General features: G+C 53.5%; 18 protein-coding genes across 68 annotated transcripts; 12 read left to right on the forward strand and 6 right to left on the reverse strand.

Annotated features, from left to right (window-relative positions):
- The first annotated feature begins 225 nt into the window (after positions 1-225).
- Positions 226-12,734, forward strand: LOC147194230 (periostin-like). Of its 2 annotated transcripts, XM_086130914.1 has the most exons (23): positions 226-454; positions 1,347-1,445; positions 3,675-3,739; positions 3,848-4,005; positions 4,090-4,254; positions 4,332-4,478; positions 4,557-4,698; positions 5,321-5,533; positions 5,622-5,756; positions 5,842-5,990; positions 6,240-6,376; positions 6,906-7,036; positions 7,118-7,248; positions 8,034-8,136; positions 8,230-8,297; positions 8,579-8,624; positions 8,704-8,739; positions 9,459-9,713; positions 9,789-9,824; positions 11,773-11,817; positions 11,962-12,048; positions 12,324-12,359; positions 12,453-12,734. In XM_086130914.1, exons 1-23 carry the CDS (start codon positions 321-323, stop codon positions 12,512-12,514), a joined length of 2,580 nt encoding a protein of 859 aa, XP_085987040.1. In that variant the 5' UTR covers positions 226-320; the 3' UTR covers positions 12,515-12,734. The 2 variants fall into 2 exon arrangements, with proteins under 2 accessions (XP_085987040.1, XP_085987041.1); XM_086130915.1 differs by lacking the exon at positions 11,773-11,817 and having other exon boundaries at positions 297-454.
- Positions 12,735-13,963: 1,229 nt separating this feature from the next.
- On the reverse strand, positions 13,964-19,058 carry LOC147194231 (UDP-glucuronosyltransferase 1A1-like). 4 transcript variants are annotated; one of them, XM_086131189.1, is made up of 5 exons: positions 18,936-19,058; positions 16,817-17,100; positions 15,124-15,819; positions 14,656-15,044; positions 13,964-14,094 (listed from the first exon to the last, which is right to left on the reverse strand). In XM_086131189.1, exons 1-5 carry the CDS (start codon positions 19,000-19,002, stop codon positions 14,085-14,087), a joined length of 1,446 nt encoding a protein of 481 aa, XP_085987315.1. In that variant the 5' UTR covers positions 19,003-19,058; the 3' UTR covers positions 13,964-14,084. The 4 variants fall into 4 exon arrangements, with proteins under 4 accessions (XP_085987315.1, XP_085987314.1, XP_085987313.1 ...); XM_086131188.1 differs by having other exon boundaries at positions 14,596-15,044; XM_086131187.1 differs by adding an exon at positions 17,352-17,422 and having other exon boundaries at positions 13,964-15,044; positions 18,936-19,044.
- Positions 19,059-22,766: 3,708 nt separating this feature from the next.
- supt20h (SPT20 homolog, SAGA complex component) lies at positions 22,767-32,130 on the forward strand. Of its 10 annotated transcripts, none has more exons than XM_086130937.1 (23): positions 22,767-22,966; positions 23,380-23,493; positions 23,634-23,669; positions 23,767-23,892; positions 23,975-24,101; positions 24,206-24,309; positions 24,403-24,573; positions 24,759-24,898; positions 24,997-25,153; positions 25,560-25,730; positions 25,817-25,894; positions 26,080-26,249; positions 26,346-26,378; positions 26,808-26,919; positions 27,222-27,327; positions 27,440-27,604; positions 27,807-28,074; positions 28,164-28,279; positions 28,627-28,682; positions 28,799-28,873; positions 29,473-29,563; positions 29,948-30,036; positions 31,347-32,130. In XM_086130937.1, exons 2-23 carry the CDS (start codon positions 23,491-23,493, stop codon positions 31,542-31,544), a joined length of 2,592 nt encoding a protein of 863 aa, XP_085987063.1. In that variant the 5' UTR covers positions 22,767-22,966; positions 23,380-23,490; the 3' UTR covers positions 31,545-32,130. The 10 variants fall into 10 exon arrangements, with proteins under 10 accessions (XP_085987063.1, XP_085987068.1, XP_085987065.1 ...); XM_086130935.1 differs by having other exon boundaries at positions 22,769-22,966; positions 28,763-28,873; XM_086130936.1 differs by having other exon boundaries at positions 22,772-22,966; positions 27,828-28,074; positions 28,763-28,873.
- Positions 31,849-34,723, reverse strand: exosc8 (exosome component 8). 2 transcript variants are annotated; one of them, XM_086130945.1, is made up of 11 exons: positions 34,654-34,723; positions 34,402-34,438; positions 34,258-34,321; positions 33,893-33,966; positions 33,740-33,785; positions 33,569-33,674; positions 33,439-33,484; positions 33,017-33,113; positions 32,819-32,939; positions 32,634-32,740; positions 31,849-32,096 (listed from the first exon to the last, which is right to left on the reverse strand). In XM_086130945.1, the coding sequence occupies exons 1-11, from the start codon at positions 34,668-34,670 to the stop codon at positions 31,987-31,989; spliced, it is 825 nt and encodes a 274-aa protein (XP_085987071.1). In that variant the 5' UTR covers positions 34,671-34,723; the 3' UTR covers positions 31,849-31,986. The 2 variants fall into 2 exon arrangements, with proteins under 2 accessions (XP_085987071.1, XP_085987072.1); XM_086130946.1 differs by having other exon boundaries at positions 33,569-33,636; positions 34,654-34,722.
- Positions 34,724-35,156: 433 nt separating this feature from the next.
- Positions 35,157-39,230, forward strand: alg5 (ALG5 dolichyl-phosphate beta-glucosyltransferase). Of its 4 annotated transcripts, XM_086131349.1 has the most exons (11): positions 35,157-35,465; positions 36,101-36,269; positions 36,507-36,553; positions 36,656-36,724; positions 36,823-36,915; positions 36,995-37,108; positions 37,421-37,480; positions 37,562-37,713; positions 37,909-37,994; positions 38,100-38,203; positions 38,389-39,230. In XM_086131349.1, the coding sequence occupies exons 1-11, from the start codon at positions 35,403-35,405 to the stop codon at positions 38,437-38,439; spliced, it is 1,008 nt and encodes a 335-aa protein (XP_085987475.1). In that variant the 5' UTR covers positions 35,157-35,402; the 3' UTR covers positions 38,440-39,230. The 4 variants fall into 4 exon arrangements, with proteins under 4 accessions (XP_085987475.1, XP_085987473.1, XP_085987476.1 ...); XM_086131347.1 differs by having other exon boundaries at positions 37,909-38,203; XM_086131350.1 differs by lacking the exon at positions 38,100-38,203.
- A 572-nt stretch (positions 39,231-39,802) lies between these two features.
- LOC147194235 (FRAS1-related extracellular matrix protein 2-like) lies at positions 39,803-56,591 on the forward strand. The gene is made up of 17 exons (XM_086131308.1): positions 39,803-43,693; positions 45,504-45,650; positions 46,184-46,414; positions 48,187-48,312; positions 48,808-49,059; positions 49,622-49,893; positions 51,274-51,577; positions 51,954-52,085; positions 52,239-52,528; positions 52,672-52,864; positions 53,030-53,155; positions 53,269-53,387; positions 53,449-53,583; positions 53,646-53,772; positions 54,133-54,320; positions 54,388-54,534; positions 54,650-56,591. Exons 1-17 carry the CDS (start codon positions 39,931-39,933, stop codon positions 55,154-55,156), a joined length of 7,059 nt encoding a protein of 2,352 aa, XP_085987434.1. The 5' UTR covers positions 39,803-39,930; the 3' UTR covers positions 55,157-56,591.
- Positions 56,592-56,708: 117 nt separating this feature from the next.
- On the forward strand, positions 56,709-62,720 carry trim47 (tripartite motif containing 47). Of its 2 annotated transcripts, XM_086131339.1 has the most exons (9): positions 56,709-56,996; positions 57,906-58,117; positions 58,380-58,425; positions 58,544-58,639; positions 58,725-58,949; positions 59,264-59,286; positions 59,375-59,493; positions 59,609-60,163; positions 62,608-62,720. In XM_086131339.1, the coding sequence occupies exons 1-8, from the start codon at positions 56,814-56,816 to the stop codon at positions 60,136-60,138; spliced, it is 1,434 nt and encodes a 477-aa protein (XP_085987465.1). In that variant the 5' UTR covers positions 56,709-56,813; the 3' UTR covers positions 60,139-60,163; positions 62,608-62,720. The 2 variants fall into 2 exon arrangements, with proteins under 2 accessions (XP_085987465.1, XP_085987464.1); XM_086131338.1 differs by lacking the exon at positions 62,608-62,720 and having other exon boundaries at positions 59,609-60,683.
- LOC147194237 (tripartite motif-containing protein 3-like) lies at positions 61,183-70,810 on the reverse strand. Of its 11 annotated transcripts, none has more exons than XM_086131315.1 (16): positions 70,669-70,810; positions 67,464-67,632; positions 67,150-67,279; positions 66,867-66,974; positions 66,581-66,732; positions 66,094-66,376; positions 65,273-65,371; positions 65,038-65,190; positions 64,374-64,755; positions 63,981-64,084; positions 63,741-63,908; positions 63,304-63,472; positions 62,763-62,807; positions 62,034-62,104; positions 61,809-61,949; positions 61,183-61,630 (listed from the first exon to the last, which is right to left on the reverse strand). In XM_086131315.1, the coding sequence occupies exons 2-16, from the start codon at positions 67,598-67,600 to the stop codon at positions 61,478-61,480; spliced, it is 2,295 nt and encodes a 764-aa protein (XP_085987441.1). In that variant the 5' UTR covers positions 67,601-67,632; positions 70,669-70,810; the 3' UTR covers positions 61,183-61,477. The 11 variants fall into 11 exon arrangements, with proteins under 11 accessions (XP_085987441.1, XP_085987437.1, XP_085987435.1 ...); XM_086131311.1 differs by lacking the exon at positions 70,669-70,810 and adding an exon at positions 70,433-70,660 and having other exon boundaries at positions 62,763-62,804; XM_086131309.1 differs by lacking the exon at positions 70,669-70,810 and adding an exon at positions 70,433-70,660.
- A 148-nt stretch (positions 70,811-70,958) lies between these two features.
- taf9 (TAF9 RNA polymerase II, TATA box binding protein (TBP)-associated factor) lies at positions 70,959-73,666 on the forward strand. Its single transcript, XM_086131353.1, has 6 exons — positions 70,959-71,427; positions 72,220-72,301; positions 72,371-72,507; positions 72,672-72,879; positions 73,106-73,222; positions 73,305-73,666. The coding sequence occupies exons 1-6, from the start codon at positions 71,392-71,394 to the stop codon at positions 73,463-73,465; spliced, it is 741 nt and encodes a 246-aa protein (XP_085987479.1). The 5' UTR covers positions 70,959-71,391; the 3' UTR covers positions 73,466-73,666.
- Positions 73,592-80,953, reverse strand: LOC147194239 (arrestin red cell). 2 transcript variants are annotated; one of them, XM_086131346.1, is made up of 16 exons: positions 80,599-80,953; positions 78,803-78,833; positions 78,260-78,320; positions 78,124-78,168; positions 77,957-78,054; positions 77,783-77,881; positions 77,494-77,553; positions 77,131-77,198; positions 76,847-76,982; positions 76,691-76,775; positions 76,117-76,189; positions 75,637-75,774; positions 75,474-75,557; positions 75,204-75,280; positions 75,058-75,112; positions 73,592-74,987 (listed from the first exon to the last, which is right to left on the reverse strand). In XM_086131346.1, the coding sequence occupies exons 1-16, from the start codon at positions 80,619-80,621 to the stop codon at positions 74,900-74,902; spliced, it is 1,221 nt and encodes a 406-aa protein (XP_085987472.1). In that variant the 5' UTR covers positions 80,622-80,953; the 3' UTR covers positions 73,592-74,899. The 2 variants fall into 2 exon arrangements, with proteins under 2 accessions (XP_085987472.1, XP_085987471.1); XM_086131345.1 differs by having other exon boundaries at positions 73,592-74,990; positions 80,599-80,945.
- Positions 80,954-81,694: 741 nt separating this feature from the next.
- Positions 81,695-86,997, reverse strand: ap4m1 (adaptor related protein complex 4 subunit mu 1). Of its 5 annotated transcripts, none has more exons than XM_086131342.1 (15): positions 86,743-86,997; positions 85,536-85,599; positions 85,212-85,297; positions 85,023-85,132; positions 84,856-84,952; positions 84,525-84,777; positions 84,377-84,468; positions 84,244-84,310; positions 83,865-83,918; positions 83,674-83,780; positions 83,482-83,573; positions 83,269-83,313; positions 82,940-82,990; positions 82,285-82,402; positions 81,695-82,057 (listed from the first exon to the last, which is right to left on the reverse strand). In XM_086131342.1, the coding sequence occupies exons 2-15, from the start codon at positions 85,591-85,593 to the stop codon at positions 81,863-81,865; spliced, it is 1,425 nt and encodes a 474-aa protein (XP_085987468.1). In that variant the 5' UTR covers positions 85,594-85,599; positions 86,743-86,997; the 3' UTR covers positions 81,695-81,862. The 5 variants fall into 5 exon arrangements, with proteins under 5 accessions (XP_085987468.1, XP_085987467.1, XP_085987466.1 ...); XM_086131341.1 differs by having other exon boundaries at positions 85,536-85,609; XM_086131340.1 differs by lacking the exon at positions 86,743-86,997 and adding an exon at positions 85,679-85,829.
- On the forward strand, positions 84,663-88,650 carry rbmx2 (RNA binding motif protein X-linked 2). Of its 2 annotated transcripts, XM_086131351.1 has the most exons (7): positions 84,663-84,813; positions 84,919-85,084; positions 86,691-86,806; positions 86,866-86,917; positions 86,992-87,121; positions 87,524-87,716; positions 87,800-88,650. In XM_086131351.1, the coding sequence occupies exons 2-7, from the start codon at positions 85,038-85,040 to the stop codon at positions 88,117-88,119; spliced, it is 858 nt and encodes a 285-aa protein (XP_085987477.1). In that variant the 5' UTR covers positions 84,663-84,813; positions 84,919-85,037; the 3' UTR covers positions 88,120-88,650. The 2 variants fall into 2 exon arrangements, with proteins under 2 accessions (XP_085987477.1, XP_085987478.1); XM_086131352.1 differs by lacking the exons at positions 84,663-84,813; positions 84,919-85,084 and adding an exon at positions 86,082-86,228.
- Positions 88,651-89,339: 689 nt separating this feature from the next.
- Positions 89,340-92,448, forward strand: LOC147194242 (neuronal acetylcholine receptor subunit alpha-10-like). 2 transcript variants are annotated; one of them, XM_086131333.1, is made up of 6 exons: positions 89,340-89,764; positions 90,436-90,581; positions 90,682-90,836; positions 90,930-91,203; positions 91,248-91,563; positions 91,804-92,448. In XM_086131333.1, exons 1-6 carry the CDS (start codon positions 89,521-89,523, stop codon positions 92,352-92,354), a joined length of 1,686 nt encoding a protein of 561 aa, XP_085987459.1. In that variant the 5' UTR covers positions 89,340-89,520; the 3' UTR covers positions 92,355-92,448. The 2 variants fall into 2 exon arrangements, with proteins under 2 accessions (XP_085987459.1, XP_085987458.1); XM_086131332.1 differs by having other exon boundaries at positions 89,352-89,764; positions 90,930-91,176; positions 91,278-91,563.
- A 687-nt stretch (positions 92,449-93,135) lies between these two features.
- slco2b1 (solute carrier organic anion transporter family, member 2B1) lies at positions 93,136-98,231 on the forward strand. 9 transcript variants are annotated; one of them, XM_086131323.1, is made up of 14 exons: positions 93,136-93,283; positions 93,587-93,664; positions 94,173-94,310; positions 94,394-94,556; positions 94,649-94,873; positions 94,951-95,049; positions 95,124-95,406; positions 95,488-95,652; positions 95,737-95,926; positions 96,007-96,151; positions 96,223-96,386; positions 96,489-96,553; positions 96,628-96,748; positions 96,916-98,231. In XM_086131323.1, the coding sequence occupies exons 2-14, from the start codon at positions 93,626-93,628 to the stop codon at positions 97,294-97,296; spliced, it is 2,178 nt and encodes a 725-aa protein (XP_085987449.1). In that variant the 5' UTR covers positions 93,136-93,283; positions 93,587-93,625; the 3' UTR covers positions 97,297-98,231. The 9 variants fall into 9 exon arrangements, with proteins under 9 accessions (XP_085987449.1, XP_085987451.1, XP_085987453.1 ...); XM_086131328.1 differs by having other exon boundaries at positions 93,217-93,664; positions 95,124-95,254; positions 95,334-95,406; positions 96,916-97,245; XM_086131324.1 differs by having other exon boundaries at positions 93,221-93,470.
- serpinf1 (serpin peptidase inhibitor, clade F (alpha-2 antiplasmin, pigment epithelium derived factor), member 1) lies at positions 98,137-101,658 on the reverse strand. 4 transcript variants are annotated; one of them, XM_086131334.1, is made up of 8 exons: positions 101,443-101,658; positions 100,608-100,679; positions 100,078-100,282; positions 99,502-99,657; positions 99,195-99,398; positions 98,938-99,074; positions 98,637-98,847; positions 98,137-98,563 (listed from the first exon to the last, which is right to left on the reverse strand). In XM_086131334.1, exons 1-8 carry the CDS (start codon positions 101,656-101,658, stop codon positions 98,313-98,315), a joined length of 1,452 nt encoding a protein of 483 aa, XP_085987460.1. In that variant the 3' UTR covers positions 98,137-98,312. The 4 variants fall into 4 exon arrangements, with proteins under 4 accessions (XP_085987460.1, XP_085987462.1, XP_085987461.1 ...); XM_086131336.1 differs by having other exon boundaries at positions 100,622-100,679; positions 101,443-101,565; XM_086131335.1 differs by lacking the exon at positions 101,443-101,658 and adding an exon at positions 101,134-101,260 and having other exon boundaries at positions 100,622-100,679.
- On the forward strand, positions 100,280-108,881 carry LOC147194245 (Na(+)/citrate cotransporter-like). Of its 3 annotated transcripts, none has more exons than XM_086131329.1 (12): positions 100,280-100,572; positions 104,267-104,395; positions 104,485-104,621; positions 104,748-104,962; positions 105,119-105,296; positions 105,376-105,498; positions 105,583-105,795; positions 106,888-106,994; positions 107,445-107,566; positions 107,654-107,815; positions 107,934-108,071; positions 108,343-108,881. In XM_086131329.1, exons 1-12 carry the CDS (start codon positions 100,390-100,392, stop codon positions 108,469-108,471), a joined length of 1,836 nt encoding a protein of 611 aa, XP_085987455.1. In that variant the 5' UTR covers positions 100,280-100,389; the 3' UTR covers positions 108,472-108,881. The 3 variants fall into 3 exon arrangements, with proteins under 3 accessions (XP_085987455.1, XP_085987456.1, XP_085987457.1); XM_086131330.1 differs by lacking the exon at positions 100,280-100,572 and adding an exon at positions 102,204-102,474; XM_086131331.1 differs by lacking the exon at positions 100,280-100,572 and adding an exon at positions 102,204-102,381.
- A 197-nt stretch (positions 108,882-109,078) lies between these two features.
- Positions 109,079-110,586, forward strand: med31 (mediator complex subunit 31). The gene is made up of 4 exons (XM_086131214.1): positions 109,079-109,244; positions 109,873-109,947; positions 110,012-110,108; positions 110,267-110,586. The coding sequence occupies exons 1-4, from the start codon at positions 109,235-109,237 to the stop codon at positions 110,508-110,510; spliced, it is 426 nt and encodes a 141-aa protein (XP_085987340.1). The 5' UTR covers positions 109,079-109,234; the 3' UTR covers positions 110,511-110,586.
- A 144-nt stretch (positions 110,587-110,730) lies between these two features.
- LOC147194247 (uncharacterized) lies at positions 110,731-114,619 on the forward strand. 3 transcript variants are annotated; one of them, XM_086131212.1, is made up of 9 exons: positions 110,731-110,983; positions 111,622-111,837; positions 112,031-112,169; positions 113,006-113,154; positions 113,236-113,288; positions 113,371-113,495; positions 113,658-113,765; positions 113,939-114,148; positions 114,218-114,619. In XM_086131212.1, exons 1-9 carry the CDS (start codon positions 110,889-110,891, stop codon positions 114,533-114,535), a joined length of 1,413 nt encoding a protein of 470 aa, XP_085987338.1. In that variant the 5' UTR covers positions 110,731-110,888; the 3' UTR covers positions 114,536-114,619. The 3 variants fall into 3 exon arrangements, with proteins under 3 accessions (XP_085987338.1, XP_085987339.1, XP_085987337.1); XM_086131213.1 differs by having other exon boundaries at positions 110,731-111,837; positions 111,971-112,169; XM_086131211.1 differs by having other exon boundaries at positions 110,731-111,837.
- The last annotated feature ends 4,268 nt before the right edge of the window (positions 114,620-118,887 follow it).

The raw sequence follows: 118,887 nt of genomic DNA on the forward strand, positions 1-118,887 counted from the left end.
TCAGTCCCTCGGGCCACCGCGACCTTTGCCCCGAATGCTTTGGAACATCATGACGACATCGCCGAACGCATCTGTCAACATGTCAATGGAACAGGCGAGGGTGTCCCGGGCGCTCCGGGATGGGATGGAGGTGTCAACCCGGTGGGGAGGGGCCACCGCCCGCCCGTGCTGAGCTTGGCTGGGAGCTGACGAGGAAGGTGGGGGGGGGGGGGGGGGGCTCGGCCCTGGATGTCGTTATAAAAGAGGCGCCCGGCCCACCGGCCCTCACACATCTCAAGAAGCGGGCCGCGTTTCAGGCTTGAAGAGAGCGCGCGCGCGTCATGACGGCTCCCGGGACGCTTGGGGTGACGACGGCCGCCTTGCTGCTGGCGGCGCTCTGCTCGCTGGCCGGCGTGGACGCGTCGGCCTACGACAAGATTGTCAGCCACAGCCGCATCAGGGCCAGGAGCGAAGGGTAAGGAGCCAAAGATCTTTTGGGGGTGGGGGGATTCTGTTTTCAAGAAAAAAAAGGAAATTATCACCAAAAATGAACCGAGAGAAAACACTTATTATTATGATGCTTCTGCTTATTATCGTTTTCATTCTAAAAAGATAATGTCATATGAGGGGGGAAAAAATGATTCTTTTTGCAAGATTTTTTTGTTTTTACGAACAGTCGGAGGAAAGAAAAAAGTTGCGCTTTTGATGAAAAATGTTCATTAAAAAAAATGCATCAGATATTTTAGGATTCTATTTCATTGTTGAGAATAGGATGCACACTTTTAAGAGCAAAATGAAAGTTTCCCATTTTTAAGATTAGAGAGCGTGCATGTGAGGAAAGAAGTTGCAGATTTGAGGAAAAAAAAAAAGTTGGGCCTTTTTCCGCCAAAGTGTAATATTTGAAGAAAAAAAAAGTCATGCAAAAGAAAAGCTCAACATTTTTTAGGCAGAACATTTTGATCTTTTTGTGAATCGTAGCTCCTATGTTTGGACTTTTTTTTTTGAGAGAGAAAAAAAGTTGTCTTGATTTGACTCAATTACATTCATGAAAAAAAAATTGCAAACGAGTAATGTCAACGAACAAACTGTCATTTTTGACAAGCGTTCCTTCAAGGGGACAAAAACCCCCCCCCCCCAAGGCTTTGAATGTGTTTCAACCTTCAAAACATTTTTGATACGGTCGAGAAGTTGAGGTGTCGAAATCAAAACGCGGCCCGTGAATTGATGTCCACCGAAAACGTCACACCAGTGACACCAAATGAAGCTTTGGAGCGTCTGCTTCCGTTGCGCGCCTTCTTTCTGTCTGCCGGCCATCTCATCGCTCAAACAACTTCCACCTTTTCTCCCCCCCCCCCATCCCCGCTTAGGCCCAACGTGTGCGCCCTGCAGCAGGTTCTGGGCACCAAGAAGAAATACTTCAGCACCTGCAGGAACTGGTACAAAGGCGCCATCTGTGGCAAGAAGGCGTAAGTGTGGCATTGCCGATGGGACAAAAATCTGGGTGGGCCACGAGCGCTATCAAAGGTTCTTAAAATCAACGTACACGATGACTTTTGAAAATCCCGACGAGCAACCAGATGTCATTCAAAGGCCGCCGCGGGATTTGCGGTTTCTCAACAGACGTCGGCGGCTGGCGTGGAAACAATTTTACGACGACGACGACATAAAAGGCCTCGAGACAAACACGCGCGCTCGCTTGCCGACACACTAACAAGAAAACAATAACGCTGGGGCAACAGTGACTCGCGCAAGACCTTCCAGCGCAAATGCAGGAAGGAACACACAAATTGCGCCTGATGAGGCCACAGGGGGGGCTTTTTGATTACTTGGCAGGAAAAAAAGAAAACATCTTAATCGGTGCCAGGCTCTTGCAGTGCTTTTGTGTGTGTGTGTGTGTGTGTGTGTGTGTGTGCGCTCTCACGTATTGACTTGTCAGACTGTCAAAATGTCAGAGTTGAAAATGTTTGACTTCATGCTCGGGCCTGGCTCCTGGAAGCTTTTTTTGTGGGTCCTCCCATGACAAACAGTTCCACCCAGTTCCCTGTTCCAAAGTCAACTCCCCTTGCTGGGCAATCCTGTGTGTGTTTTTGTTTGTTTTGTTTAGGTGGTATCCGGATTTTCCCCAAATTTGCCCCCGTTTTTCATGGCAAATCCTCCAAATGATGATCAAACTTTGAATCCAAGGAAATCCTCCCAAATGGTCGACTTCCTGTGTGAAATCGGACATGCGTCCCGAGACTTTATTGCGCATCCTTTTCTGATCAAATGTCCAAATCCCGGGCCGGAAATTCAACCGCCCGCCACAGTTTGGATTTGTCGATGACGATGGACCGGCCAAGTTGGCGCCCATCGATGAAACGATTTTTTTTTTGGGCCAATTCTCAATCTTTGATGGTAAATGAGAATCAAATTTTGAAGCCTTGAAATCTGGCCCCGCCCCACATGGTGGACTTCCTGTTCAATGTCAACCAATCAGCTTCTTCACAACTTTGCAGTGCAGTCATGTTCACCCACGGGCACTGAATCTTCAAAATAAAACTAAAACCATCCCACATTTAATGGGAAATCCCCCTAAATGGTCCTCAAATTTTCAAAGCGTGGAATTCCCTCCCAAATAACCGGCTTCCCGTTTCGTGTTTGTGAAATATCTTGTTGCTTGGGGTAACGGGTGTCTGGGGCAGATTTTGTTTTTCAAATTTTCCAAGGGCGCGACTGGGTGAGGTTTTTTTTTTTTTCCTTTGGTCTTTCCGAGTTTGTGTTTCATTTGCAGACATGTGGAGCACATCTGTTTGCCTGTCAGTGGGTGATGACATCATGGCTTCCTGATGTCCAGCTGCGTGCGCGGATATTCACACATCGGCCGTGTGTGTGTGTGCGTGTGCTCGTCTGAGAAAGTTGTTCAGAACAAGTCGTGTTGTCTATTAACTCAGCATGCGGTCCCCAATTGAGATGCTGGGTACTCCGGTTTCCTCCCTCATTCCAAAAACACGCACGGCGGGCTGATTGAACGCCCTCACTTGTCCCGCGGCGTGAGTGTGAGCGTCGATGGTTGTTTGTCTGTGTGCGCCCTGCGATTGGCTGGCAACCGGCTCAGGGTGTCCCCTGCCCAAAGACGGCTGGGATAGGGTCCAACACCCCCCCCCCCCCCCCGCCGCCCTCGTGAGGACAAAGCGGATCGGAAAATGGACGAATGGATGATTAGTGTCAGAATACCGAGCAGGACCCTCTTGAACTGCGGACTTTTACCGCTTAAAGGCTCAGAGCCATTTCACGCGTCAATACAAGAATCAAACGCTTCCCGTATGAATTCATAGAGACGACGAGCATGTAGTGTAGGAACGCGGAGAGTCAACCATTTACTGTCTAGAGCAGGGGTGTCAAACATATTTTATGTCGCGGGCCACTTCAGAGTCGAGGCTTCCCTCGGAGGGCCGATGCAAAATGTCAACGTTATGTATTACCCGTGACAATTTGACATTTCGGTCCAGATTTCGGCAAGGATCACGAACGTCGACACGCATGATTTGCTCCCGCGGGCCGCACGAAACGACGTGGCGGGCCGGATCTGGCCCTCGGGCCTCGACTTTGACACCGGCGGTCCAGCATTTGGTGTATTTGTGCCGGGAGACGTTGAATGCTGACAGTCTGACGTTTCCTGTCTGAATTTGTTTTTGTCTCCCGCCCCCCCTTCGCAGGATGGTGGTGTACGAGTGCTGTCCCGGCTACATGAAGATGGAAGGCATGAAAGGATGTCCCGCAGGTCAGTGCCGCATATTATTGACATATATTGGGGGGGGGGGGGGGGGGACAAAATCTCCTCTCTTCAATCATGACCATCTTCCTTGCTACGTGGGATTTTTGCCCCAAGTGTCTCCCATCGACCACGTGTACGGCACCCTGGGCCTGGTGAAGGCGCTGCAGACGCAGCAGTACGCCGACGTGTCCAAGCTGAGGGAGGAGATCGAGGGCAGAGGCTCCTTCACCTTGTTCGCCCCCAGCAACGACGCCTGGGACCGGCTGGACGCCGTGAGTAGCCCCCCCCCCTCCCCCACGGATGACGTCCCAGCCCCCCCGCCCCCCCTGGAAGAAGGCAACTGATTGTGATTGCAGAGCATTCGCTCGGCGCTGGTGGGCAACGTGAACAAGGAGCTGTACAACAGCTTGCGCTTCCACATGCTCAAATGGCGCCTGCTGACCAAAGACATGAAGGACGGCATGAGCGTCGCGTCGGCGTACGACGACTCGGGCCTGCGCATCAACCACTACGCCAACGGGGTGACGGACGGGCGGCCCTTGAGCTCAACCGCCGGCGGCGCGCCACCAAGCTGAAACTCTCGTTCCGCCGCGCGCAGGTGGTGACGGTCAACTGCGCCAGGATCGTCCACGCCAACCAGGTGGCCACCAACGGCGTGGTGCACGTCATCGACGACGTCATCGGCCCCGTCAGCGGCACCATCAAAGGCTTCCTGGATGTGGAAGACCAGCTGTCCTCCTTCAGCGTAAGAACGCTCTCCCCGAGCGGAAAAAAAGTCCCAGGCGCGGCAAATGCCAACGCGCGGTGAGCTTTGTGCCAGCAGATGGCGGCGTTGGCCTCGGGCGCGATGGACAAGCTGGACCGGCCGGGCCACTACACGCTGTTCGCCCCCACCAACGCCGCCTTCGACCGCTTGGGGCCGGGCCACCTGGAGCGCCTCATGGGGGACAAGGACGTCATCGCAGGTATCCGCGTCACGTTGAGCTTCAGCTTTGGAATGTTCACGGAGCAGCGTTGCCCTTGCGCCACGCGTTGACTTTGGAAACGCAAAACCGTCCTCGCTTTGGTCCGGACTCTCAAAACAAGCTTTGGCCGGGTTTTCGGTTCATTCCGTCCTCGGTCGCCGGACGTATCGGCGCGGATCGGCCAGGCCCGACTTGATGTCCGTTTATCGTTTAGCGATCCGTCGTATTCGTTTCTTGGGACGGCGTCTTGCTATGAGGAGACTTTCGACCTGTGGCGCAGAGACAAAGGAGCCAGATTTACGATTTGGCGGCCGTCCGAGCGTTTCGTCGGTCAGCCAGAAGGCCCGAGCGCCGCGTCCTCCGTGAGTCACGTCCTCCGCGGAGGAGTCCGTCACATTTGGCCCAAAAGTAATTTGGAGTTTTGGACGCGGGGGCGGTTCGGCCGGCTTACGGCGGGACTCTTTTCTTTGCTGCCTTGTACAATTGCCGATGCGGTTTCCTACGTAAACGAGCGCCTCGTTGTTGCAAAGGCCTTTTGGAGTTCGCACGCGTGTCACCGTCTCGCAGCGGCTCGACCGTCCCGATCCCCAACCCACCTGGCGTCCGCCGTCCCGTTTCGCAGCCCTGGTGAACTACCACCTGCTGAAGAGCGTCCAGTGCTCGGAAGCCATCATGGCGGGCTCGGCGTACGAGACGGAGGAGGGCAGCGGCGTGGAGATCGGCTGCGACGGCGACAGCCTGACGGTCAACGGCGTCAAGATGGTGCTGAAGAAGGACATCGTGGCCACCAACGGCGTCGTTCACCTCATCGACCGGGTCCTGGTACCCGACTCGGGTAAGGACCGGCGCCGTCGGGAGGCCGCCGCGTGACCGAGCGCTTTCAAATGGAACTGACCCCCCCCCCGCCGGCCGCCGCCGTGCAGCCAAGACTGCCGTGGAACTGATGGGCGAAGACCAGAGCACCTTCAGCGACATGGTGTCCCAACTGGGCTTGGCCTCCGCCTTGGGTCCAAAGACGGAGTACACGCTCCTCGCCCCCGTCAACGCGGCGTTCACCGGTGAGCCAAACGCCGCGACCTCCCGGCATCTTGACCAGCTCCCGCATCTGAAGCGGCCGTCTCCCCCGCCGCTCGCCTTTGCCAGACGAGGTGATGGCGACGGACCGCGCGCTGCTGAAGCGCCTCCTGCAAAACCACATCCTGAAGCGCAAGGTCACGCTCGACGAGCTCTACAACGGCCAGCTGCTGGAGACCACCGGCGGAAAGCTGCTGCGAGTCTTCATCTACCGCACGGTGAGCTCCCGCCGCTTGGAGGGGAGACAAACCAATGGCGTGCCAAATTCTTTGCGAATTCAATAAGAATCGCTGGCGGGCGAGCCGCGTCGCTCCCTCCGACGTCAACGTTGCCATCTGGCTTCGCTTTGCCGCGGATGGCGACGGGCCGCGTGAACGCTCGGCGGCCCGTCGTCTCGCAAATCCGTTTTTTTTTTTTTTTCTCCCCGGGGAGCGCGCTTTGACCCGCGGCGTTCTGGCGCCGTTCAGGCGGCGTGCGTCGAGAACGCCTGCATGGTGCGCGGCAGCAAGCGAGGCAGCAACGGCGTCCTCCACCTCATCAGGACCATCATCAGAACCTCGCACAAGACCACCTACGACATCCTCAAGGCCGACGGCCGCTTCAAGTCAGGACAAGTACTCCTTCGGGCGGGAATTTTCTCCGTGTCCCAAAAGTGTGTGGGGGGGGGGGGGGCACATGTGTTGGACATGCAAAACAAATCATCACATCATCGTATGCACATTTCGGTTGTGCTTAATGATCCCCAAAAAATCTGGAATGAGTTTGACAGCATTTGTGTCCAGTCCAAGACTTTTGGGGGGTTGTAAACGATTTGCTTTTTGGCTCGCTTTGTAATTACGGCAGAATTTTCCTGTCTCTTGACGTGCTGGAAGAAGAACGCGAGGCAAATGTTTTGGCTTCAATTTTGACGTCCAAAACAAGTTTCTGTTTTAGGTTCTTTTTAATGTCGCTCGATTTTGTAAATCCAACTTGGCTGTCACGAATGGAGACGGCGGGTCTAGCTGACCGGCCGAACAAAAAAGCCCCCCTTTGATTTGGACATTTAATGGAAAAGCTTGTTTATTTCCCGATGGTGACATCCATTTGTTTTGGTTCCAAAATGGCCGCCGCCGCCGCGTTTGTCACGAACGCAGCGTTTTCCTGGCCCTGATGGCGACGGCCAATCTGACCGAGCTGCTGGAGCGAGAGGGCTCCTTCACCGTCTTCGCGCCGACCGACGACGCCTTCGCGGACGTGACGGCCGACGACATGACGCTGCTGAAAAGTCCGTCGCTCGGCTCGGCTCGGCCGCGTTCGAGGCTCCGCCGAGCTGGCGGAGGAAAAATTTGGCTTTGCCTTCCGACAGGCGACCCGACGGCGCTGAGGACCGTCCTGCTCTACCACGTGGCCCCCGGCATCTTCATCAATGGCGGCCTGGAAGGGGGCGTGACCAATCTGCTCAAGACGCTGCAGGGCAGGAACCTGCACGTTTTGTCCGTAAGTTGAAAGCTAAATATCATGAAAAGATTTTTTTTTTGCAGCTGCAATTTTACCTCCACGAAAAAACGAGCTCCACCAAAATGAAACGCAACCTTATCGGCTCCTCGGATGTGATCTCTGGCGGCGTTCCCGACATTGTTCGGGAGCCGGCGGCCGTCCTTCCCGTTCTGGGGCGAGGCCCGAGCCCCCGGTCGGCCCCGCGGGGCTCGCCGCTGACGTCGGAGCTGGCGGGCGGGCCTGGACGAGGGGAAAGCGATCCTGGGGTGACTCATCCGGGCCTCTTGATTGCAGGAAGCGCCGTCACGAAGCAGACGGGCCTGCTTTCGCCATCGACTCGCAACCTTTTACCACCAGGAAGTCACTTCTTGCCTTCGCCAAATACGCCGACAAAGAGAGTCACGGAAGAGGGAATTGGAATCCGTGCTGCGAGTGAACTGCCTGCGAGTTTTTGTCAGCGGCATCCGCAAATTTTGGACTTTCGACATGTTGTCAGAAAGCTTTTAGAAAAATTTAAAGCCAAACTGCGATTGTCCCGAGAGCGGCTGACAGTTTCTGGCCGATGGTCGTCGCTGCGCCGGAGCAACCGCTCAACTTTGCTCCGTGGAATATTTTTTCCGAGTCGAATATTTTTTCGCTTCGAATTGAGAGTTAGGACCAGGGGTTGACGATGAGGGGCTTTAGCGCTTGAGGGTCAAGGTTAACGTTAGCTTTTATGCTACGCTAAACGCTTTGCGGTTGCTCCGAGGCAATCTACCCGAGAGTCTTCCTTTGTGGGTCTCCAGGTGAACAACTCCATTCACGTCAACTCCATGGACGTACCCGAGAGTGATCTGATGGCCACCAACGGCGTGATCCACGTGGTCAACAACCTTCTCTATCCAGCCGGTTGGCACTTTACTACCAACAGATTTTAAAAAAAGCAGCAGCGCCTGCTCCTCTCCGATGATGCCTGATTCTTTTTTTTTTTTTTCCTTGCAGACCTTCCGGTGGGTCGCGAGGACCTGCTGCTCCTCCTCAGGAAGCTAATCAAGTACATCAAGATTAAGGTGTGTGTGTGTGTGGGGGGGGGGGGGGCATGACAATTTTGCAAACAGAAGATGCCAGAATGTTAGCGGATGACAGAAATATGAGCGGCGACCGCCCAGCTGAACTGATACCGTGACGAAAACCGGCAGTGTTTGTGGTTGTAGCACAAAATATACCCCAAAAGATTTTCCAATTTCCCCACGAAACACAAAATTATCGAGGACCAATCAAGTGAACGTTGCACGGAGAAGATTGCGAAACTGCCACGTGACGACTCCCGCTTTGTTTTTGTTCTCTGCAGTACGTGTCAGGATTCTCTTACTCGGAGATCCCGCTCACCTTCCTCAGTAAGTCTCGTCCCTCTCCTCGGCCTGAGCTTCGCGTCGCAAAATATGCTCCGGCTAAAGCTCTTTTGTTCATCCGCAGGGAGGACCGTCACCGTGACAAAGTACAGCGAGAAAGGTAGGGGCTCCCGCTCGCGCGCTCGGATTGGGGCCTCAGTGGATCGGCAAAAGTCGGACCTCCCGGCGAAATCCATTCCGGAGTCTTCCCAGAAGCGTGGAAGCTCCGGAACTTTTCCCTTCCTGGCTTTCCCGCTCTCTTGTTCAAGTGTGGACCCCCAAAAGTGCCATTGCGGTTTTTTCATCTTTTCTTCGATGGCCTCTTTCGGGATTCCTGCCGCGATCGGACGGAAAAGATCCAAAGTGGAATTTTCGTGGATGGAATCCTGCCAAGCCTCCCGATTCCGTTGACGCTTCCTCCCGTCGACGGCCGCTCTTAACGTCCGGCGGGAGCCGTCGGCATATCGAACGCTTGGCATTTGGTCAGGAGCTCATTAGGGCCGTGAGCTCTGAGCGTCGGGGAACGCAGAGCGGATAAAGAAGGAGCTACTTAGAGGACACGGGAGATATCGGGCGGCGGTACCGCAGCCTGCGGCCGGCCGGCGGTTTCCAAATCATGCTTGACGTCATTCTTGCGTGTCAATAGACGCGAGGGCCGTTTTCCAAAGGCCTAACTTGACACGGTCAGCCCGGTCCTCTTGAGAAGCCCTTCTGCTCTGATTTCAAATTGCAATTTGAAACGTGGAACCGCGCCCGAAACCCCCGACCCGTCGACTTGTCCATGTGACCAGTGTAAATGTCCCTCTTCCGGTTATCGATGCTGGCGTTTCCTCCTCGCAGCGCCCGAACCGACCGAAGTCGCGCGGGTCATCGAGGAGCAACCGTCGCTCACCGAGGTGGCGGAAGGCAAACCCTCCATCACCGAGGTAACTCGGGTCACCGAAACGCAACCCGCGGTCACCCGGGTGGCGGTGGTGCGGGGCGAGCCGGTTGTCACCGAGCTAACGGGCGCGGTGGAGAGGGAACCCTCCGTTACCAAGGTAACACGAGTGATCGGGGAGCCCGGCGTAACCAAGGTGACCAGAGTCATCGAGGGTGAGACGTCCGCCTTCAGCCATCGCCAATGGCCTCCGAATGCTGGGAGATAATCCGGGACTTCTGAAACTTTAGGTGGACACGTGGTATCGGAAGACAAGACCGTTGCAGGTCAGTTCCGAGGATGTTTTTTTTTTTTTTTTATGTGGGTGTCTAACAAAAACGTCGTCGTCGTCATCACTCCAACTCGGTGCGCCTCTGACATCATTCTCATGGTGTGCGCGGGATATTCCCAAGAAAGTCAGACAGGCATCGGTAGCATCTGGAACTGGAACTGCAAACAAAAAAAACACCAGAACAGGAAAACTAAAAGTTCACGACTGGAGAAGTGTTAAGAATCAAAAGCGTACGCGAGGTTAACCGAAGACTGAATTGTCGGAGATGGTTAGCTTTGTCCCGTTTACAAAAAGCACATCTGTAAGTTCGTCGAAGACCGCAAATATTCTCCGCTGACGAAAACGTCGCTGTTGGGTTCGCTGAAAACTGATGTTCTGGGAAGAAAAAAAAGTCAAGAAAATCACGTAGGATGGTTTGAGGACTAAATCCGGCCCGGCAGGTCGGTTGAAGATGTTCTTCTGCTCTTTGATGTTCACCAAAATGTGCGCAAGGTGCTCGTTCCAAATCATAAAAAAAAAGTGTCTCTCGGGTTTGCTGTTCGCTGAAAAGAATGTTTATCCTTGGTTCATTGAATGGACGTTACTCGCAGTCATCTGGGCTGAACCAAAACCACAAGACTCGCACGTCAACTTTGTCGGCGACTCCAAAACGGTCCGCGATGTTTCCGCAAACACGGACGCTACGAGTGTTGACGAGACTTGAAAATTGTTGTTTATGACAAAGCGTTTTATGGGTTCTCCCTTCGAGGCAGACGCCTCATAAAGTTGCTCGGCGAGAGAGTGGCGCAATAAATGAGAAGCAATAAATCAGCTGTTCGGCCCGAGTCGTAAATGACGTCGCTGACGGATCGGCGGCTCGTCCGCGTTGTCGCTTTGTCAAAAGTTGCGTTGTCGCTTTCAACGCAGCCGGATGCAACACCGTGATGTTTGCATGTCTGACACATAACGTAAAAACACAGACGCCTCATCGGCCGCGTTGGCCCGTTACTGCCGTGTGTCCGCCATATTGGATGTGGCGGTCCATGGAGCGAATTCACAAAATGAATGCCTGTCATTCATTCATTCGCAGATTTGGCGATGAAACCGGTGCCCAAAATAAACCCGTGTTACACGGCAACTGAATCAAGAAGAGAAGGTTCTAGTCCCAAGAGAGGTTCCGCTTTCAAAGACGAAGGTTCTCCTTCCAACGGCGGATTCAATTTACCGTGTCCTACTGAGAGACGGTTGTCATCCGACGTGAAGCTTCTAGTTACGAGACGGGGCTCTTCTCCTCAGAGAAGGTAGCAGACGGCGGACAGAATTTTAGTCGCAGCTGAAGTTTCTATTTCCAAGTGAGGGTACAGAAGGTGATAATCCCAAGAGTGTTGCACCCCAGAGAAGATTCTAGTATCGAGAGAGGATGTTGATGCCCGGCGAAGGATTGAAAGAAAGTTCTCGTCCCGAGTGAAGGCTCTAGTCCTGGACAAGGGTTCAAGTCCCGACAGAAGATTTACCGGGAGAAGGATCCGGTCTCGAGAGAAGGCACTCGTCTCGACGGAAATCCGCTTGTCCCAAGAGAAGCTGCTCGTCTCAAATGAAGGCTCTTGTCCCGATGTACGGATCTTCTCCCAAGTGCAGGTTGAAGTCTCGAGAGAGGTTTTTAGTCCCGAGAAAAGGCTTTGGTCTCAAAGGGAAGGTACCGGTCCTGAGAGAGGATTCCAGTCCTCAAAGAATGTTTTCGTCTTAAGCGAAGTTTGTGGTCTGGAGAAAAGGCCCAATGAGGCGTCTGTGTCCGTATGTGTGCCGGTGCGGCGATGGCAGAAGCGTCCGCCTGTCCGTCCGCCTGTCCGTCCATCTCACCGTCTGTTGGTGTTTCGTAATGGCGGAGGTGGAGGCGGTAGGGTCTGTCTGTCTCTCTGTCTGTCGAGGTGAATTAATGGATTGACTCTCGACAACCTCCCAAGGCGGAGCGAAGTCCCCCGCGGAGTTCGAGCCGCATATCATCGAGGGTAGGGGCCCCGCTTGCTTTTCCCAAAAATCGACAGGAGTCTTGACTGTGCGTTGTGTCTTGATTGGATGCAAAAAAAATCAACCGCTACTTTGGATTGATTTTATCGGATTGATTTTTAACTTGGCGTGCTCGATCCACGCAGGGCCGGACTTCTCCAGGATCACCACCATCCACGGCAACCCCTCCTTGATAGAACAGGAGTCCGAGAGAATCACCAAACTCATCCAAGGTTTGTTTGTCGTGGAAGCTCCGAGGTCAGAACCTTTGGACCTTGATTGTACTTTCGTCTGGAAGAGTCACGATCTCGGCACGATCTACGCTATGCCACGGACGTTAGGTCCACTTGAAGACTTGAGATCTCTAAAGTCGATCGAAACATGCGCTTCGCGTTTGTTCTCGTTTGTTTTGATGGATCGGGGCGGTGGATTAAGTCAGAGCTCGGAGATTCCCCGCATGCGTTTGTGCACTTTCAAGATCACTAACGATTGTGTGTCCACGTCGCAGAGGGAGGCAAGTTTGCCGGCGTCAGGAACGCTCCAGGTAACGAAGCAAAGACGGCGGCGCTCGCTCACTGACCGCGGCGTGTGCACTCGGACTTGTTGTTGACTTCCCCTTGTGGTCTTGGGTCCTCAGCCGGCATGAGGAGGAGGAGGACCCGCTTGGTGAGGCGTCACCGCAAGACCGCGCCCCACTGAAGAAACCCGTCAGGCCCCGATGGATTCGCAAGAAGGCTCATCTCGGCTCTTATTTTTCTATCCGGATCGAACGATTGCTGTGATCAAAAAGTGACATGTACGAATTGTGATGATGGTGATGATGCGTTTTTAGGGCGTTCGATTGGTGCTCGCATTCACCCATTTGATATGTTTCAAACAATTACATTCATCCCAAGGTCAATAAAAGACATTTTCTAAATCCACGCAGTCCCGGCTGTCTTTGATCTTGATGGGAACGGCTCCGCTCTCGCCTCTTGAGTCCGAAATGTGTTTTCTGACGTCAAGTCCTCTTATCTATAATTGAATCGTCTTTGATATGAAGAAAAAGAGCATCTGGTCAACAGTTTAGCGTTTCATCTTTAACGAGGAACGTCTTTTCAATTTGTTGAAGACGAAATGGTCTTGAATAATTACGAAAAACCGCACGCGTGACAAGTACAATTTTCGTCGAAGAGTAAAATGTCTTCCTTGTTTTCCAGACAAAAAGGTACGTTGGGTTGGTTGACTCTTCATCTTTGATTTGAGGAAGAAAGTGACTCGTTTGATGTTTAAGAGAAAGCAGAAGGCACAGTCGGCGCCAAACGTGCGCCGACTGTGCGGGCTGCGAGTGCTTTCTGGAGGCTCTTTGATGTTTTCCAGGCAACCCATCACGGAAGCGCCTCCTGAAGCCTGGAAACGTCTCCGTTTACCAAGTCCCACGTCTCGTTTCTGAGCTCGGACCCCCCCCGCTGCGTCTCCAGGTGTCCTCCCGGGGGCCCGAGCCCGAACGTTTGGCCGGGCCGGGCTCGGCGCCCTTCCACCCGGTCCGCGTCCAGCTGGCTCAATTAGCGACGAGATGAAACTACAGAGGCCACATCTGCTTCATCTGGGCTGGGACTCGTCAAGTCGACCATGACGCAATACCCCAAGAAATGCGCCGGTCCAATTCCAAACCTCGCAACGCATCGGCGGCGTCGCGTGTTTGAGCGGAGGAAAGAAGGCTCGACAAGTCTCGGTGGGAAAACGAATAATAAAGCGGCGCTCGGGGATCATTGAGGACTCCCGTGTTTGTGGAAAGGCGCCCGATGGAAGAAGTGGCGACAAAATCATCTTTGCGTTTCCAAAAGAGTCTTTGAAATGACTCTGAAATGGGCCGAGAGGGCAAGTGTCGGCCTCGAGGTCTGCGGATCGGGACCGTGAAGCCATTTGCCGTCGTGCGAGTCGAACTCTTGAAAATGTTTGTCACTTTGGCAAGTTTACGTAGTTAGCCGTCAACACCTCCGTCGGCAACGTGTTAACGACAATTGCGTACGTTTGCATCTTTCGGCTCGAAACCATCTCTAATGTTTACCAAAATGTGTGGCAAGATAGTCGGCGTCAACAGCCAATGCTTTGACAATAAAATTAAAAAATCGGCCTTTGGTTTGCAAAGGACTCCAGTTTGACACATTTTGGGGTCATTTCCTTTTATTTACGACGACAAAGATCATTTCTACTTTTGTCCCAAGGCTTCTTCCCATGAAGGCATTGTCTCGTTTTGTTTTTGACTCTCTTTCTTGGCAGGGGACCGTCAAGGATTTCTGCAACAAAAAAAAAAAAAGGGGCGTCGTCATCGTGACCAAAATGTCCTTGGAAGCACCGTGGACGAAAACGTGCCAGAAAGACGACGGCGATGACTCCATCTTGTTTGATTATGAGCAGGGATGTATTTGGGGAAGTCAACAAAATGTTTCCTCTGCCTTGGCAGCCACGGTGACCTCATCATCAGAGCGCGGGGGGGTGATGGGGGGGCTTTTTTTTCCGATCCTAAGCTTTTGACCGGGTCCAAGACACACGAGTAACAAGACACAAACGGGGACGCCGATGCGAAGGATCTCAATCGTCTTGGCGATTTGAGGAATTCGCACGCACTCTTTTGACAATGCGATCAACGCCCTTTTGTAGATTCCTACTGTTGTTTTGCTTTGTCTTTTCTGCTCTTTTTGCAGCAGAGGAGCCCGACGAGAGCCACGGCGGCCAACGCCGGCGCGGCCGCCAGGGCCGCCAGGAGCAGGGCCACGTCGACGCCGTAGTACGCGTACCGGGGCATCTCGTAGGCCCGGCTGCGCAAGTGCCGCGCCCCCTTGCGCCGCATCACGTACTCCACCCAGAAGACGGCCCGGTCCATGGGCCTCACGGGCTGGTCGCGGTGCAGTTCCGACAGCCTCCGCATGTTTCGCCGGTAGTCGTCCCGGCCCAGGACCTCCTTGAGGCCGGCCTCGAATCCTCGGCCGAGGTGGGCCAACTCCAGCACCTTGGCGGCCCCTCTGCGCTCCAAGCGCAGCAGGTTGTCAAACTGGTCAAAGAAGAGCGGGATGCCCAGCACGGGGACGCCGTAGAAGATGGCCTCCTGGAGTCCGTTGGTCCCCCCGTGAGCCACAAAGACTTTGGTCTGCGGGTGGGCCAGGAGATCCTTTTGGGGCATCCAGTCCACCAGCAGGGTGTTGTTGCCCAGCGCGGATGGCCGAGGGCCCTTGTGACGCCAAATCACCTAAAACGCAAAAGGCCAAAAGCGGTCAGAGTGTCCGTTTTCATTTTGGTTTGGGCCTCGAGCCCAAAGATTCCATCACCTTCTGTGGCAACCTGGCGAAAACGGCGGCGATCTCCTCAGCTTCGCGCTCGGGCAGAGCGCCGACCAGACTGCCGAGACTCATGACGACCACGCCGTGCTCGCCGGCGCTCTGGACAAAGTCCTCCAGGGGCGCGGGCAGCGGGCGGCCGGCCCGGCACTGGAAGCCCCCGACGTAGATCACGTTGGGCACGGTGGGCCGCGGGAAGTCAAAGACGAAATCGCTGCGGAAGAGCCAAATGTCGGCCTGTTGCAGGAGCGAGTTGATGTCGCAACCGCCCCGGATGTGCTTCTCGCAGAGGGCGCCGTAGACGGGCTCGATCAGGATTTTCCGCTGGAGGGTGACCAGGACGTAGAAGACGACGTTCTTCACCCTCTGGAAGAAGTTCATTTTGTCCGTCAGGCCCGAGCCCGGCACGGGGACGTAGGACAGGGGCGACGGGGCCACGGCGAAGTGGCCCTCGCCGCCTTGGATCCAGCGGACGTTAAGCACGAGAGGAAGCTCCAAGTACTTTGCCAGAATCACGCCGGCGGCGATGGCCGGGTCGGTCAGGACCAGGTCGAAGCGGGAGTCTCGTAAACTCTGAACCTTCTCCTCGTCATCCAGGAACTCGGAGAGGCCGGCGCCCCACGCGGAGTGGGCCTGGTAGATGAAGTTGGCGAACTCGCGGTGCATGAAGTCTCCTTCTCGGAGGCTCTGGGAAAACATAGACCAGAATGACAACAACTTTTCTCGGTTGACTGGAATGAAAAATCAATGTCATGTCCTTTGCAAAAAAACGACAACTATCACTCGCAGGGTGACGACGTTTTCATCCAAAGCGAAAGTTTGGTAGGTGTGCACCAGTTGCTGCATCGCCCAATCAGCGCCAAGTTTTTATGTTTTGCATCCAATGGGACTGTGAACTTGAAGATGGCTCATTCGGGTCGATTTCATTGCGGGCTCTTTGGTGGCGGCCTTAGCCAATCAGAAGAAAGCTCATGCCATTGTTTCATACGAGCAGCCAATCCGGTGTCACCTTGTTGAGGGGCGGAGTCAGCTTCCAGGAAGTGAAGTCCGCACCAAACGTTTGCTGCGATTTGCTTTTCTCTCTTCGGGTGAGTTTGTTTTTTCCCTTCCTCCGCTCCTTTTGTTTTGAAGTCAAAAGCTAATCCTTGAAGTACAGAGTGGAATACTTGAGAGTGATTTTTACTTCTAAATGCTCAACTATGCTGTTAGCTATGCTATGAGGTGCTAAAGTAATGACCTTCAAGGGTGCGCGTGGGACTAACAAGGTTGTGGTGCTGTCGTCCAATGGATTTTCTATTTGCGGTTTTAAGGTCAAGGTCAAGGTCACCTTTTAACCTGTCACTCCTGACTTGAGTCAAAGGGTTTATTTTTGTTTTGTTTTTGCCCATTCGGGCCATTTCCATTTGAGGACAGCGCCGCGATGGAGTTGTGCCGCGCTTTCCTGGCCGACAGCGGACGGGAATGGTGGCAAGTCGGCCCGATCGCCGAACCCGAAGTGGACGGCCAAACTGGTAGGATCCTTTCAAAGTCGTTTCCATCGCTCCAACTTGATGAGGATCATCAAGCGTGAACATCGCACTCATCGCTTGGCCTTTTATCAATTATTTGTTACGGGGAATTAAATACTACTACTAATACCAGTACTCCAAATATGACAAAAAAAACGCCACAAGCAGGACACTACCTTAATGAGCTCCTGTATAAATTGAAAAAATTCCTCCCATCCTCCGGCTATGTCGATGTTAACGGCGGTGTAGAGCGGCGAGCTTTGGGGCACGTAGACGCTGTTGGAGGCTCTGACGACCGTCAGCCGGTGTCCTCGCTGGTGGAGCTCCTCCAGAAGAACCTTCATGTTGATCCAATGGCTCCCGTCCACGGGGAAGACCAGGATGTTGCCGCCGGCGCAGCCCGGCGGACCCGCCGACAACGCCGACAGGACCAGCGGCAACAACGCGAGCGGCGGCGAGACTGAAACACGGCAAATTTGCCACAAGTCAAAGGAATGGACATTTTTCCGGAAAGGCTCGACTCGACTTAAGATGAAAGAAGTTGGATTGGACAACGGCCCCGATTTCAAATCGCTTTCCAGTAGAAAGAGTTTAAGAGAACGATCGTTCACGGGCGCGCCAAAGTTGACAGAAGGTCCAACCGAGTTCACCCGGAAAGCTCGAAATGCACTTTAGCTCGATGGCGACGTTTCTCGCCGAAAGCCAACGTACCCATGGTGCGGATTGCCAGCGGCTACGGAAACGGGCGGCGGCACGTCGTCATCTGAGTGTTGGACTTGAAACTGGAGGCAAAGGTGAACTTTTAATGTTTGGTCTCCGGGCAAGATAACAACAGAAGTCACGTGACCTTCGCGGCCCCGTCCCGTCCCGTCCCGTCCCGCCCCCTGTCCCCTGGAATGGGCGCCATCTCAATCTCAATAGCCAGCGCAATGGAGAGTCATGACTTCATTTCTTTTTTCATCAACTACAATTACAGGCGCATCTTTTGTAGAACTTTTCGTGCCGAGTACCGCCCCGAAAAAGAGAAAGAAAATCGATAGAACCAACATTCAATTCCAATGAACTGGAATACTTTGATTTCTTCTTTTTTTGTAGTTTTTTTTCAATGACACTCGGTGCTGAATCTCAACTCATCCATGAGTGAAATGGGTGGGGGGGGGGGGCGCCTACTTCAGGAAACGACCCCCCTTTTTTCTGTATTGTACAGGTGCTTCCTCCTTCCTGTTAGCTGCCTTATCAAGCGCCTCAAGCACACGCTGCCGCGTCAGCGCACTGCGTTTGGTTCATCGTTTGATGCGAAAACCGCTCGAAATATCACATGCGCCCCCGCCAGGTCCGCCGAACAAATAAAGGGGGTGTTTTTTCAGCCCTGATCCGGGCAGGATGATGACTCAAGTACCGCCGTAGTAAAGAATGGAGTGAGCAAAACAACTGCGGCGCTGCTGACCAGCAGGAACGAGTCATGCGCAAGCAGCTAACCACAGGGCGGGGGTGGGGGGGGGGGGGGCGCCCAAACTCGTCCGCAAAGTTCGAATGATGTTGGGACAAATCTCAGCGGGAGTGCGAAGTCGGACGCAAGGCGCAGCCGTCGTGCAGCGGCACGTTCCCGAGCCGTCTCGTTCCCGAGCCGTCTCCTTGCAGGTTCGCGCTCGCCAAATAACTGCGCGCATGATGTCAGCGTGTTAACGCGACGGCCGAGCCAACAAAAACGCCGGCGTGCCAACCGCTTGACGGCGCCTTCGCTTTGTAAGGCTGTTCGTCGTTTCTGCCAGCCGGGGGGGTCTCTGCGCTTCTTGGGGGGGGGGGGGGGAGACGTCAAACGCACAAATCTCAAGTAGTAACACGCGACGGTCACCCGATTCCGATGTCCGGTTGCACGTCGTTTTGGGAGGGGGGGGGGGGGGGTTGAGATCTGACCCGAAAAGGAAATGCTGGGCACCCTGAATTTATTTTTGAATATTTAAGGTCAGCGAGGTCACACTTCATTCGTTGTCTGAGCACTCTGACCGTCCGTTCAAGAAGATTAAAGGTGACGCTGGCCAGAAAAAAAAAAAAAGTGCTCAAATACCGATCGCAGCACGTTCATAAAAACAAATGAAACTTTTCACAACTACCCCCCCCCCCCCTTACCACACCAGCCACTACGCCATACACACGTGTTGGCATCATTCGCATACGACACAGGGGTTGCGCACGTGTGTGGTTGCGTAACACCCTCGATTGCGACATTGTCCGCACGACTCACGGAAGGGGAAAAGAAGCGTCATTTGTCTGCGGCGTGTGCACGGAACTCACCAGGAAAAATCATCTGCGTTTGTGTCACATTTTTCTTGCGTGACACGCACAGCAACAAGCCAGTCATCGTGCGAGTGCGTGCGTGCGTGTTGACTTTGACAGCTTTGTCTTTGTTGACGCTGTGTGGCCTCAACGCAAACAGTCCAAAGGGTCGTGCGGCTGCTTACGACATGCGCGCGCGCACAATCACGCACGCGCGCGCACACACTGGCTTTCGAACTTTTACGACAGTCGCTGCCGTGAGAGCCGGACACGGGCGCCATCTTGTAGGTGGCGGGCTGCCAAAACGAGACTTTGGGCGTGAGAAAGCGTGGCCCGTCTGCTCAAGTGCAAAAAGCAGCGCCTGCAAGGGTGATCGATTCCTGTAGATGGCGCTAGGCGGACGTCAGTAGCCATGATCAACGTGTCCGCACAAATTCATTTGTAGTGAAGCTTGGATCCAAAATGGCCAACGTCTGGCTCACTTTTGGCCACGGGTCCAATTTCCTGTTGATGCGTGAAAGCGGAGACTCGGCCTGAATTTTTTTTTGCTTCAAACTTTTTTAACTCATTCAGTACCAGCCAATTCTAGACCAAGTCTGAAAAGACGTTTAAAAACGTCTTTGGGAGTGAATGAGTTAAAGAGAATTTTTTTTTTTTTGGTGCTCCCTGTCACCGATGACACGTGCACCAAATTTCATGTTGATCAGAGAAACTGGTATCGGGGGGGGGGGCTCCGTTTTTTTCCAATGTCCCAGGCGGCACCGGAACCGCAACAAAATGCTGCGTTATGTTAAGACCCCCTAAAGGCCGTTGGGTTCATGCGATTGGCGGCGTTTCAACTTGAGCCTGCGGGGGCTGCTGCTCGGCAGAGGGAGCGAATCGCTCACCGAGCATGGCGGGCTTCGCAAAGCTTTTCAACGTGACCCGACGTCCATCCAAAAAGCGAGGAGTTTCACTTCCTGCCACCTGAGCCGGAGTCTTGCCCACTCGACGGACATCTTTTTTTTTGTGGTTGTTTTTTTTCCCACTGCTTTTCAATTGCCAATTTTATAACCTCGGTGCTGACAACGCAGCTCATTCGAGAGTCATATGTTAGGAATTCTTTACTGCCGCTTTCATTTTTTATTTGGTGGCCGGATTCCTCCGCTTGCGAAGCAAAAATCGCAAGGAAACGCCCGAGTCTCGTTTCACACGTCTGATGTGATAAATCCGGTGGCGTCTCGTCAAGGCGCCCAATCGAAGAATCGCCCGGGGCCCGACTTATATCGTGACGGCGCCGCGGCCCGATTCAAAGCCGGATCCCTTTACGGTCCGCGAGCCTGCCCACGCAGCCAAACGTCTGCAAATATAATCGGCGGACGTGGGACGGCGCCTTCAAACGCTGATGTCATCTTGCGGATGTAATGCGCGCCGACATGTTGGCTTTCTTGCGGTTTCCTCGGTCTTTCCGACGCGGCCCACACCCGTCGGGCTTGGGCGGAGCGGCTCGGGCCGCCCCGTTCCAAAGGAATCCGCCCGCGCGGTTTGCTGGCCCGGCCATAAAAGCCGAGAGCTGGACCGACGGCTAACCGGAGGGAAGGAGGGTGGGGGGGGCTGAGCCGGCTTTTTCATTGCGCCCAAGCAAAGATGGCCGCTCACGCCCACCACGACTGCTTTTATCGGCAACTTGTTCCCACCTCGGCCTCGTGCCCGCCGCCGAGCTGCTCCAAGTCTTCACGTCATCGGCACCAATGACAGCAGAAAAAAAGTGTTCAAGCACATGGATTTATGACTTTTCTATTCCATGCGATGACAGACTCATTTTTTGGGTGGGACAAGCAGAGCAAACGTGACCGCAAGCGGTTTGAATGAACATGGAAAAGTTGGACTTTTAGCCGACGTTATTCTGGCAAATACAAGCCGGAGATAGGATTGCATCTTTACGATAACACTTTGTTCCGGGGCCCATTCCCAACACGGAAGAGAAAGAACGGAAGAGCGGCTCAGGAGTGCGGGCGAGTTGCGCAAGCACGTCGCCCATGACATCAGCGTGCGTGCATGCTGCGCCGCGGGATGCGTTCGCGCACGCCTGTGCGGATACAATTGTGTGCGCGTCATTCTCTCCTCAAAAACATCCGATCCTTTTTAGGCTCGGTTCCAACGACCGCCCTTTGGGGTCTCAACGTGGTTGTGGCCTTCCAAACTCCCCGAATCGTTTTTTTCAGAATTCCCCCGAACCCCGCAAGTCGGCCATTTTGGATTTGAACTCCCGTCGCCACCCGCAGCCTTCGTCGTGCTCGGAATAGCAAATGTTCCGCTTTCTCCCCCTTGCCCGCGCTCGTAAGACGTCACGTTGACGCCATCGGCATGAAACGGCTCGGCGGCGGGGGGGGGGCGAGAATGAACGCAACGAGGCCAAAACCGTCACCGACGGATTTGGGGTTGTCGTCGGGAGTGAGATGATGAGCGAAAGCATTTCACGCCCTCAATGTGGAATCGTTTTGCGGCGATGGGTAGTAGGCCGGCGTTAGCATGGGGAAATGGTCGCGCGGCTAAACCACGTCGGCGGGTGGGGTTTTTTTTTTTTCTTCTTCTTTGTCTTTTGTTGTTGTTGTTGTTTTAAACAGCGCTTGAAGGCACCGGTATGGAGGACTAGAAAATTTGGGGGTTGACCCCCCCCTTAAAACCTCAGCGGAGTTCCGCTGAGTGCATTCCGTTGGTCTTCGAGTTGCCTTTTGGGACCCCCCCCCCCCCACACAGCAAGTGTTTGTGTATTTCCGCTGATTGCAAGAAATTGAAATAAACACGAGCTTGGTGGCGCTCCAAAGAGCTCACGAAAGCATAAACGCCTCAAGGTCGCCGTGCTTTGCGTCTCCATCCTGAGAAGTTCGAGCCACCGACGATGCAGCGGGGCTCATCCCACCCGGGATCTTTCGGGACGTAGCCCCGACGTTCCCGACGAGCACTGACACGACTTGACGAACCACTCCAAAAAAACAACAAAAAAAAAAAACCTCAGCAAAAGCGTTGAAATCTCACGCACGGGTTGACCTTCCACAAGCTCGGTCACGTATGTGGACTTTTAGCTTGAGAAAGAAAGGGGCCCGTGTTTGTGCGCTCGCGTGAAAACCCAACCGCACCCAGAACTCTTGGGCTCTCATAAAGGAACCTCTTATCCCCCGCTCAGATGTTGACACGGCGCTTTCATCGCAACAATTGCGCTTGCGGTAGTTTGACGCGGATGTACAGTATGCATTTCATACATTGCGTGGCGGCTACTTTATAGCCATCGGCCAACGAAAGCCACGCTTACAGATGAAAATGCCGTTTTTGTATGTTGGCACTTTGGGAAATAATTGAGACTGGAGCGACTGCGCTCAGTCGTTTAGGAAACCAGCACAGCGCTTGTTTTGTGTGCCGCTAAGTACCGGATTGTTTTCTTAAAAGTGCGAACGCTCAATGAGGCTTTTTCAGTGAGTGGCAAAGGACAAAAACCTGCTTTCACACCTCGAGATTGGCCCAAGAGGTCATAAAACGGATGAAATGGATTTCTTTCATTGACTCTATGTACTTTGGCGTTTCTGCACTAATTGCGCGTCGGGCCACGCGATGGATCTGCGGCCCTCTTCCGCCCCCTGCTGTACACTTGTGGTACCGACACTCGGTTTGGATGGATTCTCGCTGGCCGCAACCAGAGGCGTCGGTCAATGACGTATTAGTGCCAAGCCTCTCGGCGATTTACTTGTCGTGTGTCGGGTGCCCTCAGAGCGATTTGTTTGTCTGCCGAATCTTTTTTCCAACGCAAAACGTGCGCGCATCCATCCATCCATTCAATTTCCGAACGGGGCGGGAGGGCGCGGGGGGAATTCTCGGTCCAACGTGCCGCTCGGGGACTACGTCAGCCGGTGAACTCCGCCCACCTGCGCCCCAAACGGGAAGTTGAGCTGTTGTTGTCACACTGGAAGAAGATGGCGGCCGCTCCTACTTTTTTTCAATGAAGACTCCGATGTTTCCCTCGGCTTTCGTTATCCTGCGTCGGAGGAGCTGTTGGCCGCTATGCAACCCGCAAGGCGAGTACACCCTCCCCTCCAAGCGTGTCATGGTAGGGGCGTCGTTTTCTGCCGCGGAGAATTGGAAAGAAAAAAACTAAAATTAAAAACAGCCCCCTCGAGCTTCTGCACCCTCGTAGCGGCGGGTTAGCATGCTAACTTTAGCCGCGCACGCCTTCAGCGGGTCGAGCATCCGCGGAGGCGCTCTATGGCCACTCGTGTCCCATGTCTTCAAATGCCTTAGCTTGAAGCTGTCGACCAATTGCTTTTTGTCGTTATGAAGGTGTAATAAAAGCATGTTTGGACGCAACGCACAACTTTGGTGACCGGAGCTTGCCGAGCGCTTTTCTTCTTCGTTGGTTATGAGGCACTGGCCCAGCTGGCCTTCCAGTTTGCTTTAACGTGTTTCCCAAATGTGTCTTCTTGCCACGCAGGGCGTGAATCCTCGCTTTAGGAGGGCGACGGTGAGGGGCAGCTGGGGGTGGGAGGGGGCGGGGGGCAGGCAGCAACGTCTACTGTCACCCTGTCGCTGGCGGCTCACCACAATGGTAAATTCAACCTCATCCTAATCTATCGTCATAAAAGTAGTCCATACCTTGTATATGAAATGAAACCTCGAAAGGTCCACAGGCATTGCTTGTTTATGTATTCACTGAATCATGCACCCCCCCCCCCTCTCTCCCCCCAGCAACAAGTATTGGAATATGCATTAGATCGAGCTGAGGTAAGCATTGTTTTTCTTGACCCTTTCCCTAACGCGCGTTCATGCGGACTCTTTCAATTCATAAATCTAATCCTTTTCACACGACCGTGTCGCTCAGTACATTGTGGAAAGTGCTCGCCAGCGCCCCACCAGGAGGCGTCTTTCCTCTGGCGGCAGGAAGAGTTTGTATCAGAAGCTGTACGAGCTCTACATAGAAGAATGTGAGAAGGAGCCGGAGCTGAAGGTCGGTCTCCCCAGCCAATTCGCGGGCTTCTACGCACTCGTCACGGTGACCAGTTCGCACCTCATACGCGCGCGCGCGGCAGAATTTCAGGAGGAACGTGAAGCTGCTGGACAAGTTGCTGTCTCAGGAGTCGGCGCCGTGTCTGGTGGTCAACTTGTACGCCGGCAACGACGGCTACTCGCTCATGCTCAGGGGCAAGAATGGATCAGGTGAGGGGGGGGGGGGGACCCAGACGGGGCCCCAGTCAAGTCGGTCCGATGTTCCGACTTCTTTTTTACATTTTTTTCCCCCCTCCCATCCTGCTGTTGGGCAGATTCTGAAACGATCCGACTGCCGTATGAAGAAGGGGAGCTGTTGGAGTACCTGGATGCCGAGGAGCTGCCGCCTGTTCTTGTTGACCTGCTGGAGAAGTCACAGGTGTGTGGGTGTGCGCGCGGGATTCTGTGTGCGCGCGGGTGGCCAAAAGCTTCTCGTGGGCGTCTTCCCACATTGTCACTTCCCGTTGTCCAGGCGAACATCTTCCACTGCGGCTGCGTCCTGGTGGAGGTGCGAGATTACCGGCAGTGCGCCAACACCAAGATTCCCTCCTACCAGAGCAGGCACGTTCTGCTCAGGCCCACCATGCAGACTCTTGTTTGCGACGTTCACGCCATGACCAGTGACCACCACAAGTGGACGCAGGTATGCCCCCCCCCCCCCCCCGACCCCCAAACCAAATGGAAAATTGGCACCGCACCCCTTCCCTTCTTAGCCGCTATCTCTGCCGCCTCCCTGCGATGTTTGTCCGATGATTTGCGGTGCCGTTAACATCTTGGCGTGCGCAGACACAGACGCGCCTGGTTTCCACGGCAACCTCTCATCCCCAGGACGACAAGTTGCAGCTGGAGAGCCAGCTGATCTTGGCCACGGCCGAGCCTCTGTGCCTGGACCCCTCCATCTCCGTCACCTGCGCCGCCAACCGGCTGCTCTACAACAAGCAAAAAATGAACACCCGCGCCATGAAACGGTAGCGCCGCACCGGAAGCCCCTCCGCCTCCCGATACCGTTTGAGAGTCTCGCTCCGCTTGATTTATTTTTTTATTTTTTTAAATTTGCGCCTTGAAGGTGTTTCAAGAGGCACTCTCGGGCGGCGCTGAACCGGCAGCAGGAGCTGTCGCAGCTGCCCACGCCGCGCCAGCTGCACCTCTACGACTACCTGCAGAAGAGGAAAGAGAGGAAAGCCGCGCCCGTCATCGACCTGAAGATCTCCAAGATCGGAAACGTGAGCGCCCCCCTCGCCGCCATTTCCGTTGGCGTTTCCTACCCGTCCGGGAACGTTTGAGGTGTCGATCGCTTGACGGTTCCAATTAGATGACTTCAGTTCTGCCTATCAAAAGCTTCATGGAGTTGTGGGACGCACCACCCCAGAACCTTTGGTTCTTGGTACTCGTAGTCCCTAAAACTAAGTGGTTACGGTCAGTTCCCGGAGGGAAAAAACTGGTCCTGGGCTTCTCAAAGCTAACGACTCCCTTCCCCAGTCTTTTGGTTCTCGATACTCGTAGTTACGCAAACCAAACGTAGTGCAGACCCCGCCCCGCCCCAAAGGTTCCCGGACCGCTAGAAAGTGCCACGCCTTGTCTTTCGACCCCAGCAAATTACCCCGGATTGAAATTTCCATCCCGTCATAGCCTCTGGATCCGCATCCAAGGCCGGTTTTCATCGTCGCAGGTGTGCTCGCTGCTCGCTGCAGGTGTGCTCGCGTTCGGTTTTGCTTCCCCGTTTTGTTTTTCTTTGTCGCGCAGTGCGTGGACATGTGGAGACAGAACAGCTGCCAGCTGAGCGTTCCCAAAGAAATCGACGTAAGTGCAGCTCTCTGACGCGGGGGGGGGGGGGGGGGGGGTTCCTCACGCGGAAACGAGCGTGATGGAGACGCGTTTGCTCGCAGGTGGAAAAGTACGCCGTGGTGGAGAAATCGCTGCAGTTGGAAGATTCTCAGCCCAATACGGTGATCTGGCCCGCCGAGGTACGTGCGTTTGATCGTCTGGCGTCCGAAATTCCAGGAATTTAGGGACAGCCGGTCGCGCCTGCCTCACACCGAGAAGTTCGGAGCGTGAGATTCCAGCGGCCTGCTCCCGAAAGCGCGCGCGTCAAAGTTGTAAAACATCGGCGCGGAACGTTGTTCAAACTCTTTGTTTCTTCCCGGCGCAGGAGGTTGTGGACGACTACACCTTCGAGTGCGAGGCGGGCGGTCAAGCCCAGAGGACCAAAGTGTCCATTATCCAGTCGCTGGGTGACCCGCTGGTGTACGGCAAGATCTTCTGCGCCAAAGACGGCAAGGCCGACCAGGACGGCGCCGACCTGAAGCTCACGCATCCGCCGTAAGACCTCCGACTTTGCGCGCGCCGGTAAACGGCAACCGCTGAATTAATAACCTTGCTATTTTATCCCCCTCCCCCTTCCCCCTTCCCCCCCAGTTTCCTCATCGGATCGAAAATGGATGCTGAGCGGTGAGTGAGCGCAGCGGAGAGGATTTGAGCTATTCTAGTAAGATCTCGTGGTCGCGGGAGTTAGCGGCAAAGCGTTGTTGTAATGTGCGATCGAGCGGACGCCCCGCCTACATTTTTAGAACGCGATTGCCGAAATAAGTCGACCGCAGAGAGTTCATTGCGAGCTTCTCGAGTTAGCTTCCGATGGTAGTGCCGATGTTGGCTTCGGAAGTTTGTTTCCGGCATAAGCTCGAACGTTAGCGCAAAGAACGGCTTCACCTCCAACGTTAGCTTCCGACTTTGCCACCGGTGTTAGCTTTCGACCGGAGCTTCGCGCGAGCTTTCCCAAGTTCCGGTCGGACAGGACCTCTAATGCGAGCCCGACATGAACCGGGACCTTTTTTGGGGCCGATCGCTAATGTCTGTTGACGGTGTTTGCGTGTGCGGCAGGTTCCTGGCGCAGTACAAGTGCGTGTACGAGCGAGATGTCAAGTGTCAGGTCAAGATGTCCCACAACTCAGGCAGCCTGGCGCCGGCGCCGCCTTCTCCCGACAAGGACGAGGTGCCCTTTATCATCATCATCTAGTCAGAGGGAGGGGGGGGGGGGAATGACGAGATCGGCCTCGTTTCTTGACTTTTGCTTGGACAAATCCAATGGCGACGACAAAAAGAACTCGGCAAGAGTTGAATTCAAAAGCTGCGCGTGACACCCCCCCTTTCGAGGGACCTGGCGTGTACATGAGCAAGGAATGGAAGAAAACGGGGCGCTCTCGTCATTTATTAATTTTTTTTCCTCGATGACTAGAAGTAGATGCTCAGCGCGCGGGTTGTGATGGTCGCGCGCCGTGTCGTCGTCGCCGTCAGGGTGACGGCTTTTCTCCGCTGGCCCAAACGTCCGTGTTGGGCAAAGGAGTGAAGCACCGGCCGCAGCCCATCAAACTGCCGCCGGGATCAGGTAGCGGCTCCTCAGGTATGCCCCCCCCCCCCCCCCCCCCCCGACAGCGGCGCCGACTTTGCGCTCGCACGGTTCCCGTCGGCTCGCCGCTCCGCACTCAAAAGTGTCGGCTCGCGTCTGCCCGTAGGTAATCCATACAGCTCCCAAAGCGCAAGTGGTCTTCTCAAGTGTCCTACGCCGCCGCCGCCCCCCCCGGCCAAAGGCCCGCCTCTGAACAGGAAGCACTCGGTGGAGCTGGGGCAGGTGGGCCTGCTGTCCCCCGCCTCGCTTTCGCCCATGAGCTCCACGCAAAGTGAGTACGAGTCCCGCAACGATGGCGCTCGCTCTAGTCCAGGGGGGAAACCGTGCGTATCCATTTCGAGTCGTGTGTCATTTCAAAAATGGACGTCTCATTCGGGTCGTCGTCCCCCCCCCGTCCGTTTTTCACCAGATTCCTTTCAATGGAGAAATTGAGCACATTCCTGATTTCTCAGTCCGTTTGTATCATCCCCAAGGTGAAATTGCCTTTGTCGCAGGGTCGGGCACCCCCACCAACACGCCGTGCTCGACGCCGCACGCCGCCGACTCGCTGGGGACGGCCACGCCCACGGAGGCCCCGAGCCAGCCCCCCGCCCTGCTGGCGCCGTTCGCCCAGCAGCAGGTGGCCCTCGGCCAACCGCTGCCCGTCATGACCATCCCGCTGCCCGCCGCCGGCAGCGCCTCCTCGCCCGTCGTGGCCAACCCGGCCGGCCTCAACTTCATCAACGTGGTCGGCTCCGTCTGGTGAGTGCCGGCCGCGCCGTGCTCCCCCCCCCCCGCGCAGTCTTGAGGCCGTTTGCCGAGCGTTTTTTTTTGTGACGTCGTCGCAAAAGCAACCCGCAGACGCTGGTGAGCGGCTCCAACCCCATGCTCGGTCCCGGACTGAACCTGAGCGGAATCCTGCCGTCCGGAAGCCTCGTGCCCCCCATGCAGCCCGCCGCGCAGACCGGTCAGTGGCAGCCGTCCGCCGACCGCCATTCCCTCCGAGGCAATTACAGTTGCGGCTCAAGAATGAATAGTCGCCCATCCGAAACGCTGACGCTCGTACTTTTTTGATCCGTAAACGCCCGCTCATCCCTTCTAATGATGATTCGACAAAGGTTAAATGGATGATTTGTTTATTTACGTTTATACTGTATCTCGATGAAATAGTTGAGGGGGCGGGGCATCTCAACGAATGCGGCAAACGTAACGGGATGTGTGATTGTCCGTTCCCGACGCGTCGACGTTGTTTCACGATCCCGCCAATGACTCCTTCTGTTCAACGCTTCTCACGGTTTGTTTCCCAAATGGCAGCGAGTCACTTCGGCCTGAACAGCGGCGCGGGGCTGCGACCGCTCAACTTGCTGCAGGTAACCGCCGCCGGTCACCTTTTCGTCTTTCCGGCGTCCGCGCCGCGTCGTGAAGGCACGCGTCTGTTTGACACGCCCAGATCCCGACCGGGCCGCTCATCTTCAACCCCGTGCAGCAGCAGCAGCAGCTGTCGCAGTTCTCCCCGCAGAGCCAGTCGGCCACTTCCAGCCCTCAGCAGCAGGGGGACACGGTGAGTCCGGATGTGCTCTGACGCTACGCAGTCTCCACTTGCCTGCGACGCCCCCCCGCCCCCGGTCGCCTCGAAACATCAGAACGCACGCGCCTTTCTCACCTCACGCAGCTGAACGTTAGCAAAGCCCGTTTGTGCGTCTTCGCTTCCCGAAGCTTGGACTGCGGATGCCGTGTCGCTTCGCTCCGCCTTCTCCGCACTCTTTCGAGATGTGCGGTTTTCTCTTGTGCGCGCGCGTGCTCATTGTGCCTTCGCTTCCTTGATCTGCGGTGCCGCGCTCGGCATTCTCCACGTGGATGCGACGCGGCTGCCTTTGGTCTGGATTGATACTCCAATTTGCGGGCTGACTCCCATTGCGGCGCCGTGGCGGTCGTTGGCGCGTTGCGCCCCGTCCTCTCAACGCAGCTGCGACCGCCCTCGGTCTCCTCGAAAAAAGTCCAATCCATCTTCCTCCCGCATGCTTCTTGCGTGTGTTTGCGGCAACTTCCCGCCAGACCCCCCGCCCCCCGCCATATATCGTAGGCCACGCTCACCGCTTGGCTGCAGCGGGGGGCCCCCCAACTCCGCTAAACTCCAAATGAACATTTGTGGTGTTGCAGGGCGACCAGGGCGCCGACCCGAGTTTAGGCAACCAGCAAACGGCCGTCATCAACTTAGGCGTGGGCGGCTTCGTGTCTCCGCAGGCGGCAGGTACGACAGCCCCCCCCCCACCCCCCTTCCCCCCAAAAAAAATGTCCACACTCAACACACGCATTCCCTTCCTCCACCATGTAAGCGTCGCGAGTGCCACAAGTGAGCTCACGCGTTGTAGTCGACTCTGTAGCCAAAACGTGGCGGTTGTACTCAACTTTCCTTTCTCCTCTGCTGCGTTGACTTTGTTTTATCACATCCCCCCACCCCCCTTCCGCCCCACCCCTTTTCTCAACCTCCTTCCGTTGCATCTCCTCACGCAATGTTCCCTTTTTGGTTTGACCCTTTTCGTTCTCATGTTTTCCCTCCCGGGGGAATACCTGCCCCCCCCCCCCCCCGTCCTCCGTCCTCCTTTTATCCTCCTCCCGCCTTCCCCACCATTAGTGCTGTCCCAGTTGGGCTGTGGGCTGGACGGGTCTGGGCCCCCGCTGCCTTCTCCAAGGCTTCAACAGCAGCACCAGCCTCAGATCCAAGTAACTGTGACATGGACATACACACACACATGTGCACCAGGGGCCATTCAAGAAATCACCAAAAAGGGAAAAGAAAAGAAAAAAATGAAATCAAATTGGATCATGTTTGAATGAGCCCCCCCCCCCCCCCTTTGAGAAGCACATCGGTCACTCCATCTGTGTTGTATGTCGAGCATTTCGATTGGCCGCTGCCACGCCAAGCATGGTGCAGAAGCGTTGTCCGATCGGCTGCATGGGTGCTGCGGTCGTCACGGTTACCTTGGATGATCGTCGTCTTAAAGAAACGCTCAAAACGGGCTCGCCGTCATCCGCGCCGCCTCCGTACGACAACAACCGGATTTTGTTTCTACCCGTTGGATAGATCGTGGAAAGTGGATGATTACGATGACAATTATTGCCTGTCAAGATTTGCCTTATTTGCTGTTACTTTGTTTTTGTTTGTCGTTGATTTTACCAAACCGCCTTTCTCCAAATCCTTCGCTTGAACGTACCGTCGACAGCTTTTTTTTCCGTTCCGGAGCTCTCGCAACGTGTCTTGTCCATCCTTACCTTCAAGCCCAAATTTGGCGATTGCCCCCCCGACTCTGATTTCCCCAACCGCCATCTTGTTTTGAGCCGGGGATCGCCCGTGTTCGCTTCTCCCCCAATTTATTGACCGTGGCATTCACGACGTGGGACGTTACGTTGTCAAGAATGGAACTGATCGCTGGTCCTTTTTCTTTTCTTTTCAACACACCAAAGGTTTTCCCTCGGTCTGTTTGACGGATTCCTTGCCGTATGCCGATCTTAGCGTCACGGTTTTGCCAAACGTCGGAAATTCCTCTGCGAGTTCCCGCCCTTTTGTCCCACGTCCCCCATTTTGTGCTTTGCCGGAGCTTCACGACTAACATGCTCGCTTGTGCGGAAGCCGGTTTGAGCGTTTATGTACCTGTGTGCTCGTACGCTCTTTTTCCTCACTCCTAAGACAATTCGTTGCACTATTAGTACGACGTTTTGGGGGTTTTATGAATCAATATTGGGCTATGAGAGGGCGAATCGATATGTCAGTGTTTTTCAAGCCAACCCTGCTCCTAGTTAGGCCAAGTTGTGTTTTAACTGTGGACTCGGAGGCCAAAAGTGGCACAAGTAACGGGGGGGTAAGTGGGCGAAATTGTCGTTTTAGTGGTGGTGAGGACAAAAAGTGTAGCAGTACATCTTGAATAAATGCTCAAGGTGTTTGTCCACGCGCTTGTGACATCATCCCGCCGCCATCATAATGACCACGCCCACTTCCTGCCGCTGACATTGTTCTTTTGTGTTTCCTGATGTAGTTGCAATTCTTGCAGCACCAAATGCAGCAGCAGCAGCAAATGGCTATGGCGGCGGCGGCGGCCCCACAGGGGGGGGCGGGGGCACCGCAGCATACCGCCAATCAAGCAAGAAGTAGGAGGAAGAGAAGCACGCCGCAAGCCCTCCCCAAACCTCGCCAGGCGGAAACGTTGCCCCCCGCCACGCCGAGGCGCGAATGATCCGCAAGGAAGGAACTTTGTTGTTGTTGTTTTTTTTTTTTTTTAACACCCCAGCCACACAAAATGGAAAAAGGGTCCTTGTAGCTGAATACTTCCACGAAGACCCCCCCCCCCCCCCCCCCCACTCAAGAAGATTTCTCCTCCGTGGGTTTTGGGGGCGTGTCCCAAGAGAACTCCTCACCGCACATGTACCCGCAGAACAAACGGATCCCTGGGGGCCGCCGTCTACCTCTCGAACCGCTTTTGTACGCCGGCGCTGGATTTGGAGCCGTGAGTGTTGACACATTTCTAGACACTTATGAAATACTTTTTAAAGATGACTTTTGTCAGCATTTTATTGTGAAAAAAAAAAGAGGAATATATATTGACAGTGAAAATACAACTTATATATACACATATATATGTATATATGTATGTATATATAAGTGGTTGCCCTATATTTTTATACGATGCTTTTGATGACTTTGTCGATGAGTTTGTGGATTTCTTTCTGCCGCACCGTCGCTCGGCTGATCAACTCTTGGAGTCTCTCCCCAGACAAAGGCGTCCCACCTAAAGAAAAGACAAATAAACATCAGAAATGACATTTTCTAACTGCCAAGTCCATGTCAACGCAACAGTTTCCCACTTGAATGCAAACACCAACAAACGAACGTGGATACCGCCCAAAGTTGTACATTATTATGAGCCTTCGGCCACTGATTTGTCTCTGCGTAAAAAGCAGGATTGAAGAGGATTCAAGAATCAAGACTGACTTTGGAATACTTCCTGTTTGCGCTCTTCTTTCAGATTTTCAAACGATAATATGCTTTTGGAGACTTTGGCACTACACAAAATAAACAGGAGGTACAACAAAACAATTATACATTGTAACCCCGCCCCCCTCTCCCCGCATTAAAAAAAAAAAAAGAAAGAAATGGAATCTGCAATGGAGTGGTGTTGACTGTACTTTAAGCACAAGAACCTTTAATTGAACGCCGACACACTTTTATGTAATGGATACTAACAGAACGCCGTGAAACTGGGGACTAAAATTAGGATTTCCCAGTTTCCCTGAAGGCATCGCAAGACGGAAGCCGCGGTCCTGACCAGGTTTGCGCACGGTGCACAGGCGTCCTTCCTCATCCGTCACCACGGTGAGGCGAGCGGTGGCCAGTTGCTCCTCTTCGGCCGCGGGGTCAACCAGGAGGACGGAGCTGCGAGACACCAAACGGACGTCGCGCTTTTCCAACGATCGGGACGCCATTTAGGTGGAAAGAAAAGTCTGCGCTCACTCGTCAAAGATGCAAAAGGAGGCGGCGACGGGATGCTTGCGAATCTTCAACCCGCGTCGCTTTTTCAAGTCCACCTCCGGTGCGCCGGTGTCGCCGTTCACGCGGACCTTGGGGAGCCTGGCTGCGTGGGCCAAGACCAAGAAGATGGAAGATGAGGAGTCAACGGCAACCGAAGCCGGCGGAACGCGTTATACGCACTGTTCTTCAGAGCGGCCAGCATGGCCAGCGCGCACGCGTCCAACACGTTGCCGTCGTAGTCCAGACATATCAGGTCGCAGTACAACGACCAGCACAGCTACAGAAACAACGGAACCACTTCAACGTTAACACCCGCCAATTTGAACAGAACACCTGCCGACAAATGTAGTACGACATTTAAAAATGAGATTCAAGATCAATTTGAATGTAACGCATGCCGACTCGGTGGTCATAGCGACACATCTCGGAAGGAACACCGGTCAACAGGCTGCGCCCTCTAGTGTACCGCCCGCAAACTTGGAACTTGAATGTCACACTTGGAAACGAACCAAAACTAAAATATTAAACATACTTTCTGTTCCATTTGAACTTATTCTATTCCGACTTGCTTTTAGAGTAATTTATGACATTGCGTCTCTTACCTTGCCTCGCTCAATACACAAATCCTCCATCCGTAACATTTCCGAGCTGCAGTGACAAATAAATCAATAAAATCAGACATCAGAAAACTCGACTTTAAAAATAAATAAATAGGATTGTAAGCCATGCAACCTCTCAATGATGTCGGCCATGAACTGACTGGCAGCCTGGGCCTGCTCCCCCGGCGGTCCGGGTCGGAACTGTGAGGAGCACAGAGGTGGCAGGTCCACGTTGGGCACTGGAAATGGGCCGAGTTATCAAAAAATATATTCCCCAATTCTTAATTCATCAGCCAGAACTCACCGATGAAACCTTTCCCAGTTGCCTCCACCGACGGGTTGGCAAGCTCCTGCACGAGAATACAAAAAAATTAAAGTCGCAACACAACTTGCCCGGCGGCATTGATTCATGCACACCAGGAGCTTATGTTTCTTCTCCATCTTGAAACTCATTTACCGCTTTGACCCCACAGATGACGGTGGTGTTGCCCAACTTCGCCAACGCCGAGCCATCTGCTGTACTGATGGACCCTGAGGACAGTTGCACTATGAACTCAGGAATTTTACACTTTTGTGCAACTTTGTGAGGAGCAAGAGAACGTCTGAAAGGAAACGTGTTGTTTTCAGGCAGGGGTGCCCAAATCCGGGCCTGTTTGAGACGTATCCCTCTTCCGATGCACTTGATTCAAACCGTCAGGAACGTTATCGGGCTTCTCAGAGCTTGGTGAGGAGGGAAATCTCTACAACGGGCTGGATCGGAGCTCTCGGGTAGAGGACTGGGGCGTGGCCTGTTGGTCAGGGCTGTAAAAGAGTGTAACTAACCAATGTTGACCGTCGTGGTTCGGAATTCGCGCAATTCGCGTCCATCCGGTCGACAGTTTTCTTTCTGGAAACACGAAAATGTGCAAGGTGACGTTCTTGGTCAGTGTGGTGTACTATTACATCAAAAGCTGCAACGTCACCCACCAGAAATTTCCGGTGGTACTCCAAAGGCTCAGCCGTCCTGAACACAACCAAAACAAATACGAAATCAATTGCACTGGGATTGAATTGATTCGAAGCAAGTCGCCACGTTTTGGTCATTGACAAGTACAAATAAGCACACGAGCTCACGTGTATAAAAGCCTCATTTTGAAATCGCTAAATGAGTACATAAATACGGATACATTTTATCGATAACGGCGATTAAATGGTGAGTTTGCGAGCGGGCTTTCTTACTTGAATCCCGCAGCCATTGTGTTTTGTTTAGCCACGCGGATCGAGGTTGAACTACGGAAGCCGGCAGGAAAAAGAAAATGCCAAATTTTCTATGTACAATACCTAAAGAGGTCTGCATGTATAATTTCGGTATTACCTTTGGCCCCAGTCAGTGCTTTATAAAAAATTGTGTAAATATGCGTATTTTATTTTTTTAAAATATTGTTTTATTATTTTATGTAATTATTATTTATTAATATTGTCGTTACGTTTACTTTAATCTAGGAAGACGGCGGAGGGCCCTTTAGGTAAAGCTACTACTCACAAAAAGTCATTAAACTAACCACGACAAATCGTACAGCCATCCAGTAATTAATATCCTCCATTGTTGAAAGTAATATTTTATTACATCCCCGTTTTACATACTTGTCGGAAATCCTCCTGACCAACAGGTGTCAGTACACGCGTGACTGCGCCTGTCGTTTCTCGTCACAACCAATGACGTGTCAATCCGGAAACTCGCACTACCGGGTTGCCGCTGTGTTCACTTGTGATTGGAAGCGAGCAGAAAGGAATGAACGACTCTCGTACTTGTGCAAATATGAACTTGTAGTCCGACCTCGTTGAATTGACGAACCTTTTGCTGGTCAAGTGCCCTTGAAACTTGAAAAATACAAATAGTCACCTGCGCGGAAGAAAGCTGACTAGCTCCGCGGCAAGCTTGCCGTGAGAGCTCACAGCCGATTCCGTTCAGCACACCTGTCCCAAAAATGGACTGCATCTGTGAGATACTTCAAGCTTTCGTAGGCTTGCTGGTTGCGGCTGTAATTGTGGTAAGTGGACAGACAGGTCTGGTTCGTAGGAGCTCTGTGGAACAAAACGCTGGGTACACAAGGTAGTACTGTATACGCACGGAAGTGCCGCTCGGATTTTTGATTTTACACACCGTAGCTTTTGATTCCTTTAAACTTACTGCATAGCTTATTCTAAAACTGCTTGAAAATGATAACATTCAATACAGTGGCTGAAACTACCGGAGACCTTGTTTTCCCTTGTGCGTTCTGAAACATACTTGGCCAGAAAGAAGGATGTGATTCTTATACACGGCCCAGAATGCTCAATCACAATTTCGTGACTGACACCCCTTTTCCGAGAAGACCTCCAGATATCGCCAGCTGTTTGCAAGCATTTCGTGACCCGAGGAGGTCATTGTCCTCGGACCATATAAACAATAAAAAAATGGTCGACTGTAGTAATCAGCGGAAATTGAGGCGGTTTCACCCAAAACATGGTTTCATGACTACCAAATGAGGAAAACGGTTAGAAGTGGCTTTTTTTTTTGACTAGGTGTTAGTCATTCATGCCATGAACTTGATATTTTCCCTACAACCCTAACCTCAAATCCAAACCGATGCAGCGCCGTCTAATTTGTCTTTTCACAACCTGATGACTCTTTTGTTGTGCTCAGCTTGTGATGGTGGCGCGCCTCACAGCCAGCGTGGCCAACCTGACGCGGGACAACAAGGAGAAACGCTTCGTCACCGCTACCGGTGCAGAGGAGCTGTTCCCCAGTCTGCACGACCCCCCCTCAATAGAACTCTCCGTGGTGGTGCCTGCCTACAATGAGGAGCTGCGGAGTGAGTGACTACTCCAACAACCCCCGCCCTCCCCTTTTTTTTTTTTTTGTAAAATAAACATATGACGGTCATTTAATTCAAATAGAGGATATCTTATTTATTGACTGGGGCAAAAAAAATAATCTCAACCTGCTGTAGACCACAGCTCACAGCAACTCACACTCCACACACCACTTCAAGGATACTTGTATATATAAATATATATATTTACCTTTCATCTTGCGTGTGTTGTTTCAGTGCCGCTCATGTTGGATGAAGCTATGGAATATTTGGAGAGCAGGCGGGTCAGTATGAAGCCTAAGAGTAATACGGCACGGTTGCATGCTATTTGTGCAAATGCTATTTGTGTGGCAGCGTTGAACCGTTTTTGCACTCTTCATTCACAGAAACGCCAAGCTACTTTCACCTACGAGGTTATTGTGGTGGATGACGGCAGCAAAGACAAAACCACAGAGGTGAGATCCTCGTTTACTGTCTGGATGTATTAATTTGAGATCATTTTTTTTTCTGACGTGAAATATAATGCATCGTTTACACTGTGCTCAATTACCAGGTGGCCCTGCGGTACACCAGGAAGTACGGCGCTGAGAAAGTGCGAGTTCTGACGTTGGTGAAGAACCGGGGAAAAGGCGGCGCAGTGCGCTTGGTGAAAGACAGTTAGCGTCCCGCTCGCAACGGAAACACGCTAACATGCTGACGTGCGTTTCGTTTGTGTCTTCGGGAAGGGAACGCTGAGCTCCAGGGGCCGCCTTGTTCTCATGGCGGATGCCGACGGAGCCACCAAGTTCGCCGACGTTGAAAAAGTGGAAGTGGGCCTTCGAGACCTCGGTCCCAAACCGGTAAAAGTTTAGTACGAATCATAATACACGCTGAAGGAAGAAAGGTGAGGAAGGTAGAACGACACAAGGCAATATGGGATGTAGGAAGGAAGTACTGAAGGTAAAAAGGAAAAGAGGAATCATGGATGGATGGAAGGTCAGGAGGAGGAGGAAGGAAGAGAGGAAACCAGAAATAATGAAAGGAAGGTTGGAACCGAGGAAGGCAGAGGGAGTACAAATATGAAGGAAAGGAAGGAGGGAGGGAAGCCGGCTGATCTTTTTTGTCTTTTGTGCAATATGGCCGCCCTTTTGTGACTCGTTTGTGGTTTCCAGGACAACATGGCCATCTCGTGCGGTTCCCGAGCTCACCTTCAGCAGGACGCCGTCACTCAGGTAAACACGAGCACATGCGCAGGCCGCACCCAAGCGCCACCGCCACTCCTTTTTAACCTTTTTTTTGCATTCTCGCCTCAGCGCTCGCTGTTCCGCAACTTCCTGATGCACGGTTTCCACTTCCTGGTTTGGTTCCTTTGCGTGCGCGGCATCCGCGACACGCAGTGCGGCTTCAAGCTTTTCACCCGCGAGGCGGCGCTGCGCACCTTCTCCTCGCTGCACGTGGAGCGCTGGTGAGGACGGCGGCGCAAACCCCCACCGTAATCGCCGTGTTCCACACAATCACCGGCATTAGCGTAGCGGTCCCAAACGTTCATCTCCAAAAACTTTTTTTTTTTTTACCTAAAACAGATGTTTCCTATGACTTAAATATATTTTTCAAAACTGTCAACTATGATTCGTGTAAAGTTTGGACGCGTTCTTCGCAGGGCTTTTGACGTGGAGCTCTTGTACATCGCGCAGTGCTTCAACATCCCCATCGCAGAAGTGGCCGTCAACTGGACTGAGATAGATGGTAACGTGACAAGTCTCTTTCTTGTTTTCTTTTACCTCCTGTTGCATGAAAGTCAAGCGCATCAAAAGTGTGAAAAGGAAAATGGAAAAACTCCTGCGGCGCTAGGTGACCTCCATAGCCCCTTTCACACAGCCATCGCAAGTTTGCGCACTCATGTCATTGGATGCGCTGCAACGCCGAGGATGGCAGCAAGTGCTTCTGAGTCAAAGGTACATGTTAAGCGTGTGAACCTTTCCACGTTTGTGTAATTCTGGTGGACTTGAACCCCCCCCCTCCCCAGTTCCGTACCGGCTACCTCTGACGGATAACGGCTAGACTGGGTGAAATTTGCCTTCCAAGGCCGCTGGGAAAGGGGCTGGCGGCCAGAATTAAGCATGTTTGTGCGCATCCTCAGGCTCCAAGCTGGTTCCGTTCTGGAGCTGGCTCCAGATGGGTCGAGACCTGATCTTTATCCGCCTGCGCTACCTGACGGGAGCCTGGAAGCTGCACCAGCCCAGCAAGAGCCGCTAGCCAGTCGCTGAAGACACTGGCGCAACCTTAAAGACCAAATTGCAAGACAACAGAAGGCGGGTCCCCCCCCCCCCCCCCCATTTGTACCTGCCTCCACAGGGGGGCGCCGCCTCTTCTGAAAAGATGGAACTGGCCCGCTGACTGCCTTTGAGCATGGTTTATTCCATATCCTCCATATCGACCGCAAGGCTCATGCACTTCTTTGTCCTGCGCCCAAGAAAAACAACTCGCTTACTTTTGGCCTGCTACACAGTTAAATCTGACTGTGCTACACTAGTAACACCACAAGGTCCCACTCGTAGGTATGTGTCACACATTAGTAGCCTACTAACGGCCCCCAAAATGCTCACTCATAAAACGTCGTTGTCCTACTAGAAGGCCGAAGTACTGCCAGTGCAGTTGTCAGTTCATGCGGTTCTGCCCCACTGGTAACCTTGGTAATCTTTCGGTGTTTGGATCTGAAGTCATGTACAGTTTTTGGGGCCTCGGGAGAAGTGGCAGTAAAAAAAGGCCAAAATCCACACGGGAGGCAGGATCCCTACGATGTCAAATGCGCCGACGGCTTTCCATTGGACAGCTGCCCTTATTTTAAGTGCCAAGTTGGTTTCATTGGTCAGATGGGATGGATTCTTCTTGAAGAAACAGGATGCGGGTCGAAGGCAAGCTAAAAAAAAAAAAAGATGTGGAGTTGTTTGAGTGGATATAAATAAATGGATTCAAACTATCGACGATGCTTTGCTCGTGTCCATTAGCTCACATGTGATAACCTGAGCGCCACCTAGCTTTTCTGGGTGCACCTTCCCCAAAGTCATGCATTCATGTCATACAACACGCTACCAGTCGGTGGCGGTGTTGCTCAGCGAGACCACCTTCCGTTTCTGTTCGCCGCATCTTCCAAGCGGGATGAGGAGTTGTAAGTACAGTACTTTCTTTTGCGCCTATTGTACAGCTGTACCTGATTGTACTCTTTATGATACATGAAGAAATATTTTGCTCTCTGCACTGACATTGTCATGTACTTTTTTTCAAGAATGGAAAAAAATGTTCCAGTCCTCTTCAAGATATACATTTTTAAAAATGATCGATTCCATTTTTATTGACGGTGATGAGCGAAACGTTGTCTTTGAGAAGGGCTCGATCGAGCCTCCTGCTTCTGAGTGACATCTGTGCTTGGCCAATAGGCAGCCGAGGAGGCCCTCCGTGTGCTTCCGATGCTTGCGCGGGAGGGGGCAGGCACACCCTCCCTCTTCCAACCCCCCCTGGCCCCACCTCTCCCGAATCCCGAACGCTTCAAGTTAAAAAGTGGGGCGCGCCGCTCGCAAACCGAGAGTGCCGGGACATCAGTCGGCGTGGACTCGCACCTGGAGGCTCCCCCCCCCCCCTGCCCCTCTCCCTCAACCGTGTAGTTTTTTTGTCCTCTGCTGACATGTTGTGCGCGCTTCTCATCCTCTCCCTCTCAGCAGCCGGCGTTGAGCTTTACGCGCACCCGCGGCTTGACGCTCCCTCGCCGCTTTCCGCGCAGCCGCCGCTTTACGCGCCGCGCTCCGAGCTCCCGGAGGACGCCATCCTGGTGGCCAACAACCGCATCCACGTGCCGCTGGGCCGGGCCGTGTTTGTGGACCCGGTCGACGACCTGGTGGTGCAGACGCGGCCGGGCGATCGCTGCAGCCTGACGGTTCTGGACCACGACCCGCTCGCCCGACGCCCCGGCCGCCTCTCGCCCGAGAAGTTCCCGTGCAACTTCGGCCCCGGGGATGTCACCTACACCCACTACGGGGCCAGGAGTCCGGCACTGGATCGGGTGCGGCTGCAGCTGCGCTACGACGCGCGCGCGGAGACGGTCGTCATCCCCTTCGTGATAGAGGTGCAAGTGGACTTTACGCCGCTGGAGGTGCTCACCAAGAACATGCCGCTGACCGTCACCCACCTGAGGGGCACCAGCGATGCCGTGGACGGCGAGATCTTGGACTTCACTTTCGACCGGGAGGGCTACGAGTGCCAGGCGATGTCGTTAGCGGGCAAGAGCGCCCTGCCGCGCTACGGCCGACTGCTGGATGGCGGAAAGCTCTTCCAGACGATGGACTGCGACCGGCTCACCCGGGCCGACATCCGCTACGAGCACACGTTCCGGGGGCCCTCGCCCAACCGGGACCGCGTCCCCATGGTGGTGGAGCTCCGGGACCGAGAAGGCACCCTGGTGAAGCAGGAGCATTTCCACCTGACGGTGCACATCGGCCAGGGCCGGGAGAACACGGCACCCAGGCCCAGTTTGGCGGCCACCATGACGATGGAGGTGAGCCAGTTTGCCATGACGGCGCTGACGCCCGAAATGCTCGCGGCGGATGACGCCGAGGCAGACCCGAGGGACTTGGCCTTCAACGTCACCTTGCCGCTGTCTTACGAGGAGGGCTACATCGTCAGCACCGACGACCAGAACCTGCCCATCACCTCCTTCTACCAGCGGGACCTGCGGGACCTCAAGATCGCCTACAAGCCGCCCTCGTTGGATGCCGACACCGAGCGGATCTTCCAGTTGGAGTTTGAAGCGGTGGACCCGGAGGGGGCCGCGTCGGACCCCTTTGCATTCGCGATCGTAGTGAAGCCCTTCAACTCGCTGGCGCCGGCGGTGACCCGCAACGCCGGTCAGCTGCTGTACGAGGGCCAGTCCCGTCCGCTGGTTACCGGTCGGAACCTGGAGATCGGCGACGAGGACGACCTGGAGGCGGTGCGGATCGCGGCGGTCGGCGGCTTGCGCCGCGGCATCCTGCTGGTACGGGGGTGCCGCGGCGACACGTTCGCGGCCGCCGACCTGGCGGCTGGCGCGGTGGCCTACCGGCACGACGGCAGCGACACGCACAGTGACAACATTGTGTTCCGGATGACGGACGGCAAACACCAGGTGGAGTTCCTCTTCCCCGTCACCGTGGTGCCCACGGACGACGAGCCGCCCGTCGTCAGCGTCAACGCCGGCCTGGTCCTGTCCGGGCGACGGATGACGTCCGTGTCGCCGCTGGCGCTCGGCGCCGCCGACATCGACTCGGACGACTCCGTCGTTCGATTCACCGTGGTCTCGCCGTATTCCGCCGTTGGCGCCTTGCTGCTGAGGCAGTCGGACGCCCCGGCGGACCCGTCCACGTGGAAATTCAACTCGGAGGACGAGGTCTATGAGAAGGAGGTGCGGGAGTGGCTCCAGAGGGACATCACGGAAGGGAAGCTGTTTTACAAGCACGCGGGGCCTCGGAACATCGATACCGTCACGGACCGCTTTGTCTTTACGGTCCGGGACGACAACGACCCCCCCAATGAGTCGGGCCGGGCTACCTTTGCGATCCGGGTGTTGCCCCTCGACACTGTCCCACCTGAGCTGCACCCCGACACCACCCTGCTGATGACCGTGGAGGACTTCAAGTTGACTCCGTTCAGCAAACGAGTCCTGCGCTACACCGATTTGGACTCCGAAGACCGCGACCTTAAATACACGGTGTTACGACCCCCAACGGACACGGACGAAAACCACCCGGTCGTCTTTGGTTCTCTGGTTCTGACGGAGCGCCCCGACGTCAACGTGAGCGAGTTCACTCAAGCTCAAGTGAACCGGCGCAAGATCGCGTACGGCCCGCCCGCCAGGGAGCCGGGCGTCACGTTGCACGTGGTGCAGTTTTGCTACGGCGTGGAGGACGCGGCGGGAAACCGCGCCGAGGGGGTGTTCACCATCCACCTCCGGCCAATTAACAACAAGCCACCGCAAATCACCGACGCGGGTTTTGCGGTGTTTGAGGGCGGCGTGCACGTGCTCACCCTCGCCGAGCTCGACGCCGTCGACGCCGACACCGAGAGTCAAAGCCTCACCTTCCGGCTCGCTCGGCCGCCCGCACGCGGAACCGTCCGGGCGGCGTTTGCCGACTTGCCGGAAAAAGCCACCTTCGGGCTGCGGGACCTCTCGGAAGGCAGGATTTCATACAGCCACGGCGGCGAGGGGACGGCCGGCGACGACTTCCACCTGGACGTCAGCGACGGCGTTCACGTGGTCGGCGTGACGGTCAAAGTCCACGTGAGGCCGGTTGATGACGAAGCCCCGACCCCCAGCCTCCCCGACGGGACGGTCTGCTCTGGCCTGGACGTTCTGGAAAACGGCGCAGCGCGGCTCACCTCCGACGTCATCCGAGGCCGCCGCGACGATCCGCCGCTGACTTTCGTCCTCGGAGACCCGCCGGCCGTCGGGGAGATCTTAGCGAAAGGGCCGCCCGCTAGCGGCTTCGCGCGGGCGGACGTGATGAGCGGCGCGGCGGTCTACGCCCACACCGGCGGCGAGATCGGGCCGACCTCTCGCCAGGACAGCTTCGATCTGACTCTCGCCGACACGTCGGATCACGGGACAGCGGGTGGGAAGCGGGTCGGCGGGGTCCACGTGCGCGTCACCGCGCTGCCCGTGGACAGCCACGCCCCCGCCGTCGGAGTCGGGGTGCGCTTCGGCGTCCCGGAAGGGGGCAAAAACGCCATCGGCCCTCAGCACTTGAACGTCGATGACCCCGACACCCCCGCCGAAGACATCTTGTGCACCATCCGCGTGCAACCCAAGACGGGCTACGTGGAGAACATCTCGCCCGCGCCCGGTTCCGAAAAGTCTCGGTCGGGCGCGGCCGTCAGCGCTTTCACCGTCGGTGACATCCGGGCAGGTAATATCTTCTACGTGCAGAGCGTCCACAGAGGCGCGGAGCCGACGGAGGACCGCTTCAGCTTCAGCTGCTCGGACGGCATCGACTTCTCCGAGGAGCTCTTCTTTCCGATCCTGATCGAGCCCACCAACGATGAGCCGCCGGAAATTTTCCTGAGGGAGATGGCGGTGAGGGCGGGCGCCAGCGCGGCGCTGGACGCCGACGGCCGCGACGCCGACACGCCGGCCCACGGGCTGACGTTCGTCGTTTCCAGGCGGCCCCAACGCGGCGTCGTTTTGAACCGGCTGCCCACCGGATCCGTCCCGGCGACTAACTTCACTCTGGAGGAGATCCGGGAAGCCTCGAGGATCGTTTACCAACACGACGGCTCCGAAACGACGACGGCGGACAGCTTTGAGCTCATCCTGACCGATGGCAAGTTCTCAACGCGGAAGACGGCGACGGTGAATATCGTCGCGCTCGATGACGACAGCCCCCGGATGCGAATCGACAACGGCCTGGAGCTGGAAGACGGTGAGACCCAAGACCTTAATGGGCGGGGGTCCTCAAAGCGACCGACGTGGACCCTTTTTGTCTCACTTCTCTGCTCGAGTGGATTTGGGGGAGCGTGTTTTTACACGCCGGAGCGCTCTAAATTGTCTTTCGCTGCGATTGTGATTCGGATGTTTGTACAATTGCGATGTCTGGTTCATCGGGGACTCGAAAGTGACTCAAAACATGGATACAGTCGTAGCTTTGCGCTAAGCTGGGAAATTTGCGAATGGGCTTTTGTCATTTTATCCGTTGATTGCGTCAAAAAGAAGATTGTTGGCTGCTGAACGGCCAACTGCTTTGGAGCCGTTTCCATCTTGGCGGTGAGCAAACCGCAAGCGTGTGCCTGCAGGGGGCCGCCCTCATTAGCCCGAATGCCGCGGAGCTCGCCGCTAGCAAATGGATGTTTGGTGCCTGCGGCCCCCCCCCCCCCCCCCCGCGGAGACGCCGCGTTCCGCTTCTTAAAAGCACGTCAGTTTGACGGCGATGCGCCGACCGCTGCCGAGGAGGACTTACTCGATGACCGATTTTCTTTACCTTTAGTATCGATGGCTGGTATCGGATCGACGGCTTTGACGAGGACCCGATACCCGCTATCGATACTCGGCCATCCCTCGACAAAATAATCAACCGCTCGTGTCGCTGCCATCCCGTAGTAGTCACGGACACCAAATGTCTGCAGCAATCATTTGTATTTGCTTTCAGGGGCGTTTACGTCTTTCGGATTTCATCACAAAGGCGTGACAAAGTGATTGCTTGCTCATTTGCAGGCCTCCTTCGCCCCACCGTGCCACATGTGGGACGGTGGGGGGGGGGGGGGGAAGAAAGCACTGCGGGAGTCATATGCTCCCTTTACATTTTCGCCAACCTCTTAATAAAAAAACGTAAATCTGCTCCGGTGCTTTTATGACATCCGGCGAGAATTTGGAAACATGTGAAGGAGATCAGAGCAGAAAGCAACCGCACTGCCTTTGGGTGTTAGCGTTCGCGCGCACGCGCACCCCTGAGGGAACTTTGCCGTTCCCGTGAGTTACGTTGGAAGTGCTACAAAAACCTGAGCATCGTTAAAACACCTCGCGACAACTTTGCTGGTGACTGCAGGAAGTGAGGATTTAATCAGTGGGTGGCCCAGGGGGGGCCCACGCTGAATTTAGTTTGCCCTTGGGTGCGCTCGCAAGGCACTAATCCCACCCCCGCCCCCTCGGGAAAAACATCTACGTAGCGCAAAACGTGTCGCTGAGGTTTTATTTCCCTCGCTGATGACGATAAATGCACAGAATTTCTGATGTGATTTTTTTTTTTTAATAACAAAAAAAAATTGTGTTGGAAGACGGCTAATGTACGGCATTTAAAATGTTTTAAAACAATGACACATCTTCAGGATTCACCCACTACATGAATGCGTGAGTTTTTTTTTTTTTTTTAAGTCAAGCCACTTATGTTTCAAGCTCGATCCTGATCAATTATGGATGCGCGCGCGCGTGCGTGTCGGCTACATGCTTCCATTATGTATAACAGCGACTTACGCTTGACCTGTCTGAAGGATTGCATTGTGGGTAAGGGGAGACGAAACGGAAGACGAAGCAGACGCGGCGCGTTTGTCGCGAGGTGAAGAGTTCACCGGTGCGGTGGCGCGGCGCCACAAAGCGCAAGCTAGAATTTCCTGCGCGGATTTTTGTGTTGGCTTCAAACCTGGCGGCCAACTTGGCGCGCGCGTGCACACACACGACGCGACACGACACGACACGACACACTCTCAGTTGCTCTTTTTGTTGTGTGGCGCGCGTGGCAGGCGGCAACAAGCGGACGGGCCAGCGGTCGAGCGCCGAGCGGTGCCGGATCTCGCTGGAGAAGGACTCGTACGTGGTGGGCGAGGGCGACGTCTTCGTGGAGGTGCCGCTGAGGCGGAGGGGCTACCTGGGTCACACCTCCTTCGTAGGTACGAGCCCCCAAAAACAAAGAGAGCCCGCTTCGGTTCATTTGTACGCCAACAAAGCGGTCGCCGATGAGCAAGTTGGCGTTAGCCACGCTTAGCGCGGTACTGTTTGGAAACCGCCTATCAATCAGACTTGGAAGCCGAACTTGAGGCCCGACTGGATTTGTGACTCGGAAAGGCGAACTCGAAGCCACCGGCCCGGCTCGAAAGCGTTATTTCAAAACCCGACCCACGACTTGGAAGCCCAAACTCGTCCAGACAGCTTGACCCTAGCTTGAACCCAAGAGCGGCTTTGAAACCAGAACCCTGTCTCAGAACCAGTCCTTCCTCCCTCCCTGACTTCCTTTCAGTCCTACCTGCACTCCATCTCTCCCTTCTCCCACCACCTTCCCTTCGAATGCTTCCACGTTCCACGCGTTTGTCTCGCATCATGCGAAAACCATCCAGAAGATCTCATTGCAATCGTCTTAAAAGGTTTTGGAGGATCGCCAAGCCGGCAAAGGGTTGCAATCGTCATCAGTCTGTGTTTCATCTAGGCATCGCTACTCGCGACGGCAGCGCCAAGGAGGACCGGGACTTCCGGGGCGAGTCCCGCGGGCAAATCCGGTTCGACCCGGGCCGGACCGGGGCCTCCTGGCGGGTCCGGATCCTCGCGGACGGCGAGTACGAGCGGGCCGAGACTTTCCAGATCCTTCTGTCGGAGCCCGTCATGGCAGCGTTGGAATTCCCCGCTGCCGCCACCGTGGAGATCCTGGACCCCCGTGACGGTGAGAGCTCAAGCAAGAAGCCATCAATTGCGAAAGTCCCAGAAGAGCAAACTCACAGCTAAGCTAACCATAGTCAAAAAATTGCAAAGATTAGCAACCAAAGGCCCCCCCCCCCAAAAAAAAGTAATACTAATCAAATAATGGCAGTATGCGGGCGAAAACTCGACACTTCAACCACACACAGCCTTAAAAAGTTTGTCTGTGTAGTTTTCGACATGACCATAAAAAGTAGATCAGAGCATAAGAAGAAGGGGGGAGGGAGGGGGAGGCTGGTTTTCAACTCGGAGATGCTTATTAGTTGAAAACTCGGCGCCACTTGTTACGTTTTGGGCCGAGGCGCGGCGGCGGCCGCCCTCCGGACGGACGTCGGCCCCCAAAGCCGAAGCTCGGCTGCGAGTCGCGCGTCTCCGTCACATTCGACAAACTTCACAGGCCAAGCGAGTAATGAAGTCACGGGGGAGGCAAAGTCAGACACCAGAAGGATGAGCGCGACGGCGGCTATCGACGGATCCGAACAGCAGCCCGCTTTATGCTACACACACACACACACACACACACACACACACCAAAAAAAAAACCCTGCAAACTTCCACTCGAGAGAGAAAGAAAAGATGAAGGACGGCAGGCTTGCTGTTAAGTTGAAGACGTTTCAACTTGGTGCCCCGAGCGCAACATAATAGCAAGTGGTCGATTAAAAGGGCATCAAGTCGGCACAGGGGGGGCTCTCACACACACACACACGAGCTTTTTGGCTGAACAGAAACTGTTTGATCCAGAAGCCAGTCGAACACAATCACCAAATGTCGCAAAGGATTTGAAAAATGGGCCCAATGTCATGATTACAAATTGGTGTTTTCATGGGGGGGGGGGGATTGTTGTCTGGAAACGGCTTTCAAAATCCTCCCAAAATAGGGCAATGGTCTGATGTTGACTGATGCAAAAAGATGAAAAGAAAAAAAAAACCCCACCATGGCCACTCCCAAAGTTTTGATTTTTTGCACACGCAGCTCGCGCCTCAAATCGCACGAGAGCGTTTGGCTTCAATCGATTTGGCTTATCGGCAGATGTTTTTGTCCGATCTTCCATCGTGTCTGTTAGCTTCCGGCGCGCTCGACTTGTTAGTCACTTTGTTTGGGTCTCCATTCGCTGCCGGCACCGTTCGCTAGCATCCCAGTTGGCTTGTTGGTCACTTTGCTCGACTTTGGGCTTTGAGCGCAGTTCGCCCGCGACCCAAATTGTAATTTTCGATCATTTGGCCTTCTCCGGTGTTCACTTGGACGTCTTGTCGGTTATCTTTTAGCACAGTGAGCTGCGCCTGACGAATGCAACAAAAACAGGTTGTGAAAATGAAATCAAAGGAATGAAAGCCATCTTGAGATTGTGGTGACATTGTCAGCCGACGCGCCCCCCCCCCCCCCTTTTTGCTTCTTTCACCCTCATGAAATATTGAAACTGACAGCGCTGTTTTCCTCATGGAGTTGAACCTGACCCACTTGGCTAAAAACCAGTACCGGTGTATGCGCGTGTGTGCGTGTGTGTGTATGTGTGACACCCGTGGGGGGGGGGGCAGAATGTGTGACTCCTGCAGCACTCCTGCCTTCCTCGTGCACTCCTGATCCTGGGCATCAGGAGTGACTTCCTCTCCCTCCACGGCGGCTTCCTCCGCTGGAGCCTCCCAGCAGTCATGTTGGAAAATGTCCTCCCCTTCCCCGTCTTCTTATTTGGCTAATGACCAAAAAAATAAAACTCCAATAAAATTCTTCTCCTTTCAGAGCCGAGCGTGTTCTTCCCCGAGGCCGTGCTGTCGGTGCAGGAGGACGCGGGGCATTTGTTGGTCCCCGTCCATCGCGGCGGCGACGTCAGCGAGGAGCTGACGGTGCTCTGCTACACGCGGCAGGGTAGGGACGCCTCACCCCAAATAAACGCCGGCTGGCGGCTGCCTTTACCTCACCGTTGTAGGTCACCGCGAATTCACCAACGCTATCTGAGCGAAGCCGGGGGGGCTGCGATTTTTGCTTTAAAAGCCACGCAAAGGTCATTCGCCTTCACAATGAGCAGATTAGCAAAGCGCCTCGTTAGCGCGGCTCCCCTCGTTAAGCGTGACATTTTGTTGCACTCCCGCGCTCATCATCGCGACGCCTCTCGCGATCAGTCGACGGAGATTAGATGAGGCCGTCTGTCACGCGGATGTTTTCCCTTCACGTCGTCGCCGCATTTTTCCATCTCGCCGACACGATGCCGGAAAACATCCAAACGCAACTAGCGTGAAGTTCATCTGTCGTTGCAATGAATGGAACATACGTCCTGAAAGTGCAAAAAATAAATAAATACTTTTCAGCTCCTTCCCAATTGCGTATGTCTCCCCCCCCCCCCCCCCCCCCCCTGTCTTTTAGGGTCCGCCACGGGCGCGGCGCCCGCCGCCGTCCCGTCCCACTCGGACTTTATCGCCCGCCCGGAGGAGGCCGTCGGCGTGCTTCGCTTCCACAAGGGCGAGCGGGAGAAGGTGCGCCGCGTGCGGGTCATCGACGACTGGCTGTACGAGCCCCCCGAGAGCTTCGACGTCACCTTGGCCTCGCCCGCGGGGGGCCGCCTGGGCCCGCGCTACCCCTCGGCTCGAGTCGCCATCCTGGAGGATCGAGATGACGGTAACGCGTGGGCCACGTCTCGCTCGCTCTCCTTTCAAAGAACGAACAAAGCCGCCGTAAAAAGGAATTGAAAAGCCCGCAGGCAGGCAACAAAAACTAAAGTATCGGGACGTCTATTTTGGGCAACTCGCGCCGGGTGTGATGAAAACATCTTCACGCCGCGTGGCCCGCTTACGGCGTAAAAATACCTCAAAAAGAGTCGAACGGAAAACGGCACGGAGTGTTTGATGCTGACGAGTGATGGCGGCAAAGAGACGAGGGCAAAAAGAGGGAGGGGGACTTTGGTGTCGGATTTTAGGGAATGAGCAGTCACTTTTTTTTTTTTGCCTCCACTCGAAAGCGCCGCGGAAGATGAAACCTCCGCCTCAGGAAAGTTTGGGTTGTGCGGTCGGCTTTGACTTGGAGGGGCGTTTCCGTGGTGGGGCTCGCTCCAAACAAAGACCGAAAGGTGTACACCGAAGCCGAGGCTTGAAGCTTTGCCATCGTTTAAAGCTGCGCGAAAGCTGGAAATGAAGGCGGGAGTGATGCGCGCGCGCCAGTTCACGCGCATGCGTGTTTCCAGACGTGGCGTGGAGGCGGGCGGGCCCGGAACGCGTCGCCCACGTTGAGGTCCTGTCTGAGAACGCGGCCGAGAGGATGGAAGCCTTCGCGCCGTACCCCAAGCCCGACGACAACGCGGTGGCCGAGCCGCGGGCCGCCCGCGCGACGGCGTACCCGCGGGAGGCCGACGTCACCTTCCCCTCGCGGCCTCACGTGCTCTCGCTGCTCCATTACGACCGCCCGGCCGCCGCCGGCCCGCAGCCGCCCGCCGGCTACCCCGTCATATGCGTCACCGTGAGTTCACACGTGCAAGGAGTGAGTGTGTGCGTGCGTGCGTGTGTACTTGGGAAATGCAGGCGAAGAGCGAACTTGTGAGTGTGACCGAGCATCAGCGTGACTTAGTGCATGTCTGAGTGTGAGAGTGTGTGTGTGTGTGCGCGCGCGCGAGTGAGTCAGTGCGTAAGAAATTGCTGGTGCGCGTGTGGTGTGTGTGTCTGCCACCCCCCAGGGAGCAGAAATGAAGCAGTCTTGTCACTTTGAGTGTTTCCACCTGCAGGCCTCCGAGACGCTTCAAAGCTTCCCAGATCACGTTAGCAGCTTTTTAAATATAGACACACACACACACACACACAGAAAAAAGCGTGGCAAAAAATGCATCCCTCTTTTCACGTCCCACCATTACAGTCTTGCCCCCCCCCGCCCCCTTCCTCCAGCTGTATCAAGGTTCATCGTTTGTGCCCTTGCTATATCGTGGAAAATGCCAGCACAAAGCGCAGCCTTCACTGCGGCGTGTTTTAAGCGGCTGATATTTGAACACAAACGGTGGCACAGCACATGTAGACAGAAAGGAGTTATGCGCTCCTACTCTGGCATCCCTTCACTGGCTCCCCATTCATTTTAGAGTTATTTTCAAGATCCTCTTATTTGTTTTCAAATCTCTGAATAATCCCGCGCCACCTTACCTCTCTGAGCTCATCCGCCCCTACGCACCCGCCCGGCGCCTCAGGTCTGTGGACCAGACCTTATTAGAAGTACCAAGAACTAAACTGAGGCTCAGAGGGGATCGAGCCTTTTCTGTTGCCTCCTCGCTGCTCATCTTCAAAAGCCTCCTCAAAACTCACTTGTATTCTTTGGCATTCGACTCGGCATGACTTAGATTTGTTCTTGGTTTTACTGTTTGGTGCTTTCTACCGCCTTTATTACCGATTTGTCTTACTGTTTATTGTGCATGTTAAATTGCTCCATGTACAGCACTTTGTATGCAGCGATGGCTGTTTGAAAGTGCTCTAGAAATACTGTTGACTTGACTTGACTTGAGAAAAATCTGCATAAATGCCTGCAAACTCGCAGGCATTTATTTATTCTTGATCCTCTGCGAAGAACAATTCATATTACTGCGGCTTACTCGGCAATTGTGACCGTGTCCTCCCCCCCCGCCCTCTCATTACAGACTGATTTCAAAGTTGACCGAGAAGCACCTCTGCACCCATTGAATTCAAACAAAAAATATTTAAAATTTGCCATTTTCATTTCTCTTTATTCCACGCATTGTCAGGACTGCAAGTTTTTGTTCCGTACAATATTATTAAGTGCCGTTTTCATGCATTTTCCGCTCTCGTGAGCACATTCGGATCGCATTCCCCACCATAAACTTCCTTTGACTGCAACCCGCAGGCCTGCAACGCGCGCCACCCGGACTACGAGAAAACGGGCTCCGCCTGCGCCGGCGAGCGCATCGACGACGCCCTGACGCGCTACCGCTGGCTCGTCGGCGCCCCCGCCGGGCGTGCCGGCGTCGCCGCCCCCATGAGGGTGCTCGACTCGGATACCTTCTTCACCTCCTCCAAGGCCGTCACGCTGGACTCGATCTACTTCCAGGCGGGCTCGCGGGTCCAGTGCGCCGCCCGGGCCGTCAACTCCGACGGCGACGAGGGCCCGGAGCTCGGCAGTCCCATTGTCACCATCAGCCGGGAGGAAGGTCAGGCCGACTTTCTGTTCGGGATTTTAGGCACATGGTGCGATCGAATAAACGAAACGATTTAGGATAACGGGTCGGCGAGAGCGCTGGGCTTGCAAAATGATTTATTTGCGAAGGAGCCACATAACTTTGCTAGCCTAATTCTAACACAAAATAATACAAACAAATAGCGATAGTGTTGCAATGTTATAACTCTCTAGGCAATGGATATTTGGACACAAACATGACAAACAACGCATTCTTTATCCTCTGCAAAGAATACAATATCTAAAATCGCATTAGAACGTTATGGGGCCAGCGGCAGGAATTGATTCTTGAGCTTTCCACGCATTCCGGTGGCTACGTATGATTTAAGATGCGCTTCCATGTGCTCAAGGTATGTGCCCGGCCCGCAAGGGGGCCACCGTGGGGGCCCAGCCCTTCTCTGCCAAGATGCGCTACACCGGCGCCGATGACCACCCACATTCCAACCTCATCAAAGTGAGCGTCACCATGCCGCACGTGGACGGTAGGTGGCGCTGCCTGTACGTCGTTAGGCCCGAGAGCATAATTGCGCAAGTCGCTTTGGAAAAAAATCCGGGAAACGAGACAAATTCTCTCATTTCAAACTTTGCACGTGAGCATCAACGAGGTGACTAATGATCAACACTGGCATGACCAGGCATGCTCCCGCTGATTTCCACGCGACCCCTGAGCAACTTGGAGCGGACCCTGAGCCCGCACGGCAACCGGCGGGGCGACCACCGCTGCTCAAACCTGCTGGACTACCACGAGCCGTCGGCAGCCCCCGACGGCCGTCGGACCGCGGCCGGCGACGGCCTGCGCGGGCGGGCCGCGCTGCGTTTCTACCGCGGCCTCCGGCCAGATGCCTGCCTGTGGGAGTTCAACGCCTTCTACCGCATATCGCAGCTGCTCAGCGACTGTGGCGGCACCATGGCCGCCGACGGTCAGGTGACCGCCGCTTTCTTCCGCTGTACTTTGAAATTATATTTTGATCGGGGCAAAAAAAAAAAAAAAAAAAAGAAATGTCACGGGTCCACCTGAGTCTCTGATTGCTGCCTTGCAGGTACTGCAAAGTGTGGTTTTGTGTTCAGGTCCCGAACTCGGTGCAGTCGTACATGAGCGTGCGCGTGCCCCTCTACGTGTCTTACGTCTTCCGTTCGCCGCGAGGCGCCGGCGGCTGGACGCACTTTGACCTCCGCTCCCAGCTGCACCTCACCTTCGTGTACGACACCGCCATCCTGTGGCGGGACGGCATCGGCAGCCATCCGCAGGCCCGGCTGCGCGGTACGCCAAACGCCCGGTCCGGGCAACCGTATACGGGAAAAACTGGGCACGGGTTCACAACTGCATGCCTAGCGTAGTCGGTTTGCGAGAAGAAGTGCGAGTAGCGCATAAGTGTCAGTGGTCGGCGCTTTCGGGTGACGCCGCGTCTGTCTCGTTGTCACGCAGGCTCGCTGTATCCCAGCAGCATGCGCCTCAGCCGGCACGGCCGCCTGGTGGTCGAGTTCCGCACCAAAGCTCGCTTCAGGGGCCTCTTTGTCCACTCGCGCTCCGACGGACGCCTTCGAGGATCCGGTGAGACGCAGCGGTCGGCAGTCACTCGCGAGGGGGCGCGGGGCCAAACGATGGCCCGGTCGCCAAAGACGGAACGCAGCGGTCGCCAGTGATCGTCCCGTTTGCCTTGTCAGGGACGTCCGCGGTGGTGAGCGCGGACCACCCCGGCCGGACCTTCAACCTGAGCTTGGTGAGGAGCGAGCCCACTTTCGACCGGCCCGCGCAGCAGTGGAGCTTCACCTCCGACTTTGCTGTAAGTACGAGCGACGCACGGGCGGCCACTCCACGCGCTGACGACCCGCCATCGGTCGCAGGCCCGTGACTACTCGGGGACATACGCCGTCCGGCTGGTCCCCTGCACCGCCTGCCAGAACGCAGAGTACTCGGTGCCGCCCGCGTGCAGCCCCGGCGAAGCGGTCGCCTTCGATGTGGCCGTTCGATTCCAGCAAGTAAGGCCGATTGGAAAAGTTCGTCTCGCGTCGCTATGCTCAGCGTGAGCGTGTGTGTTCAGGTGAGCGATCCTGTGGCTGTGGAGTTCAGTCTGAACGCAAACGTGTTCCTGCTGTCCCAAAAAAGTGTGTGGCTCTCTGACGACTACGTCCGCTTCGGCCAGGAAAGCGACGCCACCTTTTCGGAAGGTAAACGGACTTGCGGTGTGCCCCAAGGGTTCGATTTAGGTCCCACACCGTTCAACCTCCATCGTAGTGCACTGATATAATAAGAATAACATATCGCATCTTGCGGTTGACTCGGGTTACAATGCGAAACGAATTATGTGAATTTCAATGCCGTAAGAAGCGATTTGCGATATCTTCCCGGTATGATGTGATACGTTACCATGACAATGGACTTGCATTTGCTGCAAAACGATTACATTCACTCCAACAACATGATGGGATATAATTCACTGCAAAAGTAGGATTCGAGACGATTCTCGGCCTAAGTATGAGCCGACATGATTCACTTCCAATCTGCCCCCCCCCCCCCCCCCCCCGCAGGCGACACCGTATACGGTCGCGTGATGGTGGACCCGGTACAGAACCTCGGAGATTCTTTCATCTGCAGCATCGAGAAAGTTTTCCTGTGCGCCGGAGCTGACGGCTACGTCCCCAAGTACAACCGAACCAACTTGGAATTTGGCTGCCTGGCCGATTCGCCGGCTCTGCTCTATCGATTCAAAATCATTGTGAGGGCATTTCCTGGACTCTCTGCGAGCCTCGGAAGTGTTTTTGATCGTTTTTCCTGTCCTGCAGGACAAAGACCAACCCGAGACGCAGGCGCGCGACTTTGGTGGTGTGGCTTTTAACGCCGTGCTGGCATCGGACGACCCGTCTGCCGCACAGCTCGTGAGCCAGCCCGGATCTGACGGCTTCAAATTGGACTCCGGGGCCCTGTTTCAGGTACAAGCAAAACCTACCTTATTTGCTCAAATACTTCACCCCCCCATCTTGAATATATTTTTTACTCTTTAATTTCATATTCGACTCATTGCACAAATTTGTGCGTTTTGTTCAGGTGGCATCGGGGCGCGAGTGGTACATTCACACCATCTACACGGTGCGCTCCGAGGATGACGCAGGCAGAGGCGTCGAGAAACGCCGCCACGCCGTCACGGGTGGCGACCGCCATCCCGTCCGGAGATCCCTCCCGGGCCCCCTCCCCGAGGCGGCGGCGGGCATTGGCTCCGACGACACCCGCGGCACCAACATCATTCACGTCGCCCTGCGTCGCTTCAAACAACCGTCGGCCCCCGACGGGGCGGAGGCGGGCGAGCCGATGGGCGGCGAGAGGGTGGAGGGTGCTGCGGCGGCGGCGGTGGTGGCGGAGGCCTTGTTGGGCGTGCTGCTCCTGGTACTGACCGGCGGCATCCTGACGCTGGCCTCGCGCTCCGTAGCCAAGTGCGACATCGGGCGGGAGCGAGGGCGGCGGGACGACGTATGGGAAACCGTCAAAGGTTCGCTCAGCTCAGAGCCCATCTTGGTGGTCAGGATGCAGCGCTCCCACGACGGCTATGTGGTCTGACACCCATCAAAGGATACCAGAGAAGGAGTTCACGTCTTCTCTGTTGCTTTTCCGTACATTTCTTTCATAGGCTGACTTTTTTTTTTTTTTTTTTAGGTGCATGGTGCTGTGGTACGCGGGAGTATGTGGGCCACGCCCCAAAGGGAAAACCATAGAAATAGGTTTGGTTTTTGAAAGATAAATGTTCTAGGTTTTAAATCCGTATTCACGTGGAAAAAAAAGCTAAAATATTACAACGCTGTCAGAAAAAAAACTTTCAAATAATTTTTAAAAAATGATTAAAACCCATGAACGTAAAAAGTCAACATTTCATGGGGAAAAGGTTGAACTGCACAGGTTTTATGAAAGAAAGTCCTCATCTCATGAAATTGCAGTCAAAAATCACATCTTCTTTCAAGAATTGTTGAAAAACATGCATTTCTATGAGCTTGTAACTGGTAGTGTACGAAAATACAACTTGCCTTCATATTTTGAAAACACAATACTTATTGAAAAAAACTAAACTGTCCTAAATAGAACGGTTTGAAAAATCCCAGTATGCCACAAGGACTGCATTTATTACCAGGCGTGATCGCAAAAACAAATCAGAGATTGGTTGTTACATTCAAGCTCTTATTTACGTTTTGGATCTCACGTTTGAACGGAATTGTGTGCTTCTATCATTTATCTATTCATCACTATTTTCCAGTTGTCTGTTTTCCCGGTGTGTAGTTTCATCACGTCCTTGTCAGTGTTGCGAACTCATTGGCAAATTACGGACAGGACTCCGACCTCTGCATATACGGTACGTGTACTTCTTGTCACCGTCGCCCATACGAATCCAACCTATGCAATGTCGTGTAGAGTCCGTGACCTCTTTGGCCACGCACGCTCCCCATATACACGGGAGTCACAATCAATCTTGATACTCACTTGGTGATTTTATGAATTTGTTTTTGAATGAAATGTATTTATTAGAATGCATTTGGACACTTTGCTGGCAGGATGTTGTCATTGTGATCACGAAGTCGCAGTCAAAATAAATTGTAATGAAACAGCCTCCTCACGAGCCTAGATTGTCTTGAGATACCGTATTTCTTTGTGATCTTGTTTTTTTTTCATCTTTATTGAACAAATCAGAATACAATTCTCAGCAAACAGAAAACAAAACGAACGTGCTACCAATACATACACACTACAAACGTTTAAACAAAAAAGGAGAAAAAAAGGAAGCCAGGGGATTTTTAGACAAAAATTTCAAATAAGGAGCATATAGCCAGAGTCCTAACAGCTTTTTTGTTTTTGGAATCCATAATAGAGCTCAGGTACTGCTTTGTTTCTGCTTCAAAAATTAAGAAAAGAGGTTTTGAATTATTCCATCTGGATTTGTGGATATGGAACTTAGCGAGAATGATTATTATATTTATAATGAAGGTTTGTCGAGTGTTTTTTTCCTTATTTTTGTATTTCTTTGTGATCTTGATTCTGGAGGCTGCTACTTCCTGTTACGTACTTGGCCGCGCTTCCACCTTCGCTTGTGATTGGCCGAGCGGAGAGCCCACGCCCCGGTCACGTTCCTGATCGCTACCGGCTTCCGGTTGTGTTTGTGGACTCTTTTTTTTTTTTTTGCTTGCCGTTCGTCGCCCGGCCGCCTTGTCGCGAACGAGCCGACGACAAGATGGCCGCTTCCGCGTCGTCCGGCGACGACGTGAGGAAGGAGCTGACCTGCGCCATCTGCCTGGACTTCTTCAAGGACCCGGTCATCCTCAAGTGCGGACACAATTTCTGCCGCTTCTGCATCTGCATGCACTGGGACGAAAATGGCGGCGACTACGGCTACCAGTGCCCCCAGTGTCGAACGGTAAACATGTTTGGGGTTCTGTGTTTTCTTCTTTTTTTGGCGTGTTGTTGTTGTTGTTCTGGCGCTGCGTTGTGGTCACGTTGTGAGCGCTTTGGTTTTGTTTCCTTCTCGCGTAGTAGGAGCTAGCTGACGCTCAAGTTAGCCTCTTCAAAGAAATCCTTTCCTTTCGTTTGATATGGATTCATTTTTTGTGCCCCCTCTCACTTAAAGAGGCCTTAATTCAAACCCTTCATTCGTGCACCAAACGGGACAGATTACGGGGAAAGTTGGAGGCGAACAGCCGATTGGTCACCAAGGAACACCAAAGATCAAATCCCGATTGGTGACCAGTCAAAGACAGGACACATCTAGGCAAAACAAAAAACAAAACCGCACTGGTCAGCCAGTGCTAATTAAGGCTTAAACGGTGGACTGGTCGCCAGCCAATGGCAGGCACAGTGAGACAAACAGTGGACTGGTCGCCAACCATTATCAAGGCATGTCGTAGTCATTCAGTACAGTATGCTGGTCATCTATCAATATCCACACAGGTAATTGACAAACTATGGACTGGCCATTGTCAGGGCCTGTATGGACAAACATTTCACTAAATTACATATGATGGTGTTGTTCTCATTATTATTATTATGAACATTTATGTGCTCTAGAAAAAAACGCAGGTGAATTTGGAATCGCCGCAAAAATGTATTTAGAAAAGTTGACAGAGCAAATTGCGTTTGTTGTGGTTGGTGTCAACAACATCGGTGAGTGACATAAAGTCTGTTTTGTTCAAACGCCAGTTGTTTGTTGTCAGCGCCATTTGTTGGAGGTTCTCTCCAACCGTGCTCACCAAATTAACGGGTAGCCGTACTCGGAACGGGTACTGGAATGACTCCCACTCGTTGCATCCCTTTTCAATTCTCCCTTCAGGTGTTCAACAAGAGGACGTTCACCAAGAACTACCTGGTGCAGAATCTGGTGGCCAAGATGGACAGTCTGGATTGCTTGGGTTCCAGTCCGACCCCCGCCAAGCCGATCAAGGTGGACGGCAAGTGCGAGCTGCACGGCGAAGAGCTCAAGTTGTACTGCCAGGCGGACAAGAAGCCCATCTGCGTGGTGTGCCGCGAGTCGCGCACGCACAGGTGACCTACGGCGCGTCAACATGCTCGGCGTGTTACCGAACCCCATCGACGCCATCCAACGTGTCGCTACGGCGTGTGACATGTTAGCGCGTAGACACGTCGCCGGGCATGTGACGCGTTAACGGGCATCCGAAAATGTCACCGCGACTTGTTTTGCTGGCACGGTGGCACGTGAACCGTATTTACGCCGTGTTACACAACACGTCGCGTTGACCGCTGACGTCACCGAACCGTTTTTAAGGGCTGCCGTGTTGTCTTTCAGATATCACGAGGTGGCTCCTGTCTCAGAAGTTGTCCATGAAATGAAGGTGAGCCTGTTTTTTTTTTGTTGTTGTGCGAGTAGTCAGAGGTGATTTCAACTCAACTATTATTCACTGCCAGTGTGTGTGTGTGTGTGTGTTTGTGGCGGGGGGGGGGGTGTTTCAGGTGGAGTTGAGACTGCGCCTGAGGCCGCTCAACAATTTCAAGTCGCAGTGCGTCAAAGTCATCGCCGCCGACGAGCGTACCAAAAACGACATCAGGGTACGCGGCGCAACGGCTCCCCCCCGTACGCGGACGTTGCCAGAAAAGCAGCGGAGGAAACTCGTGTGCGTGCCTGCGCTTTCAGATGAAGAAGCAGCGTCTGAAGGAGAAGGTGGAGGCGGACGTGGGCGCGCTGGTTCAGTTCCTGCTGGACGAGCGAGACGCGCTGCTGGACAGCCTGGACGCCGAGGAGGCGGCGGCCGTGGCCGTGGTGGAAGACAACCTGGAGAGCGTCCGCGCCGAAGCGGCCGACGCGGCCAAGCGCGTCGCCGACATCAACCGGCACGTCAACGGCGACACCGGCTTCCAGGTCTTTTCTGACGTTCTGACCCCCCGTCTCGGCAAATTCATCCCTGGATTGGCAAGTCTGCCAAGTGATGCCCATTAAGATTTGTGTTCTGGAGAACATTTTGGGCCCCAAAGTATCGCTGGCTGGTATCTGCAGCCTTGGCCAGAAAACCGATACCGACACCTGGTATCGCTACTTGCCCGTCCCTTATTTCGATGGAAAGGTTTTCAAAGATTGCGCCGTCGGTCTCGGCTTTGACAATCTTCTCTCTACTTGACAATGTAAACACGCGCAGTGTTGTCTTTGAAACGCAAAATGTTTTTTGTGTCCATCAGAGCCTGGCCGAGACCTTCAACAAGTAAGTTTTTCATTGCTCCCATTTTGCGGCGTTTCCTCGGAAACGATTTTGGACTCCCTCGAAAAAGTCCCGTGCGTTTGTGTGCCAGTGCCTTGCGGGAGACGTACGGCGAGGTGAAGCCCGTCGACAGTCCCACCGAGTTCACCGACTTCTCGGGACCTTTCCAGCTCATCATGTGGAAGAAGATGATGCACGTGCTGCACACCAGTGAGTCGCCTTTAGCGCCGCGACGAACAGCATTGAAAAAAAAAAGGGGGGGGGGGGCAACACGCAGAAGCGAATGTGTTCAGGTCAGAACTTAGCCCCCCTCCTGTGCGTCCAGTGCCCCAGAACCTGACGCTGGACCCAGACACGGCGCACCCCAACCTCCTGATCTCGGACTTCGACACCAAGGTGGAGGAGCTGCGCGCCCGCAGCCAGGAGCCCGACCTGCCGGTGCGCTTCACGCGCTTCTGCGGCGTGCTGGCCACGGCGCAGTACTGCGGCGGGCAGCACTACTGGGAGGTGGACGTGCGCGACAAGGGCGTGTGGTACCTGGGCGTCACCACCGAGGGCAGCAACCGCAAGGGCTTCGTCAGCCTCACGCCCTCGGCCGGCTACTGGAGCCTGTGCCTGCAGGACCGGCTGTACGCCAACGGCGAGGACGGCCGCGTGCCCGTGGCCGACTACTGGAACTCGCCGCGCGTGGGCGTCTTCCTGGACTACGACCGCGGGCGCCTCAGCTTCTACGACGCCGTCACCATGAAGCGCCTCTACATGTTCGACACCTGCTTCATGGAGCCCGTCTACCCCTTCTTCAGCCCGGGCAAGAACGACCCGGGCAGCCGCCTCTGCATCTGCCACTACTACTGAGCGCCCGCCGCCTTGGACCCCGAAGGTGAGTCCCCTCCGCAAACGCGGACTCGCTCTGGCTTTGCGGCCTTTCCAAACAACAAATGCCAATTTTGCGTCACTTTTCATGTGACGCTGACTCGACGGGCTGCGCGCTCCCATGTAAAAAGCGAAATTCGCGCACTTGCGTTTTGTTTTTCCTGGATTTCGGGAGCATTTCTTTTGATTCTGTGACATAACCCCCGCCCCGCCCCCACCACCAACAATGTCACGTGATCATTTTGTTGTCCGTTTTGTTTTATTTTGAATTTTCATGCACACTTTTCCCATTCCAGAACTTTTTAAATAGTAACTAATTTCTCAAATGTAATCGTTCTTCAAGTACGTTTTTTTTTGTCGTATAAAATTTGACACCTGCAAAATTCCCCTCAAAAGTGGCGTGATCATTTTTACTTCAAACTGACTCGATGGGCTGAAGTCCATTTTATTTTCTTTGTTTTATGATTAAAACATAACGGTGTACTTTTTCCCATTTGTTTTTATTCAAATAAACATTGTCACAATTATCTAGTTGCATGCTTATTATTATTATTTATTTTTTTTGGTAACATATAATCGCCAATTTTTCTGCCTTGTTTTTTTTTCTTTTCTTCTCCAAAGCAACATTGGGTCGTCACGCAGGGCCGCACTTTTCTAAATCAACTTTTTTTTCCTCTGGTTTGAAATGTTGATTTTTACATTTCAGGATTGCCGGCGATTTTTCTGAAGCGATCACGTTGCAAAGCAGCGATTGTTGCCTGATGCTCATCAGAGTGACTCGCTTGACTGCGCATGAATTCCAATGTTAACAAAAAAAAAAAAAAGAGCACGGCGCTCATCTTTGGTCAGGATGTCAGCGTGCTAAAAGAGCAAATCGGATCTCATATTGAGCAATCGGTGAAGCTGCAAATTGTCGTCACTTTTTTTGTTGTTGTTGCAGCCGATAATATCGAGATTGCTGATCTCTGAAGTTAGCGTTCATGACTTAAAGGAGACGCACAAAAAAAAATTGCATCGAGACGAGGCTCGTTTTTCATATCTACAATGAAACTTTTACTTGTCGGCTGCCGTTTCATTGACGCAGAAACACAAAAGAAACAGAATGAAACATTTAAAGCAGGCAGATATTCCTCTCTGACATGATTCACAGTGTTGGTGCAATAAATGTTTTGGCAGGAGCAGCTTGGGTATTTTGACAAAATTGTAAATTAGCTTCAAGCGCTTGATTTCACCTCGTTAAGGTTTGAAGAGTGAGTCCGGAGGTTTTGACATAAGAGAGCAATTGGCCTCGGGTGGGTTCCCCGCGATGCCGAGTCGGCCGCTACTGCAGGTAGCGGTAGACCTTGAAGCAGTGGTTTCCCGAGTCGGCCACGGCCACGTTTCCGTCCGAAGTCAGCGCCAGACCTTGCGGGCCGTAAAGCGGGTCGCCCGACGTGTTGATGTAAGACAGGAAGGAGCCCGCGCTGTCGAAAACCTGACCGGCACAAACCACGACGCGACGACAGCGCAAGTTGGCGTCGGGGCGTGCGCAATTTGCCGGACAAATTCACGTTGCGTACTTGTAAGATGACGGGAGGGAAAAAAAAAGGTGCGCCGGCCCTCTTTTTTTTTTTTTTTGCGCTCCTAGTCGGGCGCCGTGGGCTCGTGCTGACCTGTATCCTGCTGTTCCCCCAGTCGGCGACGATGATGTTGCCGTTGGCGTCGACGGCGACGCCGGTAGGCGCGTTGAATTGCCCGTTGCCTTCGCCGCGAGAGCCGAACTTGAAGAGGAACTCGCCGTCGGCGCTGTACACCTGCGGGGGCCACAGGAGGAAGTAGAGCCGGCGGGGGAAGGGGGGGGGGGGGGGCGCCGTCGCGGCCGCAGGTCGTCGCCGTACCTTGACCGAGTGGTTGTGGAAGTCGGTGACCACGATTTCGTTCTTGCTGTTGACGGCCACAAAGTGCGGACCTGCCGGGGGGGGGGCACACGAAGCAGCTCAAGCCGAAGCTTGGGCGGGCCGCTTCTGTTTGGGTTCGGGCCACGGCGGCTTTCCACCAAGTGCCACGCTCGCATCGGAAAATGTATCAACTATTTTTTTTTTCCGACTTTGCCCTATAATGACGTTAAAAACGACGGATTGTCATCCCACCAGATTTTGAGTCATTTTTGATTTCAGCTTCGATTTTATGAAAATGACAGAACGACTATAATTCAATGTGTACAAAGATCTAAAGTATAACATTTCATTCAAAAGCAAAACTTAGAAAATATCCTCATCACAAGGCGGCAGCGAAGCTCGCACTTTTGCTTGCCTAATCGATGCCCTCCCTCTCATTTCGAAATAACACGCAGATGCCACAAGGTGGCTCCAAAGCACTACTTTTATACCAGACGTTGCTTTGGGAAAAGTTTTCCGGGAAAAATAATATCACTACTATTTCTTTTTTTTTTTTTTCTTCCTCCCTGTGTAGTGCTTGGTGGAAACTTGCCGGACCGGTCATGCGCTCGCCTGGGGATTGATGACCCCCCCCCCTCTAGTGGTTAGTTTGTAGCACGACACACTGATTATCACGCGGGACGGAAAGTGAGGACGGGGAAGTGCAAGTTTGACGACAAAAGTACTTACTGAACACCGAGCCTGACTTATTAACGTTTGGAATCAGTTTATCTGCTGCGTGGGGGGGGGGAAAAAGGCCAACAACACAAACACAAAAGAAAACAAAACATAAGGCAACCCAACAAACCAGGACAACGTGAGCGTGTCGTTCATTTTACATGGCAACTTTCGCGGGACGTAGTTAGGCCTCATAACGGCCCGATGTGACTTGAAGTAGTAAAGTTCAAACATTTCTCACGGGCTCCCCCGGTTTTAAACCCCCCGAAACGTCATCAACGAATGTGAGGGCCCGTCGCGCCTGGTCACGTGACACTTTGCGCCCCAAACGAGGTTTCGTTTCCGCGGTCACGTGACTTTTCCCGCCTCCCCGGTCTCGTGACAAAAACGTCCCTGACGCACACCTCGAAACTACTCTCGACGCAAGCTCCTTCTGGAATCCTGACCCTCCTCCCGTCAAAGAATTAATGGCGCGTTCGTTCCATTGACGTTTGCTCTCGTCCTGCCTTTTAAGTATCGGGGGTGCGGCGGCAAGTAGGCATGCGTGCGTGACCTGCAAATTGTCTGTCGGCGACGCCGCGCCCGCCGAACTTGGTGACCAGTTTGCCGTTGGCCTGGAAAATGAAGACGCAGCAGGCTTTGTTGTCCACGGTGATGATGTGCCCGTTCTTGTCCACGGCCACGCCCTTCGGGCCCAGCAGACGGCCGGAGCCGATCTTGTTCTGCGCCGCCGCAAAAGCAAGCGCATTTGGGCTTTTCTCACAAAACAAAGGGCAGTCTCACTCTGCGCGCGGCAGCGTTTTCGTTCTTCTGGGATTTGCGTAGATGGGCGCGCTTGAAAATGGATGTCTGCGCCACTGTGGGAACGAAAACGGCCTACGTGATACCCTAAGCAAGGTAAACTCGACTTGCCCCGAAGATGTGGCCCAGCGCAGGTGGGGCGTCATCTTGCGCTAGCACTCACGGAACGGGCGACGTTGGCCGCCTCACCTTGAACTTTCCGTCGGGGGAGAAGATGCTGACGCAGCGATTGTCGTAATCGGCCACCACGATGTCGCCGTTGGAGTCCACGTCGACGCCGGCGGGCCGCTGCAGTTGTCCCGGCGAGCGGCCGCGGACACCAAAGCGCATCTTGAACTGGCCGTCGTTGGAGAAGATCTGCGCAGAGAAGCGTTTGGCGTTAGGAGGAGGAGGAGGAGGAGAGGAAGGACGAAGGCGAGCGAGGGCAACCTGGATACACTGATTGTTGCTGTCGGCCACCACCACTCGGCCATTGGCGGATGCCGAGATGCCCTGCAGGTTGGTGAACTCGCCTCGCTCGCGGCCGCGACATCCTGAAGCCCCAAAAATGCCACGTCAGAATTCACGCGTCATCGGGACACATCAAAGGACGCTTTTCATTTCTCATCTCATGGAAACGTTTGTCATCATTTGTTCCCGCAGTGTTGCCGTTTTTATCCTTTTGAAAGGAAAACGTTATTGTTGTGCAGAAATCGGGTTATTTTCCCACAAAAACTTGACAATTGTATTTTTGTTGCAATTCTTTCTCGTGATATCGAAAAGGTTGCGACGTTTTCACATTGTCGGGCGATGCGACGACACACGCTACCCCGGGTGCCTGACCGACTCTGTAGATGAGCTCATCCTCGATGGGGTTGTCCTTCTTCTTGGCGGCGGCGTGCATGCTGGAGGGCCGCCTGACCGCCTTCTGGCGGACGTGCCCGCCGGCGCCGCCGGGCGACTTGAGGCGGCGTTTGACGTCGTCGGGCGAAGGCGGCACGTCGCGGGGCTTGAGGGCGCGCAGGCGGAAGGGGCTGCCGCGCAGGGGCTGGCCGTACAGGCTGAGCGCCAAGGCGTACTCGCCTTCGTGGCGCAGCGTGTAGCCCACCTCGTAGGTGCCGTTCTTGTTGTCCGTCACCTCCGCGTCGGCGCTGCGGCCGCCGTCCGCCGCCGACGTGATCTCGGCTTCCAATCGCGCGTTTCCTGTCCTCACCAGCTCGCTGTCCTGGGGAGCCGCAAGCGATTATTTCTATTTGGGGGGGCAGGACTGTGTCAAGTACCTCCAACGGAGACAATCATGAACCCATTCGGGTTGCGAATGAGGCTTTTTAAACTTGGGTTAGGATTTCGGAGTCGATTTTAAAACTCGAGTTAGGGTTTGGAAGCTGAGTTTCAAACTCGGGTTAGGGTGTCAAGGGAGGGCGGGGCATGCGCAGAGTGAGGCATTTGTGACTGTTTCAAGGAGTTTGTGGCAAGGCTTGCAATGATGCCAAATCCATCTGCTTACTTTATCTTTGGTGGTGACGGTGATGGCGTGGCGCTGGCCAGTGGTGGCGAGGCGTAGACCCTCGCCCGCGGCCGCCGAGGTGTGCGCCACGGCGGGCGTGGTCAGCAGAACGCCGAGATTCTGGATGGACCGGCGCAGGCCTTCGGTTTCCACCTGAAGGCCAAAAGATTCTGCGGGAGGTGGCGCTCCTCGCAACGCCGAGCGCCGACTTTGGCCGGCCTGCTTGGGCGCCTACCTGCCAGTCCAGGTGCGCGTTCTGATGAGGTCTCTCCGGGAAGTCGTGTCTCGCCAGCGCCGTTATGCGCTCGCTCATTTGCTTCTGGACCAGCAGAACCTGACCACACAACCGACGTCGATTTGGGGAATCAGTCCTCACCTTATTCCAAAAGGGTTCACTAAAACTCGGGACCAGGGGAACTGCTTCCAGAAACACCGACCGAGGAGTTCTTTATGGAACATGGGTTGATGCGCACTGTCGATGCTTGATGATCCTCTGTTTGAACTCAACGCAACGTGATGGATAAAGCGCGATTAAAAACGACCACAGCTGAAAACAAAGTGCCGCACGCAGAGAAATACCAACACGAGGCCACCCCGGGACCCAATATTGGCACGGCCGTGTTCTTTTCACCGAAATGTGAAAAGAACAAAGCCCATTCAAGAGGTTGAACTGAGAAAGCGTCATTCTTTCCTAATCAGACACCCATCTGGCTGTCATCATCACTCAAGATGAAACCCTGGGATAGTAAATGAAAGAAGAAGAGGAGAGGCCCCAAAATTGAACCCTGGGGAACTCCGTGCGACTACCGTGGCTGAAACGCAGCGCTCTGTCTGGCCAATGGGACCGAAACCCCTGCGGGGCCTTGCGCCTAATGGCCACTCGATGCTCTAAGTGGGCAATTGGGATACCGCGGTCCAGACTGTCAACTGCCGCGAGATACACCTCGTCCACTGACTCGATTGCTATGCGAATCTCAGTGAACTCCAATCTCCGATCATCGAGTGCCTTGCCACCATCTTGGGGCATCTGTGCCCACTTGCGGCGGCGGTACTGACCTCGGCGGCGCTCCCGTGGACCAGCGCTTGCTCGGTGAAGTCGCAGCCGCTCTGGATGTGATCCCTGCCTTGGAGGAGGGCCGCCAGCTGGGCCTGGAGAACCTGCTGCTTGGCGCCGCAGATGTTCTCCAGGTCGGCCACTAGCGTCGCCTTGCGTTGCTCCAAGGCACGCTCCAGTTCCTGGAAGGCGCCCCTTATCTCCGCCACCGCTTGCTTCTTGCGCTCGCTCAGCTGGCGGGAGATGTCGGTCACCAGCTCGACGGCCGCCGTGAGCTGGGGCAACCTGCCGGGGGCGCCGCAGTCGATGAAGAAATCAGTTAGCGGAGGCGGCCCAATGCACGTTGAAAGTCCTTCAAATGCATCACATCTCGAGATATGTTAGCATTGAGCTCGTAGATTGCGGACGCCTTTGTTTCCGAGTCGGAGAACTTCTAGGGCACGTGTCAAGAGCTTGAAGTCGGATTTGGTCAAAGCTGATGTCAGTCACCTGCCGCGGATGGCGTCCAGTTGCGTCCTGAGCGCCGCCTTGTGCTGCTCCAGGACGTCGCGCAACGGCACCGTGACGTGCTTGCGATGCTCGCCTTCCGTGCACTCCAGACACATGGCCGTCTCGCACGAATCGCAGTAGAACTCCATCACCTGGCGGGGGGCGGGGGGTGCAAAACATCACAGGGACCCCGGATGCTCGCCGGTGTTCATGGACATGAATTCTCGAAAGGATCGCATTTCAAAATCTTCCAGAGAGCTGTCCTCCGATTGGCCGGTTCACCCACCTCCCCCTCGTGGTTGGGGCAGCCGAGCGGTTTCCCTGCCGCCGCGCTGATCGACTCCAGGACGCCGCGGGCCTCGGGTCTCCAACACTCGGCTTCTCCTTGCAGGACCTTCACGCAAACCAAGCGTTTTTGCCTTACTTCCACTTTTGAGGGAGTCGGGAGAACGGCGCCTCGTGAGTCCATCTTCTAACTTGGTCCAAACGAATGGCTCGGAAGTGTCGTACTCGATGGTCAAATGGGTGCCCTCCTCCCCGGAAATAAAGCCCGTTGTCGAACAACAAACCTCCATCAGGTTGGTGATGAAGAAGTTGTTCTGCAGCGCGCAGACGCCTTTCTCCGGCAGGATGGACGTCTGCCGACACACCGGGCACGACAGCGTCAGAGACTCGGCCGGAATGTAGTTCTGCAGGCAGCTGGACGGACGCACAGACGGACAGGCGCACGGGGAGCTTGCTGAGTATCGGCAGAAAGCATCCCGACTCCCAATCACACCCGGGGACAATCTAGTCAAGTCCGGAACCGTGTCAAAAAACAAGACGCAATCACGTGGTCCTGAGGGGCGGGCACGTTGGAACATGCAAATGAAGGAGGCGTTACCTTTCGCAGAAGGTGTGCAGGCAGGGCAACACTTTGGGGTTGCGGTAGTGATCCAGACAGATGCTGCACACCAAAAACTGCTTGTCGATTTGACGCACCACCGGACTGGCCGTCCCGCCGGACTCCCTCTCGGCCATGGCTGAAGCGCGCGGCCGGGACCCCTCAAAACCTGAAACAAACGAGAAGAAAGATCCAGCCGCGCCACCGAGAAAAGGGACTACTGTAATTCCTCGATTGGGGAGAAAAAGTCTCCATTGTTCCTGACCGGCTAATTCCCCAACAAGGAGATCAGCGAGCAGGCCAAAAATGTTCAAAAGGCAAACAAAGCCCAACGCTTTTTTAGTCAAAGAAAATGAAGCAAATGGGTCAAAAACTGCCCCCGCCCCCCAAAGAAATCAAGTCAACGACAGTAAAAACCAAAAAAATTCAAGAACCAAAACAGAACGGCTTTACAAATAGAAGCCAAGAACAAGGCAAGACCCAAGTGAAGAAATCTATTTAAAAAGTAAGTCAAGTACAAGCCCCAAAAAGCAAAAGAAAAACAATTACACTGAGAAAAAAAAAGGCCGCCATATGCAACTCCCCCCGCCACCCAAAAAAAGGTCAGGAAATGGTCCGAAAGTAGTCAACACCAGTCCAAATCCGAGTCATCATCACAATGTAGCAACGTTGATCTAAATTTAGTTGCGAGCGGCCCGGGCGCTCGCTCAAATAGGTTTCCTTGGTCGGGGGGGGGGGGGGGGGGGAACTGTCACAAGCGCTCAAGCGTTTGCTGCGGCTCGGAAACGCACCAAACAAAACGCTCCGTCGGAACAGGTCACGATATGCGTCAAGTTTGTCAGATGACCAAAATGGACGTGTTATACTTCGGACACAACAAAAACAGAAGTGGGAAGAAGATTTAGGGTCGCCCCCCCCCCCCCCCCCCCAACCACACACATCTTGAGGAGCTTCCAACCTTCCAATGAGGAAAAACATTCAAATGCTTTGGGTGGGGGCTGCTCCTGGCGACGTGATTTTGCCTTCTCTCGGCACAGGAAGCTGCTTTTTCGCTCATCAAAATGGCTCAAAGCCCAGCGGTGCCCAAATACGCCCACATTGAGAAAACGAAGCCATTCTTGAAACATCGGCCGACATACAACACGCGCGAGCATACGATTGACAGCAGGAAATGGGATCCGACGACTTCCGGCTTCCTACTTCCTGTTTTGGTGCCCGGAGGCTGAAAAACAGAAGACTTCATCATCGTCGGGACACGTCAACACACACACGTACCACACGTACCGACAGTGAGCAGTGTGAAGTGTGTCAGTCCCAGAGGTCGCCGATTGAATCGCTGTCACGAAACCTGAGCGCCCACAACTTCCAATCCCCGCGGACCCCTCTCTTACCCCCCCCCACACCCACCCCAGCGCTACACAAACACCCTCCTCCACAGGAAGCCCCTCCTCCCGTCACGCACCCTGACTGCCTGCGAAGCCAGGAAGGGGAGTGAGGAGCGGGGGGGGGGGTGCTTGGGGGCTTGCATCACCCTACAACAATTTGTGTTGGCCGTCAACTCTCAAGCGTGGTGGGAATGTCGGAATCGAACGGTCGTCGAGACGGCAGCGGCCCAAACTTTGGAAACGCCTTCAAATCCAAACGAAGAGGTCGAGTCATTCCAGCGATGACGTGTTGCTCACGCGCAGCTGCAAACTCAAAAGTCATTCCTGTAAAGGACTCGCAGAAATGTCCCTCTCTTTATTCCCTTTGAGAAGTTTTGGTTTTCTACTGCTCAACCCCTGGTCTTGCCACGCTTTATTTTTAGGTTGTATTTTGTTTCTGCCGCGGGCTTTTAGTTTGGCGCCTTTCCGGGAGTTTGCCTGCTAAAGAGTTCTGTCAAACGTCTCTTTGCCTGCCCTTAAGTATGTTCATTTGGTGTGCATAGCTGTTATATGGGGTGGGGGGGGTTCCTTCGAAGCGAGCGTCAGCGCGCAGCGTTACGTAACACGCGGCCGCAAGTCCTCGACGGAGATCTTCGTGTTAATGACGTCACTTTCCGGTTCGCTGACGCGCCGCTGGGATATTTAAAGGAACAAATGATTTCAGGATGGGCAGCTCAACCCTGCGGCGTGCACAACCCCCCCCACCCCCCGCCCCAACACACGCACCATCTTCCTCCTCTCTGCCCTCGCAGCGCAAAGATTACGAGGAAAGGATGGGAATCGCGAGCGCATTGTGTAATAGTGCCTTGGAGTGCGTGTTTCTAGTTCCGAGAGGGTGCATTTATTAGTCGCGTGCGCAGGTCAGCGAAGGCACGGCAGAGTCACAAACGCGTCGCCTTGCAAAATGAGGATGGCCAAGTGGCGTTTACACGTGAATGCCGTGGCCTTTCCATCCGGAGGGGATTCAAGACTCCAAATTCAAGGCGGGTAGGATGCAAGTCGTCTATTGCGAGAGCACACGACGATAGAGGACAAACGTTTGAACCATTTTTATTGTTCCATGTTATGTTTACATTGTTGCCAAATGCAGAACGCGGATCAGATCCGGTTTAAACGCGGTCCGGGTTATTACGGACATCTGTGATGCCAGTGTTGAATATTCTTGAAAATAAAATTGTTGATTACTCGCCCTAATTAACTCATTCACTCCCAAAGACGTTTTTAAACGTCTTTTCAGACTTGGTCTAGAATTGGCTGGTACTGAATGAGTTAAGTGTGTTGTCGTGAAAGGCTTCATGAAGTGCCGTTAATCGCTTCTGTCGTCGGCAACGCAAGGCTGCTCGGTGAGCGCTCTCGAAACCTCATCCTAACTTTCGTCCTCGAGCACTTTTGACAGCGAAACACAACTGCAACAAGTCTCCAGTCGTCACCACAAAACCAGAGCGCCCCACTCCCGATAAGTTCCATTGAGACTTGAAGTGACTTCATCATGACTCGCGCCCCCATCCCAACCCCCACCGCCGTCATTCCGCTCCACATTCCTACCATGCCAGCTGGACATTCCGCTCTCCACTTGCGCCCCTCCAACAACAAACGACAAGCCGGAGCCTTGAGGATTCTTTTTCGGACAGTCCACGCAGCATGACGGGCATTTGACACGTGACGTTTGCACGTTTTCGGCCAGAGACGAGAAATCAAGCTCCTCATCGGGAGAGGTGATGTCCGGGCAGGATCCCCGCAGCATCGCTCGGGCGCGCAGAAAGGGCAGACGCAAGACTTACGGGTAAGCGGAGGACTTCCGGACGCGCGTCTCAGCGCCGGTCTCTCCTCCTCCCCCGCTGGGAGCCGCACCGCCCTGTCCGACACCACCGCCGCATTCCCGAGGTGCCAAAAGGAGAACGGGCGTCGGGAGTGCGTGTTGGCAGTTAGGGCGCTCGTCTTATGTGTGTGGCTTGTTAGAGGGGAAGCCTACCAGCTGATTGGTTGGATGGGGGGGGGGGGGGAATGGGCGGGCACGGGCGGGACCAATGGTGGATGAGATGAGCAGACTGGAGGAGAGATGGCAACAAAGACGTTGTTGTTGTTTTTTTTAATGTTTTGGGAATTTCTGATGTCCCCGCCTAACTCCTCATCCCTGCCATAGGGAAAGGGGAAACGTGCATCAATGAAAAAAAAAACCAACAACAGTATTATGATGAAGGGAAGATGAATTATACTCTTTTTTTTTTAACAATCGTTATCTATTGGATTTAATTTCCTACTTGGATACTAGCCGACTCGGAAGAAAATGTATAAATGGCGATGTAATAGTGGTGGGAAAAGGAGTGACTGATTTCAAACACGACTAAATAATAATCGTCGACTAAGTGTGAACGAAACTCCTGTTCCAAGTCGGTTTTTGATCAGCCGGGAAGCACCCGTGGGGGAAAAAAAAGCGCAGCAGAAAACGTGGCGTAGAAGAAGACGTGGAGGCCGGAAAAGGGTGCCCAAGGAAGAAATCCAAAATGTCTACCCCGAAAAGTATCCCCAAGGATGCTCAGGTAACTTTGGACCTTTTGTTGCGTCTCTTCGCGTTCGCACGGTGGTGGGCGATTAATCTACTAAAGTTGTCCAGTTGTTAAACTCTTCTCCGGTGTTGCTACCTGGTCGGCTCGGCCGCAACTAGCTTCTTAGCATGCCCGTTCATAAAAATGCATACCGTCTGCTTAGCTTAGCCGCTGCTAACCAGACGGCTAAAGTAAACGCAGTATTGTTATCACGACTTGTTTGACTGAGGCTAAGTTACGCTTGGTCAAACTTATTCAGTGAGCACCGGCGTTCGCTTGGGTGATGTTCAAATCATCGTCGCCGTCCACATATTTACCGTGCAAAAGTGGTTTTAACTAAAATGTCCTCCGTGTATGTATTGTTACGTGTTTAATGAATAATGCAACCCGAAACGATGTATTTTTAAGGTGGTACCATGTGTAAAATGATTATTTTAAAGTTGACTACGTCGATTCAAAGCCATATTAAGACTGTATACAATAAGAAATTATGAATGACAAAATGAACAAAACGAATAAAGTGTTTTCTTCACGGTGAATGTCTGAAATGATTGTTAAGAGTAAGAAAAAATAAGGAAGTTCAAAATGATTTATTTCTTTATATGATTCAGTTATAAAGTAACAAAGTGCATTTAAAAAAAGGTTGACACAATTGTCACGAATCCATCATATGTTAGATGACTATGTAAAAACAAAGTGTATGAAAATGTTTTTTTGGGTGGTGACAATGTGTTTTCTTTTCAAACAAGGTGTCTAAAATGTTTCTTTCATTTGTTTTCCCTCCAGGTGATGATCCAGATCCTGAAGGACATGGGCGTCACCGATTACGAGCCCCGCGTCATTAACCAGATGTTGGAATTCACTTACAGTAAGTTGTCAACACGGCAGAAATCCGATGCGAACCTCCCACCTTCATCACGCTGTCCGCTCTTCTCAGGATATGTGACGAGCATCATCGAGGATGCCAAGATCTACGCCACGCACGCCAAGAAGTCCAACGTGGATGCCGATGACATCAAACTGGCCATTCAGTGCCGGATGGACCAGTCATTCACGTCTCCGCCGCCCAGAGATGTAAGGAAACATTTTGTTGCGTGGCGAGTGCGAGTGTATATTTAGATGTGTAGCCATGATGGAGCGTGCGTAGGTATTTGTTGGTTGGCACGGGGATATGCGTAGGCGTGTGCGTGTTCCGAGCCTTGGGTGAGATGACCCGAGGTGTTTTGCGTGTCCTTTAGTTCCTGTTGGAAGTGGCCAGACAGAAGAACCAGACGCCGCTGCCCCTCATCAAGCCCTACACGGGGCCCCGCCTGCCCCCGGACCGCTACTGCCTGACCGCCCCCAACTACCGCCTCAAGTTTCTCCCCAAGAAGGTGGCGTCGGCCGGCAGGATATCGGCACCTCGCCTCAGCGCCGTCTCCAGCAGACCGGCCACACCCACTCTGGGTCAGTCCCCGCCTACGCATCCGCGACGTCGTGCCCCGTTTTGAGGCCGTCCGCGGTCAGGAACCCATGTTGCATAGATATACGGAATTAGGGAGTAAAATTACTCAACAGAGCAAGTCATCTTCACACAAGGCTCATCAAGACTAACTTTGCTTTACTGCTGGGCACTTGTTTGGAGGGGCGGGGCTAATACTCACTGACCAGAGACGCCGCGTCGTCTTTGCAGGAAACACGTCGATTCAATCGGCGGGTGGCGGCAAGGCGGGAGCCCCGGTGTCGCTGGCGGGTCAGAGGTTCGCCGTGCAGATCCCGCCTCCCTCGCAGAGCGGCGGTACTAAAAGCGGTGAGGCGAAAAACGTCCGATGAGGCGGCCACCGTGTCGGCTCGCCGTTCCGGGCGACCAATCAACTGCCCTTTCCTTGCAGCGCCGCTCAGCACGCCCGCCGCGTCCAGCGTGCTCATCAACTCCTCTCTGATTGGCTCCAAGAACATCCTCATCACCACCAACATGGCGGCTCAGAGCACCGGCGGTGGCGAGTCGCTCAAGAGGAAACACCAGGATGACGACGACTACGACGCCATGTGACAATACGCAACAGGACACACAAACGTCCCCTCTCTCACACACACGCGCGCGATCGCACTCGGCATTCTGTGACGCTGCCGCACCAAGACAAACTTTCAAGCTCTGCCGCATTGACGACACGATGACTTTTTGTTTTGTTTTTCACCTTTAATCCTAAAAACAATTTCAAATAAAATAAACCATGTGAATGATTATAACCAAGCATTTAAGTCACTTCCTGTTTGTGGCAAAAAGTTAACGCACACGTTTTGACACATCACGCGCGTCGCAAAAAAGTTAGCGCACATGCACGACTAAAAACGACCACGACGACCAATCACGGCACTGCAAAGAACATGCTCCGCCTCTTTCCCTTTTGGGGCGTGGCCAACCATTGCAGGGAGCCCAAAAAATCCAAAGCAAACGACGCAAAAAAAGCTGAAGTGTTGATTTGTTTGTTTGTTTTGACCCATGATGCAATCGATGCCACAGGAAACACTTCTTACTGGCTGAATGGGATCATGGCACTCAAGAAAATGTTATGTTTGGAACTTTCAAAATGGAAAAGGCTGAGACGGGAGTTGAGGCGGAGAATGCCACCGGCCGCTCGAATTATGTGTGGCGGGGGGCGGCGGCACAGGAATGTTGCAAGTGATGTGGACGGCGGGCGACCACCCCCCCCCCACCCCCTTCAGGTATCAACACCTTTTGAAAATCGACAATTCTGTATGACATCATCGCTGAGGGGGTTTAAAAAAAAAAAAAAAAGCTGCACATTCAAAAGGATTTCCAAACTAAAAAGTCACGTAGCTTCCTTTTTTGTTTACATCCTTCAACTGACAGTGTTACGCTTCTTTGAATAGCACAGCAAACAGGTTTTTTTTTTTCTGGTCAACTATTACAAGGAAGAAAAAAGGAAGGTCAAAGAAAACCTGTTTTGACAATCGGATACTTTGTCAGCAAATACGGGTTGCGATTCACCTCACAGTTCAGGCGTGGTTTGAATTTACCTTCAACGTTTTCAGGGCGAGGTCAGTTCAAACCCGTTTTGTCCATCTGACAGCAAATGTAGGTTCTCAACCGGCCTTACCTTTTTTCCTTTTTTTCTTTCAGCAAACGGTGACCAGCGGCGGCTAAAAAAGCTTTCGACCGGCCTTCGATGCCGCAAGGCGACCGAAAACCTCCTTGCGGCTCCCGAGCGCCGTTTGCCCAAAAGCGGAAGGTCGACGAAAACCTCGACTTGCTGTCAATACGCAAAGAACTCTGGGAAATCCGATCGGTGAAGATCCTTCGATCAAAACAAAACGCGGAGAAGATGGCGCGGCGGATCGCCCGGGCGGCGCCCAATTTTCGGCGCCCTCCGTCCTTCCGCCGGGGAATGTTAACGTGCCTGTGCATACGTGTGTGCGTGTACGTGTGTGCGTGGACGCGCGTGGAGGAGCGAGCGGGCCGCTCCTAGCAGTCCTCGTCTTTGTCGTCCAGCGCCCCTTTCAGGCGCAGGCGGGCGAAGTCCTCAAAGACAAAGTCGTCGTCCTGGGAGACGCTGCTGAGGAGAGTCAACTTTATGGCCCACGCCCGCACGTGCTCGACACGACATCTCGGCAGGTACTCACTTGGTGTCAAACTCGATCAGGTTGGTGTCGATGGGCGGGTCCGAATCTGGCACGGCTGACACACACACACGCGCGCGCGCGCGCGTACGGGTTAGCGAGTTGCGCCGTCTCCGGCTGGCGATTCGAGCTCACGCGCGCGCACTCACCCGACTGCGGGCGTGACGCGGGCGGCTCCGCCGGTTTCGGGTGCATGAGGATGAACGGCAGCTCCACCGACACGTCGCTGTGACGGACAAGCGAGGGGGGGGGGGTGAGGAGGCGCGTGCACGCACTCGCGCGCACAATTACTTCCGCCGCTACTTCCTTCACCCCCCACACAAACTTTTGCGATGACGACTCGCATGCTTAAATGACCGCGCGCACATTTTAGTGACTTAGTTACACCGCACACACACACACACAAGGTGATACAGTACCCTCCACGCGAGACCACCAGCTTGACTTTGACCCTGTAAGACACCAGGATGCCCAGCACCTCCTTGTTGGTCACATCCTTAACACTGAAAGACACGCGCACGCACACACACACACACTCATGAGTGTCAAGCGCGTGCGTGTGTGGGCGGGCGTGCACGTTACATGGTGGAGGAGGCCAGGTTGGTGTCTTCGTGTTTGAGCTTCCCGTCCAACGCCAGGCCTCGCTTCTCGCGGTTCTTGTCCAGGGTGGGCGTCAGCGTGTAGACTTTGCAGAAGGTCGAGCTGGACGACACCTGGTCGCTGACGCGCACACGCACAACACATCCGTCGATCAAAGCTCCCCCAGTACGCACCGAGAAAGCGCAACGGCGCCGCGTTACGTAAAAGCGACACTTGTTTGCCTTGCCGGCGGCCGGCCGATTAGCTCGCGCGCGAGCGTCTGGCCTCGAGTTGTGTTGTGGCCCGCAGCGGCCCCCTCGCTAGCGCTTTTCAGTTTGTACGTTTGGGGCCTCGCGATACGAGTTGCCTTTGTTTCTTGCCCGAATTTGGCTCGGAACAGGAAAAAAACGTACGTTGGGGCACTGGTAAAGTACTCGGAGACATTCGAGTCAGCGGCGACGTTATTCGCGCACGTGTACTTACTCGGCCTCCAGCTGCGCCACGGGACATTTGTACTGCGCCGTGCTGAACAAACAGATGTCAGCGTACTGGCGCACTGCGGGGACAAGGACACACACAACGCACATTCGGGGTCAAGGTAGAGCCGGCCGATACGACCGCAGATTTGACGTTTTCATCGCCCCCCCCCCCACCCCACCCCACCCCGCGCCCCTTTCCCCACTTTGCTTATTGAAAAAGCACCTGACGAGTTTGGACTTTTGTTTTGATTCTAACCCGTCATTTGCTTTCCCGGCATTAACATCGCTCAACTTCCGCGGAAACTTTGGAAACAGGCTGACAGCCCGCAAACAGCTCGGCTTGGTTTACTCAATTGCCACAAGGTGGCGCCAAAGCGCCGGTAAAATAAATATTGGTGTCGAGGTGCAACAATTATTCGGAGACTGCATCTGAGAAATAAATCCAGGAAATAAAACATTTGATAAAATTCGATACGTTGAACGACACCACCCAAAAAAAAAAAAGAAGAATTGACTATTGAAATATTTGAGAACTCGTGTCAAAAGAGATTTTGAAAAAGTGCTTGGTGGAGGCTGACCTGAGATCTTGACCCTCTTGACGGTCTTGGTGGAGTTGTTGGTCACGTGCACGTTGACGCTGATGGGCTCGCCGTGGTAGTAAAGCTGACAGGTTGGCACGCGCCGGTCACTTAACATGCTCTCCAGCTCACTCGCAAAGTGCGCGTCTTGTCTACCTCCTTGTCCAGCGAAGCCTCCAAGTGCAGCGACCTGTCTGACATCAGGAAGCTGCGAGTGGTCTCCACCATGGGCTGAGGCCCCGCCTTCTCCGGCGCGTACTGCACCTTGCGGATCACCAGACGCACCGAGTTCCTGTGCGCGCACGTGGAGTGGGAGGCGGCAGTCGGTTCCGAAGTGAGTTGGGAGGCGTGGGGGGTGGGGGGGGGGGGGGGGGGTTCCAGGACGGCACGAGTGAGCGAGCGAGCGAGCAAATGATTTGGCGAGCGAGTTAAGCACTCACCTCTTGTGGATCTTCTCCTCCATGTTCTTGGCACAGAATGCCCGGATCTCAAAGTCCACGCCGCACGCCTGCGTGCACACACGAGCCACACCTATGTGAGTTCACCGATCATTTGGGAGGAATTGATCCCATGATCGATTCATCGGGTCAGAAAGCAAAAGCGCAGTCGTGCCTGCGCCAGCGCCAGCGACCGCGAGCACAGTCATGAAAAGAAATCACATTTGACAACACCAGGAATTGACTGTGCTCCACTTTTCCAAAGCTCGTCGTACGGGGAAAGCCTCTGATGCCCTGCCCGCTCGTGATGTCACTACGTTTGCCTTTTGCCCTCATCAAGTGACCTTTCCACCTTATCAAGTTTACCTTGCCGGTGTCTTCGGGTCCGGGCTGCAGCGTGACGGAACACGGAAGGTTCTGAGGGATCTACAACACACACACACACACACTTTAGGGATGCCTTCTCACACTGTCACAAACTCTCTCACACTTCTGTGACAACTTCACACATGCACACAAACCCCCTAAGACACACACTTTAGTGACTGCTTCACGCACACACACACCATGTGGCAACTTGTCAGTGACGCCATCATGGCACCAAGCCAACCGCCTGTGTGTGTGTGTGTGTGTGTGGGCAGGCGCACGCACTCACAGTGAAGTAGAAAGGGTGCGCGTGCTGCCCCAGCTTCTTGAGGAGCCGCTCCTGCAGTCGACTGTTGGCTTTGCGCTCTTCGGGGACGGGCGGGAAGGCCTGTAACGGGAAGTGACATCACGCGAGTGCGGCGGATCTCGGGCGGCCGGCGAAGCGTGACCGAGTGGCGGCGACCTGGAAGGTGGAGATGTACAGGTCCTTGCGGAAGGACAGACCCAGCACGTCCAAGTCCTCGCGGCCATAACGGAACGCGCAGGTCAGCGTGACGAAGACTACGCGCGGCAAAGACGGGAAAGCGTGAGCGGGGAGCTAGGAAGGAGAATTCGAAAATGGCGTCCTACCTTTCCTGTCCTTCAGGTACTCGGGATCCACCAGGATGACACCGTCTGTCCACACGGAGACAAAATGGCGACGGCTGCGGTGACGAGCGGCGGAGCCGAGCACGAGGGAGGCCGCGTGACGGAGCGTCTGACTCACCTACTGGATCCACATGGTCCAGGTGGTCCACGAAGTCCCGCTTGCCCAGGTAGACCGTCACCTGCCCACACCAGACCGCAACTGTGACGCATTCACATTCTCGAACCCTCGGGTGAGCTTATTTGCACTGCGATTGACCTCGCGCCAGATTTTGTACAACCTTCAAAATCCTTCAAGGCCTCGTCGCCTTTGACACGTCTTTGCTTTCCAGAACCGACTGATCACCTTCTGGTAGGGAGGGCGCCCAAGCGCGGTCGGAAGCCCCCCCCCCCCCCCATCCCGCCTGATTGAGACGTCTCTAACACAGGCCATAGTATGAACGGGAGCGTTCTCCGGCTTCTGCAAAGCTTGCCGATGAGCTGATGGGAGACATCCCAAACAGGCCGGATCGGGCCTCTCGAGGCCCGGACTTGGGCACCCCCTTGACCTTGAGCTTCTCAAACCTTCTAAATTTTCCTTCCACAGCCTGATCGAGACCCTCCGGTGAGAACCAACAAGTTACCTTCTACAGCGTCTACAACCCTGTCGTAAGCTTGGGCTCACCTTACAGTTTGGACTGGATTTCTTGAAGACTCTAAAAGAGGAGGAGGAGGAAGAAGAATCAGTGTCTGGTCATTTGACAGGAAGTGTCCCAGCGGAACTGGAAGTCACAACATCAGGTGAGGAGATGTCGCTCTGCCGTCTTCACCCGTGATCTAACGGGATGGATTTTCTTGAAACGGGAAGTCACTTTTCGACTTTAGGGGATTTGTCGGGGGATGGAGCCAATGCGCGAACGTTGTCAAAACGGCCAATCACTTCCTTTCTCACACCAAACAGGAAGTAGCCGCGCGTCAAAGCAGAAGTGTCACAACACAGGAATTACCTTTTTTTTTTTTCTTTAAACATACCCGTGTAGAAATATTTTTAACTGTCTTAACATTGTGTCAGAGATTTTCTCGGACAAAGTTAAAGAAATGACTCGGCACACAGGAAAATTGTCTTCAATATCGGCGGGAGCGGATCTCTGAGAGCGAACGACGGTTAGTTGCTCCGCGATCACACTCTCAGTCCCGCCACCGCGAGTTCGACATTTTATTGTAACATATGCAAAATACAAGAAAAACACTGCCCCCGATGTTTGCATGCCGCACCCCGGTCCGGCTCCTCGGTAGTGATTGGTTACCTGTTTTTCCAACTTGAACCACCAGTACATTGGCGCCTTTTCTGGCTGGTCTACATCGAATTAGCATGTTGTAGACTTTGCGGATGGTCAATGTCGTCTGGGCGCGACGGGTGTTCTCAACTCGTCTTTTGTTGCTCAACCGCTGTTCCCGAATTATTCATTCCCCTTTTGTGACCGAGTGTCGCCTTCTCCCCTGTGGTTGTCCACCTGTATTGACGTGCTAATTGTGGACTTCAACAGTCCCCCGGCCAGACGGCCGGCGCCTTTGTGTGCAGGCATTTGGGGGTGCTGGATACGCACCCAAACGCTTCGATGTGCCCAAATTAAATGAAACTTTAAACATGATACAATTTTGCTCATAGATTCCTCTAACACATTGTCATAACTATTTGTGGCACGATGTGCAATGATTCACCTGTCGCACACGCACGCGCGCGCGCCCTATGCTGACACAGCGGGTGGAGCAGGTGAATTTATTCCAATGAGACGTAAAAACCAATATTAAAACGGCAAACATGCCGCCGGGTGTCTCCGACGTTTCGAGCGTCTTTAGAAAAAAAAAATAATGGCTCGCAATCTGCACATTTAAAACGCAACATTTCACAGCACCTATTCCCATCGGAAAGCTCATTTGTCGGCGTGAAAACGCACACGTACGCTAAGAAACAAACAATCAGTGGCTATATTTCTTTCCGCTTTATTTGACCTCGCTCAAAATAACAGATGTTGGGGGATTTGCTTCAAATCGTGCATCGCGGATAACACGAACGACGCTGAAAAACCGCGCCGTGTATTTTTGTTTAACGATACCTGCGACCTTGCATAAAAAATGAAAAGCTTTCATAGGAATAGCGACTACAACGATGAAAAATCAAGACGTGTTCTGCGACTGTAGCGGAGACACAGCTGGGGCTAGTAGCTAGCCCGCTAGTTAACCCCACCCTGCTGCGCGCGCCGCGCCGCCCGATGAGTCCACCGAACCCCGCAAAAAAAAACAAAAAAAAAAAAAAAACACACACACATAAAAAAGCGATACCACCACCAGCGATAGCCTCTTTGAATCGAAAAGAGTCACGACTTAGACACGCAGATCGCCGCCGCGGCATGACGAACAACCCATTCGGGCCAACGGCGTGATGCTAACTAGCCCGCGGAGGCTAGCGCGCTCGCTCACCTCGTACCCGCCTTGTCGCCCATCTCCGCGGCTGGCGGACGTCAAGAAGGGCCGGAAGAGACGAGCCCGCACTCGGTTGCTTGTGTCGTTGGGCTCGAAAGGACTTAGGTTATTGTTGTTGTTTTTTGTTTTCGGGGGGGAAGGGGGGAGGTGCCAGCGGGCGGCGTTCAACCTTCCACCCGCCTCGGCGAACCGCTAAGCGGGTATGCTAATTTCGCGGAGCGCCGCCTCAGCTCGCTGCCACTTCCGCGAGGGCTGCTGCGCTATTTGCCTGCTTCGCTCGCCTCTCTTGTGCGAGCGCGCGTGCGTGCCGCGGCTGCAGATGATCACGTTGCGTCAAACGCGACGCTCGCTCGCACGCACACGACGTCTCCATGACGAATTTGCGTGCGCGTGCGGTAGAACGCAAAGTCGTGGGGAGGCGCCCTCGAGATACGACTCCAATCGGTTTCGTGGCCGCGCTCGTATCTCAAAGACGCGCAGCTCTTATTTCCCCGATTGAAATGAATGGCAATGCAGTTAATCCGTTCCAGCCCCCACAAAACAAGTTTGAGTCATTCGGTCAATTCGGTTGCTCGTCTCTGCGAAGTAGCGATGTAGCTAAATAGTGTCAGGCAGTTATTGTTGTCCGGTGTGGCGTAGTGGTGTGTAATAAATACTGTAGTGTGTGGTATAGTGCCGTGTGTGATGTCGTGTTCCGTTGAACGGTTTTGTACTGGACTTTGTGTATGTCCAAGTATAATGAATAGTGTGTAAATAGCGTCCGGTCTTCTGCACTATAGCGTACGATGCATTGTGGTGTATTTCTCGTAATTAAGCATTTGGTTATGTCATGTTCGCGAAATGCTTAGTACTGTGCGTCACCAAAAGTGCAGTGCGTAACACGGTAGTGTGCCACGTGTTGTGCGCGGCCTATTGTAGTGTCATGGTAATTGTAGCATAGCATTGTGCGGTGCATCATATACAATACAATACATGCTGATATAGTATAGATAAGAATGTAGTGCAGTACTCGTATAAAGCAGTATGCCACGTTGTACTGGGTTTTCCCATTGAGTACAAGAGTGTGTGGTAAAGTACTGTCTGAGTATTGTAGTAGTGCTAATATTTCTTTATTTTAAAAAGTAAACACAAAAGTCCTGCGCAATACAATGAATTGAAATTAAAAATCATTCTTTATTGCGGTGACATCATCTCATCACCACATCATGATGTCGTCGTCGTGTTCGCGAAGCAAAAGAAAGCAGCTGCGCCCGCCGCCACCTCAGATGCGGATGGTGTACGAGTCCGAGTGAGTGACGTAGCGCACCCAGCGCTGGGTGGGGCCGCGATGTTGCGTGGGCACCAGGCGCAGGAAGCGCACGTGGAGGCCGCTGGCCGTGACCTTGGGCAGCTCGAAGGTCAAACACACGGGACCCACCTCCATCATGGAGGCGGAGCTTAGGGCGGGAATGTCCAGCTGGGGGAAAACGATGCCGATACGACGAGATCGAACGTGACCGTTTTGACATAAAACATTTTTTGAGAAAAGACTGGGTGGAAAAAACAGAAATGGCGTCAACAAAGTGTTGTCATTTTTTATTTGTGTGTTTGGTGGTTTGCCCCGTTCAATAATTGCAGTCCCCCTTCGTCGCCCCGCCGGCGCGACGGCGTTATAACGTAGTTATCGCTGCGCTTTTTGCGTACCTTGAAGACGGCGGAGAGCTGCGTTCCCCCGGCTAAGCGCGGAACTTTCCAGACGACGGCTCGGTTTTGCGGCTGCAGCTCGGCGCTCTGATCGGGACTGCTGAGTTCCTGCGACAAACTGGCAAGAAGTGGCACGATCAGGCAGGGGGGGGCGGGGGGGGGGGGGGATGTCCAAGTTGAAGCGGAATAGCTTAGCCTTGATGATTAGCCTTGAGTAGGAAGGGCCGATTCAGCAATTGAGTTCCCTTTGATTTGGGCTACCGGTGCAACCGTTAATCGATTAATCAATGACTAAATTCACCAACAACCGCTTTGATAATTGATGAATCGTTTCGACGTCAAATTGTCCAAACCCTCGGATTTCAGCCTCTCAATTAGTAAATAATGGCCCAAGCCCCGCAGTCCTCCACAAAAGCAGACTGACTGAGAGAAGTTCATTCTTGCTCAGAAAAAAGAAAAAAATCTGACCGGAAAAATCAAGGGAAATGAGAATTGTCGTGAGAAAAAAAACAAACAAACGAATCAAGTGGGTTTCCATTGCGGTTTAGCCTTCCGGTTTCCATGGAAACAATGCGTGTTGTTACTCATGAGCGGCCTCGCGCGTGCGGGGGGGGGCTTTTGTACCTGTCATTCAAATGGGAGCAAATTTGCTTACCTGATGCAACCGTTGGGCACGCGGATGCCGGCGCTCACGTTGACCGCCGAGCTGCACGCACACAACGCCGCCGTGTCATCACAACAAGCGTCTGGGACTGCGCGTGGCCGCAGAGTTGTCCCAACGTGTTCCTGTGCCCGTTAGTGTCCGAGTGCGCGCGCGCGTTTGTATCTTTTTGTGTCGGCACGCATGCGGGCGTCCTCGTGCATGCGGATATCTCGGTATATTTCACTCGACACATTTGACTTGGCATGAGCGAGCGTGTGTCTAAGTGCATGTGTGTTTGCATTTGTGCGCCCGCGTGCTCATGCCATGTGACGGCAAGTGACCTTTTAGGCGGCAGGTCGCAGCGTAGCTTGAAGAACATCAGCAGCCTGCGAGACAAACGCGGCACGTGAGAGAAAACAACAGGAAGTGGCCGTCGGCGCCGAACCTAACCTCCCTCTCCTTTCTGTCCGTCTTCACTCTGACACCAGGGGGCGGCATCCGGCACGTGCCTCCTCTTACCTCCCCCGAGGAGCTCTGCCGAGTGAGTTGGTTACCTTCCGGTGGCGTCCTTCTCGATGGCGGGAAAGAGTCGGAAGGGCGGGGCCAAGGGCAGTCGGTCGGCCAGTCGGTACTGCATGACGCTTTGCTTTCAGGAGCGGGACGAAGGTCAACACGTTGAGGCCGCCACCCTTGTTCCCCCCCCCGGCAAGAGCGGCCAATCACGCGCGAGCCAGGGCGGGCCTTACCTCCCCCTGGCCGGGGCTGATTCGCAGGATGCGGTGAGCCTCAAAGTCATCCAGTCGGACGGCCGGGTGGAAGCTGCACTCGTCCACGCGGACTGCCGCGCCGTAACCTGGACGCGGGGAAATTGCCTCAGCGCGCTTCCTCTTTGCTCGGCTCCGACGCTTTTATTTTGAAGGGCGGCGGGCCAGCTGACCTGCGAGATGTGAGCCGCCGACGCTCAAGTCTTCGTTGAGGCCGATGCGAATCTCTGCCGCAGAGCAATGTGGCGTGAGGGGACCCCGCTGGACATTATGAAAAGCCACAGAGACCCCCCCGACACCAACCCGAGTCAAGTCCACCCTGCCCGATTTGCATAGCGCCAAACGCCAACTCAAGTACACAATTTAAGTAGATGATTACAGGCTAGCATAATTATTAGCCACGAGAAAATGCCTCGCATCGATACGTTTAGATTTTTTTTTTTTTATATGTGGCGGCATAACCCCAAAAATCAAATTTTGGTCACGTTTTTTTCAGGTTGCGATCAGCAAAAACGTTTTTGACATTCTCTCGTACTCCGTCGCTCGACTCACCCGAGCAGCTGGGCAAGAAGCACTTGACCTTGACCTCACCCTCCACCTCTGCCTTCATCAGCACGCCCTGCACACAGCGCACTCAGTGCACCCGTTCAGGCCCCGCCTCCGCCGCGCTGTCGATCCTACTCACGTTGGTGCTCATGACGACGGACATCCTCTCAATGACGTCCACAAAGATCTCACTTTTCCCTCCCTGGACACACACGGAGGTAGGGCTGGGACCTAAAATCAAATCTTGCCATTTGCAAACGTGTTTTGGAGGTTCCGCGATGTAGTACCTGCAGAGGCCTGGTGGCGGCAGAACTGGGCGCCACTTTGCTCTGTTGCGTGTCGGCTCCAAACTGCGGCGGGGACAAGAACGCGGAGGTCATGGAGGAGGTCGAGCGGGCGGCGACGTACGTGTCGGCGGCGGCCCCGCACCAGCCCCACGTTGGCGAGGTCCAACAAGCTGAAGGGTCGCGACGACAGCGCCTCCGTCTGGATGAAGTTCTTCAGGACGTCACATGACGTGGACTGCACGTAGCCGTAATCCTGCAAGCAAATATATCTATCTGTCTATATAGATAGGTGTGTGTGTGTGTGTGTGTAAATGCAGTATATATGACACACCAGCATCTCATCCAGAAGTTCATAGATGAGCGCAAAGTTCATCTGCACCGTCTTCTCCGACAGAGCACCGCAGTAATCTTTGATGAGAGCAGCCAACCTGACAACGCACGCACGCCGTCACTTCCTGTGCGCGCCGATGCCACGGTTGCCACGGTGATGCGCCGCACCTGTTGAGGAAGTCGATGATGGCAAAGGGGGAGGAGTCTGCCGCGATGGTGGTGGCGACCAGGTACAGTCCTCCCTGCCACACGTGCACAAAGTGGACGTTTCTGTGCGTCTGGGGACAAGAGGGGGCACACATGCAAGTGAAACTCGAGTGAACGCACACACGGACAAGCGTCCACACGGCAGGTTACCATGACAACAGGAGGCTGGTCTCCAGTCAGCGCCGTCACTTTGTCATAAAAAAGGCCAACAGCGTCACTCCCGATGTCTCCCCGGACTGCCGGATGGGCGCGGAGTCAAGTCGACAAATGTGCGGGTGAATGGAACAGTCTAAACTTGTCCCTAGGTGTGTGCCCTGCGATTGGCTGGCAACTAGTTGATGGACCCCTGGACCACCACGCCCCGCGACCCTTGTGGGGGTCTACGTGGATCAGAAACTTTAAATCGTTCAACAGAATGAGCTTAACATGAGTTCTCAGTGCCTCATGTAGGAAGTCCCCTGGTTTGAAGGATACAGTCTTTGTAGACGAGGCGGTCCCCTTTCGAGGACAAGATGAAGACTTGCGCAATCATCCTGGGCTGAAACACACTCACAATAGAAAATAAAATACAGCATAAATGTAATGTTTATCTCCATCGGTTTGCGTGCTTCACTTACCGTCTTCAGGCTTGTCAAGAAAATGTAATCTCAATGAAATTATGTCATGCCATTGGATCTCGCTTCGTGTTTTGAACGAGGCGTCAATATGTTTTTACTTTCACATGATAAACATTCATTCATAACTCGAGCAATATCCGATAAAAAAACATCCAAATGCGAACGCAAGTAAGCAATTTCAAAAGCTTTGTATCCGATGTAGTGGATTTTGAATGTTCAACGTAGCTTCGAGCTTGTTGTTGACAAAGCGCTTCGTCGTCACAGTGCACAGCACCGCCTACCGAGCAGGCGGACCACTCACTGGTTTCATTTTTATTTCACCGAGTTAGTTTAACTGTGAGCTTATCGTAAAAGGAGCTATACATTTTCACATTATATTGTAACCTACGCTTATTTGGAGGTCTCTCGGTGCATAGAATTGGAAAACGTGAAAGGTAATAATAGTACAGACCTCCAATCAGCAGGTGGTAGTCGAAGCACGAACCTTGACCCGGAAGTATTTTTTTGTCTTTTTGTCTGGTGAGAGAACTCCAAACACTTTTACAATGAAGTGAGTTTTTACCATTCCTCTTTTCTGTAATTCATATCAATTATATTCAAATAGCTATGTGTGCGTGGTTCGTGTCTGTTGACCTTTTTGTTGTTACGTTTTATTGTTCGCACGTTCTCTTTTTTTTTACCGTCCTGTCGCTGCTAAGAGCTAACGTGGCTATGAACAAGGTGGACAGCGGTGGACTTGAAAAGAGCTCCCTCATAAAATGTTAAAAAGAACACGTGTGTCGATGAGATAAATCATCAAATAAAGAGTTTGTTAATCATTTTTGAGTTCTGCTCGTATCGCTCACACTTTTTCTTCAATATCGTTGTCTAGAAACAGCTAAAATTAGAAAATAATCATAAGAGTAAGAGGAAGCGAAATGGCAGTACAGTATTTGGCTTGCACAGAACTCTTGGGGTGAATTGTTGGGGGCGAGGGTATTATTTTGTGTATTTTTTTGGGTGTGTGTCTCAGTCCGTTGACCAAAGTGAAGCTTATCAACGAGCTCAACGAGCGAGAAGCTAACCTGGGGATCAACGAGAAGGCTTCATGGCACAGCGAGTACAAGGACAGCGCTTGGGTATTTATAGGTAAGAAGACCAAGATGATGATGATGAAGTCAGGTTCACCGTCTTCTTTTTCCTTGCAGGAGGTTTCCCTTACGACCTGAGTGAAGGCGACATCATCTGCGTCTTCTCGCAGTACGTTACATGCTGTTATGGTATTGTTTTTAGATCCCGCGCCGGGACCCACTCGGACTGTTTTGTCCCGTCAGGTACGGCGAGATCGTCAACATCAATCTGGTGCGAGACAAGAAGACGGGCAAGTCCAAAGGCTTCTGCTTCCTGTGTTACGAGGACCAGAGGAGCACCATCTTAGCGGTGGACAATTTCAATGGCATCAAGGTGACACCACAACAGCATTAACATTAGGGGAGAGCCGTATTTTCACCAAAAATGCCATTCTGGCGATATTAAGAGCAAATCATTTCCCCAGTATCATAATTAGCCAAGTCATTTTTGAAAATGAAAAAAATTGACAAAAAAGTTGTATCCAATCCAAAATTAGACGAACAAGATTAGTCTAGCTGGCTCGATTCAACCTTTTGCAGCACACTTTGACCTGGATGACTGACAATCTAGAAAACAATTTTCAGCAAGCACTTTTTTTTTTAATAAATAATATTCAGTCATTGATGTCCCAGCCAGGCCATGGAACCAATTAAATTTGTAAGTCGAAGGGGCCACTTGTCACCTGAGTGGATCAAGTCAAGAAGTGACCTAGCCCACTTTGTGGTCCCATGCCAGATCAAAGGTCGCACCATCCGCGTGGACCACGTCCGGGACTACCGCCCCCCCAAAGACCACGAAGATATCGATGATGTGACACGGCGCCTGAGGGAGAAGGGATGCGCTCCCTCCATGAACAATGCCCCGCCTGCCTCCCCGTCCTCCTTGTCGCAAAACGATGACGTCGTCCCTGTGAAGAAGAGCAAGAAAGGTGAGCTCACATCCTCTCGATGCACGTGTGTGTGTGTCTGTGTCTGACATGATTGTCATCGCTGCAACCTTCTCCACCTGTAGATAAGAAAGAGAAGAAGAAGAAAGAGAAGAAGGAGAAAAAGAAAGAGAAGAAGAAAGCGAGCCGAGCGTCGTCATCGTCGTCCTCTGCTTCTCCTCATCCTGCTGCCGTGAGAGTGAAAGAGGAGAAGGAGGACGCTGCCTACGACAAGTATGACCGGAGGAGGGCGCCGGTCCAGAAGGACAGAGGGAGAGGAGAGGAGGGGAGGCGACGAGACGAGGAGAGAAGAAGGGAAGATGACCAGAGAAAAAAAGGACATGAGGAGAAAAGACGCGGAGATTCCGAGAGAAGACGGGGAGAGCATGAGAGATACAGAAGGTGACCTCGGTGACTTGTGGGGGATTGCTGGAATCTTTTTTTATTTTCCCCATTTTATTTTTTCTTTTATTTTACCACATTGAAAAAAATATCTTTCTTTGGGGTGGGCTTAAAATTATGTCGGACAAAGAGAATTTGTCTTTTTTTTGGGGTGGGGAGGGGACTTTAAAAGCATGCATAATAATCATATTTTCTCTGACTTGCTGCTTTTTGGGACTGAACACACTCTTTGGCCCCGCCCACCCGAGCCTCTCCCCACTCAATTAACCTTGAGTCACCTCCAAGGTTGGCCAGGAGGATGAGGATTAGCATCGCATCTGGTCTGCACGAGCTCCAGACTCCTCCCACACAAATCTTTGCCACTTTCAAATGACTCACCCTCGCTATTTTGTAGCTTAGTTTGATTTTTTTTTATTTTTTTGGGCTGAGGGGGGTTGCTCCATAGTAGAAAGAGTGAACTCCCCTTCAACTTTTCTGACACGCCTCCTAAAATAAAAGGCAAGTAAATGTATATGTAAAAAGATCTTCAACCAAAGCGTGCGCTCTTGTGTTCTCTTTCTATTTGTGTGAAATCAAGTTGATGTTGAGGCTTTCTTTTGACATATAGTTGCAACGATTGTCCACTAGGTTGCACCAAAGATGCGTTGTCATTTTGCGCCACGATCCAGGCCGACGTGAACGGCGCAGTATCGGGAAAAGGTGACGCTGAAGACCACGATGATGTTGGGTCTTTTGAGAAGCAACTTTTTCCACCAGGTGTCGCCAACAGGACACGGTTCAAATGCAGTTGCATTGTAGTCTTCCATTTCACTGAACGCCACTCTGACGTGAGCCACACTTTGAACACTGACCCCTGTGCTTAAAAAGGGGGAAATAAAACCACTTTTCTCGTGGTGAATCGATTAAATGTGTTGGACATGACAATTAAATTTTAAAAAAACTATACCACTAGAGGGAGCTCTGGCGTCCGTACCGCCGAAAAGTAATTTCTATTTTATTTTTTTAAGTCCCCCAGTGTGTGTCAATCCATTTCACACTAATCCCTTAATCTCTACTTTACAAAGTTTACTCTTTCGGGTTAATTTGAAGGAGGATGGCCCAAAGATGAAGGTCACCTTGCTCAGGCGGGGGGGCCGGGGGGGGGGGGGGTTGCGAGTTCAAGCCCCCCCTGAAGACTGCCTTCTGCTCCACCGGATGCCTTGTTCATTCCTATTTCGCTTCTTTTGTGTTGTATTGGCAATTTATGTTCTGTGCCGTCTTTTATCGTGTTTTATTTTGCTCGATTGTGTTTTCCTGTGTTCTGTTGGGCCCTGGATGGCTTGTGTACCAGGGCGTCAGAGGTCGAAGGTCAAATGGGGTGTCAAGAGGACGGCGTGTGTGGCGTTGAGGTTTCAAACAGTTCCTGATGCGTGTTACCACAAAATGTTACCGGTTGAATTCTTCCTCTTTTCTTCAGTTCACGCTGGACCTTCTCGCCTTTGGCGGGAGGAGGAGGAGGAGGAGGAGGAGAAAGCACGCAACCTCCTCATACATCAGCGACTCATTCTCTCTCACGGCAGCATTCGTCCTGGCAACCGAGAGGAAGAAAATAAGTTTGACGATGAAGATGGCGCGTGGCTGCTTCGTTGTGTTTCTTCTCTTTCTTCCCGGTAAGACAAACTTTCCTTTTATTGTGAACAACTTTTCCTTCTTCGCGTGAGCAATAAAATAAACACTATTTGCAAGTCCCACTGCAGGGGTCCCTCAAGGATCAATTTTAGGGCACATTTTGTTCAGTATAAATGACCTTCCCAAAGTCTGTCCAATTTTTAGACTAACTTGGTCTGTAATCATTTTTTATCAACATGGCGAGAGACAGCAGAGGCTAATGAGCTTTGATTTCGTATCGTTCGCGGACCACGGGAATTGTGGCGCACGTGGCCCACCTCATGTCCATGTTTGTACATGAGGCGCTAACGACCGGGAGTCACTTGTCATAATTTATCTGAAGGTCCTTGAAATGAGCTAGCCGCTGCCTTGTATGTGCAACCACGATCGGCATCTCCACGTGATAGCATCACACACACACACACCAGTGATTAAATGATTGATGACCAAAACATTTGATGTTCCGACAGTTGATATCAGTCCCAAGAGAAAGTAAAGAAAAGGTTCGAGAAATTCTCCTTCCGAAAGAGAAGGCTGTAGTCCCGAGAGGTGGAAAAAGTCCCATGAGATGGTTTTAAACCTGAGGCAAGGATTTCCACCACGACCCTTTTTATCGTTGTGACATCATGTCGTGTGTGTGTGTGTGTGTGCGCGTGCGCGTGCACGCATGCAGCATGTCAGTCAGCACACGGCCGCTACGCTCACAAGCTGCTGAAAGATTTGCTGACCAACTACACTAACGCCCTGCGGCCAGTGGCGGACACGGAGCACGTCATCAACGTGACGCTGCAGGTCACGCTGTCACAGATCATCGACATGGTGACCACAACGCCCACACTGGACGCCCCCCCCCCCCCCCCCCCATACCCTTCCATTCAGGCTAATGTCCCCGTACGTGCGCGTGTGCGTGGTTCTCCAGGACGAGAGGAACCAGATCCTGACGACCTACCTGTGGGTGCGGCAGGTGTGGATGGACGCCTTCCTGGCCTGGAAGAAGGACGACTACGACGGGCTGGACACCATCCGCATCCCCAGCAGCTACGTGTGGCGGCCCGACATCGTCCTGTACAACAGGTGGGTTTTGTTATTTGTTGACAAAAACGCCCACCCGCAGTTTGGCATCAAAGTTCATCAGACCCTTGAAGTCTTTCTTCTCCACCGCCGCAGCGCCGACGACGAGTTCTCCAGCTCCATGGAGACCAACGTGGTCCTGAGACACGACGGCCAGGTGATGTGGGACCAGCCGGCCATCACCAAGAGCTCGTGCTCGGTGGACGTGGCCTTCTTCCCCTTCGACGTGCAGGAGTGTCACCTCACCTTTGGCTCCTGGACTCACAACGGCAACCAGATGGACTTGTTCAACGCCTTGGACAGCGCCGACCTGGCGGACTTCATCCACAACGTGGAGTGGGAGGTGAGAAGCTTTGCGATTCCGAAAAGAGTCCGTTCCACTTTGGAAACGGGCCCGAACCCCAGATGACCGAGAAGCGCCCGCGTCGCTGTTGCGTCCGGCAGGTCCTGGGCATGCCCGCCAAGAAAAACGTCATCCTTTACGGGTGCTGCTCGGATCCGTACCCGGACATCACCTTCACCCTCCATCTGAAGCGGAGGTCCTCCTTCTACATCTTCAACCTGCTCCTTCCCTGCATGATGATCTCCTTCCTGGCCCCGCTGGGCTTCTACCTGCCGGCGGACTCCGGAGAGAAGGTGTCACTGGGGGTCACCGTGCTGCTGGCCCTCACCGTCTTCCAGCTGCTGGTGGCCGAGAGCATGCCGCCCTCCGAGAGCGTCCCGCTCATCGGTGAGTCCGCGTTGACCTGCCGCAAAAGGCTTTGCCGTCGTCTCTCCGGTTTGTACTCATTACGACAGTCTTATTAGTATTAGACAAGGCCATGGCTTGACTAAATGAAGCCCTTCACCATGTTTCATATGATTAAAAAAAACAACAAATGTTTTTCGGGGGCCCCGTAATGGCCTCAGGTTGACTCTGAAGAAAAAACCCCCCAAAGACTGTTGTTGCTTGTCATGTGTCGCCGGGCAGGAAAGTACTACATCGCCACCATGACGATGGTGACGGCGTCGACGGCCCTCACCATTTTCATCATGAACATCCACCACTGCGGCCCCGAGGGACGTCCCGTGCCGGCTTGGGCCGAGCGCTTCATCCTCCAATACTTGGCCCGCGTGTGCTTCGTGTACGAGGCGGCGGACGAGCGCCCGGGCGGGCCGGCCTCCCGCAAGCTCCCGGAATCCGACGGCGGCAAGTGCAACGGGGAAGCGCGGGTGGGCGACGCGAGCCCGCGGAAGGACGAGGCCTCGGTCGACCTGGACGAGGGCGGAGACGCCGCGGACGGCCGGCGGTCGGGAGGAGGCGCGGCGGAGAACCGCAAGGAGGCGTGCTCGTGCCACCATCACCAAGGGCTGCGCCGCAACGTGGAGTACATCGCCAACGCCTACCAGGACCAACGTGCCGCCCAGCTGCGCATGGGAGAATGGAAGAAGCTGGCCAAGGTCATGGATCGCTTCTTCATGTGGCTCTTCTTCCTCATGGTCTTCATCATGAGCGTCCTCATCCTGGGCAAGGCCGTCTGACGCGCGCCGTCTCTGTCTTGTGCCGACGACAGTTGATCGCTGCCAAATGTATCGACAAGTCGCGTGACGCATTAAAACCGCATCCCCACCACCACCCCCAACTTCCTGATGGTTTCTTACCCGTCTCGAGGATCGGTCCGGTCCGTAGGCGTGTTGCATGTCACGCGCGCGCTCCTTCGCAAACCGAAGTCGGGGATCCTCCGCGCTTAGCCCGTGACTTGCTGCAGCAAACGTTTCACGTTCGGACTTTTTGCGCTGTGTTTTTTCTCGCGCTGCCGCGACACATTCGGAAAATTAAAATTAGCATCACTGCTAACGCTAACGCAGACCCGGAAGACTTGTGGCCCGTCCGATCGCTTCGCGCCGCCCTGCCGGACTTCTCCTATCCAAAAACCCAAACCAAAAGGTGAAGCCGCAGGTAAGGCCATCGCCATCGCGTCACGCCGGGTCGGGGTGGTCGCCGGAGCCTCGTCGTGTCGCCCTGTGCCGGTCACGTGACCGCCATTGTGACATGTCTGCGCGGTCACGTGACCGCGATGACGTCACGTCGGTGTGGCGACGTGTCCCGTCTGACGTCACCATGACGCGACCGGATGACTCGGTTGATGTCCCGTTTGTTTGGTCACGTGACCTACGCTCTGCTACTTTTGTTGCTTGAATGAAACGGATGGCCATGAGCTTGCTGGTTCCTCTCCGGGAGGGCGGGGGGGACATTCCGGCGCTTGTTGTTGACTTGACTTTGTAACATTTGACATGCGCTTACTCGTCCAACTTCCTGTCCCCCCCCCCGCACCCCCCCCCCTCACTCTCTCTGGCCTCAAGGTTCAAATTCCACGAGGCTCCTCCTCCTCCCCTCCCTCAGCCGTCCTCTCCGTCTTTACGGGAACAAGCTGCTCCTCTTCAACATCATCATCGTCACCACCGCCGCGGTGAGTCTGTGCGATTTTTTTTTCCCGGGTCTTTTTCTGGAGCTCCCCCCCCATGCAGCCGCGTGACGGTGATCGTGGCGAAGGCGCTGCAAACTTTTTGCGCCGCTCTCACCGTCGCGCGCGCAACACTGCATCGCTAATCGAGCGCGCCGACGCTCCCTCAACTTAACTCGCGCTGGGCTGCAAGGTGGAGCAACCGAGTGCATGCTCACATTCCACCGGTGACGGGCCGCCGCCTTCCCGCCTTAATGACCTGCGTGACCTTCTGTCTTCCCGATGGGCACGCGACGGACGCGCGGGCAGGCTTCGACGTCGCGCCTCCCTCGCGCGTCGCCGGTCGTCATGGAGGCGAGGAGCAGGAACGTCTTCGGCAGCGTCAAGGTAACGATTGACAAAATGAAATGAATACAAAATAAGCGCATCCTGTTCTGAAAAGTCACGTGCGCCCGGTTTTGTGAGAGCAACCCTTCATTGAATTTGCCCAAACCCCAAATGGCTGACTTCCTGTTCGAGTCCACGCGCGGGTCCCGGCGACATTTTTGTACGTCCTGTTAAGCGAGAGATGCGTTCTCGTGTTGATCCCCCGTAATTTTTGTTTTCCAACATGCGAGTGCCGGAATTCGCCCAAACGGGCCACCTCAATCCAAAATGGCCGATGTCCCCTAACAATTATGCTCATGAGACTTTTTCAGGCGTCATCGGATGATCGAAATGTCCACCGCCCACTTTCGTGTCTGTTGAGGAAACTGATAACGCTGCGTTGTTCTTTGTTTTGCTCACTCTTGAGGCCTGGAACGTCCCGTGTGGATTCAAAATGGCCGAATCCACTCGGGATGCTGAGCCGAGTGTGCGGCGGTGAATTCCAAAAAAATGTTTTTTGGCCGTGCAGGTTTTTGTGGCGTGTCACAGCGTGCTGCAGCTGTCGCAGCTGCTGGTGTCGGGCTATATGAAGAGTTCCATCTCCACCATCGAGCGGCGCTACGGTCTCTCCAGTCAGAAGTCGGGCCTGCTGGCCGCCTTCAACGAGGTCGGCGCAACCACTCGGTCGTTTTCCTCTTCGGTTTGCGGGGCGGCGAGGCCTGACGCCGGCCGGGCGGGCGTGTCTTCCAGGTGGGCAACACGCTGCTGATCGTCTTGGTCAGCTTCCTGGGGAGTCGCGTCCACCGCCCTCGCGCCATCGGCTGCGGCGCTCTCTTGGCCTGTTTGGCGTCGCTGCTCATGGCGCTGCCGCACTTCCTGAGCGGGCCGTACCGCTACGGCGACCGCGCCGCTCGTGAGTCCCGAGCCCGCCCGGCGCCGTTCGCGTTGCGGCCGCAGGTGGCGTGAGTGCCCGAGTCCCGCCCGCCTCTCTCGTTTTCCACGCAGCCGCCCGGAACGGCTCCGGCCTGTGCCGCCGGGAGAACGTTCCGGCCGAGGCGCCGTCGTCCAATCGCAGCTGCGGCGAGCGGGAAAGCTTCGCCCACGAGGGCGTCTACCCTCTGCTGCTATTTGCTCAGCTGCTGCTGGGCGTGGCCTCCGTGCCCATGCAGCCTTTCGGCATCTCCTACATCGACGACCACGCCAGCAGGAAGAACTCGCCGCTCTACCTCGGTTTGCCGCCGCCGTCCCCCGTCGGCTCGCGGTCGGTTCCGCCGGCGTGACCTTCGTGACGCCGCGCTCGTTGTCAGGCGTCCTACTGGCCGTCACCGCCGTCGGCCCCGCCTTCGGCTTCCTGGGCGGCGCCTTCCTGCTGCGATTCTACGTGGACTTTGACAAGATGGCCGCAGGTCTGCACTTTTTTGCTTTTTTTTTGTTTTTTAATCCGCCTTCGCCGCTACACCGTATGCGCCGTGCGTGTCAGATGAGGCGCAGCTGGATCGGGGCGACCTGCGCTGGGTGGGCGCCTGGTGGCTGGGCTTCCTGGTGGCGTCGTGCCTTCTCTTCGCGGCGGCGCTGCCGTACTTCTTCTTCCCCCGCAGCATGGCGCCGGAGGTCAGGCGGACGCCGCCGGCGCGCCACCTTTGTCCCGTCACGAGGCCCTCGGCGCCGTCACGCGTCTGTGTCTGCGCAGGAAGAGTCGGAAGCAGACGAAAAGCGTCGGCCGGACATTTTCCAGGAAGTCGGCCTTCTTCACTTCCTCAAAAGTCAGCGTCCGCTTCCCGCCCGACTCGCCGTCGGCGCCGCTCGCTCTTGTCTGATGGTGCGCGTGGGCGCGTCCCCTTTAGGCTTTCCCGCCATGTTGTGCCGGACCCTGCGGAGGCCCGTCTACCTGCTGGTGGTCCTGGCGCAGGTCAACCTCGCCGCCATGGTGGCCGGCCTCGCCACCTTCATGGCCAAGTTCATCGAGAAGCAGTTCGGCCAGCCGGCGGACTTCTCCAACGTGATGATCGGTGCCCGCAGTGTGTCTGTTTGCGTGCGTGCGCGCCCGATCCCGCGCAGGTGTGCCAACCCCGTTTTCTGGCCCTCCCACCAAGGCGGCGTGAGCATCCCTCTGGCCGTGTTGGGAACCGTGTCGGGCGGCGTCCTCGTGCGGCGCCGGGCTCTCGGCGTCGGCGGGGCCAGCAAACTCTGCGCCGCCGCCATCTTGCTCAGCCTCTGCTGCGCCTTCCCGCTGATCCTCTTGGGCTGCCCCACGCAGACGGTGGACGGGGTCTTCCCCCCTCGGTAACGGCACCGCCGCCCGCGGCCCCGCGCAAAAAGTCCCAAACTGCAAGCGCGTCTATGTCTGTGCGCGTGCGCGTCAGGCGTGCGGCCGCGCGCTGCGCTTCGACGTGTCGGTGCGCCCGGGATCCGTTCCGTCCGGTGTGCGGGTCCGACGGGGTCGAGTTCACGTCCCCGTGTCGCGCCGGCTGCGTCGCCATGGAAACGGACGGCGCCAACAAAGTCACGGTAAGGACCCGTGCGCTCGCCTCGTCGTCATCGCCGCTGCGGGAAAAACCTTGCCGCGCGTTTCCGCGCAGAACTTCACGGAGTGCGGCTGCGTGGGCGGGGCCGGCGGATGGGCGGCGCCCGGAACCTGCGGCGGCCGCTGCGGCCACCTCCTTTGGCCCTTCGTGGTCCTGATGGCCGCCACCTGTCTCACGGCGTCCTTGTGCCAGACGCCGTCCTTTGTCATCATCCTCAGGCACGGAGATTCCGCAACCGGGCGGCCCGAAGCTCCGTCGGCGCGGCCGCTCACCCCGCGTGTGTCTTTGGCTCGTTTGTGTTTGCGTGAGCGTGCGTGCAGGACGGTGTCGGCGCGGGACAAGTCTTTGGCGGTGGGCATCCAGTACATGCTCTTCCGGGTCCTGGGTAAGTAGGACGACGTCGTTGGGTGGTCGCGCCGCCCGACGAGGCCTGTCCTGATGCGGCCGCGTCGTCCGCAGCCTTCATGCCCTGCCCGGTCCTCTACGGCTTCGTCATCGACTCCGCGTGCGTCCTGTGGGACCGCCAGTGCGGCAAGCAGACTTCCTGTCTCTACTACGACTTGGACCGCTTCAGATACAGGCCGGTCTCTTTTCAACAGACGTAGCACCTTGCGATTTTTGCCGTTCGGCTCCTTTCGGTTGAGCTGGCCGCCTTTGACACCTCGGGCATCACGGGTTCACCAAACGCATTACATCAACTCGTATCTCGAGGCATTTGCTGATGGTTTTTTTTTTTTTTGTCTGCAGGTTTTTGGGCGTTCAGGGGGTCTTCATGTGTGGGGGTCTTCTGTGCTTCTGCTTGACGGCGCTGGTCCTGCACAGGAGGAGGGCGGGGCCCGAGGGCCCGCAGGCGGCCGGTCGGAGCGCCTACGAGCTCGTGAGCGAGCGCGGCAAAGAAAAGGACGTCAACCCGGGACGCACCTGAGGAAAGCCTCGGAGCCTTTGGTCCACATTTTTCACAATTGGCTTTCTGGCACGTGGACGAGTAGCGCTTGCGAGGCGATGGCATTCTTTGGACTGGCGCGTCGGATGGTAATTTTCGTCAGGACAAAGGGTGCCCTCGTACAAAGTACGTGGACCTTCAGCTGGATATCACGCACGTCAAAACGCTTCAAAGGCGAAACGTAGGACAGGATGTCGCCTGCGATCTAGCTGCAGTTCCACTGATGTCCACCGGGCTAACTTGCGCTAACCCGAACCCAACGCTACTTCCTGTCGCCTTGCTAGCCACACGCTAATGTAATGCAGCCTATGCTTCGTGCCGCCATCTTGTCTCCGACAACCAGCTTACATGTCTGGCAAGTGCGTGTGTGTGTGTGTGTGTGTGTGTGTGTGTGTGTTTGTACATTTGTTTATTCCTCTGTGTATATTTGTGGTTGCGTGTGGGTTTGTGCATGTTTATGGGTTTGTGTGTTGGTCGCTGTGGTTTTCGGTTTACGTGTGTGTGTGTGTCGGTCTATTTCAGTCTGTGTGTTTGTTTACGTGTGTGCATTTGTGTCTCTTGTGAGGGCGTGTGCATGGTTTGGCAGCAAACGTTTGGCCGCCACCTGAGTACTTTGGTTGGTGGTGGTGGTGATATTTTTACTCATCATTTTGTCAACGTGGATTAATTGTGACAAATATTTTGTTCGTTCCTTCCTTCTTTCTTTCTTTCTTCGGGGGTTTTTCCTGATTTGCTGAATCACCGGGCTAACCTCAGGAATGTGACGATAAAATCAAAACCACATGGCAGGCGCACGCGTGTGCGCAAGCAAACGCATACACACACACACACACACGCGCGCGCGCACTCCTCTGATGGGTGGAGACAAATGGGAAATGTGTGTGCATGTGATATGATCCACATGTGGAGAGTTCATCACTGTGTGTGTGCGCGTGCCTGTGTCTGTGTGTGTTTTGTCCTGAGGGTGGCGCTACAAGTCAAAGTTGATAAGTTAAAAAAAAGTCCTCTCGGAGGAAGAAATAAAATGCGTGTTATTTTTTTTTATTGTCATGTTTAATTTGTAGCGTCACATGAATGTACTGTACTACAAGTGACAATTAAAAAAAAAAATCACCCCTCATTCTCGCTGCCCTCCTAGGACCTGCTAAGAGTGTGTGTGTGCGTGTGTGTGTGTGTGTGTGTGTGCGCGTGCGTGCGTGTATTAGATGGTCAGGTCCTTGGGATTGATCACTCTCCCAATGAGGAGCAGGGCCCCCGAGGCGTCATCGCGAATGAGGAAGAGGAAGGGGCGGTCCATGCGGTAGGTCAGGTGACCGGTGGCGGAGGTGGCGGGTGCCGATTGGTCGCCCTCGGCCGCCATCTCCATCACGACCTTGTGATTGACGCCGACCAGCTTGGCGGGCTGCGCCGCGATCTTCTCCAAATCCTGGTCGGCTAGCCAATCGCTGAGCCCTGCGGGGGAACCGAGACCACGCCTGAAGATCCGTCCGACACGCGGCCGTCCAAAGGCCCGCCGAGGACTCACCCAGGTCGGGGAGCAGCGTCAGGAGATCGGCGGCGTAGCTGAACTTGAGGACGGGCATGGTGAGGGTGACGTGCGCGGCGTGCAGCGTGCTGCCCAGGTCTTGCACAAACTCGGCGGTCAGCGTCTCCTCCAGGGCGGTCAGGTTGGACGTGACTTCCTGAGGCAGGAACACGAACATGCTCACCTGGTTCTGCAGGAGGATCTGCGCGATCTGCAACGAGAAGGCAAGCGGCGGAGGTTGGTGGGCGGGGCGGCCGCGGGGGGGCGGCTCCGGCGGGCCGACGGCCCCTTCCTGGCTCACCGTGCAGCTCAGGTCAGAGTCCACGCCCATCTTGATGGGGTAGTTCTCCTGTTGCATCATGGGAACCCGGACGGGCGCTTTGCCTTCCTGCTGGAAGTTCTGCAAGGACTGAGGCGGGAACGCCGTCACCCACTTCCCTGTTTGGTGGGAGCACATTTGCCGTTGCTCTCGTCGGTGTGTGTGTGTGTGTGTGCGGTGCGTCGATGTTGTCATTGCTGTTCTATCGTCGTCGGCATTCTTGTCACGGCGCTTGTCACCTTTGAAGTAGGCGCCGGCCACGGCGTTGACTCCGGGGTTTTTGGTCAGGGGCTTGGCCAGGAGGCGCTGCACCTTGTTGCCGGTCTCCGAGGCCACCCAGTCATTGATGTCCTTGGTGTCTCGGCCCCCGCCCTGCAGGGCTTTGGGCCGGATGCCGTATTGCTGCTCCACCGCGGTGAAGAATTCTTGCTTGAGGCGCAGACCTGAGAGAAAAAAGAGTGGCCTTGCGTCACGGCGCGCGCGCACGCGGGGGGGGGGGGGGTCGAGACGGGCGATTTCGATTCGGTCCGGGTCGCGCGGACTGACGTCTGGCCAGGTAGATGCGGGCTGCGGTGCTGAGTCCTTTGTTGCCTGTCTTGACGGAGGTCAGGAGGTCCCTCAGGGTGTTGTGGAGCTGAGGGTCTTGCAGGGTGTGGTAGCGCAAGGCCCGGAACAGCTGCCCCTGGGCACGCTCGGAAGCGCCTGTGGAACCCACCGCATTAGCCCGCTTTGCTCAATACAGCGCAGAGACGCCCTTCGGGCATCCTTAAGGCCCGCCCTTACAACAGCCTCGACAGAAACCCGAAAGCAGGGCTGTGCGGAGTCGGTCCTCCGGGGCTGATGATCTGATGATGGTTTGAATCACGCATGTTGCAGGAGGCCGGAGAGCGACCCTTGAGGACCGCCGCTGGACGTGCCTGTCCTAAAGGCACCCTCGGAAGGGGTTCGGACCCAACCAAAAGACCCTTTGGAAGCCCAACTTGGAGACACCCTCGGAGCCATCCGAAAGATTCCCCGAGAGACCCCAAGACGCGCCCCGGAGACACCTGAAGAGCTAACCCCGAGAGACCCCGGGACCTCCCCTAAAGGTTTGTGTCAGTTTGATTTTCCCAAAGTGCTCACCCAGGGCCAGCTGGGTGAGGACCGCCGAGACGCCGACGGGCGCCAGAAAGACATTGGCGCCGTCCTGTTGGGATGCCAGCGCGCGGAACAGGTTGTAGCCAAAGTCTGAGGTGGCGGCGGCCATCTTGGTGGCGGGCGTGGTGAAGAGCTCCATGGGTTCCGCTTGTTCATCCTCGCCGGCCGCCGGCTCGTCCTCCGTCTGTGCCTGCGTCAGACAGCGAAAGGCCCACGTCAACGCCCGGCAACCGAGGGGGGTGACCGTTTGCGGTCCATGAGCTGCATGGGGCGTGCCCCCCCCCCCCCCCCCCCCCGATGGAGCGGCTGACACGGCGACTTGTCCCTTTTGGAGCGCCGATATGCCGACGACCCCCTCGGGACAACCCGAAGAAAAGAAACACCGAGAGACACCCTGCAGACCCTCCAAGAAGCCCCCTCAATGCTACCCCGGGGACACCCCAAGACGTCTCCAGGGCGTCGCCGGCCGACGTTGATCTGGTATGTTGGAACGATGCATCGGCACATTAATTCACCATGCTGACGATACCTGAACCACAACCAAGACCGCAAGGCCCAAAAGCAGGAGCGGGGTCGTCCGCGTCATCCTGAAACACACACACACACACACATATAATATTTTTTTTTTTTACATGAATTTTTCCTCACTCTGATTTCAGTTTTCATGCCTGCACTGAACAAAAATGTGTGTTTTTTTTTCTTTTTTAATTCAGTTCAGGTTTTGGTTGTTGTCGATAATAACACACACGCTGACCTGGCAAGGAACAAGTTGGGAGATTCCAAAAAGCCTAAATTAAAAAACATGTTTGTGCCTCTCGGGTCGTGTAAATTGATCATCGGAAGGCTGCCAAAGGGTCAAAGTGCACGTCGCTCACGCGCAAACTCGCTCGCACACGCGCGGCGGGGAGAAGTAACCGAGTACAAATACTCTCGTAGTGTAACTGCAGTTGTTTTCCCCACGACTCTGTCGGAACTTAAGTACTTTTCACAGCCAAGATTTGTCGTTTGAGTATTATGATTATCATTGTTATTCATCCTTACCTCAGCCCTTCGATTTTTTTCCCCCAGAGTCGTTCTTGCCCAAGTACAGGGTGTGACTTCTCCACTATTGGCACCTTTGCGGGACGGTCACGTGGTGACGACACGCTGTCACCCCCAAAAAATGCCCCCCGACCTACGTCGGCGCGCGACAAAAGATCAAAAAGTGCACGCGTTTGGACTCGGCTCGACTTTTTAGCAATTGCGGTTGTGCAGCGCGCCTAAATTGCTCAAGTTGAAAAAACAACAACAAAAAAAAAAGGGGGGGGGAAGACATGGAAGCAAAGGACAAAGTGATTGACGCGCACTCACCTCGCAGCAGCGTTGCTCTCTCGCTCCACGTCGGCGCGCGTGACAGCGAGGCGCGCGCCCGGCGTCGGCGGCTCGCTCCCGAGCGGGGACGCGCAGCCGAGACCCGACCCGCCGTCCGCGTGACGGGATGGCGAGCTCGAGCTCAAACTCCGGCCCCGCTCCGTCCGTCTCTTTGTCTTCGGTTCGCCGTCCCCACTTCCGTCTGTCCGTCCGCATTCGACAACATTCGCGCCACACGTCGACTTTTGTCCGTGCGGGTGTCACGTGAACGCTTCGCGCGGTCGCGGAACGGACTCCGCCGTCCCCGGGGCACCGCGGCACCGGGCGCGACCGTACCAAGGAGCGGCCGCGAGGTGGCAGCAGACTCGCATCACATCAATCACAACTCGACTCGCCCGCTGACCGCCAGCCGACATTTATTCATTCATTCATTCCTCATTCCTTCGTTGATGGTTCCCTCAATGATCACGTCACTCGCGCATTCATTCAATCGCTTCGCTGATGGTTGAGATGATTCCTCGTTTCTTCCCGGTTGGACAACCGACGCTGCCATGTAGTCATTCGAGGATCCGATTTCGGTCGTCCTTCCTTCACCGGCCATCCGACGTCGTTTATTCAGTCATCATTCTCCTTCGTTCGTCTTTCCTTTCCTTTTCATTGGACGGTCGTTTATTCATCCCTCCTTCCTTCCTTCAGCAGCGCTCAACGGCGCTTCTTTCTGTTGCCCTCGTGCGCGCGCGCGCGCGCGCGCGCACGTCTACTATTTAGAGTGAATGAGGAGCGTGTTGGCAGCAGAAAGAAGTTTGAAGAAGTTTCGTCCGCACCTTGGTGGCCACTCCTCTTCCTGGTCCTCATCCTCCTGGTCCTGGTCCTGGTCCTGGTGGTGCTCCAGCTCTTGGCTCCTGCAGCTCCCGGTCGATGGCGGTGCTTCCCGTGCGGGTGCGACTGCTTCGCGCCGTGTGGTGTCTGAAGGGCGTCTGGGTGGTGGCCTCGGCTCCGCTGGTCCTGCTGCCGCTCGCCCTCAGCACCAAGGTGACCCCGCGGGGCCAATTCTGTCTTTCGCTCGCTCACTCCGACGTTTCCGTCAAATGTTTTGTCTTCATTCATGACTGTTTCAGTCTTCGTATTCGCTCGTAGAGTTGAAAATATATTCGTCTCGTTGTTTTAATTTGCGACGTCATTTATACATTTATTATTATTATACATTTAAAACATTTATTTGGTGCACTTTATTCCCCCCCAATTTTGCTGCTGTAGACCGCAAATTTCCCCAGTGCGGGACAAATAAAGGTTAGCTTATCTTCTCATATACATTTCCGCGCATTCCATTCCATTTCAATTCTTTTCCATCTTCATTGATTGATAAGCATTTCATGTTTTTTTTGGGGGGGGGTTTTCATTTTCAACAATCTTTTTCCATCCATCTTTATCCATTTCAATGTTTAATTTCGAAATGTGTTTGATTGCCGGTCGTTTTCTCGATCGTTGCATTTTTCGTTCCCACGTTTGAGTCATTGGAAGGTTTCACCGATTTCCAAGTGCACCGCGAACGCCTTTTTCCTCACTGAAAGTTGTCATTTCTCGACACGTTTGACAACATTCGTTGAGAAACGTCGGGCGTTCATCCCCAATGTTCATAGGAACATCTTCTCGGCTTTTGACTTCCAAATGGGCCTTCTTCGTTGAACCCTTTTTCATCCCAGACATTTAAATGTGCCATTGGCGGCCCTTTTAAGTCATCGGTAATAAAACATTTTCGAGCCCTGTAAATGAAATCATTGTTGTCCTTCACAAACGTGACCGCTGGGATTAAACGGGTCCACCTTTTCATTCTTAAGCCTTTGCAAACGTTTGAAAATGTGTCTCATCGCTCGGTCGTTTTCCGGGAAGAAAACTGGCGCTGGCACTTTTTCATTTGTCATTTTGGAAACAAGCGACGCTCAAAAGTTGTCGACTCGTTCCTTCGACGTTGCTCTCTCAACGCGTTTATCCGTTGAGGTCCCGCTCGCGGCGCGTTGCGTGGCATTTTTCATTCCTCGACTTTTCTGCCCCCCCCTCGCGGCTGTCACTGATTGACAAGCCCGCGCAGCGCATCGGCTCCAAGTTCAGCGACCTTTCCATTCATCAATATTGCCCCTCCACCCTTCCTCGCCCCCCCCTGCCTGCTTGAAAGACAACATGGCAGCCCCGCCGTGTGCACGTGCACACGTGTGGGCGCACGTGTTTGTGTACGTGCGCGCGCGTGCGAACGGCCCGTCAGTGAAACCCAAGTGGCGTGTTTGCGCTCAGCCGGTCCCGCCGGCCTCCCGCCGGCCTTTGCTACTTTCTCACGCTCTTCCTCATTTTCACCTTCGTCGTCACGGCCGGCAACCATACAAAGAGGAACACAAGGGCTGCAGCGACACACGTAGACAGATAATGTGGGGAAAAAAAGTCTTGAAATGTCCCAGCGTTTGTCACAGATGTTTGCGCTGCCGACCTGGACGTTGCCGCGTGCGCTCCCCGCCGCGCTCCTGACTTGTACTCTCGGCGTCCTTTGGTCAACGCGATCATAGAAGAAAACAAAATGATGAAAAAAGAGGGAGAACCCTCTCAGTCGGCGTTTAAAGCAACAAGTGTCACATTTTTCAAGCAAACACCCCCCCACCCCCCCGCCCTTCTTCTTGGTGCTGACGCGACACCCGGCTGTGACCCCCCCCGCCGACGCGCGCTACATCTGGCCTGCTTCCCGTCTCTGGATGCCACCGATGAACTTCATGCGCTCCGCTTACGATGCGGTGTTTTGTGTGTTTTACGCGAACTGCGTGTTTGTCTGCGTGCGCAGGAGGCGGCGTGCGCGTACGTGATCCTGCTGATGGCGCTGTACTGGTGCACGGAGGTCCTGCCGCTGGCCGTCACGGCGCTGCTGCCGACCATCTTGTTTCCCCTGCTCGGCATCATGCGGTCCAAAGATGTAAACTTGCGCATACGTGCGCGCCGCATGCCGCGATTGAGTACGCCGGTAGCATGTGGAAGAAAATGCCGAAAGGTCTCTCCGTGCAGGTGTGCATGCAGTACCTGCAAGACAGCAACATGTTGTTTGTGGGCGGGTTGATGGTGGCGGTGGCCGTGGAGCACTGGAACCTCCACAAACGCATCGCGCTCAAAGTCCTACTGGTGGTGGGCGTCAGACCCGCGTTGTGAGTCCATACTTGACGGCGTATTGTCCCTCTACGTGTGTTGCTACACCTTTTGTGTCAAATGTGAAATTGGCCACATTTGGAGCTGTGAAGTTTCTGCAACGCTCCGCTACGGATCCACGACAGGCTGATGCTGGGCTTCATGAGCGTGACGGCCTTCCTGTCCATGTGGATCAGCAACACGGCCACGGCCGCCATGATGGTCCCCATCGTGCAGGCCGTGCTGGACCAGCTGCGTTGCCGTGACGACGCAGAAGAAGGACGCCAGACCGCGCGCGAAGGCGCCGCGGACCCCGCCTCCGTCGTCCGAGCGCCTGACGCGGATGCTTCCGGAAGGACGGGTGAGTTTCTCTCCTGCAGGAGAGTGTGAAGAAAAAACGGGAGAGGGCGGAGAATGGGGGAAGGGAAGGCGCCTCACTTAGTCGGGCCTTAAGTACCATGTCTACGGGCGACCGGCCGCCGCAGGGTGTGAACACTTTGGCGACCTGTGCCCTCAGCGTCCGTGTCGAGCGTGGTTTGCGCGTCGGAGGCGGGGGAGGCCGACGGCGTGGACGAGCGGCGGAAGCGTTTGAGCAAAGGCCTGCTCCTGAGCGTGTGCTACGCAGCCAGCATCGGCGGCATCGCCACGCTCACCGGAACCGGACCCAACCTGGTTCTGCTGGGCCAGATGAGCCAGTGAGTGCGCGGCCGGCTAAAGCGCGAACGCGCGCAGGCGGCGGCGGCGCTCTTATTGTGAAAGCGCCGCGTCCCGCAGGTTGTTCCCACAGAGCGGCGGCGTCATCAACTCGGCGTCCTGGTTCGCCTTCGCCTTCCCCACCATGTTGATGATGCTCTTCACGGCCTGGATTCTACTGCAGCAAGTCTTCATCGGACGCGGGTCAGCCCCCCGAGCGCGCGGCAACTTTTCTCTCGCCGCCTGCTTCGGCTGCATGACCCCGTTGCCGTGTCGTCCGACTGTCAGCCTGCGGGGAGCGTGGTCGTGCGGGACGGGGCGGGCGGCGAAGGAGCGAGCGGCGCGCGACGCCATCGAAGAGGAGCAGCGGCGCCTGGGTCACGTGACCTACGGCGAGGCCAGCGTGATGGCGCTCTTCCTCCTGATGGTGCTGCTGTGGTTCACGCGGGAGCCGCGCTTCGTGGACGGCTGGGCCTCGCGGGCCTTCAACGCCGACGCGGAGTGAGTCGGCCCGCCGTTTCCTGTTTCCTAAAAAAAAAAAATGCAAGGGGAAAAATGATTCTCCGCTATAACAGGTTTCAATCGTTTGAGCATCACGTCTCGTTGATTTCAGCTCCCGCTGGTGTGCGTCATATTTAACTTGGCCACCGGGGACAGTATTAAGCGGTCAGGAAGACGCAAACGAATTTGTGGTTGTTTTACGTCCACAACTGACTTCATTTTCAATGAACCCGTCAGGAACGCTATCTCCGACTTTTCCTCGAAAGTCAAAGCGACGGCGACACCGACAACAACAAATCAACCTAACCTTGTTTCTTGCAAAATCTCATCAAGGTGTCTGATTGGCTTCGCCTCATGCGGGCGCGGTCCGATCCGTCAATGAAAGTCTCCGAACCTTGAAAAGGGGACCAAAGTGGACGCCATTCATGTTCATTCATGAAATCGCTGCCAGGTTGCATAACGACGCCTTTTACCAGCACTTTGCGTAAACAACAAAGAGCGGCCACGAGGCTCGCGAGTGTGTGTGCGCGCGCGTCCTTTCAATATTTGCGCTCTGCCGCGGCAGGAAGTGAGCATGACCTCTCTGTCGCGTGGCGAAAAATAACACCGTTGATGAGAACGGTTTGTATGTTCGAACACATCCAAAGTCCTCTTTGTTTGCACAATGGACAACAACCTCAAAAACAAAGTCTGATCAGACGCGAAATGTCACGGATGGGCTAATGAAGAGCATCGGTAGTTGTGGCGTTATGTAAAATCTGAACAGAAGTGGCAGCAACACATGCGTGTATTCTTTATCCTCTATAAAGAACAACGAATATCACTTCGGCTTAATGAGTTGTGAGTGTCTTTGTGTACAGTATAGTAGTATGTCCTTTGGATGAGATGATGGATGGATGGATGATTCTTCCCCCAGGTGGCCAAGATGCACACACCAAACGGAGCAGCGCAATGTTCATTTGAAGCAAACAATGTGGCAAAAGCTGCTTACTTTCTTTACATTTTATTTTGTCACGTCATTACTTTGCGGTTGCTCTATTTTCAAATGTTTTTTTTCAAAAGCACCTTTTGAAAGGCACCACATCTCTGCAGGTTCGTCACGGACGCCACCGTCTCCCTCTTTGTGGCGCTTTTATTGTTCATCCTGCCGTCCCAGCCGCCCAAATATCTCCTCTGCTGGAGGCACAGCTCGGACGCGGGTCAGTGACACGTCCGCGTCCACTCGCGCGCACGTACACAAACAAAACATTTCAACATTTGCTTTTCAAAAAAAAAAAGGAGGAAGAAGTTGCGATCTTATGAGGAAGAAGTTGACATTTGAAGAAAAAAGTCAAACAAAATGCGCTCCTCATATTTTCAAAAAACAACAACTCTTTATTATGCTACGAGTATGATTTTTTTTGAAATAACGATTTAAAAAAAATTCGCAATCAAATGCACTTTTTGAATCATAGGATTTTTTTTTCCATGAAACTACAACTTGATTCTGAAAGCATCCAAATTTTGTTACTCAACAAGAGGTGGTGGGGGCAAGTTGCCATCCAAAATACGCATGCCCCCCCCCCCCCAACAAGCATTTGACTATTCTCGAAAGGAGACGATCTCCTTGACTGAGGTGAAAGTTTTTTTGCTTTGTCGCGTCCAATCAGACGGGCAGGTGTGCCGAGGCCCCGCCCCTCCCCTTTTGACCTGGAAGGTGGCGCAGGCCAAGATTCCCTGGAACATCGTGCTGCTGCTGGGCGGAGGCTTCGCGCTGGCCAAAGGGAGCGAGGTGAGCGGGAAACGGCTCCGATCGGAGAAAAAGGCTCAGATTGTGACTGGGGAGTCGCTCCGGATCGGATGTGGCTGCGTTGTTCAGGAGTCGGGCTTGTCGCGCTGGTTGGGCTCGCAGATGACGCCGCTTCACTCCATCCCGCCGTGGGCCATCGCTGTGGTCCTGTGCCTCCTCACCGCCACCTTCACAGAGTGCGCCAGCAACGTGGCCACGGCCACCCTCCTCCTCCCGATCCTGGCCTCCATGGTAAGTCATCTTCTGGGGGACGAGAACCCTCTCTCGGGACGAGAAGCTTATCTGTGGCTCGTGGCTCTTTCTTTCTCTCTTGTTGTTGTTGTTGTTGTTGTGCGACCTATGCGTGCAGTCGCAGTCCATCAGCGTGAATCCTTTGTACGTGATGATCCCGTGCACCCTGAGCGCCTCCTTTGCCTTCATGCTGCCCGTGGCCACGCCCCCCAACGCCATCGTCTTCTCTTCGGGCTACCTCAAAGTAGCCGACATGGCGAGTCTGCGCGGCCAACGCGACACCACGCCAAGATAAACCCGCGGGCCGGGCGCATGCTTTCGAACATATTACGCTGGCATTGTAGCAATAAGAAAAACATACGTACAAACATAGCCGAATGCTCGTAGTTGGCGACGGAACTTTAGCCGCGAGCGTGTCGACGTCGCGTGCGACCTTTTAGCCACGCCGGCCGTCAAACCGGGAAGAAATCTCAGCGTCCGGATGCTCGTGTTCATAACCTGGTGCTTTTACCGTGCGCCCCCCGCAGGCGAAAACCGGCGTAGTGATGAACGTCATCGGCATCGCGTGCATCAGCGTGGCCATCAACACGTGGGGCCGCGTCCTGTTCTCTCTGGACTCCTTCCCCGAGTGGGCCAACGGCACGACGCACATTTAATTTCGCCGCTCCAGCTGCTCTCTTTCGCTTGTCACGTGGTGTTTTGAACGCCATGATCTGCTTTGGAAAAATTGCTTCCTACGTTTGACCGTTTGTTGACTGAGAGCGCTCCCGAGTATGTCGGCAACGTTTTCATGATCAGACGCGGTGGAAATGTATGTTTTGATAGAGACATTTGTTAATAATCTATTTTCATTTATTAGGAGGAGAATATGAAGATCCTATTTCAGGTAATATTGTGAATTTTATGTGTAGTGCATTCATGTTAATGTTATTTTCCGTTGGACTCCACTTTTGAGGTTATCGTTTGTATTGATGTTGTTTTTATGTTCAAGTTTTTGACTTATTGTACATATATGTAACATGCTAATTTTTATGATCTTTCAATAAACATTTCACACAAAACCGTGGCCGCTTTTAAACCATCATCTTCTGACCTCCCGCTGTTGAGATATGAAGTTAATTAAATACACTATATACGGCGTATGAAGTGGCAAAACTCAAATGAAATAAATGGAACAAAAATGATCGAGTGTTTTGGTTGCAAAGTGTCTCCCTCTAGCGTAATCTTTAGACATGTTCTCAATATCGTAAATGGACGTAAATGTCGCGAAAAAGTCGTCGTCGTTGTCGTTCATTTCCGGCAAACATGGCCGTCTCTTCTTACGGCTGAACGACCAAACAAAGCAGCGAACGCTTTTCGACACGTTTTCTCTCTTTCTCGCCTTCCTCTGCTCGGCGGACGAAAAGAGCGACTTTTGTTATGGAAACAGGTGAGTCAGCTTGAATGTTTCTTCCAGCTTCCATTGTGCTAACAAGCTAAAGCTACTCGGCCATACGTTTACACGCCAAATGCGTCTTCTAAACTTCCTTTCCTTTCCTTCGTATTTTCCTTTTGTTGTGATTAATCACATCGGTAGATTTCATACGTGGATAGAAGTCCATTTTGTTTCATTCGACGATCTCGTGATCGGTGACATGACCGTCCCAGCAGCGTCCCCAAAAATGGTCGTTAAAATCCATATTTAATTTGCTTTGTTTTTAATTTCCTTGACATTCCGGTGTAATGGGATTAGTAAGGTACAAATAATAGTTGACCAAAGTAAAAATATACGGTGCCGAACGATTTTTTTTCTGTAACAAATATTCTAAAAAGAAGACGAAGCTAACTCAGCAGGAGGTGAAAGTAAAATTCTGACAGTGATGACGCACTAAAATATTGAATGGAATTAATAGAATAATTAATTTTGAGTATGTAATAACACACTTACATCTCCACATGATGTCTTGAGACATTTAGACGGCGGGGTATGTATGGCAAGTGAACTTGGGTAGTGATTGACTTGTGTGCCACAAGAGAGAGTCAACGTTTGAATGTATTGTTTTGTGTGCGTGCCACAGAGGAACAGGCTCGGACCCGCTTCCAGTCAGAGTTGGAGTTCATCCAATGTTTGGCCAACCCAAACTATCTCAACTGTAAGTGCGCGCCTTTGTTTTGCAACACAACGCACGACCGATGACACACTTTGCGTGCGCGTAGTCCTGGCTCAGAGGGGCTTCCTGAGGGAGAGACCCTTCATCAACTACCTCAAGTATCTGCTGTACTGGAAGGAGCCCGACTACGCCAAGTTTCTCAAGTAAGACCGCCAAAATGCTGAGAGTGGCCGTTCACGTTGATGGCCGGATGATTTTTGACGCGGATTAGTTTCCCGAAACCGCACGAGAGCCATTTGCCGTTCGTTGCCTTTTCAATGCGAAGCAAAATCCAGCGATTGAGTGCGAGCGCCCCGCGCAGGTACCCGCACTGCCTGCACATGCTGGAGCTGCTGCAGTACGAGCACTTCCGCAAGGAGCTGGTGAACGCGCAGTGCGCCAAGTTCATCGACGAGCAGCAGCTGCTCCACTGGCAGCACTACTCCAGGAAGCGAACGCGGCTGCAGCAGGCGCTCGCCGAGCAGCCGCCGCCTCAGCAGCAGCAGCAGCAGCAGCAGCAGCAACAGCCGCCGCCGCCGCAGCACGCCAACGCCACCGCCAAGTGACCGCAGCTGCTGCCCGCTCGATTGTTTTCGCCGGCTAGAAAAACAATAAATGTTGAAGACGGTTTTCTGGAAGAAATCTGGATTTTCTTCTTTTATGTTCTCTATTTGTCCATAGGGCACAAACAATTGCTTGAACAAAAACACTGTTGAGTGGTACAACGAGCTGTTTATTTATTTCTTACGTATTGCGGGGCAAAATTAAATTTGGGTGACGGAAGAAAAAAAGCACAGTAAACAGCCGATCAGTCTGATCATACGAATACGGCAGGTTATTGGCGACACTTGCTTTTCAGTCCGTTGCCATACCGATTTGAACGTTGCGTTGTTCGGCTTCAAAAAGGAAGTAGCAAGAGCGTGATACTTTTATTTTGAAGTCCCATGACCGGAAAGATGAGATGTCTTTTTCCCCGGAGCACGACTTCCTGGTCAAAAGTCGCAAATGTTTGTTTTGCTTTTACTGCGGAACGACACAGGTACGCGACGTAAACTTCAATTTCACCGCGTTATTAGTATCAACGGGAGCGAAAAGTTCGATTTTGGACTGTTTTTGCTTTTGGCTCTTTCGTCCAAGCTGCGACAAAGTCACGGAGCTGTCTCGTTTCCCTGATGCGATTGTCAGCCGGACGCGTTTTTTCTTGACCCCATGTCAAGTTGTTAATAGCAACATTCCATGACGAGAGTAGCATGCTTTCAGTCTGTCGTTGTTGGCTTTTAGGAGCGCTTGTTGATCAGATTCTGGTTAGTTTCTAGTTATGGTTGGAGATTCGGTTCTATCCTGTTGTGAATCATTTTAGCGGTCTCGAGATTGTTCTTTTTTTAGTTGAGGTTTGAGATCTATAGCGGGTTCGATTTGGGAGGGGGGGGGGGGGGGTAAATCGGGCCGCGGTGAAGTTCCGGTCCCAGATCGGGGTCCGTGCTCGTTCCGACACGGGACACTCATGCGAGTCAGGCTCGAGCGAAGTAGAAAACGGGAGCAAGGACGGTTCACTCGCAAATTTGTTGTTTTTTTTTGGGAGGGGGGGCAAATATTGCTTCGGGGCTTTTCCTTTCCCCGATGTTGCTTCTGGGGAAAGCGCTTGTTTTATTCATCAACGTTGTCGAGCGATTGCAGGAGTTCCTGCCGCAGTTGCCATGCGATGGAATTGCTGCGGGTGGCGGTGATCGGCGCGGGGGCGGCGGGACTCTGCGCGGCCCGACACGTGCTGTCCAGACCGGAAGGCTTCGCCCCTCCTGTCGTCTTTGAGCTCACCGCCAACGTGGGGGGGACTTGGCGCTACCAGGAACGGGTCGGACCGGACGTACGATGCAGCATGTATAAAAACCTCAGGTGAGAACCAAACTTACTGTGGCCAGACCAGCCCCCGGTCCTCGGTCTGCCCCCCGAGAACTTGCCCCCAGACTTAGGCCTGAGTGTAGTTCTTCTTCCGACCCCGGACGCTTTGACGATGTAAAACTTGCAGGAGAAGATGAGGATGAAAACACTGATCCCACGACTGGGTTTCCTGTTCTTTGGGGCACAGGACCAACCTTCCCAAAGAGGTGATGATGTTCCCGGACTTTCCGTTCGACCCGCAGCTCAACAGCTTCCTGTCGCATCAGGATGTGCGGCGCTACCTGGAGGACTACTGTCGACGGTACCGCATCCGCCCCCACATCAAGGTAAATTTGCCAGCAGCACATGGCAAGACTTAAGACTCTTGACAACTGTTAAAGCTAGATCCAGTTCTGGCTGTAGATTGAGGGCGCTCAAGTCCGGTCCTCGGGAGCCCCTTTTCCAGCACTTTTGAGATGTTTCCCCCTCTGATACAGATGATCATGTATACTAAGGCATTTTTAGCCCAAAAAAACGACCATGTATAGTAAGGCGTTTTTTACCGAAAAAAACGACCATGTATAGAAAGACGTTTTTAGCCCAAAAAAAGACCATGTATAGTAAGGCGTTTTTAGCCCAAAAAAAGACCATGTATAGTAAGGCGTTTTTAGCCCCAAAAAAACGACCTTGTATAGTAAGGCGTTTTTAGCCCAAAAAAAGACCATGTATAGTAAGGCGTTTTTTACCGAAGCAAACGACCATGTATAGTAAGGCGTTTTTAGCCTGAAAAAAACGACAGAGTAAGGCGTTTTTAGCCCAAAAAAAAACGACCTTGTATAGTAAGGCGTTTTTTACCGAAGAAAACGACCATGTATAGTAAAGCGTTTTTAGCCCCCAAAAAAACGACCTTGTATAGTAAGGCGTTTTTTTGGATCGGAATGATCAGCTCATCGGCGAGCCCTGCAGAAGTCTGATAACGATCCCGACCATTTCCGTCAGGAATGCGGAAGGACGGAAACAAAATAAAACGGGCAGGGTAAGGGCTCTTGAGCATTGGACTTGGACACCCTTGCTTGAGAGCTACTTCTCTCTCCAGTTCTGATCGTAGGTCCGGTTTGTGTCTCGATGCGATGCCGCTCTTGTTCTCGGAGCTGGACATCTGGTATCATTGAGTCCGTGTCAGTTCCGCAGCGCAGTGGAAGAGGTGAAGCCCGTCGCCGTGACAACGGAGGACGGTGAGAATCGGACACGGACCACCTGGCGGGTGACGGCGTGCGACGCCTCGGGATGCCGGACCACCGCCACCTTCGACGCGGTCTTTGTGTGTTCCGGGTGAGACGAGACGCTAACGGGAGACGCCGGCTGCCGGGCGCCTGCGGGTTTGTTGCTCACGTTCAGCCGCTTGCCTCGCAGGCATTACTCGGAGCCCAACATCCCCAGCGTGCCCGGCCTTGAGAACTTCAAAGGCGAGTCCTTAAACATCCATGCGATCGGCGACGCTGCTAACTTGCTCCAATTCAAAAGACTTCCCTGACTGGCTTCATGTAGGACAGGTTCTGCACAGTCACGCGTACAGGAGCGCAGAACCCTTCTCGTCTCGCTCGGTGGTGGTCCTGGGAGCCAAAGCGTCGGGCATAGACATTTCCTTGGAGCTGGCCAAAGCGGGCGCCCAGGTAAAAATGTAATTCCGGGATTTCTATTTGAATTGGATTCATGGGATTTCAATTCATTTCAATGCTTTGACTTGACTTACAGGCTTTGTCGTGCAACGAAGTCTATTTGTCGGCACTGCGGCATCGCCGTCCATCCTAACTGGCGTTTGTCCTTCCTCGCAGGTGACGCTGAGTCACCGCGGTCCCCCTTTGATGGCTGCTCTTCCGGCTGAGATCCGCCAGTCGAGTCCGCCGGTGGCCGTCCAGGACGATGGCAGAATTTGCTTCCAGGTGAGCAAAAAGTGCCGCGGCATCGGTCATAAAACATCCAGATCTCGCAGGCTGGATTCTGGCACGTACACGATTGCGAAGCCATGTTACGTCGGCGACCGTCCATGCTTGGCAACGATTCGACACAAACAACCCAGAGATCGTACGCTCCAATGCAGCTTGTGGCATTCCAGGATGGCTCGGTGCGCGCCGCCGACGTGCTGCTCTTTTGCACGGGCTACAACTTCAGCTTTCCTTTCCTGGACGGCAGCCGGCTGGGCTTGGAGCTGGAGGAGCAGCTGGTGGCGCCGCTCTACCGCTTCATGATGCCGCCCGCCTTCCCTTCGCTCGTCTTCATCGGGCTCTGCAAGAGCATTTGCCCCTTCACCAACTTCCATTGCCAGGTGACGAGGGGGCGGGGCCCGGGCGCAAGAGTCAACTCTGTCGTGTTAACGGTTACGTCCATCCGTCAGGTCCAGTTCGCGCTGGGCGCTCTGGCCGGCTCGCCGTCGCTGCCGTCGCGAGCCCAGATGGCGGCGGAGGCGCGGCTCGCGCTGCAGAAGAAGGCGGATGGCGGTGCGGCGCGGCGCCACCTGCTGGTGATGGGCGGGGACCAGTGGGAGTACCTCGCCGAGCTGGCCGCCGACGCCGGCTTCTCGCCGCCGCCTCCAGTCGTGCGCAGCCTCTACGAGGAAGTGTGGCGGCAGCGGGGGCTTCAGCCCGACGGCTACCGCAAGCTGAACTACCGGCTTCTTAGTGACACCCAGTGGCAGGTGGTGGACACTGCATAACGCCCCGTTGCCTCGTCGCGTGCTGCGTTCCTTACCTTGATTTTGGTTTGTTGTTCTGATTAAAAAAATAAATACATAAATACGTGTGGTTCAAAATACTTGAGTCCAAACGATCCAAATACATTTTCCCCTGGAACGATCCACTCTGCCCATTTTTGACCCAACGACACTCAAACAACATACAGATACGTGAGGAAGGCGTTTTTAGCCCAAAAAAACGACATAGTATAGTAAGGCGTTTTTAGCTAAAAAAAACCGTAATAGTATAGTAAGGCGTTTTTAGCCGAAAAAAACGACCATGTATAGTAAGGCGTTTTTAGGCCGAAAAAAACGACCATGTATAGTAAGGCGTTTTTAGCCCGAAAAAAACGACATATATGTAAGGCGTTTTTAGGCCGAAAAAAACGACATAGTATAGTAAGGCGTTTTTAGCTAAAAAACCCGTCATAGTATAGTAAGGCGTTTTTAGGCCGAAAAAAACGACAGTATAGTAAGGCGTTTTTAGCTAAAAAAACCCGTCATAGTATGGTAAGGCGTTTTTAGCCCGAAAAAAACGACATAGTATAGTAAGGCGTTTTTGAGCCGAAAAAAACGACATAGTATATAGTAAGGCGTTTTTAGGCCGAAAAAAAAACGACATAGTATAGTAAGGCGTTTTTGAGCCGAAAAAAACGACATAGTATATAGTAAGGCGTTTTTAGGCCGAAAAAAACGACAGTATAGTAAGGCGTTTTTAGGCCGAAAAAAACGACATAGTATAGTAAGGCGTTTTTAGGCCGAAAAAAACGACATAGTATAGTAAGGCGTTTTTAGCTAAAAAAAAACCGTCATAGTATAGTAAGGCGTTTTTAGGCTGAAAAAAAGGACATAGTATAGTAAGGCGTTTTTAGCCCGAAAAAAACGACATAGTAGTAAGGCATTTTTAGGCTGAAAAAAACGACATAGTATATAGTAAGGCGTTTTTAGGCTGAAAAAAACGACATAGTATAGTAAGGCGTTTTTAGGCCGAAAAAAACGACATAGTATAGTAAGGCGTTTTTAGGCTGAAAAAAACGACATAGTATAGTAAGGCATTTTTAGCCCAAAAAAAACGACATTGTATAGTAAAGCGTTTTTAGCTGTTTTTAGCCCGAAAAAAATGACATAGTATATAGTAAGGCGTTTTTAGGCCGAAAAAAACTACATAGTATAGTAAGGCGTTTTTAGGCCGAAAAAAAACGACATAGTATAGTAAGGCGTTTTTAGCTAAAAAAAACCATCATAGTATAGTAAAGCGTTTTTAGCTGTTTTTAGCCCGAAAAAAACGACATAGTATATAGTAAGGCGTTTTTAGGCCGAAAAAAACGACATAGTATAGTAAGGCGTTTTTAGGCTGAAAAAAACGACATAGTATAGTAAGGCGTTTTTAGCCCAAAAAAACGACATTGTATAGTAAAGCGTTTTTAGCTGTTTTTAGCCCGAAAAAAACGACATAGTATATAGTAAGGCGTTTTTAGGCCGAAAAAAACTACATAGTATAGTAAGGCGTTTTTAGGCCGAAAAAAAACGACATAGTATAGTAAGGCGTTTTTAGCCCGAAAAAAACGACATAGTATAGTAAGGCGTTTTTAGCTAAAAAAACCCATCATAGTATAGTAAGGCATTTTTAGGCCGAAAAAACGACATAGTACAGTAAGGCGTTTATAGGCCGAAAAAAACGACATAGTATAGTAAGGCATTTTTACGCCGAAAAAAACGACATAGTATAGTAAGGCGTTTTTAGGCTGAAAAAAACGACATAGTATAGTAAGGCATTTTTAGCCCGAAAAAAATGACATAGTATAGTAAGGCGTTTTTCGGCTGAAAAAAACGACATAGTATAGTAAGGCGTTTTTAGCCCGAAAAAACCCTTACTATATACTATGTCATTTTTTTCGGGCTAAAAACAGCTAAAAACGCTTTACTATACAATGTCGTTTTTTTTGGGCTAAAAAGGCCTTACTATACTATGTCATTTTTTTCGGCCTAAAAACGCCTTAATATAGATGGTCTTTTTTTCGGCTAAAAACGCCTTACTATACATGGTCGTTTTTTTGGGCTAAAAACGGCTTACTATACTATACTATACTATGTCGCCTTACTATACTATGTCGTTTTTTCCGGGCTAAAAACGGCTTACTATACTATACTATACTATGTCGCCTTACTATACTATGTCGTTTTTTTCGGGCTAAAAACGGCTTACTATACTATACTATACTATGTCGCCTTACTATACTATGTCGTTTTCTTTGGGCTAAAAACGGCTTACTATACTATGTCGTTTTTTTCGGCTAAAAACGCCTTACTATACTATGTCGTGTTTTTTTAGCTAAAAATGCCTTACTATACTATGTCGTTTTTTTCGGCCTAAAAACGGCTTACTATACTATGTCGTTTTTTCCGGGCTAAAAACGGCTTACTATACTATGTCGTTTTTTTCGGGCTAAAAACGCCTTACTATACTATGTCGTTTTTTTCGGCCTAAAAACGCCTTACTATATATACTATGTCGTTTTTTTCGGGCTAAAAACGCCTTACTATACTATGTCGTTTTTTCCGCGCTAAAAACGCCTTACTATACTATGTCGTTTTTTCCGGGCTAAAAACGGCTTACTATACTATACTATACTATGTCGCCTTACTATACTATGTCATTTTTTTCGGGCTAAAAACGGCTTACTATACTATGTCGTTTTTTTCGGCTAAAAACGCCTTACTATACTATGTCGTGTTTTTTAGCTAAAAATGCCTTACTATACTATGTCGTTTTTTTCGGCCTAAAAACGGCTTACTATACTATGTCGTTTTTTTCGGGCTAAAAACGCCTTACTATACTATGTCGTTTTTTTCGGCCTAAAAACGCCTTACTATACTATGTCGTTTTTTTTTGCTAAAAACGCCTTACTATACTATGTCGTTTTTTTCGGGCTAAAAACGGCTTACTATACTGTGTCGTTTTTTTCGGGCTAAAAACGCCTTACTATACTATGTCGTTTTTTTTGGCCTAAATACGCCTTACTATACTATGTCGTTTTTTTCGGCCTAAAAACGCCTTACTATACTATGTCGTTTTTTCCGGGCTAAAAACGCCTTACTATACTATGTCGTTTTTTCCGGGCTAAAAACGGCTTACTATACTATACTATACTATGTCGCCTTACTATACTATGTCATTTTTTTCGGGCTAAAAACGGCTTACTATACTATGTCGTTTTTTTCGGCCTAAAAACGCCTTACTATACTATGTCGTTTTTTCCGGGCTAAAAACAGCTAAAAACGCTTTACTATACTATGTCGTTTTTTCCGGGCTAAAAACGGCTTACTATACTATACTATACTATGTCGCCTTACTATACTATGTCGTTTTTTTCGGCCTAAAAACGCCTTACTATACTATGTCGTTTTTTTCGGGCTAAAAACGGCTTACTATACTATGTCGTTTTTTTCGGGCTAAAAACGGCTTACTATACTATGTCGTTTTTTTCGGGCTAAAAACGCCTTACTATACTATGTCGTTTTTTTCGGGCTAAAAACGCCTTACTATACTATGTCGTTTTTTTCGGCCTAAAAACGCCTTACTATATATACTATGTCGCTTTTTTCGGGCTAAAAACAGCTAAAAACGCTTTACTATACAATGTCGTTTTTTTTGGGCTAAAAAGGCCTTACTATACTATGTCATTTTTTTCGACCTAAAAACGCCTTATTATACTATGTCGTTTTTTTCGGCCTAAAAACGCCTTACTATACATGGTCGTATTTTTCGGCTAAAAACGCCTTACTATACATGGTCGTTTTTTTTTTTGCTAAAAACGCCTTACTATACATGGTCGTTTTTTTCGGTAAAAAACGTCTTGCTATACATGGTGGTTTTTTGGGGCTAAAAACGTATTACTATATACGGTCGGGGTTTTTTCGGCTAAAAACGCCTTACTATACATAGTCGTTTTTTTCCGGTAAAATACGCCTTTGTATACATGGGCGTTTTTTTTTTTTTTGGTAAAAAAAGTCTTACTATTGTCACGAATGCGAGGTGGTGGTGGACCCCAAAAAGCAGGCAGGAGGGAGGGGCAGGGTGTACTTGACGACTTGTATTAAACATAGAGAAAACTAAATCCAAAACCAACAAAGTCCAAAGTATCAAACAAAAATCATGACTGAAGATAAAACATAACAGCAACCAAAACATGACTGAACAAACATTACAGTAGCAAAGAGCAACATTGACCCGACCACGAGTGGTCGGGCTGTGGGTCCTTTTAAAGCACTAATTACCTAATGGCCAACAGGTGTGCAGCTGCAGGGGGAGCCCTACAGTGCCACCTGTTGGT

The sequence above is a fragment of the Hippocampus guttulatus genome, chromosome 15, assembly GCF_054856545.1.
Source record: "Hippocampus guttulatus isolate MCC_2025c chromosome 15, RoL_Hgut_1.0, whole genome shotgun sequence".
Lineage (NCBI taxonomy): Eukaryota > Metazoa > Chordata > Actinopteri > Syngnathiformes > Syngnathidae > Hippocampus > Hippocampus guttulatus.

Excerpts from the sequence above, each read along its gene's own strand:
- LOC147194230 (XM_086130914.1), top strand. The coding sequence starts at position 321 with ATGACGGCTCCCGGGACGCTTGGGGTGACGACGGCCGCCTTGCTGCTG. Across the intron at positions 7,037-7,117 it reads CGACATGACGCTGCTGAAAA|GCGACCCGACGGCGCTGAGG; the intron begins GTCCGTCGCTCG and ends GCCTTCCGACAG. Across the intron at positions 12,049-12,323 it reads AATCACCAAACTCATCCAAG|AGGGAGGCAAGTTTGCCGGC; the intron begins GTTTGTTTGTCG and ends TCCACGTCGCAG.
- LOC147194231 (XM_086131186.1), bottom strand. The coding sequence starts at position 19,002 with ATGACTGGCTTGTTGCTGTGCGTGTCACGCAAGAAAAATGTGACACAA. Across the intron at positions 17,101-18,935 it reads AACGCAGATGATTTTTCCTG|TCTCGCCGCCGCTCGCGTTG; the intron begins GTGAGTTCCGTG and ends GCCGTGTTTCAG. Across the intron at positions 15,820-16,816 it reads TTATACAGGAGCTCATTAAG|AGCCTCCGAGAAGGAGACTT; the intron begins GTAGTGTCCTGC and ends ATGTTTTCCCAG.
- supt20h (XM_086130935.1), top strand. Across the intron at positions 23,893-23,974 it reads AGAAGGAGCCGGAGCTGAAG|AATTTCAGGAGGAACGTGAA; the intron begins GTCGGTCTCCCC and ends CGCGCGCGGCAG. Across the intron at positions 27,605-27,806 it reads GCCCATGAGCTCCACGCAAA|GTGAAATTGCCTTTGTCGCA; the intron begins GTGAGTACGAGT and ends ATCATCCCCAAG.
- exosc8 (XM_086130945.1), bottom strand. Across the intron at positions 33,675-33,739 it reads AACTGGGAAAGGTTTCATCG|TGCCCAACGTGGACCTGCCA; the intron begins GTGAGTTCTGGC and ends GCCCATTTCCAG. Across the intron at positions 32,097-32,633 it reads GTGCACCGTGCGCAAACCTG|GTGGGACGCCTTTGTCTGGG; the intron begins GTCAGGACCGCG and ends TCTTTTCTTTAG.
- alg5 (XM_086131347.1), top strand. The coding sequence starts at position 35,403 with ATGGACTGCATCTGTGAGATACTTCAAGCTTTCGTAGGCTTGCTGGTT. Across the intron at positions 36,270-36,506 it reads CTACAATGAGGAGCTGCGGA|TGCCGCTCATGTTGGATGAA; the intron begins GTGAGTGACTAC and ends GTGTTGTTTCAG. Across the intron at positions 37,714-37,908 it reads TCGCTGCACGTGGAGCGCTG|GGCTTTTGACGTGGAGCTCT; the intron begins GTGAGGACGGCG and ends CGTTCTTCGCAG.
- LOC147194235 (XM_086131308.1), top strand. The coding sequence starts at position 39,931 with ATGTTGTGCGCGCTTCTCATCCTCTCCCTCTCAGCAGCCGGCGTTGAG. Across the intron at positions 52,529-52,671 it reads CCATGGCCGCCGACGGTCAG|GTCCCGAACTCGGTGCAGTC; the intron begins GTGACCGCCGCT and ends TTTTGTGTTCAG. Across the intron at positions 53,584-53,645 it reads TGGCCGTTCGATTCCAGCAA|GTGAGCGATCCTGTGGCTGT; the intron begins GTAAGGCCGATT and ends GTGTGTGTTCAG.
- trim47 (XM_086131339.1), top strand. The coding sequence starts at position 56,814 with ATGGCCGCTTCCGCGTCGTCCGGCGACGACGTGAGGAAGGAGCTGACC. Across the intron at positions 56,997-57,905 it reads AGTGCCCCCAGTGTCGAACG|GTGTTCAACAAGAGGACGTT; the intron begins GTAAACATGTTT and ends TTCTCCCTTCAG. Across the intron at positions 58,640-58,724 it reads GTACCAAAAACGACATCAGG|ATGAAGAAGCAGCGTCTGAA; the intron begins GTACGCGGCGCA and ends CTGCGCTTTCAG.
- LOC147194237 (XM_086131309.1), bottom strand. The coding sequence starts at position 70,631 with ATGCTGCGGGGATCCTGCCCGGACATCACCTCTCCCGATGAGGAGCTT. Across the intron at positions 65,372-66,093 it reads TCCACGGGAGCGCCGCCGAG|GTTCTGCTGGTCCAGAAGCA; the intron begins GTCAGTACCGCC and ends TTGTGTGGTCAG. Across the intron at positions 63,909-63,980 it reads GCAACAATCAGTGTATCCAG|ATCTTCTCCAACGACGGCCA; the intron begins GTTGCCCTCGCT and ends TTCTCTGCGCAG.
- taf9 (XM_086131353.1), top strand. The coding sequence starts at position 71,392 with ATGTCTACCCCGAAAAGTATCCCCAAGGATGCTCAG. Across the intron at positions 71,428-72,219 it reads GTATCCCCAAGGATGCTCAG|GTGATGATCCAGATCCTGAA; the intron begins GTAACTTTGGAC and ends TTTTCCCTCCAG. Across the intron at positions 72,302-72,370 it reads GATGTTGGAATTCACTTACA|GATATGTGACGAGCATCATC; the intron begins GTAAGTTGTCAA and ends CGCTCTTCTCAG.
- LOC147194239 (XM_086131345.1), bottom strand. The coding sequence starts at position 80,621 with ATGGGCGACAAGGCGGGTACGAG. Across the intron at positions 77,554-77,782 it reads CGCACCCTTTCTACTTCACT|ATCCCTCAGAACCTTCCGTG; the intron begins GTGAGTGCGTGC and ends TGTGTGTTGTAG. Across the intron at positions 75,775-76,116 it reads GTGGCGCAGCTGGAGGCCGA|CGACCAGGTGTCGTCCAGCT; the intron begins GTAAGTACACGT and ends TGTGCGCGTCAG.
- rbmx2 (XM_086131351.1), top strand. The coding sequence starts at position 85,038 with ATGATGGCAAAGGGGGAGGAGTCTGCCGCGATGGTGGTGGCGACCAG. Across the intron at positions 85,085-86,690 it reads GCGATGGTGGTGGCGACCAG|TCCGTTGACCAAAGTGAAGC; the intron begins GTACAGTCCTCC and ends TGTGTGTCTCAG. Across the intron at positions 87,122-87,523 it reads ACAATTTCAATGGCATCAAG|ATCAAAGGTCGCACCATCCG; the intron begins GTGACACCACAA and ends GTCCCATGCCAG.
- ap4m1 (XM_086131342.1), bottom strand. The coding sequence starts at position 85,593 with ATGATTGCGCAAGTCTTCATCTTGTCCTCGAAAGGGGACCGCCTCGTC. Across the intron at positions 83,919-84,243 it reads CTTCTTGCCCAGCTGCTCGG|AGATTCGCATCGGCCTCAAC; the intron begins GTGAGTCGAGCG and ends GCTCTGCGGCAG. Across the intron at positions 82,991-83,268 it reads TGCGACCTGCCGCCTAAAAG|CTCGGCGGTCAACGTGAGCG; the intron begins GTCACTTGCCGT and ends GTGTGCGTGCAG.
- LOC147194242 (XM_086131333.1), top strand. The coding sequence starts at position 89,521 with ATGCGTGTTACCACAAAATGTTACCGGTTGAATTCTTCCTCTTTTCTT. Across the intron at positions 90,582-90,681 it reads TGTCACAGATCATCGACATG|GACGAGAGGAACCAGATCCT; the intron begins GTGACCACAACG and ends GTGGTTCTCCAG. Across the intron at positions 91,204-91,247 it reads GCTTTGCGATTCCGAAAAGA|AAGCGCCCGCGTCGCTGTTG; the intron begins GTCCGTTCCACT and ends CAGATGACCGAG.
- slco2b1 (XM_086131320.1), top strand. The coding sequence starts at position 93,532 with ATGACCTGCGTGACCTTCTGTCTTCCCGATGGGCACGCGACGGACGCG. Across the intron at positions 95,050-95,123 it reads CTTTGACAAGATGGCCGCAG|ATGAGGCGCAGCTGGATCGG; the intron begins GTCTGCACTTTT and ends CGTGCGTGTCAG. Across the intron at positions 96,152-96,222 it reads ACGGCGCCAACAAAGTCACG|AACTTCACGGAGTGCGGCTG; the intron begins GTAAGGACCCGT and ends GTTTCCGCGCAG.
- LOC147194245 (XM_086131329.1), top strand. The coding sequence starts at position 100,390 with ATGGAGCGGCTGACACGGCGACTTGTCCCTTTTGGAGCGCCGATATGC. Across the intron at positions 107,567-107,653 it reads CGCTGGCCAAAGGGAGCGAG|GAGTCGGGCTTGTCGCGCTG; the intron begins GTGAGCGGGAAA and ends TGCGTTGTTCAG. Across the intron at positions 108,072-108,342 it reads ACCTCAAAGTAGCCGACATG|GCGAAAACCGGCGTAGTGAT; the intron begins GCGAGTCTGCGC and ends CGCCCCCCGCAG.
- serpinf1 (XM_086131334.1), bottom strand. The coding sequence starts at position 101,658 with ATGCGGACGGACAGACGGAAGTGGGGACGGCGAACCGAAGACAAAGAG. Across the intron at positions 100,283-100,607 it reads GTTCAGGTATCGTCAGCATG|GCACAGACGGAGGACGAGCC; the intron begins GTGAATTAATGT and ends TGTCTGACGCAG. Across the intron at positions 99,399-99,501 it reads CCGCATCTACCTGGCCAGAC|GTCTGCGCCTCAAGCAAGAA; the intron begins GTCAGTCCGCGC and ends TTTTTCTCTCAG.
- med31 (XM_086131214.1), top strand. Across the intron at positions 109,948-110,011 it reads CAACCCAAACTATCTCAACT|TCCTGGCTCAGAGGGGCTTC; the intron begins GTAAGTGCGCGC and ends GCGTGCGCGTAG. Across the intron at positions 110,109-110,266 it reads GACTACGCCAAGTTTCTCAA|GTACCCGCACTGCCTGCACA; the intron begins GTAAGACCGCCA and ends CGCCCCGCGCAG.
- LOC147194247 (XM_086131211.1), top strand. The coding sequence starts at position 111,449 with ATGCGAGTCAGGCTCGAGCGAAGTAGAAAACGGGAGCAAGGACGGTTC. Across the intron at positions 111,838-112,030 it reads AGCATGTATAAAAACCTCAG|GACCAACCTTCCCAAAGAGG; the intron begins GTGAGAACCAAA and ends TTTGGGGCACAG. Across the intron at positions 113,766-113,938 it reads ATGGCAGAATTTGCTTCCAG|GATGGCTCGGTGCGCGCCGC; the intron begins GTGAGCAAAAAG and ends GTGGCATTCCAG.